The sequence below is a fragment of the Aphidius gifuensis genome, linkage group LG6, assembly GCF_014905175.1.
Source record: "Aphidius gifuensis isolate YNYX2018 linkage group LG6, ASM1490517v1, whole genome shotgun sequence".
NCBI lineage: Eukaryota > Metazoa > Arthropoda > Insecta > Hymenoptera > Braconidae > Aphidius > Aphidius gifuensis.
In genome coordinates, this window is record NC_057793.1 from 2,669,039 (window position 1) to 2,787,868 (window position 118,830).

A 118,830-nucleotide genomic window follows, 5' to 3' on the forward strand; every position below is an offset into this window, starting at 1 on the left:
TGAGGAGAAATTTGGAGTAATCGCGAAGAAATTCAGGAGAAATTGCGGAGAAATATTTTCACCAGGGTCAGCGTGCAACAGTGTGTCTCGGTCCTCAGACTCTCAGTGTGCCTGTTATTGTTAGAAAACAAAAACAACACATTTGATCTTACTTGATAATAACCATGTTGGAGAAAGAAGCAAAAGATATCCACGCAATGGTTCACGAAAATCAACTATTTGGAGAATCGATTGAAGAAATGATATCAGGATTGGATTATTTGAGACAACAAGCAGATCAAGAAGAAGAACACTTATCAGTATTAGAAGCACAATTGGTAATGGCAGTCACGTTAGTGCTGAGGATGATGTCAAGTATCGCCGAATAATAGGGGAAGCTATGAAATCCGTGAGAAAAGTGGTAAAAATAAAAAAAAATAAATAAATATTTAAAATTAAATTAAACATTAAAAAATAAACTTTAAACAATTATTTTGAATTATTAAGGAGGAAGTAGACACGTCAGGAGACTTGAATGAGATACTCACTTCTGTCATTAATGAAACTGGAAGTTATGTAGAAGAGTTGCAAGATCAACATGAAGCAACAGTGTTGGGTGTCGAAGATAGTCAAAATAATATCGAAGATAGGCAAAAGAAGAGTTTGAACGACATTTACAAAATGTTTGTGATTCGTATGCTACATTTCATTCATCAATGGAAGGGTATCTCGATGCGATGAGAAAACTTGTCCTTGATGTAACACAGTTTAATCATTTATTGTTATTGATTTATAATTATTAGATATTATTTTAATGGTATTTTTAACCTGCTTATTTTCTTAGGAAAATTTTCACTAAAACCTAATTGGATTTTATCTAATTGGATTTTGACCTAATTGGATTTTTACTGGCTGCGTGTCTATTTGACTATTTATACCAATTTATACAATCTGGGTCTGTCTGGGCCCGTCGCTGGCAAGTGTTTTTTTTTAATTTTTAAATGCCGTACCGCCGTACGTAACGCTGTCTATTTCTAGGTATAAAAAAAAAATCATAAATATCCCTAGCACCCCTAGATTCGATGTATTTTTTATAATTATTTATAATTAATATTTATTAACATAAATTGAAAAAAATAATAACAATTTTTTTTGTATAAAAACATGTTTGTACTTTGTAGGTAATTATAAAAAATAATACAGGCTGTTAACAACTTATTTACATATGTGGCCACGTCCCACGTGTCACGTGTGTGTAAACTTGTAAAGTATCCATGTGTTTTGTTATTGAAAAATGAAAACTTGCCGGTTATTGACAATGAAAATTCACCTTGATGATTGTCAAAATGTCATAATAAATGTCAACAACAACAAACCAAAAAAATTTATGTCAAATTGTATCAAATAATGATAAAATGTCAAAAAACTTGTACTTGACAAAACCATTTATTTTTTCTTGATTATTATTTATTTATTATAAATAAATAACTCTTTTTTTATTCAATAACGAGTAAAAAAAAAATATATAAACAAATGTAAACATTGACCTAGCTACCTAAAAAACAGTAAGAATACTTTATAATTTTTATTTTAATATTTATAATAATGTTTATTAAATTTTAGATTTTTAATTTTAAAAAATGGATATTACATTTGAAGATCGGCTAAGTGCACTTCAACAAATTAGCCAAAGAAAATTGGTGGATATATTGGATTCAATAAGAGGAAAAAAAGATTTAATAATTGAACAAAAATTAATGAAACCACTTGATTCATTTATTGGAGCATCTATACTAAAGTAATAACATCAATAAATATTTTTTAAATAAATACATGATTATAAATATTTTAAATTTTTAAGGAGACATGGAGTTGATAAAATATTTAAACTAGAACCAGGTTTAAAACCAGTTAATTTACAACGTATATTTTTAACATCATGTGATTTAATATCATGCAAAAGAGTACTTGATCAAATACATGCTGAGTTATCACAAAATCAGGCACTTGATTTTCATATATTAATAACACCATTTGTTCCTCCAATTATTCTAACACTAATTGAAGAAGAAGGTATATAAAAATAGTTAAATAAAATACTTTTTATGATTGATAATGTTATGAATTTTCTAGGTCTAGCTGATATGTTATCAGTACGTCCAATAACCTGGGAATTAATTCAAATTGATGGCAATATATTGAGCTTAGAATTACCAATATTTTGTGATTTATATTACCACAATGATTCATCATTACTTCCAGCATTATCAAGAAGTCTTTGGTCACTTCAAATGATCATTGGTTGGCCAAAACTTGTTTTAACATTTGGCAAACATAGTGAAAATTTATCAAGTATGATTGATACAATGAGAGAAAATGCTAAAACAGTTTGTCCTGATAATGAAATTGGTGCAATTATAATAATGGATAGAAGTTATGATTTTGTATCAACATTATTAACTCCAGTATCATATGTTGGACTTTTAAGTGAAGTTATTCCAATAAGTATATCAACTGCTAATTTAGAAGGTTCAAATATTAAATTAGATCCTAAAAATGATCAAGTTTATCAAGACATCAGAGATATTCATTTTAGTGATGTTTTTCCAAAGCTAAAAAATATGGCTAAAACACTTAAATGTAAATATAATTTTAACGTGAATTTATTAATAATAATTATTATGATAATTTGTTTTAATATTTTATTTTGTCAAATTTAGCTGAACAAGAATCAACACAAACAATGAAATTAGAAGAAATGGGAAGATATATTGCAACAAAATTACAAAAAACAACTGAAGTTAAAAAACAACTTGCTGCACATATAACAATTTGTGAAGCAATTGTCAATGAACTTGGAACAGAATTTGAATCTTTACAAGCAATTGAAAAATCAATATTAGATTGTACTAAAAGAAAAGAATGTTTAGATTATATTGAACGTAATATTGATGATAATCCAATGAGAAGTTTACGTTTATTATGTTTATTATCAATAACAAGTGATGGTTTAATGCCAAGTGAACTTAAAATTATTCAAAAATCATATTTACATGCTCATGGTTATCATCATATATCTCTATTTCATAAACTTGAAAGAATTGGCTTTTTAAAACAAAAAAAAGAAAATATATTACGTAAATTACCAAATTGGAAAAGTGAATGGACAAATAGTGCTCAACGTATGAAACTCATACCAAATCAAAATAAAAAAAATGATGAAAAATTAATAACTTGTCCTAGTTATGTTTACAGTGGAGCATATATTCCTGCAATTGTAAATAATATTTAAATAATATTTTTTCTTGATGCTCTATTTAGATTTTACTCATTTAGATTTTTTTCTTTTTTACAGGCACAATTTTTAAATATTGCTGTTGGACATTCAAGTGATCCAAAAAGTTTTGAAGAAATGATTTCACTACCTGAATGTCGATCAAATAGACAAAAGCCAATTGTTCAACAAAAAACAGTGATAGTATGTGTAATTGGTGGTTTAACATTTGGAGAAATATCAGCATGTCGTCTCATTGAAAAATCCACTGGATCAAAAATTGTTCTAGTATCTGATTGTCTTTTGACTGGAAGTAATCTCATGAAATACGTACAAGATACATAATTTTCTAATTAAAATTATTGTTTTTTTTTTTAATAAAAATATATGTATATGTTTATTAATAAATAAAATTTAATATTTTCAAATGATAAAAAATGAATAAAACAATTTTTTTATTTAGTATGAATATTTATTATGATTAATTTAAAAAAAAAGAAAAAAAAATATTAATTGGATACAATTAACAACCTGTAAATGTCATTAGAAAATTAGCAAAAAATATTTAAAAGAAAAAAAATTAAAATAAATTTAAATTGATGATAGTTGATGATGATCTTTTTTTCATCCAAAGAATATAATATTTAATTACGATCATTGTTACGATCATTGTTGCGATCATTATTACGGTCATTGTTGCGATCATTGTTACGATCATTGTTACGATTTCGTTGATTTCTCTGCCTGTTCCAGTCTTGTCCTTGACGATTAAAATTCTGTCGATCTCTAAAGTTACCTTGATTGCCACCTCGTGAAAAGAAATTGCCTTGTTTCATTTCAAATATACGTTCATTTGAATCAACAAAATTATTAACTTTATCAGTTAATTGTAATGCCAATGATTGTAAACGACTTGGATCACTACGATGCATAACAACAGTCTCTGATGGATCATCAAGTGATGCCATTAATTCTTCATTAATAATCATTTTACTTATTGTCGAGTGTACAATTGGACGTTGAAGTTGAAACATATCAGCAAGTGTTGGCATTGATATTGAATCATAAACATGAGAATAAGTAAATAAATATGTTCTCAATGCTTCTTCTTTAATTAAACGTGTCAACATATCACGTACTTTATCAGCTTGATAGAATAAATCCCATACTTTAGCATTCATTTTTTCATTAATAATAAATGCATTACATGATACCCAATTACCATTACGCATTGCTTTTGATGCAGCAACAATATGTTCACGCATTGATTCTGGTGGACCAACTAATGATTGACGTTCACTTGAACGTAATTGTTGATAAAATGTTTTTGATATCATACGACGACGTGCATCAAATTCATGTGCAGCCATATATGGTATTTCAATGAGCATTGCTGATACAAGATAAACACATTCTAATAATTCTAAATTAATATGCATATGAAATGGCATTTGTCTTTGTTTTTCAATTTTTTCTTGTTCTTTACTTCTTTCATGTTGTCTTTGTGGTAATAAACCTTGAGCTAATAATTCTTTAACTTTACCAGTCATCATTAAATCAACAAGACAATTATGTGCATCTTTAATATTACCATGACGAAATGCACATAAACCAAGATGTGCAATTGTACGATTATACAATATTTGAGTTGATGGATCAGAATGTTGTATTGTTTCTTGTAAATGTGACATTAATACTAAATCACGTGCTTGAAACCAATTGTCATGTAGAGCATGATGATAAATATGTGATAATATTGCTCTTGTTCTTATACGATCAGTTAAATCATTTGCATAAATATATTTACACAATTTTTCCATAACTTGTACTGATGTTGTTATTGTTTTTTCAATTGTACCATCTTTTTGTTCAAGTACAGTTGGATCAAATTTATAATATAAATGATCAATTTTACGTAAATAAATACGACATAATTCTGATGGTGAACCATGAAGTTCCAAGTATTCTTGTACTTTATCAATAACTGCTGCAACAATTATTTCATCTTTTAAACGATCAACATAATCATTTGAATGTGGATCACATTCTTTTAATAATTTTATAAATTCTTCATCAAGACGTTCAGCAATTGTTAAAATACAACCATGTATTTTATATGGTGATACTTCAAATTCTTCAGCATCTTCAGATACTGATTCAGCAATTTCCATATCTGGATTTGTAATTAACATATTTAATATTTCATTAATTCTTTCTAATAATTTTTTCCAATATTCTGGTTTCATTGCATCAGATACTTTTGGATTATAATCAAATATTGATGATACCATTTGTAATTTAATTTTAATTATTATTGCTGGACCAAGTGTATTTGATTCAGTTATTGATAATAATTCATGTAATAATTCAATTTGTTCACGACGATCTGTACGTTTTTTTCCACGTGCAGCAATTATTTCATTTAATTTTTTCAATACTGTTTGTACATTAATATCAGCATCTTTAGCAAACATTTTTGGTTTTTCCAATTGTACACTTACACCTTTTTCAACAATATGCCATTCACCTTGTCCATCATCTTTCATTGGTTCTTCTTTTTTCTTTTTACGTTCTTTTTCAATACGTTCTTTACGTTGATCTTTTTTTGTTCCTTTATCATCATCATCATCTTTATCAGCAGTTGCACGTTTTATGAATTTTTCACGTAAATCTTTATAGCCACCATCATCATCAGAACTTGAACTTTCAGTATCAGAATCTTGTCCCCAGTCTGATTCATCATCATCATCATCGTCAACACCACTTTTATCATCTGTTGATTTTTTTACATCTGTTGGTTCAACAATTTCAACTGTTTTTTTAAATGACACTGCTTTTTCATTAGCTTCATCTTCTTCATCATCATCTTCTCCTCCAGATTCAATTGCTTCATCGTCATCATCATCATCAGCATCATCTGGATTTTCACGAAACTTTGCAATTTCAGTTTCAAAATCTTTGATATATTTACGAACTCTTTGACGAAGTGTTGTCAATGCTTTTGAACTATTTTTAGCCATATTTTTACGATCATCCCAATTTTCATTGACAAAATCATCTAGTTCAGCCAAACAACGAGTATAAAATATTGGAATTTTTCCATCTTCATTTTTTAAAATGACATTTTGAGATTTTGTAAATGCTTTTTGTAAATTTTCAAATGCTAAAACACCAATAAATAAATATTTATCATACAACTGTTATTAAAAAAAAATTTTTATCCAACAAAAATCAATACTTACATTCCAATACATTGGGAACATCTTTAATTTTTTTATGATTTTTAATTGCTTTGATACAATTGGTAATATCTTCGTATCTTTTTTCTTTGGTGGATCTTACCACCCTTTTTGTTTCTTCCTCATCATCACTGTACTAAATTTAAGAAGAAAATAAATCAATTAAATTATATTATTTAATAATAATAATAAATTTAAAAAATTATTGGAATTACAATGAAAGTTTGTGCTGGTGCTCTTGGCAGCTGTTCTTCTTCCGATGAACTATCAGACTCCGAATCTGTTCCAGTTGTAAAAAACTTACTCATATTGATAACTAAATCTGAAATATAAACAAAAAATATCAGCTAGTTGTATGTGACAACAAATTTCACTACGTGTAGATTTATTTAATGAGAAAATTTTCAGCCATTATGAATTCACGCGGCTTCATTGGCGTTATAACCACAAAAACATGTTGACACTTTTTTTTTCTATGAATCAAATTACAATTTTTCAATGAAAAATATCCATGTAAATTGTTATTTAAAAATTAATAATAAATTTTTAATTATTTTTCAACTCACCGGGAGATTTATTTTTTATGCAATTTGTTTAATTGGACTTTTTAATCGAGTCATTACCGGATTCACGGATTGCTCCACCCAGTCCAAGTGAGTCCAACTTGACGACACTGTCGTTAATTTTTTTTTTTTTTCTCTATAAGACGCCATTTTTTACAGTCGATTGATACAAACTCACCATTATCTATTTATCAATATATTTTGCGCAACAAAAATAGAAAAATATAATTGCGCAATATTTATTTTTAATTGAAGAATAATTATCGAACTCTATCAACAATAACTGTCAAAAATAAAATTGTTGTTATTATTAAAATAAATAAACAAAAATAAAAAATGTCAGATGATATTGTTGATCTTTATGGAGGACTATGGTCAAAAGTACAAACAAGAATACAAATAAAAGACAATGTAAATATTATTTCAACTAAAATTAACTAACATGAATTATTATAAAAAAAAAAAAATGAATAATCAATTTTTATTTTTTAAACAATAGATTTTAGAATGTCGAGTTTGTGATGAAGTATACACAATAGATAGTGACAAGGTACCACGTCTGCTCCAGTGTGGTCATACAGGTAAATGATGAAACAACATTAATTAAACAAATGAAAAATAAAATTAAATTTATTTACAGTATGTCACTCATGTCTTGTACGTTTACAACCATGTTCAACTGATGTTAAATTTATTCTTTGTCCATTTGATCGTCAACCAACTGAGCTAACAAATGATGGTATACATTGTTTAAAAAAAAACTTTGCACTTATTGATTTACTTGAACGTCTTGAACAATCAACAACTAAAAAATATCTTGTATTTGATAAAGAAGATGAATCAAGTCATCAATTATGTGATGAAGATGATACACATTTAGCTGTGTTATATTGTACAATATGTACAACACATTTATGTGAAGCATGTGATATTTTAACACATTCATCAAAAACATTGGGTAAACATAGAAGAGTACCATTATCTGAAAAACCAAAAGAAAAACAAAAAAATTGTATTGGCTGTATGCAAGATGATTGTCATGATTCATTAATGTGTTATTTATGTCAAGATTATGGACGTCATTCATCTCATAAACCTGCACTTGTTGAAATTGAAGCTAAAAATGTTAGAAAAACAATTGTTACAGCATTACAAAGAATGACACAATTTATGGAAAATATGAGAAATACAGCTCATAAAATTGAAACAGTTATACAAGAACTTGATGGATGGGCAATTGATGATGCAAAACATCGTGTTTGTCAACATTTTGAAGAGCTAAGAATACAACTTGTTGAACAAGAAAAACAAGCATTACAATGTGTTGATACTGAAACAAATGGTAGATTATGTGCATTACGACAACAACAAGCTGATTTATTATCAACAAGATCACAAGTTGCTGATGTATGTATTAAATGTGAAAGTATACTTAATTATGAAGATTGGAAGTTATTAACTAGTTTTGATAAAATAAAAAATATATTAGTATCATTGGAAAAACAACAACAACATTATTCACAACTTGGACCAGATTTTTTAACTCCAGAATCATCAATTCCAATAATATTTAGTCGTGATAATCGTGTACATATTGGAACAAAAATTGATATGAGAATTGTAATATTAGGTCTTGATGGTTCTGGTAAAACAAGTATATTAAATTCCATGAGAGGTTTAACAACACAATCAACACCACCAATACCAACAATTGGATTTAATGTTGAAAGTCTTGAATATGAAAATCTTGTTATAACACTTTGGGATGTTGGTGGACAACATAAATTTAGAAATATATGGAAACATTATTATCACAATGTACAAGCTGTTATATTTGTCATTGATTCAAGTGATAGATTACGTTTTGAAGAAGCAAAAAAAGAATTATCAAAAATTGTCAATGAAAAAGAATTAAAAGATGAATTATTTTTAATTTATGCTAATAAACAGGATATTGATGGTTGTGCTAGTGTTGAAGAGTTGACTGATATTTTATCACTTCAAAAATTATGTTGTGGACGTGCTTGGCATATTCAGGGATCATCACCTCTAACTGATCCAAGTACATCAACCCAAGGACTTCAATGGTTAACACAACAGCTTGGAGCCCATGATGCACTTGGTGCTGCATCAACAATTTAACTCTCTATTAGATATATTTAAATATTATCCTAGTCAATGGAAATGTCTCTATTAAATATTAAAATTATTTTGCAAGTGATAGCTTTCTTTTTTAACTATCAGATGTTTTTTTTTTTCACGTTAATTTTATTTCTCTTTCTGGACAAAGAGACACACAATCTTTATATAATAAAAATTTCACATTTAAAATGAGTTGAAGAAAAGAAAATTAAATTATTATTTTAATCTTGCTATGTATATTTTTTATCAAAGTGTATTATTTTACTCACTGTTGAAGCTTTAACACAAAAGTTGGATAATTAATTTAAACTTTGAAAATAAATTAAAACTTTAATAATAAATTTAATTTATCATAAATCATATGACAGCTGAAAGAATAAATTAATTAAAATTATTTAATTAAATTTTTACGTTAATATATATTCCTTGTTGTTTAATAATTATTTATTTTATAATTAAAAAAATTATCAATGAACTAGATTTGCAATAGAAAAATAATTTACGATTATAAAGAAAAATAATTGCTTCAACTGGATAATAATAAAATAGTAAAATACAAATTTCACACTTCTAAAAAAAGTCTTATTTATTTATCTGTTTATTACATGATTATTGGCGATTGGATTTTATTGTATCAATAATTGATCATCGATTATTACATCACACAGTCATCATTCATTCACATACAATTAAAAAATCATTTTTTCTCAAAATGCAACAAAAATAAAAACAAAAAACAATATTAAAAAAAAAAAAAAAGATAAGAAAAAAAAAATGACACATAGTCAATTATATATAATTATATATCGCAATTTTAAATTACTTTATTTTCATTCTTTCATTTATCTTAAATTAAATCAAAATTTTCATTTTTTATAAAAACACTTGACAAACAAAAACGGAACAACTTGTTGTTTTATTTTTTTTCTTTTTTTTTTTTTTTATATATATATAGGGAGCTATGGTGTTGAACTTGGAGGACACAGATTTGTTTTTTTTTTTTTTTTTAAATATAATAAATCCCTTCATGCAAATTACTCTCACTTTGGTTTTTTTTTTTTTTTTGAAATAAAATTTTTCGAAATGTGTGTCGAGTTTATTTGGAGGGAAATATTTTCTTTTTATTCATTTTTTTTTCTTCTGTGAAGATAGCTCCTGGAATACAGTCTGAGTCTCGTGTAAAGTAAATTTTTTAAATTTACAATTCATCGCGCTCCTGTAAAAGAAATAACAAGAAAAAAAAAATTAGAAATTTGTTTTTTACATTTATAAAATAGAATTTTTTTTATGAATTTAAATTTCAGCAACGAGGAATTCCACTAAATATTTCGCTCATGCGTTTCAGAAGTGGTTTTTATCATCATTCAATTGGAAAAAATCACACAAGTGTGAATAAACTTTCCATCAACAAAAAAAAATTAAATAGTTAATTGAATAATAATTACCTCAGTGTCATCGATGGTGTTGTCTTTATCATCAGCATCTTCATCTTCATCATCTTCAGGTTCAGCTTCTCCTTCACCTTCTTTATCAGCAGATTCAGCCTCAGATTTCTTTCTTTCTTCTTCATCTTGGGCTTCTTTCATTTTCTTTTCTCCTTCCTATTGAAATTAACAAATAAAAAAAAAACATCAATTAATATACCAATGATTATTTAACTATTAATTTTATATTAAAAAAATTTTAATTATTTTTATCAGCAACGAGGAATTCCAGCATTTGTATCGCTCATTATTAATCAGCAAAGCTTTTGTCATCATGAAAAATATTTGTTTCAATATGAAAATATATAAAAATGAAAATAAAAAAATTAAACTTACAATTGTTTTCTTCCAGACATCTTCAGCAAATTTGGCAGCAACTTCTGGCTCATCAGTGATTAAAACATTGTCAAAGATTGTACCAGATTTAACTTGCCAAAGATCAAAACCAATTGTACAAATTTCATCACGTTTATAAAGTTCTGGTTCTGGTTTATATTCTGGATTATCAATTTCAGGATGAATCCATGGTCCTTTATAATTTGGATTATCAATTTGTTTTGGTTTCCATTCACCTTTGTAATCTGGATTATCAATCATTGCTGGTTCCCATTTACCATCAGCATCTTCATCTTCATCCCAATCTTCTGGTTTTGTTGCTGTTGGATCTGGTATATGTTCTGGTTGATCCCAATTTTCTGGTTTAGTATCATCTGGATCTGGAATTGTTGCTTCATCAACCCAATCAGCTGGTTTACTTTGTGATGGATCCTTAATTTTCTTTGGTGGTAAAAAGTCCCAGTCAGATTCAAGATCACCAGATTCAGCAACTTCATTATCAATTAAAACCTGTAAATTTAATAATAAATTATAATTTCAATTTATTTCTGTTTCATCAAGTAAAATAAAATATAAAATATTTAGAGTTTTTATTTATTGGCCTTCACTAATTATGTGACAATTAATTTAAAAAAAAATACCACTAATAAGTAAGCGAGACTATCTTTGCTTTTCGAGGACCTTCAGCACTTGTCATTTAATAATAAATATGACCTGAGACTCTAGGCTCGATAAAATCATTCAACAATTTTATGTTTAATCATCAAAGAAAAAAAGAATTACCTTGTATGTGTTGTCTGGGTTTACAATGAGGGTGTAAAGATGGGTGTATTGATCATCCTTGCATCTGATGTCTTTGTTGATCAAAAGATTTTTACCATTGTGACTGAAGATCACATGTACTTTTTTGGTTCCAGGTCCGCAAATATCAGGTCCTGAATAATTTAAATAAAAAAATTCAATTAGACAAATGATTCATCAACATAAAAACCAATGAAAAAAATTATATAAACAAAATTGGAGTAGTGCTAGGGGAATCAAGATAAATTTCTACTCGTTTCCATGATAATTAACAATAATTGTTTTAATTCATTAATAAAAAAATGTATCTACACGGTGTACCCGAACCTAGTATAGAACTAGTCCAGGGCATAAGTTAGAAAAATTCAATCTTCGAGTTCCTTTAGCACTAATGTAGCCAAGTTAAACTAATCAGTAACTCTAGGCTCGTTGTTTAATAAAAAAAATAAAGTGTAATAATAATTACCAAACATAATGTGATATGGAGATTCTCCATGCATGTCTTTTTGATTCAAGGAACAATCAAAGACCTTGACATAACCACCACCACAGTCGATGCTTTGTTCATGTTTAACTGAGAATTGAATAACCAATGGTTTACCCTCATTGCTGAATGGCTCGAATTTTTTACTCAATGCATAAAATCTAGCATCTTGAGATGTTTGGATACCTGAAATAATTAATAACATAAATTAATATCAAAAAGCTATGGTACAATGATTCATCAAGCTTTAAATTGTATCAATTGTATCTGCACTGAGGTACCTTTGGATTGTATCAGAACAATCAAAGGGCATAAGCCAGAACACCATTAATCTTCGAGGTCCTTTAGCACCTACCAATCATTATGTGAATGGTCTGAGACTCTAGGCTCGATTTAAATATTGTATAATCATTCTACCGATATTTTTAATCCAAGTTATAATTAAAATTTCAATTTAAATAGAAAGTAAATTATACTTTCTAAAATTGAGTGAGTAAATAAAAAATATACTTAAATAAAATAAATATTTTTTTGTATTAATGATTGTGAAATTATATTATTTATAAAAACTAAATTGTTTCGTGTTTTATATTTTTTTAATTGCCACGCGTTGATTATGTGGCGTCTTTATCAATTTTTTTTTTTTGTTCCAATTATTTAAATAATTGCTTATGCAATTTTATGATAACACGTAGAATATGAAATAAATAATAATTATTTACCCATATCATTTTCTGGATCATTCCAGAATTTTCCATGACTGCGTACGAATTTTCCAAACTCCTTTCCAGGATGCTCGGAGTAGACCCAAGTTTTCTCCCATGAATCTGTAAATTAAATTAAATTTATAAATTAATTATTTGTTGTTTAATTTTATTTAAATAATAGCAGAGAACAATTGTTAATAAATTAAATGGTTTATAATGAAAAGAAAAAAAAAAAAGAGCAATTGCCACGTGCAATATTTTTGATGAAAATTTAATGATGAAGATGACTCAAAGTTGAACGAACCATCTTGCTCGATGTCTCCGGAAAGAAAGATGGAATTTCCGAAATAATTTCTCGTCCATACGACAGAAACTCAGGGCGCAAGCGTTGCCAACTCCACAAAATAATAATAATAACAATAATAATAATAATTTAACCCCATAGAAATTCACCTTTAAACTTTCTCATTAATCTCGTCATTTCCGTTTAAAAAAAAGAAATAATTATCCCAAAAAAAAAACAACAATAATAATAATAAAAATTATACAAAATAAGAAAAAAATTAATAAATAAATAATAATAATATTTAATTGAATATTAAATTGTTTATTATTAATAAATAAAAATGACAAAAAATTTTAAGGGTGTAGCCGGTGATTTTTATTTTTTTTTTTTTTGGAGTAAATGAATTTTAATGAAAATAGAAAAATAATAATAAAAATGACATTTAAAAATATAAAAATATAATTTTATAAATAAATAATATATTTTAATATAATTTATAAAAACTTACCATCACTGAATTTTTCATCAAGGAAGACATCAGCAGTAACAACAGCAAAAATAGCAAAAAATGCAACGTAAAAATGCATGATTATTTTTGTTTTTTTTGGCAAAACGAAAATAAAAACCGTATATAATAATTTAAAATATAAAAAATGTTAATTAAAATATATTATTAATAAATACACGTTGATAAATGAATTAACGTTTTAAAAAATGTTGAATGTTGACGAATTGACGTTCCCGATGATTATGCTGGAAATTGGTGTGTTGGTGATGCTTTTTGGAAGTATAGAGTTAAAATAGAGAGAGGGTAGACAGATGGAGCATTTTCATTGGTAGATTATTTTTAACCAATCATTGATGACCACGCTTGATGCCGGTTAGACGTGTGTTTCTATAATAGCGACAACGACATCAAAGCCAACGTGTGTGTTTTGATAAATATTGTTTTTTTTTTTTTTCATTTTGGAGCACAGCAGAGCACAGAATATTGTCAATAACATTGCTAGATAAGAAAATACAATTTTTTTTTTTTTTTTTTTATATAAGAATGTTTATAACGCGACATCTTTTGAATAAATATTTTGAGCAGGAATTGTTGACGACATTTTAAGGTAAATAAAAAACAACAACAACAACAAATAGTAAATAAACAATAACAAAAATATTTATTGTCAAATGTCAATTAAACATTAACTGTCAAAATTGATAAAAATATTTTATCATTTTTTTGTTTTTGCTGTTTTATTAAAGCAAATATTTAATAACAAATTTAAGTTGAACATAAATAAATATTATGATTTTTTCATGATGATGATAAGGTAATGGTTAAATTTATTTTTTTTTTTTTTATACATTTTTTTATGATTTTTTAATCTTGGTGATGACTATGATTAGTAGACTATTAATATTCATTTATTTTTTACGTTTTTTTACAGATAAATTTGTCTACTTTTTATTCACTGATGATGTATTTTTATGTATGGTAAGTCATAAATTATTTACTTGATAAAATTGTCAGCTAATTTAATTGTTTTTTTGTTATTTAGAAGGATAATTGTTAAAAGTAATATAAAAATGTCATCACGAGCATCAACAGTACTTCTTCGTCTTAAACAAATGGACAAAAAATATAAATCAAATGTTGAAAAAATTAATGATAAATTTAGTGATTTATCAGCATTATCAAGTGAAGAAGTAACTGAAAAATCACAAATAATATTAAAACCAAGATTAAGTATTAAATTGCCAGATACATTTGTTGAAAATGTTGATAGTTTTTCATCAAATTCAGAGAATAGTATTAAATCAGTTAAAGTTGTTGTTGATAATGATAAATCATCAACAGTATCATCAATTAGTCATGTGATATCAAATAAAAATACAAGTAAAGATGAAGAAACAGTTGTTGAACTTTCAGATAATAAAATCACGATAAATAATGATACAACTATTAAAGAAATTAATACTGAAGATGATGTGGTAGATGAAGAGTCAATTGATGAAGACATTGAAGAAGTCATTGAATCAAATACCTCAAAAAGTCAGAGAAATATTGATGAAGAAAAAACATTTGTTTCAGTTGATGAAACATTTGAAGATGAAGATGATGGTTCTCAAGAATATTCTGATGATTCGTTTGACAGTGTAACATCAGTAAATAAAACAAAATACTCTGAATCAACAAAAGATGTTACAAATAAAAATTTACAGATTGAAAATAAAGCAAATAGTTTAGTTACTTGTAGTGATTCAATTGATTCTCGTGTTTATTTTGAAGAAGTAAATAGTAAAACTGAACTTGATGAGAGTCATTCAATAGGACATGATTTTCAAGAAGATAATAATAAAAATCAAATTAAATTTGATGACAGTTATTCAATAAAAACACATGCTGAAAATAAAAATGAAAATTCAATAAATAATGAAAAACAATTTATAGAAAATAAAAAATTAATTAAATCACCGAGCAAAGAAAATTCTAATGAAATAAAAAATTTAGATAAAAGTTGTGTTGAAGAAAAAAATATAAAAATTGATAATTCAAGCTCAAAAATATCATCAATAAGTTTTGAAAAAATTTCTGAAACATCAATAACAGATTCAACAAAATCATCATCAAAATCATTGATAAAAAGTGATAAAAAAAAATTAATAAAATTAGATGAAGATAAAAAAAAAGAAATCAAAAGTAAAAATATTTCACAATTGACCTGTGATAGTAAAAAAAAAAGTTTAAAATTACAAAAATTATCAAAACAAAGTAGAGAAGAAGATGAATATAAAAAAAATAAAAATAAAGAAAAACGTAGTTTATCAATAATACGACATTTAAAACAAATTGAAGAAGAACGATTGAGATTGTTAGTTTGGCCAACTAATTTTGTATGTTCAAATAATTCTAAAACTGAAATATTAAAACCACTTGATCCTCCAAAAATACCAGACTTCATTAAACCAGGTAAATAATTTAATTAATTTAAAAACAAAAAACATTTAATGGAAAATAAAAATGTATTTTTATTTTTAGTAACAAATTCAACACACAAAAATGAAGATATTAATATTAAAATTCTTAAATCACGAATTTTTGATATTCAACAATGGACCAAAGATCAATATTCAATTTACAAAGATCAATGTGATCTAGCTGCTGCAATAAATTCAACTTACAAACCCCCAAATTTACAGGAAGCAGAAAAAGTAAGTTAAAATGATAATTAAAATTTTCTAACAATATTTTAAATAAGCTTAAAAAAATTAATAGTAATTAAATTTCCAAATTTAAAAGTCAAATTTTTTTAATTTAAATGAAACACTTCAATTAAAATTTATCATTTAAAATTATTAAAATAATAATTTAACTGTGATAATTTATTTTTCGAAAAAAATATAAGCCAAATTTTAATTTAGTAAAAAAAAAATTTCGAAAATTTAAAATATTAAATAATAATCATTTTAAAAAAATTTCGAAAAATTTATAAAATTTGAAAAATCAATTAATTAGATATTAGAATAAATAATTAATTTACAATCTGAGTAATTATTTTGGTTCTGGGATATTTTTGCATACATCAGAAGTAAATAAATAAAATAATTTGGAGAAAACTTGTAGTGTCATAACGTCGAAATAAAAATTTAACATATTGAGAAAAAATGAAGCCTAGACAATAAACCACAATATTACGAGACTAACAAAAGGCAATGAGGAACAACAGTGTTGTTTTAACACTTTTTATATTGAATCACGTACATGAATATTATGAATATTTATACAACAAAAGAAACTAATATTATAATGACATAACACACAAACAGCTATTATTTATATATCATTTCAAATAATTTTTTTCATTTCGTATAATATTAATTTATAATTATTATTTTTCATTATCTAATATGTTTATTTATTATTATTTATAGGCGATTCAACAACTCAAGTGTAAAACGAGACTCTACAATAAACAACAATAAAACAAGTAAGTTAAATTCGTTTTTTTTTTTCTATTTAAATTCGTAATGAATAATAATTTTTTTTGCTTATCTAATATTTATTTATAATTATTTTTAGATAAAGCTACATGCTGTTAATAATGAGGCTGTTTAATTAACAACAATAACCAAGTAAGTCGAAAGAAAAAAAAATAACTAAAAACTTCTCTTTCATAATATTTAGAAATTTTTTTTTATCGAAAAAAAATAATGTTCGTGTACATAAGATAAAATTGCCAAGGTTTAGATAAAAATTTTTTGATAAGAATTACTTAATTATAATGAAAAATATTAACATGATTAAATTATAGACGATATAGTAATTTAAAAAATAATGATGTCATTATTTATGACGCATTTGATTGACATTAAAAAAACGTCATAAAATTAAATGACGTTTATGATGAGGGTGACTTTATTTTCCAATAATTTATTATATATTTTATTTTTTTTTTCTATTTCATTTTTGCTTGAATCCCCTAACTCAAATACACTCAACCACCCACCCACCCACCCATCTACCTACCTACCCTGTCTAGTGCAGTTTCCGCAAGGTTTATGAGGTTGCACGTGTGAAAATTATTACGTTTTACGTCGATGGTAAAAAAATAAAATGAATAAAAAATTATAGAAAAAAGGAATATAGTGTTGCGTGCGCCGATAAGTTCTGGGATTTTGTGTGGGGAAAATTTCATTGACGTTTAGAAGCAAGCAAGCTTCCACTACCAGTTGCCACTTGACTTTCAACGAGATTGTTCATTTTATCATTTACAAATACTCATTTGAAAATTATAAAAAATATTTAAATTTTATTATTGTGAAATTAATATTCAATTAGAAATATTATCAACGATTTTATTGATAAATCATTTCGTAATTTTTTGTGGTGATTTTGATTTTTTGCTTTTTAAATCGAAAAAGAAAAGAGGAAGCTTTTTTTCAAGGACTTTTTTAGCGTGGTTGGCGAGTCGCGGATTACACCCGACTCATCCGGTAAGCTTTTATAAATTTTTTTTATTAAAAAATACAATCAACACACAAAATTTTTAATATAAATTTCGATTTTTATAAATATTTTGAGATAAATTATTTAACTTTTTAATACTACCAGTTTATTTGAATTTTAATAAATAATTTTAATACTTGATTATCTAGAAATTTATTTAAAAAATATTAATTTCGATATGATTTATCGGTAATTTATCAAACAAATTAGATAATTATTTTTTCGAAAAATCTTTAATAAAGTTTTATAAATTGCTTTATTAATATTCAAGTTATATACTTGTGAAAATATTTAAATTATTTATTTTGGAGTTGTTTTTTTTTTTGAGCCAGATTATTGACGACAATGTTGTTTTAAAACTGGAGTCTAATTTAAGTTGCATTAGGGATAACACTTTGTGCAACGAAAGTGCAGCTTAAAGGGAAAAATCTCGTAAATCCTTTTCTCCCATAAATTTATTTTTAGATCGTCGTATTTTAACTCACATGAATATATTTTATATTTTTTTTGTCTTTCTTTCTATTCATTTCTTTTTTTTTTTTTTCATTTCCTTTGTCATTTTTGTTCATATAGATATATAGACAATTCAAGTCGCGCCTTCATATGTATAAATTTTTTTCTCCTTTTTTAATATGTATTATTTTTTTTTTTCCGTGCAATTTTTTTACACCGGTAATTTCGCAAACTGAAATACGGCTACCTTTCTTCCGTGTACTTCGAGGTGCGCGTGCTCATTCATGCGTGTCATTTTACCAGTGAATGTCGCACAAATACAATTGACTATGTGACACCTACACGAGTGATGCTTCCGACAACAAAATAACAAAAAAAAAATTATTGTTATTTAAACCTAGACTATATAGAAGTAGAGAGAGATTAAAGTCAAGTTATTTTTTTTTTCATTTATGTAATAATTATTATACTTTTTTTAAAATTATTATAAAAAAATGAAAAAAAAACTTACGTGGATTTCTCAATGTTTAATTTATTTGAAACAATATACTTGTGTCAATGTGCATTTAGAAAAAAATTTAATTGAAAAAAAAAAACAATAAATTTAATGGAAAAATACGTGTTTATCATTTTTATTGATAAAATAATCAATTTTTTAATCGGTTGTTTATTGACATTGAAATTGTGGAATTTATTTATCAAGGATTTTCTATTTTTTTAATTTTTCGTTGTAATAATAACTAATGTGAATGGAAAATTTTATCGAAAGAAATATTACAATAAAAAACCCAGTCATTACTCCAAAAAAATTCATAAGAAAAGAGCTTTTTTCTTTGTCGAAAAAAATTCATAATCCAATCTCAGTTAAAATTAAAAAATGTAAAGTCAATTAATTTTCATTTGTATAATTTACAGAGTAACTATATTATGATCTACTGTTTAATTTATCAAAGCATAATATGTAAAGTTATAAATTAAACTATACGTACTTAAAAAAAGGAAAATTCTACATACCATTAATCTCATATTCTAATAAAAAGTGAATAGATAAAATTAAAAATAAAATAGAAAACTTTTTCCACAAACTTTCAATTATTAATATAGATACACTTGATAGATAATAAAAATTCACACGAAAAAAATAAAAGAAAAATATATAAATAGTAGTTAATTTATTTTTTAAAATGCATCTAGTTCATGAATCTGAGAAAAAATAAAAAGAAAAATAATTAAAACCAGATGATGCAAGGTTGAGTGAAAAATTCACGGTTATAAAATTGACCTTTTATCATAAAAATATATAAACAAAAAAATATTCTTTTCATAATATAAATAATAATAATAATAATAATTTATCAATAGAAAAATAATAATGATTTATACAAAGACAAAAGAATTTCTACTTAATTACCTTTGACCTTGATGATTAGATTTGCTGCAAGTAACCCTCTCATTACTGCGCTAAGATTTTCATCCAATTTACGCGATGAACTGATTATAATTACTCCTCGACATTTATATTTTTTATTAACACCAGAAATACAATATACTTATTATCGCATTTAACCTTTTAATTATTAAAAAATATCAATATAATTATTTTTTTTTTTTATCGAGTTTCATTAATAAACTGTTGGAATAAAAATTTTTATGAAGAAATAATAATATCGATAGAGAAAAGAGTTCAAAGTTCAATTAATTTTTTTTTTTTTTTGATACTTTTATGGTTTTTTTTTTGATGATTAAAAAAACACCGGAAATAAGGGTCTACTTTTGAGTCATTTTGAAATATGATAGATATATTTTCTCAAGTTTACAAAGAAAAAAATAATCTTTATTAAAAAAAAAGATAATTATTTTTGATTGATTAGTTAAATTTTATTCAAATGTTTCATTTGATTATTGAGCAATTTTAAAAGCCTAAAATAATTTATTAATTATAATAATTAAAAATAATTTAATATTGATTTAATATTTTTCGAAAAAAATATTTAGTAAGTAGTTTTTTATTTTTTTTTTTTTTCATTATATTGAGGTAATTTTTTATGATATTATTTAAATGGCGGATATCCTTGAAATTAAGGATTCAAATTAGGTCATGTAGATACTCATATTATTATATATTTCTCACACTTTCCAAACTACATTTATTCATTGGATAATATGACTAAGTTTTAAGTTTATTGTAAATTAAAAAATTCATGATTAACATTAATTTAATATAATTATATTACAAATAGTTATTATTTTATTTTTAATAATTTTTTTAAATTTGTTATAAATAAATAAAATTTGATGAAGAATATGATTTCTTGTTGATATAGAAAAAAATAACGACAAGATGAAGAAGAAAACAAGCACCAAAAGTGAAAATAGAAATAGAAAAATAAAAATAATAAAAAGTACTTAAAAACAACAAGTTTTTCAAAGACAAAAATAATAATAAAAAAATATAGAGAAAAAAAGGGATATATATCTGTGGCTAGACACTCCTTTTTTGTTTGAATTTTTTTATTTTTCAAATTTATTTTTCTTCTTTTTCAATTGATTTATATTTTCTTTTTACATTTTATTTGTTATTTCTATTTTTTAATGTTTATTGTACATATGTGTGCATGTCTGTGTGTATTTACTTAGAGCCATTGAAAGTGTAATATTGTGTTCTTACAATACACTCTATCCAAGATTAAGAAACCTGTCTCTTGTACTTGTTCGTAATTTCTTAGAAATAAACCAGAGAAGATTATCAAACAGACAATTGCCAATTGCATCCCAAATTTATCCTTACAATAATAATCATTTATAAATTGATTTTATAAAGCTACTAAAAATTTCTAAACAATGTAAATAGTAAAAATAATTATTTTTCTTGAATAAATATATATATATATATTTTAGTATAATTTCAAAATACAAAAAATAATAAAATTTAATTTTTAAATTTGTATTGTCTTTCAAATAAATTTTATATAAATTCATATTAATGATAACAAATTGACGGTTTCAAAATAATTACAAAATTGACCTTCCCTCAATAATTATACCTCATTATAAAATAATAATTATAATAATAATAATATTGCAATTATAAAAATACAACATATTAGGAGATATCGCATATTTAAATCACGCACAGTATATTTTTTGTTTCTTTTTGTTTTTATTTTTGTTAAACACCTGCGTGTAAAAAGAAGAGATATTATTTTTTTATATGAATTTAAATTAATGGTGACCGCAGGATGAGTACAAGAGACGAATACAATGTTGGCAAGTAAAATTGTGGTTGTGGGCCTTGTAAAAATATATAAAAATTTAAAAATTTGCCTCAAATTGGACATTCGAAACTTGGATTTAACCAACAAGCGTAACAAAGCGAAACTTTAATGAACACATCAAGCGATATTTCTTGAGTAATCATTAATTTTGTAATCAGCAAAATGTAAATAGCAATTTTTGCTTTTAAATTTAATTTAAAAAAAAAGTAAATAAAATCACTATTATTTGATTTAAATTCTATAAGATATTTTTGAATATTTAAATTGAATATTTACTTGAGATTTTTAGAGTAATTTTTTCCCTTTAATTTCACGATATTTATTTAGTAAAATAAAAAAAAATTACTCCTAAATTATTCAGCAAATAAAACGACATTTTTTTAATATAGAAATTTTATTTCTATATATTTTTTAACATTTAAATTTATATAAGAAAAAAAAAATTATTTTAAAGTTTTTTTTTTTTCATTCTTTATTGTTTCTTTTAAATAAAAAACAATGATTATTGTCTTAAAGTTTAAATATATATTTAATGAAATAAATACGCGACATAATATAAATAATATATAAATAATATAAATATTTTTTTTAATCTCAAACGGGATTCTGTGCGACATGTGTGATGTACAGGTTGCATAACGGACCTCCTCAGACAATTTGATAAATAAATCAAGTGTTTTGTACTTGGCCCAGGAATTTTTCAAGTGTCAAATATATTCGTTAAATAAACAAGAAAAAAAAGAAACAATCTCTTTTTTTTTTTTTTTTCATTACGGTTATTCAAATTTTAAATTGAATTTTCTAAAAATATATTTAAAAAAAAAAAAAAATACAATTACTCATAAAAGCTCAATTAAAAATATTTTAATTAACTCAATTTCATTAATGACAGTTGAAAAATAAATAAAAAAATATTCTAAAATACTCTTTTTATGGGAAAAATTTAATTGCAAAAAAAAAAAAAAAAAACATATACAATAAACACCGCATGAAATTTAAAATTCTTTGAATAACCTTTTGAATGATTCAAATGATAATTCGATACAAGTTCTCAAGATATTGACCTTTGAAAAAAATAAGAAAATCTAAGTACAATCTTAATATTCTTGTATCGAAACCACCCACTCTCATCACTTCTCTCTCTATGAGTCATAATTTGTCTCTCCTTTTTTTCTTTAATATATATTATCATAAAATATATAAAAACAAAAAGTTTTTCATTCGTTCAAGTAGTCCCCCTTTCCACTCGGATTAATAAACTTTATAAATTCGTGGGAACCAAAAATATACTCTGCTTTGTTTGAGATTTAAAAATAAAAAAAAAAAAAAGCTCTTATTATTTATTTATTTATAAAATTATGAATCAACATCGTCATATGAAGATGAAAAAAAAAAAAAAAACAACTTTCTCATAATTTTAAATTAATTGATATTAATTTATTAATTTAATAAATATAAAATTATTAAATTCAATTTTTATTTACATATTTTAAATTTAATTTTAATTTTTAATTTAATTTCATTTCTATTATTTTAGTAGTAAATTAGTTCACTCACTAGGTTTTTCATGCAGATGAGACAAGAAAATTATGACAAAACAAATTGCAATTTTTTTTACATAAAAAAAATTAAATGAAATTAAAAAAAGTATATAGACTGACTACATATGTATATGTGTGTAAATATATAACATGATGTTCAAAATTTATTTATAAAAACTTGTAATTTTCCGTGTTTTAATAGTTTTTTTTTTTTCCTTTTTTTCTTGTCGAGTTTTGTGGCTTTTGCAGATGAAATTCTACGAAGTGAAACATGTAGTTTGCAAAACGGTACTTCACAAAAGCTGCAGATAGTTGTCGTATATATATATAGTCACTTGTGAGTGCAATGCACGCAACTTTGAACTTATAAACATTTAATTATTATTTTTTAAATTTGTAAATACTACAAATTTAAATGTTTGAGCTAAATTTTTTATTATTTTTTTCTTCATCAAGTTTAAATTAATGTCGATAAATAGTTTTAAAAATATTTCCATTAAAATTATTATTTTTTTTCTTTTTATACTTCAAGTTAGGTCATATACTTTTTTTGTTTTTTCACTCAGTCAAAATTCTGTCTAAATATTATTATTATATTTAAAAAATTTTAATCGGTTTTTTAACCTCTTTTATTTGATTATCTTGTCGGATGAATGTTTCTTAAAATTTAAACAATGTTATAAAGTCACGAAGCACAAAGTTTGACTTCCTCTTTTGTTTTAACGAATAAACTATAAATCTTTTGTTAAATTTGAAAGTTTGATTAGTGACAAATGATTACTGCCAAACAGTACGTGAATAAATAAAATCTTGAAAATAAATATACATGTATTTAAAATAATAATCTTGATAAATAATAAGATTTTTGATATAGACAATTTAAAAACAAAAAAAAAAGAAATTAGTGTTAAATTTGTTTACGAGACGATGACGATGAATTTTGTATTTTAAATTATAAAAAAATCACGTAACTTTTTTTTTATTTACAAATTAAAATTTTATAATTTTATCCTTTTATTGTAATTTATAATTTTAATATAATTTTTTTTTTTTTTTTTTAGTGTCATAGATAAATATTTAAAAATATAAAATTTTAATTTACATTTACATAGAAATACTAAACAATAAATTAATCCAACAATTTAAAATAGAAATAAAAAAAAAAAATTATATCCATTTAATTTATTTATTTATAAATATATTTATTACACATGAAACATTTCTCTTTTACAATTTAAATAATTAATAAACAAACCAAAACTTCCTGAATAAAATAAATCAATCAACTCAAAATTATTATAATTAAAAATTATTTTTATATAAATATTTTTTTACTACAATTTAATAAAAAGCAACATGTACAAATTATTTAAAATAAAATAACAAAACAAAAGAAATAAAAAAAAAAACTAAAATCTCATTACTCGCTGTAAAAAAAAAAAGGAAAAAAAAAAAAAGTTATATATCGAGTTGAATTATGTAACGAGGTTTATATTCAGCATAGTCCGGACGAGTTTCCGCTCAGTCTAGCATGGACATTGTCCGAAGTTGAATCACACCAAGTGCGATGGAGATATTCCCATTGTTTTATCCTTTTTATATAAAAATATATTATAAATTTATATAAATGTACATGAAATAAGACAACCATTTTAAATAGCAAAGAAAAAAAAAAAAAAAAGGAAAATTATTGTTTTTTTATTTCATTTTTAAAACAGAATGAAAATAAATAATAAAAAAAAAAAAAAAAATAATATACACAAATGTATCTGCTCGTGAGAAAGAGGAAGAATAAATATAAAAATAAAAAAATTTCGATTCGCGCACTACTTTGTGATCCAGTTCCCAACGCATCAAGCGCATTACCGTTACTGCATAATTTCGAATATTCCTAAATGGCACGAAAACACACACACTGCTTGCCAATTAGTAATTCCTTTTTTTTTTTTTTTTAAATAAAAACATCAACACATGTATAAATAATGTTTAAATATTTCAACAAACATATTTATTTCCTTTTAATATTATTTTTCATTTACTGTCTGACTGCAGATTTTTTTTTTCTTTTTTTTTTCTCCATTTGTTTATAATAATATAACATTGTGAAGATGAACTGATTTATTTATGTGATAAAAATTTCTCTTAAATTTATCAATAGGTTATATATATTTTTCACCTTACAACTTGTTTGATTCCTATTTTTTTTTTGCATTGAAAATAGAAACTTTCTTATTTTACAGATTATTCAAATCGTGACGGTATTCACGATATACTGGATCAATAGATAATTAATTTTTACTTTATTTATATTTAAATAGTTGAAAATTTATTGAATTTAAATTTTCATTAAATGAGCAATTAAAGGATCATTAAAATAATTATTATTCATAGATTATTAATAATTAATAATAGTCAATTAAAAACTTGAAAATTTTCAATTTTAAAAAAATTTAAATTCATTTTTTTTTATAGTTAAAAATAGTATATTTATTGATAAAAATAATAATTTAAAAAATTAACAAAATACTGGTTAGTATAATGTTAATTAATTTATATATTTTTTTTTATTTATCAGCTTGAAATTATAAATTTATTGCAATCTAGAAGATATAATATTGTTTTTAAAAAATTTTATAATTTTTTAAGCTGCATAAAACAAGTAAAAATAAATGCAATGCACACATGCATAATAAAAAACCGGTATTTCAGAGTCAATGAAAACTGGTTTTTCTTCTATTATAAAAAAATATAAAATTAAAAAAAAATAATCATTATAGAGGGATCAAAGTGTGATGTCACTTTCTTCATTTTCTTATTCTTCTACTTTGTTTTGAAATAATATTATAAATAATTTAAACAGCTGTGAAATTAAAAATATTAAAACTTAAAAAATGAATAATAATTTAATAATAAATTTTAAAAACAATAGAATTAAATTTTGATGATATATTTCTATATTTGGTGGTGGTAAATGAGATAGGTAGGGCTTCACCTTTCACCCTCAGTAACTGTTCTTCATCATGATGACCAAGTGAAGGGAAAAAAATTCAAGAGAATGTCTGATGTTTAACAGAAGCAACATAACACTTGTATATTATATTTTAACCTCATCGTATTTTTTAAATTATTATTATTGTTATCCACTTTATTAAATAGTTTTCAAAAAATTAAAATTCATTTTTTCTATTATTATTTACGATTCATTGAATAAATATTTGATTAATATTATCGAGCAAAGGGCTTGGTTTTATCTTGATTGAAATTTATTCGTTTATATTTTTTCATTAATTTTTTTTTAGGCAAGTTGATTAGCATTATTTTATTTCCTGATGGAAAAAATAATTTTCGTAAAATTAAAACACCCTCATGATATTTAAATGCTTTTAAATATTCAATTTTATTTTTCAATCTATTTTTCAAATTTCTTTGATTCAATATCAATTTGTTTGTTTTTTTTTTTTCATTTTGCTATTATCGGTTAATCAATAATACGATAACGGTACAGTAGTTTTAAATCCTTATCAATTTATATGTATTTCGTTTTTTTACTAAGAAAGTAGGTTTTTAGTTTCCTTCATTTTGCGATAAGAAATTGTAATGAAAATACTGATATCATTGATTATAACAAATGACAATGTTATTTATTAATTATTATCTATTCAAAAATATATCAACTATTTTAATATATATAAAACTAAATAAATAAATGGACAATAATTATTATTGATAATTTGTAAAAATCAAAAAGCATTTGGCTGACGTTTTTTGCGTCAATTGCAATGTGAATTTTGTTGGTGTTGTTGTTGTTAAGTAAGCTTCAAAATCATTAACAACAGTAAAATAAAATAACGGAGTTAATTTTTGCATGCAGTTTGAATAAATAATCATTGATTTGTTGATCGCATGAGATCTTTCGTTGGTGATCAATGAACCGCATCCTCACTGTGACAGCATTTTTTACTTTTTTCCTTTGCATTTATTTATTTATTACGATTTATGATGATTTTTTTATTTTCTCACGATATTTTTATTACTATTATGTTTCTAAAAAATTCACGGATCATTTATAACAAATGTTCATAATAATTAAATAAAAATAAAAAATAGAAAAATCCTTTTTTAAATTGTCAATTTTATTAATTAATATTTTAACATTATTTTAGTAACTTTATATGTATATTAGTTTATAATATATTTGCATATATATTTATTAAATTTAAAATGTTTAAATAAATTTATTATATCGCGTGCAACATGGGATTGAATGGCGCTGAATTTTCAAGTGAAAGTCTTGGGATCCTGATGATTCTTGGCGCACGAGTCAGTTGTAGTGTGACTACTTTGAAACTACAATCAAATTGCATTATACATTAATAAAAATTGTTTATAAATATTTAAATTATCATTTAAAAAATAACACTATTTTATTTTAATCCAATTTCATCATTTAAAAAGCTTCAATCGACAATCAATAAACAATTGATTTTATTTTTTCTTAACAATGCATTAATTAATTTAAAAAAAAAAACAATATGTAGATTTTTAAATTAATACATTTTTTAAACACATAAAACAATAATAAATAGTGTATTATTTTTTTTTAAATAAAATAAGTGGTAAATATACTTGATTTTTTATTTCAAAAAAAATCACACTACTTTATAAAGTTTTTTTTATAAATTTTAATTTTAAATATTTATAAATAAATATTGTGAGTTGTTATTACTATTTTTTTATTAACAATATAATTATCTATTAAAAAGCCAAAAAATTTTATTAATTGAATGAATATTTAAATGTAATTTAATATAGCAAATAACAAATAATAAATAGCAAGAAATAAAAACTTTAAAATTCAAAAGAAAAAAAAATTAAAACAAGTGGATAATTAATTATCATTTACAAGTGAATATATATTTATTCGTTTTTGATGTATACCTGTTGTCATTGAGGAAGTTAAAATTTATATTTTTTTTTTTTTCAAATATTATCAAGATCGTTGAAAGTAGTGAAGAATCGACAAGGTAGAGTGTTCATTGTGTTCTTGATAAAGTTCCACATCGTGAGTTTTAAAACTGTGCTTTGTTGTTCACCATAAAAATAAAAACTCAGCTCAAAAGGTTTAAATAAATATTATAGAAAAAATAATAAGAAATATATACATTGATTTTAAATATATGATGATATACACAAATTATTAACTGAAATAAAGAAAGCACTTAGAATGACACAAATGGGTCACACGTGTGCATGTGTTGTTTGTTAGTTTAATATAAATGTTTTTTTTTTTTTTTTGTTTAAATAAATATATTTTTCATGTGCGTGTTTGAAAAGGTCAATGGAGAAAATATAAGAGAGAGAATATGCACTTCCGCTTATTTTTTTTTGTCGAGGGCATCTCGATTATTATTTTGTTTAAAATTTCATGCAAAATTGTCAGATTTTTATCGAAATAATAACATCACAATCTTGTAAAAATTATAAGTGTTTTATTATTTATACAAAAGCTCAATAAACTTGGTTAAATATACCTTATTCTTTTTACATCAAAAACCATAAAATAATTTGGTCAAAAAAATATAATATTGTAATTTAAAAGCTATTATAAAATTAACGTGTTATTTAAATTCATTGTACGTATTTTATTTTCGTGAGTTAAATCAAAATTTCTTATTTATAAAATTTTTTAAATAAAAAAATACAAGACATTATCAAAGTCCTTGTAATTTCTTAAAAATAATACAAAAATAAAATATAAAAATAAGACCTCGAGTTGTTGAGGACACTGTTTAACTTTTTTTTTTTTTTTTTTTTACAATTATATTTATTGTCTTTAATCAGAATATTTTTTTTCATTTGAATGATGCGTGTTTTGGTTTGTCTACCTTGACCCCAACACGCAAAATTATAATTATTTAAAATCTTTTTTTTTTAATAAATCAGAAAAGTATAATTATTAAAATTAAAAATTATAATTTTTTTTTTTCTTAGAGTATTAAGTAATTTTTTAATTATTTAACTTTTTTTTTTATATTTATCATGTATTTATCAACAATTTAATTAATTAATTAATTACAGTAATTTATAATTATATTACAAAATTATAATGCTAAATTTATATCTTCATTTGAATATAGAAAAAAAAAAAAAAAATTATTATTTCACAACAATTTTTTTGACTAAATAAATTTTAAAAAAAAAACTTGTATTAACATAGTAAACAAATAAATAAAAAAATAATGTTTTTTTATATATTTTTTTACCAAGAAATAATAAATTTGAAAAACGATAAATTTAATTTGTAATTCAATTCAACTCAATTGCGGAAAACATTGACTTAAAATTGCGAAATATATTTTTTATATCTAACTCGTCCTCGCAAATAATATTTTATTTATTTATATAACTTTTACTTTGTTTTTATTATAATTTTTTATTTGTGTAATATTATTTATATATTTGTTTAATCCGGTTGTGTGAGAGAGACTGTATTTTTTTTTCAATATTATTTCTTCAATACGATGACCTGATCAACGACATAACGTTATATCTTGTCTGCCCTCGAGAAAATAGCGAGTGAACGGCATCGAAGGTCATACAATTTTATGTCCACCTTGTTTTAATAATATTTATCATCACAATAAAGATGAATATACTTGCCGGAACCTGGGGGATGTCTATAAATATATTTTTAAAAAATTTCAAAATATTTAAATAACATTTCTAATCAAATTTCGAAATACTTTTTCTATTTTTTTTTTTATTTAATTAAAATTATTTCTGATTAATTTTTCAACAAGTAGGTATCATCCCTTGCTAAATTTAATCATTTTTTTTGCTTCCAATTAAAATTAATTATAACGTTTTTAATTACAAGAAAAAAATTTTTACAAAGTTGAAGTATCATGTTGGTAGAAGACATGCAAGAAATGAGCTTTCTGATAGAAAAAAAATTTTTTTTTTTTTAACATCTTTCAGTATTAATTACAAAAATATTTGTGTCACCCACACAAGTGCAGGAGGAGGTGATTCAAGTGGAACGACATTTAACATTGTCTCGAAGGATTAATGATTCTCGTGAAAATAAAAAAAAAATATTGAAAAAAATTAACAACAAATATGGGCGTTGCCACTTATGGAAATGCGTCTTGTCATGATGGAAAAAAAAAATAATAATAAACATTTAAATCAAAGTAATGATATACAATGTATTTCATAATTAATTCAAATGAGAAAAATAGAAAAAGAAAAATTTAATAAAGAATCTTAAATTAAATTATGACAATGTTTTATTTTTAATTTTTATTTATCAATTTATTTCGAATGATAAGTCAATGATAGAAAGAAAAAAAAAACGAAAAATATTAATTGAAATTTCTTTCAATTCATTTTATAAAATTACATCTCATCATTAATTTTTTTTTTATTAACTAAAAATATTTTTCTATCAGTTTATTATTTAGAATTTATTTGATTTAATTATATTTTTTTTTTTGCATAGAAATTTCTCCAATTTAAATAACGTTATTTGATAATTTACTATAAATTTTTTACTCCAACATTAAAACACGAGTCACTATTTATAATTAATAAAATATTCAAAATTCAATTGACAGTAATATTATCATTATCTCCAGCCCAAAAATAAATTAAAACTCGTGATTACTTTATTTATTCCGTTAAGTTAAATTGATGAAATATTTCTAATGAATACAACAAAAGAAAAAAAAAAAAACAATTAATGACTTGTTATTTTAATTATTTGATTTTAGATCACAGAAAAAAAAATCATTAAAACTGGAAGTAACAATAGGTCACCCGGTGCAGCAGCAACAGCAGCAGCAACAACAACAACAAGAACAAAATAATAATGTCGAGACAACAACAGACAACAGATCGAAACATCCCTCATCTGAGGGACATCTTTGGTTTCGGCACCAAGTGGGAGACAAATCGCAATCACGAAGAGAAAGTTACAGGTCACGACAGTGCTGTATCAGTGGGATCGACATCGGGGGAGGAGGAGAGTCCAAAAAACAACAAGAAGAAGAAATCACGTCGTCGGGAAAACAACAGCAAAACTCTAACCGAGAACGACGTAAAGCATTTAGAGCGTCACCTGTCAATGAAGAAGACTATTAGAAAAAAAATAATGAGAGATTTACAACAAGCATTTGTTGAAGATCCAAATGAATTTAGAGTTGATGATATACCACATGAACAATTAAAAGCTGAAATTAATATACAAAGTTTAAGTTTTGGTACACCATCACAAAAACAAGGACGTACTAGAGGAAATACTGAAAATACATTTCTTGATATGTTACGTGGTGGTGGTGGTGGTGTTGGTGGTGTTCAAGAAGGTAAGAAATTTATTATAAAAATTATTTAAAACATGTTATTTATTCAAAGTATATTTTTCAAAAGGTTTCGAAAAAGTTGGACAAGATGGTGATCGGGATTCGGGACATGGTGGTTCACCTACAAGAGAAACAACAAGTACTCATGATAGTGATGATGAAAAAAATTATTCATATGATTCTCCAACTTCAACAACACCAACTAAAAAAAGTGGTGGCAATTTTTGGAGACGTTTTACCATGAAAAATCGTAATAAACGATAAATTTATTTATCACGTATTCATCAGGCAAATGTTACTTAATAATATCATCATTATTATTGTAGTTTAATATTTTTTTTTTTTTTTTTTGATTCTTGATATATGTTTTTTGATTTAAATAATATATGAAACGTATAGTTCTGGAGGAGAACTTACAACTGTGATATACGTTAGTTGACCTTTCCTAACTCCAGTTTTTATAATTAAATTATTTGTCATATTGAATATTATTTTTAATTCATCAATAATAAACCACAGGTTGTTTTTAAATAATTATTATTTCAATTTTATTTATAAGGATAATGAAGAAATAAAATTACTTATCTTTGTGTTTTTTAATTTGTTTCGATTTTTATAATAAATTTCGAAACATTTTTCGTTTTTAAAAATAAGAAAATATATTTTTAAATTACTTGTGTATTTTTTTTTTTTTTGTTTTTAAAAACACGTTGTGTATATCAATAATTAGTATTTAAGATTATTATTATTAATAATTGTGTATTTTTAAAAAAATTGGCTGATGTGTTGCGCCGAGTGAAGTAAAAAAAAACATTTAAAAAATTGTCTTAAATATTTCAATGAGATAATAGATAACTACAATTTTTTTTAGTTTAAAAATTAATAATTTTTACAATTCTTCTAGAATCATGGGTGCATGATTAAAATACTATAATAATAAAAATAATTTTAGCTAGTCAGCGTGCTGAGGTGTTTTTAAATAAATTCAGCTTAATCGTACAAAACAACATTTAAAAAAAATTATTACCAACAATAACAAAATTTTTTAACAAATAAAAACAAAAAAATATTTTAATATTAATATTTTCAACTATTGTTATTTATCAATGTTTAAAATAATCAATTTACTGTTAAATATTTTACAAATTCATTGTTTTTTTAATGAATATAAATTGTTGAAATTATTTTGAAATAACTGAAGATTATTTTTTGTCTTCTATTTTTTAACAAAAAAAAAAAAATGGATTCATGGTATGATTTAGATATTTTTTTTCAATTAGTATTAAGTAGTTTTAATGAGTGTATACCTGATCAACATGTCAGAAAAGTTTAAATAAATAATTCTTTGAAAAATCTGTTTTAAAATTATTTTTGTCAATCTTTATTAATAAAAAAAAATTTAATATTGTCAATCCTTACAGTCCTCGTTAAAAGAATCATAATAATAAAAAATGAAAATTTATTTTTTTTGTTTTTAAAATAGTATATATATAAATATTTGTTGATGATTTAAAAAATTCATTATAATTGTTGTATATATAAAAATAACAAATTGCATATATTTATTATTTAAAAATATTTAAAAATTTATTTGTTTGTAAATTTTGGTGATCTTTTATCAATAAATGCAGCCATTCCTTCTTTCTGGTCATCCTGCAACAAACAAAAAAATTAATTTAATCTGAATAACAAATAATTTAATAATATTTATAATTACAGTTGCAAATGTTGATTGAAACATTCTTTTTTCAAAATGAAGTCCTTCATTTAATGTCATCTCAAATGATTTATTAACAGATTCTTTGGCAATTGCAACAATCAATGGTGAATGTGATGATATTTTTTCACCAAGTTTAACAGCTTCATTAACTAGCTGTTCAGCTGGAAAAACTTTACTAACTAATCCTAAAATAAAAATATATAATGAAAAATTAATTTAACGTTTATTATTTATTAATAATGATTATAATATTTACCAGCTTTTTCAGCTTCTTGAGCAGTTATTTGATTACCAGTAAGAACAATTTCCATTGCTTTACTTTTTCCAATTGCTCTGGTGAGTCGTTGGGTACCACCAGCACCAGGAATTGTTCCAATTGCAATTTCTGGTTGAGCAAATTTAGCTTTGTCACCAGCATAAATTATATCACACATCATTGCAATCTCACATCCACCTCCCAGCTAAATTAAATATTTAAATTAACAAATTACACTTAAATATACATATTTATTTTTATATTTAATTTAACATACAGCATATCCATTAACTGCAGCAATTATTGGTTTTCTAGCACGAGCAACATGATCCCAATGTTGAAGAAAACTTTTTTTCAAATTATCAGAATAATTATTGTTTGCCATTTCTTTAATATCAGCTCCTAAATAAATATAAAATTAAATATAAATTTTAATATAAAATTCTATAATTTTAAGATTGATTTTTGGTATTTAAAAAAAATTATTTACCTGCAGCAAATGCTCGTTCACTGCCAGTTAGAACAACAGCTCCAATACTATCATCATTCTCAAATGTTTTAATTGCATCATTAAGCTCAGTCATCAATTTTTCACAAAGAGCATTTAATGCCTTTGGTCGATTTAATGTTATAAGACCTACATTTTTTTTTTCACCTGTTTTTTCAGTTTTAATAAACTCATAATTACCTGTTTGACCTGAAAAAAATTAATTTATATTTTACAATTATTGAGACAAAAGTAATTTTAAAATTTAAGTAGGTATATTTATTTTTTATTTATTCAGTTGATTATGTAATATACCTACTAATTGCAATTCAAGGTTTTTTTTTTTTGAATTTATCTGTATTAAAAATATTAATAATGGTAAAAAATAAAATGAAAAGTAGGTTTTAATATTTTACAGATTTTTATTTGATTTAGATGTTTTTTTATATATTGAGTAATAAATTATAAAAATAATTTGATTAAAAAATATAAGACTGGTTATTTAAATATAATAATTAACTTACTTGAATAAAATTTAATTGTTGGTACCAGATGTTGAATATTTTGTCTAATAATTGAGTGTCGATTAAAAATAAAACGAGAAATTTGTGTTGCTGCCATGATGTTTGCTTGATCACAGTTGTTGGATTAATAATGAATATTATAAATTATATAAATGATTATTGAAACTATATATATCTGTACATAAAAGTATGTGGAATGATTATTATTTATCATCAACGTCTTGCTGATAACCGGTATCTTTATTCATGAGTTCATCTGTTCATTAGCATAACAAATAAAAAAATAGCAAATAAATATTAAGGCAATGTTTACAATTGGCGTTGATAAGCTATAGTTTATTATTAAACAATTGTTAAAATAAAATTATTTATATAATATTAATTATTAAAAAATTATTAATATTAAAAAAAAATTATTACAACAATGTACAAAGATTAATTAATTAATGCCATTGTTTAAAAAAAATTGGAGCAAAAAAAAAAAAAAACATTGAAAAAAAAATTGTAAAAAATATAAACAAATAAATTATTTATAAATAATAATAATTTAAAAAATATATAATTTTTAATTAATTAATATTTTTAATTAATTATTATTTTTATTTTGACAAGAAACGATAATGTAGTGTTCTTTTTTATCACAGATATCAAGTTGCTTGTGTTTTTTTATTTTTTCATTCTTTTTACAATTATGGCGGTCGGAAAAAACAAGGGATTGTCCAAAGGAGGCAAAAAAGGCCTTAAAAAAAAAATGTGAGTGTAAATATAACAATATTATTATAATAAATTTTAATTAATTTAATAATAATATTATTTTATATATTCAATAATTAGTGATTGTATTGATAAACATTGATTATTGTGGGAGTCATGATGAGTCCAAATACAACGCATGGTCTCATTTTTTTTTTGGGTCTTCCTAACCTCGTGACAGTGGTGAATTATATAAAAAAAATAAAAATATAATTCATAAATTAATTATGTGGAAATTATCATCACTCTTCTGTAAATAATTATTTTTATTTTTAATTTATTACTAACATATTTACAAATAGATCTAGTTGATTTAGTTGGTTTTTTTTTAGTTAAAAAAACTCCAATGGCATTTTAATTTTTAATAATAATTGTATTATTATTTAACTAATGTAATTTTTATTTGTAATTTTTCCAGTGTTGATCCATTTACCCGCAAAGATTGGTATGATGTTAAAGCACCATCAATGTTCACAACTCGTCAAGTTGGAAAAACCTTGGTAAATCGTACACAAGGAACAAAAATTGCATCAGAAGGTCTTAAAGGACGTGTATTTGAAGTATCACTTGCTGATTTACAAAGTGATGCTGATGCTGAAAGATCATTCCGTAAATTTCGTCTTATTGCTGAAGATGTACAAAATCGTTCAGTATTATGTAATTTTCATGGTATGGATTTGACAACAGATAAACTTCGTTCAATGGTTAAAAAATGGCAAACATTGATTGAAGCTAATGTTGATGTTAAAACAACTGATGGATATTTACTTCGTGTTTTCTGTATTGGATTTACTCAAAAAGATCAAATGAGTACCAGAAAAACATGTTATGCACAACATTCACAGGTAAATTATATTGCTAAATAATTATTATTCATCGCAATGGAGAATTCATTGTTATTTATTAAATAATAATTGTGAATTTTATTTATTTAACTTGCGTATAATAAAGGCTTCCTCTTACCACGTTCATTTAAATGACCAAAAATGGGCGATATTATCGAGTAGCAACAAATCATTATTAATAATAAATTAATGCTATTTGTTTTATTTTGTTAATTGCTAATTTAATTTATTTAATTATCATCAACAGGTTCGTAACATCAGAAGAAAAATGGTTACAATCATCAGTGATGAAATTACCAAGTGTGACTTGAAAGGTGTTGTTACCAAATTGATTCCTGATGCAATTGCCAAGGATATCGAAAAAGCATGCCAAGGAATTTATCCACTTCATGATGTTTATATTCGTAAAGTTAAGGTATTGAAAAAACCACGTTTTGAATTATCAAAACTTTTGGAACTTCATGGTGATGGAGGCAGTAGCAAAACTGGTGAAGCTGGTGAAGCTGGATCAAAGGTTGATAGACCAGAAGGTTATGAACCACCAGTACAAGAAGCTGTCTAATTAAAAATACAAAAATACAACAACAAAATCTTTATTATTATTATAATAATTAATAATAATAAATTCACTCATGTGATTTAAAAAAACAACAACAAATACAGAGTATATTTATTTAAAATTATGGTTTTTTTTTATAAATTTATTAACATTTTACCTATTATTAATTAATTCCTTTGTTTAATTTTACAATTGGTTATTATTTTTTTATAATTAACAATTAATTTGGCAATATTTTTAATTATGCATTTTTGAATTTATTTATATTTTTTTTTTATTTAAAATATTTGAATTTTTATCAGCTCATAGTGTGAATCTATTTATAAATAATATTAATAAAATTAATTGACGAGTTTTATTGAAATTAATTCAAGCCATTGAATGTAATTTAATTTGTAAATTTTTTATAAATAGCAATCAACATAAATAACTATTTTGTTTACTTGAAAAATTTTTGACAATAAATCACGGTAAATAGTTTAGATAATATAGTTGATTAGTTGATTTCTCAAAGGATTTTAAATATATTATTTCAATTGAAACAAAAAAATAGTCATCTTTAATTATTCAAAAATTTATGAGAATATATTGTCTGGTATTTGTTAATTTTATTTTTGTCAATTGCAAAAAATTAATATAAATTAAATTATTAATAACATATAATATTAAATAAATTGAATATTTATTTATAACGTTTATTTTTAATTTACGTATTAAAATACGAATGAACTTGTTTTTTTTTTCATTAAAATTTACAACGATTTAGGTTTTTTTTTTTTTTTCTTTTAGAGTTTGCTTTGAGTTGTTTTATTTATTTGTATGATGATTAGATAATACTGAGGATACCATATGTCGTTTTAAAAAAATAACATTTCTATTTGGATGGTGTGACTTTCGACTCCCCCAAATCAAGAATTCCAAGTAGAGAGATATATCTATTCAAGTATTTGAGTCCAAGATTATAGAGAAAAATTTTATTCTTACGTGATGTTACTCATGTAGCTTGTTTCATCATTTTCAGTCTTTCAGATACACTGATCAAGCTATGCCCCACTGAGTCCACAACCATTGAACCAACAGCATCATCAACATCATCATCTCTCGAATTTATTATAAAAAAAAAATCTTTTAATTATAAATTTATCTAACTTGAAAATTATAAAACAAATTTTGTCATTTATTTTTACTAATTGTTAGATTAGATTACGTCAATTATTATCAAATACTATGGCATTAATAACATTTATTATATTCTCTTGGACATTGAGTGAGTAAAAAACAAAAAAATTAAAAGTAAATACTTGAATTATTAATTTAAAAAAATTATTATTATAATCATTTTTACAGTGTTCATTGAAGCAACAACACAAGCCGATAAAAATATCGAAATAATAATTAAAAATGGATCATTTAATTTCGAAAAATCAATTTACGTTGCTCCAACAATACCAGAAAATATTCCAATTGATGAAACAATAATTAGTGTTGTTATAAAAAATAATTCCAATAATAAAAATATAATATTTAACATTGCATCTGGCAATAGTGACAAAAGATTTAAAATAAATAATTCAACAGGTGAAATAAGTGTTAATAATTTACTTGATTATGAAAAAAAAACGAAATATTCATTAAATATTGGTGCTTTTGATGGTAAAAAAAGTGACAATACAACAGTTAAAATATATATTGAAAATATTAATGATAATCCACCAGTATTTGATGAGTTTGATAGAGAAATATCAATACCAGAAGAAGAAATATATGAAGGTTGTTTAACATCAATATCAGCTCATGATCCAGATATTATTGATAAAACAGCTGATCAAAATATAATTTATACTGTATTAGAAAATGATATATTTACTGTTGATAAGCTTGGTTGTTTGATGATGATTAAACCATTGAATTACGACAAACCAAATGGTAAAGATTCATGGGAAATAATTGTAACAGCACATGATGATAATTCATCAACAAAATCACTTGAAGATTTTATAAAAATAAAAATTAATTTAATTGATATTAATGATAATCCACCACAGCTAATATCATCACATGTAACATGGGATGAAAATCAATTACCTGGTAATATTACAAAATTAATTGCTGATGATAATGATTCATCAAAAAATTCTGGACCATTTAATTTTACAATTGATGATCAATTAGCTGATTCAATTGTTCTGGAAAAATTTTATATTATTGGTGATATGTTGGCAAGTAGAGTTTCATTTGATCGTGAAGAAAGACAAGAATATATTATACCAATTATTGTTGCTGACAATGGTTATCCAACTTTATCATCAAGTTGTTTATTTAATGTTACAATTGGTGATGTTAATGATGTTAGGGTTAAAGAAACATCAAGATCAGTTATCATTAGATATTGGAATGATAATTATTTAGATTTAAATTATTTATATGTTGATATTGATGATGATGATGATGGCTGGCATTTAAATGATTATCATTTCAATTGGAATGGTGTTAAACCAGATAATTTTGATTTAAATACTAGAACTGGAACAATAATACCACGTAAAGGAATTACAAATGGTATTTATTATCTTAAATTTTTTATAACTGAAGAGAGTAAATGGATTGAAAAACATACTGTTAATGCATATGTTAATGTTACATTTAAAAGCATCAATAAAAATGCTTATAATTATTTGAAATACCATGGTGAAAATTCTATTTGTCCACAATATATTGAATGTTGATAAATGAAATATTTTATCATCATTTTTATTGTTATTTTTAAATGTTAATAATATTTAAATTAAAAAGAAATTTATTTTTTTTTTTTCAGCTTTATTTTTATAATTTTATTTTTGTAATTAATTATAATTAATTAATTTAATATTATTTTTTGTACTAATGTAAACAAAATAATGTAAATAATAAATTTTATATTTTTTTTTAATTTATATTTTTTTTTCTATAGATAATAAAATTTATTTTTAAAAATTATTTATATCTATGAAAAAAAAAACTATTTGTTTATATTTTTGGTTGTTTTTTTTGTTGTAAATTATTTAGTATTGTTTATTCAAATATTTTAGTAGAATTTTAGGAAATTTTTTAATTATGTTTTGGAGTTTGAACTACTGTACTTCAAAGATTGATGAATTTGTTTTTAAAAAATGGAAAAATAATTAAAATTAATTTGTTGTAACTTGTGTAGAATAATTTTGATGTAGAAAAAAAATATTAGAATATAACTGGACTGTTCTATCTTTTCAATTTTTGAATAGAAAAAAAGAAAAAAAAAAATCATTTCTATCAGGGAGAGAAGATTTTCCAAGAATTTAATACAAAAGATTTGCAAGATTTTAAAATCTTGTTAGTGCATGGTGAATTTTACTTGCCACTTTCCTTTTTTTTTTCTATTGTCTTTTTTATTTTTTCAATAGAAATCAATAGGGGATAGGAGATTTATTCATTATTTATTTTTCTTTGGGCATTATTTTTTCATGTTAAACAATTTTCAACTTGCAACCCATGGCTATTTTTTTTCAGGGTGCATTTCGTGAACAAGAAAAACACATGTTGCATCTCAAAAATCACATAAAGGTTTTGGCATTCAACTCTGCAACATCTAACGTAGATTTTTTTTTTTTTTTTCAAAGCGTAAAAATATTTGAATTAAAATGAATAATCAACGAAATAATTTATTCCTTACATTATTTGTAATGTGTGCAATATTCGGTAAGTAAAAATTGGTTTTATAAATATTATTAATTTAGTGAAAAAAAAAAATATAAATAAATTATATTTATTTCAGCATGTGCAATCGACGTGTCTGAGTGTAAACCAGCACCAGTAAGATCACTATTCAAAGATGAAAGTGTAGTTGCTAGCGTTCAGCCACATTATGAAGTAAATAGAATTATTGGAAAAGTTCATGTTGAAAAATTATATGACTCAGATGATCTTGTTTACAAAATTATTGGAGGCGATAGAAACGAAATGTTTGCAGTAGATCCAAAAACTGGAGTTATTCGTATCAATAAATCATTCGCTCGTATTAAACCAATGTTATACGATTCATATTGTACATTGATAGTTGAAGGTAGAAGTTCACGTTATTGTGGAACTATAAAAGTCATTGTTTTTGTCGATCCAGATCAATATTGAAAATAATAATATTAATTTCCAATAAATACTGCAAATATCACGTGTCATAAAAATATTTATATAAAATTAGAAAAAAAAATTTGCTTTTAATTTTAATTTTTGTACAGTATTTTGTATTTTAATTATTAATTGTATCAAATTATTATTTCATTTAAATAATTAATTATGTATACAACTGCAAGTTTAAAAAGAAAAAAAAAATTTTTCGTTAATTGTCTTTGAATAATCAACTGTAAAATAATATTGAAAATTTTCTTTAATTATAAAGCAAATAAATATTATCAATCAATGATTTTTTAAATAAAACAAAAAAAAATATAAATAAATAAAATTTTTAGATTTAAAAAACTGTTGTATCGACAATGATCTATATTGGAAATTAATTTTAATTTAGTTTTGATCAACTCATCAGATTGATCTAGAAGTTTTAGTGAGCTGGAAAGAAGAAAAACCACTTAAAATCATATCAAATGTAAAAATTTTTTATTTAATTTTTGCATACAATATTGCTTATTATTGTCTGTAAAATATAATTATTTGTAAATTCATTTATATCTCATTTAAAATAACGATGTTACTGAATAAAAGTGTGCAAAAGTATCAAGAGAATTTTTTTTCCTTTATTTTTAATATTTTTATAAATTGATTTCTAATTATAGCTTTAAAAAAATTAAAAACCAAAGAGTCAGTATAAAGCTCTCAAGCATGGCTAAATGACATCACTGGATTTTATTTTTTTCTTTTTTAATAATATTGGTTTAAACACAGGTAGTTGTAAAAAAAAAATTTAAATATAAAAAAATAAATTAAATAAGTTTTAATTAATTATTATATAAATTTTTGAAATAACAAATTAAACTTGCAGAATATTATTAATATTATTTTGAGTTTTATAATTTATGTATTATATAAATTTAATATTTATTATTATGTTTGTTTAAATTAATATAAAAATGGATATAATCAGATTGCCAAAACGAACCATTAAATTTAAATGTTGATGTTGAATCATCATGGATCCAGGTATCTTGGAATCCACCTCTTGAACCTTGTGGTACTTTTGATGGCTATATCGAATTTCACTTGATGGACCATTTGACAAACTACAATTCAATAATATATGAGGCATCCTAAACAATATTAGGAAGCAATAATTTGTAATTTGGAAAAAATAATATAGGGTAAATTTTTTTTATAATATTCGGAGAAATCGATTCGTTGATAAAAAAAATTATTAAACAATAATAATCAAAATCATTATTACGTCATTTAACTCAATGAAATTTTAAAAAACCTCAGAGAACTTTCCAAACAAATTTTATCTTTTTTTTTTTTTTTTTTATCAATAACTATTACATACAATTTTTTATCAAATGCAATATCCTTTTGAAAAAACAGGTAGTAATAAAATAATAACACTAAAGTCTAAAACCGTAATAAAAATATCTAGATAATAAAAACGACAAAAATGAAAAAAAAAAAAAAAAAAAAACGAAAATTTACAAGACTCAACAACAATAAATTGACGATTAAAAATTTTTTCCTTTTTGTCCGATTATTTTATTTAACAATAGTTATTAATTACTCACTGGATGCGATAGTTGTTTTTTTATTTTTTCTTTTAACTATATATATTTATATGTAGTTGGTGTTTGAAATTTGTCCATAAAAAAAAGTGATGAAAAATATCTTAAACAAATAGCAATATGATAACATATAGCATAACATGTTCACTCTTGATATATCACAAGACTGCGGAAGGTGTAAAGAAAGTGTAAAGACAATGTACTATATGTTCGTGACAAAAAAAAAAAAAAAAAATAAAAAAAGGATTTTTGTTGAGGGTGAAAAAAAAGAACACGCTACAATATATAAAATTCATATAAGATATATATATTATTATATATATTAAATATGCGCATATTTAAAAATGGTAAGCTTTACATGCTAATAAAATATTAACAACGCGATTCGGAAAATAAAAATAAGATATTGCAATATATATAATTCAAATAAAAATATTTTTATATATTAAATATGTGCATATTTAAAAATGGTATAAGCTTTACATGCTAATAAAATATTAACAACGCGATTCGGAAAATAAAAATGAAACAAATGTTCTCGGTAGCTCGCTCACCCCTTCGACAGATGAATTATTAATACAAGCTTCGCATGACAAATAAAAAAAAAAAAAAAACATTGTAGAAATATTATTTTTTTTTGTTCTATTACACGATGGAACTTCATGAAGCAAGTACCTATAAACATAAGAAGTGGAGTAGTGTTACCAAGTATGCACTTGGCTTGTACCGATATTTATATAAAATCTTAGGAATTTGGCCGATGCAAAGTGACAATTTTAAAACAAAATTTCGAGTTTCATTAATTGTTATAATTATGGTATGTATATATTATTTTTCGTATTACAAAATAAATTCAATTATCATATTGAAATTCAGTTATAATCACATTAATGCAAATTAATTTTTACAGTTGCCACAAATATTCAGTTTTACTTATAACTTAATAATTTTTGGAAATTGTTATCTAATTATAGAACTTGTTGATATTTTAAACGTAACAAGCTGTTCTCTTTTAGCGACACTGACGATTATCATTCAACGTATGAAAAAAAAAAAAATGTTATTTATTCTACAATCTGTCATTGATGATTGGCAAAATAATATGATAAATGAAGAGTCTCGTGTTATTATGGAAAAAATTGCTTACTATACAAAAACTGCATTTTTAATACAAATTGGTGGAGTTTGTTTAATTATAATACAACATGTTTTTATTAAACCATTAATAATTATTTGGAATACTGATAAAGATTATAAAAAAATGAAAAAAAGTTTTAGAGTATTGCCAGTTGAACCAGCTTGTTGGACACGAGAAAATATATCGTTTAATTTTTATATTATTTCTTACGTTTATCAATCAATCCAAATGATTTTAATTGCAATTATAATTGCTACTTGTTTCAGTTTTTTTTGTAGCATTGCAATGCATTTGTATGGACAATATATTATACTTTTTAATGATCTTAAAAATATTAATGACATAAATGATAAAACAAAACAAAAAAAATTTCTTTATAAATTTTTAAAACGTCACAATCATTTAATTAAAGTATCAAAATACTTTGAAGAAATTTATAATATAATAACTTTTGTTGATGTTGGCAATATAATTCTAATTACATGTCTTGCAGGTTTTGTAATTCTTCACTATTTTTTTTAGGGCGTCTTGTAAGTTGCACATAATAGGTATATAACACGAGATATTTGGACATAAAATTTCAAATAGTATTTGTTTTTTAATTTTTGATCTACGACCCTTTGTGCCTTGTTAGTTATAGTTCTTCAAAAATAATTATCGCAATAATACTCTCTCTCTTGTTGTCATTTTTCATTGAACAATTTTGTAAAAATAGTAATTCACATTTATTTTTTTTATTATTTTTTATTGATATTTATTAATAATTTTGAAAAAATATATCAACACTCCGTTCACATGAATAAATGACAATTTTTCTAAAAAAGATTGAGTAATTACCTAGAACCACTGTTGAAGCAAAATTTATTTCTTTATGATATTTTTGTGGGTGTTTAATTTGGGTTTTTTAAATCTATATAAGCTACTTAAAAAAAAAATGGGAATTTTTGAAATGGTCAAAGGGGGGTAGGGGGTCGATTTAAGATGTTTTTAATTTTTTTAACTATGATAGAGTTGAGTTATCCTCGTATTTTTTTTTTATTAAATTTTCTATGAATAAAGCTACTCGAGAAAAAAAAATTATAATTTTTGAAATGGTCAAAGGGGGGTAGGAGGTCAATTTTTGATATTTTTAATTTTTTTGTCTATGATGCGGTTGAGCTATCCTCGTAATTTTGATTTTAATAAATTGTCTAGTATCTAAGCTAGTTTAGAAAAAAATATGGGAATTTTTGAAACCGTTGAACTGGGGTAGGGGGTGGATTTTAGTAGTTGTTATTTTTTTGACCACGATGGAGTTGAGCTATCCTCGTAATTTTTTTTTATCAAATTGTTTAAGATGTAAGCTATAGTTCAGACAAAAAAATTTTAATTATTTATTCTATGCAATTTCATATTTACTTGTAGATAAAATAAATTTAAATTTTTTGCTGTAATGTATGTGTATAAAAAAAAATATTTCTAAATAGAATAATTAAGATTATGATTTTTAAATTCAAATGAAACCTTGATAAAACTCTCCTCAAAGCTTTATGAATTAATTCTCGTTTTCTTTATTTTCATGCAAGTATATATTTGCCACGACTTCGAGATTCAAAAAGCGTCGTAGATGAAAAATTAAAAAACATTTACTATTTAGAATTTTATGTCCAATCTCGTGGTATATCTACCATATGCAACTTACGAAACACCCTGTATAGTATATCAATTGAATTATAAAAATTAATGTTTTTTTTTTTTATTTATTATCAAAGGAATTGGATTTTTAATCACAGCCAAGTATAATGATCCAATTGTTACTGGTGGTTTTATCAATATAATAATCATCATGCTTACACGATTGTTTATTTTTTGTTTTGTTGGTGAAAAATTAAGTGGAATAATAAACAGCATAGATATGTTAATTTACTGTGATATTAACTGGCATAAATTAGATACAAGTACCGTCAAATATTTAAGAATCATTATGATGAGAAGTTTGTATCGATACGAATTAACTGCATACCATATCATACCATTAAATTATGAAAGTTTCATTAAAATCATTAAAACAATAAGTTCATACTTTTCAGTACTTAGATTGACGCTCGCTGATGGTAAGCATACAATATTTCATTATTTTTGAACAATAAAAATATAATTTTTAAAAAATCTAAATTTTATTATAATAACAATAACATTAATAATTCATATGTTTTTAATTTTCAGTATGATATTTTAATCTATTCAAGTTAACTTTAAAGATTTAGTCGAAATAATAATAGTAAACTCAATTCTTATGTATACAATATAGTAAAATTTAAAAACATGAAATTTATTATATGTTTTATGAAAAAAATAGAAATTCTTCTATTCTCAGTTTATTATAATTTTATGTTATTCAATTTTAATACAATTGCAAGTTTAAAAAGAAAAAAAAATTTTTTAGTTAATTGTCGTTGAATAAATAACTGTAAAATAATATTAAAAATTTTCTTGAATAAAGCAAGTAAATATTATCAATCAATGATTTTTTAAATAAAATTAAAAAATGCATAAATAAATATTATAAAATTTGTAAATTTAAAAAACTGTTGTATCGACAATGATCTATGTTCGAAATTAATTTTAATTTAGTTTTCATCAACTCATCAAATTGATCTAGATGTTTTAGTGAGCTGGAAAGGTGAAAAATCACTTAAAATTTTATTTATATTTTTAATTCAATTTTTGCATACAATATTGCTTATTATTGTCTGTAAAATATAATTATTTATAAATTCATTTATCTTATTTAAAATAACGATGTTACTGAAAATCAATATTTTTCCTTTATTTTTTAATATTTTTTTTCTTTTTTTCCTTTATTTTTAATATTTTTATAAATTGATTTCTAATTATAGCTTCTAATTATAGCTTTAAAAAAATAAAAAAATAACAGTCAGTATAAAGCTCTCAAAGATGGCTGAATTACATCACTGGATTTTATTTTCTTCTTTTTTAATAATTGGTTTAAATGCAGGTAATTGTAAAAAAACAAATTTAAATATAAAAAAATGAATTAAATAAGTTTAAATTTATTATTATATAAATTCTTAAAATAACAAATTAAACTTGAAGAATATTATTTATTATTTTCAGTTTCATAATTTATGTATAAATTTAATATTTATTTATTAATAAATTTTTAATTTTTAATTTTCATTTGTTTAAATTAATAAAAATTAAATTTCAATATAAATAGATTGCCAAAATGAACCTTCAAATTTAAATGTTGATGTTGAATCATCATGGATCCAGGTATCTTGGAGTCCACCTCTTGAACCTTGTGGTACTTTTGATGGCTATCGAATTTCACTTGATGGACCACTTGATAAACCACTTAATTTTTCATCATTTGATATAGCAGCTACGACAGCTAATAATAATCATTCATGGACATTTAAAGATCTCAAACCAGGAAGAAAATACGTTGTAACAATTGCAACACTTAAAAATAATAAAACTGGTATTGCAGCTTATCAAAGTTTTACTGTTAAGCCACTTCCAGTTGAAGAAATTAAAACATCTATTGATGATAATACTGGATGGCTTATTGTATCTTGGAAAACCAATAATAAAAGTATTCAAAATATGTGTAAATTAACATACCACAAGGTAAATGATATTGACAAAAATAATACTCTTGTAACAAATGGAAATAATGTTACAATCAGAGATCTAATTACTGGAAAAAATTATACAATTATTGTACAATCAATTAGTGATAGTGTTGAGTCAGAAAAATCAATTATTTATCAATTTATTGATCCAGCTAATTTTGTAAATAATCAGGTTGGTTTTCTTTTTTTTTTTGATAAATAAATGTTGTAGATAAAATAAATGTTGATTTTTTTTTAAATTAAATTTTTCTTTTTTAAATTTAAAGCAGTTATTGGCAATTGATAAAATAACAAAGAAAGAAAAATTGATTAAACAAATAAAGGATATTGTAAAAAAAAGTAGAGAACAAATGTCTCAAAAAAAAATTAAATTGATACAAGATATTGATGTTGTTGGTCCACCTCTTAAATATAATTGGACACAAAAAAGTATAGATCAAGGAAAAAGTTCTAGCTGTTCAGATAAATCACGTTTTGAATTTACATTTGCTGAAGAAGAAACAATTAAAACATATAGAAAATGTTACAAAGATAATACAAATCGTGTTATTAAATTGGTAAATAATTGTTACATAATTTTAAATTTACAATTGACATTGATAATAATTTTTTTTTTATTAAGGAGGAGGAGAAACTGTCGGATCAACAATTTTTAGAGCAGAACCATGACATTGCCATGAATATTTTTAATAAAAGCCTGGAATTTATTAAAAATAAATTTACAAATTGTTTTGCAGATGCCAAATTTATACTTGAAAATTTTTATAAATATGAAAATGAAAATTTTAAAAAATGTTTAAACACAACGTCATAAATAAAAATTATTTCAAATAGTTTTTGACACATTTTTAACTGGATAAATAAATAAATTTATTGAATATTATTTATTAACTTTAAATATTTATACAATTTTCAACACTATTTACATGAACAAAAGGAAATAGAAAAATTTATTGCTTAATATTCTTTGTATTTGAAGATAACAAAATATTATTTTTAAATGTAAAAAAAACAGCTAAAAAAACAAATAATAATAGACAAAAAGATAAAAAAAAAAAAAAAATGTAAAATTATAATTTATAAATAATATATTCTAATGAAAAATAAAATTAAAAATTTCTATTTTCAACTAAATAATAATTTAATTAATTAATTATAACTAAAATTGTTTTTCTGATAAGAAAATTAATGAAAAAATATTTTAGTAAATTGTTTGTACTTTTTAATTGAAAAAAAATAAAATATATCTAAAAAAAATTTATGAGTTAATTAAAATTAAAAAATTGAATAATTAAAATTAAAATAAATAATTTTCAATATATAGATCAATTTAATAAATATTTTAAACATGTGTAATATCACTTGCGTCATGATATCAGATGTTATAAAATTAAATTTGTGTAAACAGGTGAAAATAAAAGAAAAAAAAAATTTTTTAAATCAATATTTTACAAGTTGAATAGATTATTATAATAATAAATGACAAAAATATAATTTATTTCACATCCCACTCAACGAAATTTTATATTTAATACTTTTTTTTATCTACTGATAAAAAAAAAAACTCAATGCTATATTCAAGATTCCTGTGGTATATAAAATTGACTACAAAAATTAAAATATTCAGTCTGAAAAAATTACAATAAAGAAACACAAGTCAAGATTTAAATACTTATTCATCAAGACAATCAATAATAATTAAATTTCTAAATTGTAAAAATTATTAAATAATAATGCAGTTTCCTATTTTAATTGTTGGATTATTTTTTTTCATTGGAAGTGGATATGGAAATGATGATTTTCGTAAGTTAACATAGTGTTGAATTTTTTATAAAATATTTAATAATAAATAGACAATAAATTAATATTAAAAAGTTAAATTAAAAAATTTATCGTTAAATTTTTTAAAGCAACCATTGGCTTCTGGTTAATTAATTTTTTACTATAGAAAAAATTATGTCTCCTGAATTTCCAATGTACTCAATTTTTTCCTGTATTGTTTTTGGTATATTTAGGTAAATTTTGGAGTAATCTTTTTTTTTTTTTGGTTTAGCGAAAAAAATTACTGCTAGTTTTAGGTAAATTAATTTATAATTTGTCTAATGTTGAATTGTAAAAAAAATTGTTGGCAATATATTGGACTAGTAATTTTATAGCAGGGTATATTGAAGAATTATTTATATTTAAATTATGATCAAAAATTGTATCCAGCGTTTGGAGCAAATACGTCCAAGCACAGAACGAGGGAGGAGTTTGTAGACCACTCTTGTTCTATGCTAAGAAGTATTTGCCTCAAAGGATGAATTTCATGAGTTTTATTCAATCCAAATATAATTAAATAAACTCAAGCAGATTTTGAAAATGAATACATTCCTGCCTACCAAACAACATCACACAAGCCTAGACTTGAACTAGGGTCCTTAACCACCAGAAGCCCAAGTGCTGGTCTACTCAACAACTGTCTCATTGACATTTTTTATACTACATTATTATCAACACATTTGTTTTTATTTGACATAATAAATTTATTAATCAATTCTCAATTCATCAATAACATATAATATAAAATTATATCCCTCGAAATTTTTTTTTCATCAATCCATTAATTTGCAAATTCATAATTAAATTCATGAGAAATTAAAAATTTTTACTTTAAAAAATACCCTACAATATTGTTAACAAAAAAAAATGATATTAAAAATTTAAATAATAATAATAAATTATTAATAAACTTACTAAAAATTTACAATTTAAAAAATAATATTACAATTATTTGATGTTTAAATTATTTTTTAAAGATAATTTAGTTTTTTGTTTTAAAAAAAAATATAAATTTTAAATTATTATTTAAAAAACTATTTTTTTGCATCCCACTCGACGAAATTCCATATTTAATATTTTTTTTTTTATTTACTGATAAAAATAAATACAATACATTGTAAAAATTATTATTAAAAAAAAAATTATATTTTATTTATTTCAGAAGATGAAAAAATTCATTTTGAAAAATCTTTATACACTGTAAATGATTTATTTGATACAACAAATATAAATGATGTAATTGTCAAAGTGAAAGCAGTATCATCATCATCACCAGTAACATATGAAATAACATCTGGTAATTTAGAAAATTCATTTAGAATAAACAATGAAACTGGTGAAATATTTGTCAATGAATTTATTGATTATTCAAAATTTCAACAATATAATTTAACCGTCACAGCATATGATGATGCTGATAGTGACTACACAACTGTACAAATATTTTTAAAAGAATATTATCCATCATCAGTGACAATTGAAGCAGGAAAAGAATACTACGATTGTCTTGTTCAATTTCAAACGAGTAAAACTAAAAATAAATCTAACGAAACATTCGAAATTATTAATGAAATTCAAAAAGCCATATTTACAATTGATAATCATGGTTGTTTAATATTGAAAGAACCAATTTATCAAGATCCAGAAAGTGGTAAATTATCATGGAATTTACGTATTGTTCATACTGTTCATCACAGTGCTGGTATTTCAACTGAAATGTCATTACTCGAAGTCAATGTAATTGTACCAAATGAAAATGGACCATTCTTATCTAAACAAACAATTTATTGGGATGAAAAACAAAATGCTGGAGTGATAATTAAACTCAGTGCAATTGATTCACAAAGTCCTGGACCTTTTAACTATGAAATTGATAATGATGAAGTTGATGCAAAAACTAAAGAAAGCTTTGATATTGTTGATTATGATGATCTTTATGCAACTGTTACATTTAATCATGCTGAACAATCACAGTATAAAATTCCAATTATCATCACAGACATTGTTGATCCAAGTAGAAGAGGAAAATCATATTTATTCGTTGAAATTAATCAAGTTGAAGACGACCAAGATCATGATGATTTTTGGCTATCAACTGAATAATTTTTTTTACTTTTTTATTTATTATTTTTATTTATATCTTGGATCATTTGTTCACCTCGTGATTTTTTTTTTTTAGATCACTATAAATAAATAAAATAAATTTAGAATTAAATAATGGCTTTTAATTTATTATTTAAAAATCTTTTCCTAATACAAAAATAAATTTTAATCACATGTTTATCAGGTGATATATAAAATATTTAAAAATAACAAAAAATCATTATGAATTTTAGGTCAATAATTTTTATACTTAAATCAGCTTATATCATAGACAAAAGTCTAGCTTTATAATCATTTGAAATAAAAAATAAATCATCAGTCATTTATTGCCACCAACTTGTCATCATAAAAAATATAAAAATGAAAATACACAATTTATTATTGTTATTTTTAATTGTTTCTCTAACATCAGGTAAATTATAATGATCAATAATCAATAAAACAATTATTTTAATATTTAAATAAATTAATTTTAGCAAATGTTGTTCATGAAAAGCCTCAAGTGTTGAACTCAACAACTGCCTTGATTAATTGGACACCACCTGGACATGACTTTACCAGTTTTAAACTTGAGTTAAAACAATTTAAAAATAGTATAAATAATTTTGTATTATCTGAAACATTTGATATTACATATAACGTAAATTCTTATGAGATTAAAAATTTAATTCCTGGTGGCTTGTATTCAATCCAGTTGTTTACACTGAAAAATGATGAAGTAATTTCAAATTGTTTAACACAACAAGTTGTGATAAAACCAAATCCACCAATGGATTTGATTGTCACAAATATTACAACAAAATCAGCATCGATTTTTTATACTCCACCGGCAAGTGGTGTCTTTCATCATTATCGAATCATCATAAATCCACCAGATAATAAAAATAAATCAGTTTTTTATTTTTCACAAACGAATATGACATTTGATAATTTATATGAAGGTACAACATACAGTGTAACAGTCCAAACAGTGACAATAAGAAGTGCAGCATCTAATAAAATGATTATTCAATTTAAAACTTTATCAACATCACCAGTGATTAGAAAGATTGATGTACCAATTGTTTGCGCAAAAGGTTCACCATTTAATATTAAATTTAACAAGTCATCAAATTCAACTAGCTTCATTATGTCATGGGAACCATTGAATTTAGAATATGATTTTGATCACTATGAACTTGTCATTTTTAAATTAGGTTTTTGGCAAAGAAGTGTTATCAATAAACGTGTGGTGTGGTGGGAAGTTAGAGGTCTTAATTTAGATGTTAAATATTATTTTATTTTTAAAACAATAAATCGAGGAATTCAGACATTATTTGTTGATGGATTTGTTACTTTATTTAGTAATTATTTTGTTGTTAATGTTGATGGAAAACAATCTATTTATACTTGAAAAATTAATTAATAATAAATGAATTTTAAAAGAAAAAAATTACGAAAATTATGTTTAATAAATAGAATTAAAAGTATTTAAACATTTTTTTTCTATTTTTTTTTTACACATCTTGTAAATGTAGTTTTTAAATCAATAAAAAAAATTTAATTTTAATTTATTGTTGTTTATTTAAAATCAGCTTTTTTTATAGTTATATAATTTGTTTTTTTAGGTCAATAAAATTTTTTTTTTTTCAACAATAAATCTCAAAGTTTAGAGTCATTATCATTGGATGTCATTAATGACCATCGATATCAAGGTTTTTTTTTTTTTTAATTTATTTCTTCACACAGTTACTGAGGCGTTTGAAAATAAAACCGCAGTAGAGGTCAAGAAGTCATCAATCACCTCTGTTAATGAAAAAAAAAAAAAAAAAAAATTCAATACGAGTAGCCTTGATGTAAATAATAATTTTTTTTTTTTGTTTTTTAATTGATATCTGATAGTACATTACAATGAAGAATTCGAAAAAAATAAAATACATTTGTCAATTATTTTTTCTAGCAACAACAATAACAACAGGTATTAAAAAAAAATAATTATAAAATTTATTATTAAAAATAATATTAACAACAAGATGATAATTTATTTTTCAAGGTATTTCAGCATTGGAACCACCATCTCATCTAGAAGTACAACTTTTAGATTCAACAACAGCCCAAGCTAAATGGAATGTACCAAATCAACAAGAAAAATATTCTGGCTATCAGTTAACACTGGATAAATATGATAATTGTATTTACAAACACATCAAGACTCTTCAAGTATCCAGAGATACAAATACTTTTATTTTTAACGACTTGATTCCTGGAGAAACGTACTGTTTAAAAATTTCTACACTTGGTGCAAGTGAAATGATCAGCGCTGAATATATTTCTCGTTTATTCATGACAACTTCAAGATCATCAGAAAATATTATAACATCATATACATCAGAAAGGACAATTGCAATTATAATTTCCCCGGTAATATCAAGTGGAAAAAATTATTGGATCAATTTATATCCAGCTGATGAAAAAAATCAATCAAGTTTTGTATCAACATCAAATAAAATACGATTTGATGACTTGTTACCAGGAAGAGCATACAATATCTCAGTTAAAATTTATACTGATAATAATGATAATTCAATTTTGTATAAATCTACATTTCAAACGATTCCTCTTGCACCACAAAATATTAAATTTTTTATCAATTCAATGACTGGCTTGGCTAGTATACAATGGGATCATCCAAGTTCATCATGTGACTTTGATTATTATCAAATTAATTTAAATTCTCGTGTTGTTATAATTGATAAAAAAATTAATTTTTATTCATGGAAAATTGATGAGGATTATAATTCATTTTATTTTGATATTCAAACTGTTTCTGGGCAACTTAAAAGTCAATCTGTAATGAAAAATATTTATTTAAAAAATAATCAATTTTTAATTAAAACAGGAGAATATTATTTTACACGTAAAATATTTAAAAATTCAACGAAATTGGTAGAAAAAAAAACAATTAATTACAATTAATATTAATTTTTACAAAAATATACATTTTTTTTTTTTCCAATTAAAAAGTACTTAATATTTTTATTTTTTACATTGAAAAAAATAAATAAAAAAAATAACGGATTTTTTTTTATTTTTCGAATAATGTTAATAATTAATAACTCATTAAAAAAAAATATAAAATGGATTTTATTTTTATGTAAAACAAAATAAATAAATATTTAAAAAAACAAAAAAAAAAAAACCAAAAACTTTTTATTTTATTTAAAAAAAAAAAAACAAAAAAAAAATACATAAATTTTTCATGACTCAAAAAATGATAAAAAAAAAAAATTTAATTTTCGATTGTATTAGAAATATTTTTAGAGGTCGTTAGGACATTGATTAGGAGTTTAGGATATTAGAATATCGACTGAGTATTCCTTTTTTTTCATTGGTCGTTTTTTCTACGTTGCTACTGGTTACTACCGTCTACCATCACGAGGGAAGCCCGAAGAAGAGGGAGGAAGCCTGGACAACACGTGCACTGTGGCACGTACACCACTGCCAGTCAACACTCAACCACGCGGTCTCACAATAAATTATAATAAATATTAAAATTATTACCATTGTCATCGAGTGATTGTTAATTAAATATTTGTCATTAAATATAGCAAATAATGTCAAGTGATAAAGATCCATTTGTCACTGATAAATCAACAAATAAATACATCAAATTATGGAAAATTAAAACAATTATATTGTTATTATTATTAATAATAGTTACACTAATTATTGGTACTGTATTAATTGGTAAGTCTAACATTAAATAAATACAATTAAATTATAACTTTGTTAATTTATATATTAATTTATATTTCTATTTACAGTTCGTAAGCATAATTTTGATTCTGAAAAATGTGAATACAACATTAAAATAACTGAGGGAAATATAACAAATGATTGTATAACAAATTTAAATGCATATTATGCTGATTTTAATTTATTCAATAATAATAAAAATAGCCATGAAAATATTAAATACATCATTACAAATAAAATACATAATTCATTATTTCATATTGATGAAAATGGCTGTATGATTATGAAAAATAAATTATACAAATACATGAATAACAACAATAAAATAATGACAATAAATATTATACCACGTGATGATTATTATTGGATAAATATGAATAATTATCCGTACAAAAATATAACAGTTAACATTGAATTATCAGATGCAAATGAAAATTATAAAAAATCAAATTTCATAATAAACAGCAACAACAATTGTATACCATTTAGAGAAAAATTATTTCCACGTGAAATAATAAATCTTGATGAATATAATATTGATAAAAGTAATTTAACATATAGAATAAATAAATTAAATAACAGCCAAATGATTTATGATAAATTTGATATTAAAAATAATGGTATTATTGATAGTCGAGTTATATTTGATTATCATGATAAAAATATGTACAATATATCATTATTAATAACTGATAATAAGTACATGATGACTGATGAATTATTGCTAACAATATGTATTGAAAAAAATGATGATAAACTTGATTTTTGTAAGGATAAATCAACATTTGAAATATCAACTAAACAACAGTATGAATATTTTATAAATACAACAACACCAATTACAAAATTGTGTTTAAAAAATAATTTTAATCAAGTATCATTCAAGATAACATCTGGTAATGATGATGAACAATTTATGATAACATCAACAGGTGAAATTTATGTTAATGATATATTTTCTGATTATAAAAATGATATGATATATGAACTAACAATAAATGCAATTGATGAAATATTTAATTACAATATTGATAAAAAAATTAAAATAATTATTAAAAAATTTAATAATTATTCACCAGTATTTAAAAGTCATAATGATACAATTGATATTGTGATTGATAAGGATATTGAAGGTTGTTTAATTAACGTTGAAGCATATGATCCTGATATTGATGATGAAAAAATTAATCAACATGTTATTTATGGTTTATCTGAGCCACAATATTTTGACATTGATAATAATGGTTGTGTTAAGTTAATTAAAAAAATTAAAAATACTCAATACAATTATTATCCAAGTAATAAGCTTGATATATTTGCATTTGACAATGATGGTGATGGACCAACATCTCTCAAAACAAGTATTCAAATAAATATCAATTTTATAAGAGCAAATTACAATGAAGTATTTACATTGCCATATAAAATATATTATTTAGAAGATAATAATTCACCTGGTTTTATTGTTAATTTAACAGCAAACAGTAACAATGCAACAAGTGTATTTAAACAATTTAAATTCGTCATTAATTTAACAACAAAAAGAGGAAAATTAATGTCAAAATTATTTGAAATACGTGGTGATAATGAGCTTTATTCAACAGCCAAGCTTCATTCAAACAACAGAGTTAAACCAATTATTCCAATAACAATAATTAGCAAAGATGATTCATCAATTAATTCAAGTGTTGATTTAACAATACATGTTCCTAAAAATTATAGCGAATTTAAATTTTCAAAGGATCGTTATGTGTTTAATATTTTTGATGATAAAAATATCAATGAACATTTTATTTCAGTCTATACATTACCAGCTTCAAATGAAATTGTTAAATTTAATATTATATCTGGTAATGTTAATGATACATTTAAACTTGATTATAATAATATTCAACTGAATAATAAACTTGATTATAATAAAGTCAAAAAATATCAGTTGGAAATTGAAGCTGTGTGTGGTGCTGACAGAGACACATCAATTGTTGAAATATTCATCATGAAATCCAATGACACTGGCTTGATATTTCATGATAATTTAAATGCTCAAACAAATTTACAATTAACAAATCAAAATTCAATTAATAATCATTGTTTATATGATTTAAGTGTTGATGTTAATGATGATATTGGTGATCAAATAATATCATATTCATTTACAAACAATGATTATTCTTATTTTGATATTGATACTGATAAAAATTGCTTAATTAAAAGTAAAAATTTTAAAAATACAGCTGTGGATTATCTTCATGATGATGATAATTATTTAGCAGTTAGTGTTGTTGCTTATGTTGATGATGATTGGCATATTGAAAGAAGAAAAGAAATTATTATTAACATTATGCCATTTAAGTAATTTATTATTTATTATTATTTTTCCTTCTCCCCTCGCCCCCCCTTGTGTACATTAAACCCTAAAAATTTTTAATAAAGATTCTTTGATAATAATTTATAAATAATTTTTCTGTGTTTTTGTGTTTTTATTTCATATTTTCATTGTTGTTTTTTGATGATTTTTTTTTAAATATTGGCGGAAAAAATAAAAAGAAAAATGGCTTCCACATTTGTTTGTTTGTGTTGGTAAGAATGTGTGTGATGATCATCAGAATTTTTTTTACTTGTCAATTGACATTTTATTTTTATAAAAAAAAATAGTAAATAAATATTGTTTACAAGTGTAAATTGAAGTTTAATTTATTTATTTATTTGGATAAATGAAAATTCATGTTTTAGAGTGTAAAAATGTTTAATTTATCAAAAAAAATTTGTCAAATAAAATTTCGTCAATCAATTAAATTAACAAAGAAAAATTATGAAAAATTTATTTATCAAAATGTCAACAGATTATTGTCGACCAATTTAAATTGTCGAGAAATAAGTATTAACAATAATTTAAGGTATTTATTTGTTGAATTATAATTTTTTTTATTTGACAATTAAAATTATTAATTGATTATTTACATTTCAGTGAATTTGCAAATTCTTGTCTTAAATTACCTGATGATAATGAAACGTCAATTGGGATTATTGATGAAATGGATTTTACAGAAAAATCACAAGATTATGTAGAAAAAATATTGCCAATAAATGGCTGTAACTTGAAGAGTTTAACTATTGGAAAAAAATGTGATTCAAGTATTTTACCAATTATCAAAACTCATTGTCCAAATATCAATAATCTTGTTCTAGATTTAAATAATTATAAAGAAATTGATTTTGAAGAATCATTACCATTCATGGAAAATTTAAAAAGTGTTTCTCTTGATTGTACAAAACGTTGTCAAATAAATAATGAAAATATAAATCATATTCATTTGTGGTTACTTATGAATTTGGGATTTGACATTGAAAAAATTGTCATTAAAACTGATTCATTTGCAGATAATGATTTAAAGAGTATTATTTATCCATCACCATATGACATGTGTGCAACAAGTGTAAGTTGATATATTAATTATTCAAAAATTCAATTACATAGTTAATTTAATTTTATATTACAGGCAATTGGAAGTTTCGATTCTCTGCAACATCTTGAATTAAATGGCTTTTACATGGGAATAAACACAATCGAAAAAATATTAAAAAAAAAGTCATTAACACATTTGAGTTTAGCAGATTGCAGCTGTGATGAAAAATTTGACTCAATATTTAATAGATTATCATTTTTAATGAATTTAAATGGCACATTTAGCTTGAAAAATCTTGAATATTTAAATTTTAAAAATGTGCAATATATTGATGTTTTTACGTGTATATTAAAAAATTCACATAATTTAAAAAATATTAATTTAACTGGTGTTAATGCTACTGGACAATTTGGATTTGGTAAATTGGATATTTTAGAATATTTAAATATGTATGAATGTCATGTTGATGATGATGTTGTCATTGATATTGCAAATAATTGTAAAGAATTAAAACATTTAAATTTAACAAATTCTGATTTAATTGATGCTATTGATTTGACTGAAGCATCTTTCAAAGAAATTGTTAAATTAAGTAATTTAGAATATTTAAAAATTCAAACAAGCCATAAAATTGATAAAAGCATTTTTTTAGATATTTCAAATAATTGTAAAAATTTAAAACACTTTGAAGTTAATTCAATAATTGTATAAATTAGCATATTTATATTTTTGTAAAATAAATAAATACTATTTTAAATAGATTTTTTGATATTATTTTGTACCGTTTATTTTTCCTTTTTTATTTTTCAAGTTGGGTCATCGAACTATAAAAAAGGGAAAGTCAACCTTGACAATCCAAGATGAGACCTTGTAGACGCATCAAAAAAAAAAAAATACAGGTGATTCAGTTGAGAAAGCATCCTTGAATAAACTACATCTTAAAATTTATTTGATTATTTGTTTTAAATATAAAATAATAAATTAAAAATGAATAATATATTTATTTATTTGCATATTATTGTTTTAATAATATGTTTATCAAAATCAGGTTAAAAAATAATTAATTAATATAATTTTTATTATAATAAATATTGTTGATACTTAAATAAATATATATTTTATATTTTAGAAGAAATTTGGGAACAAGATTTATCAAATGAATTTAATATTGGAGCATCAACAGATGGTTATGATAAAGTTGGTCTTAAATGTGGTGCTGAAAGTATGAAAATTGAATTAAAAACAACTGATGATTTTACTGGTGTTATATATACACAAGGAAGTTTTCATTCTAAAAAATCACCATGTTTTTTAGATCCAAAAACAGGTAGAAGTTTTACAATGGATATTCCACTTCATAATTGTGAAACAGAAAAGGTATTTACTTAAATTTATAATAATTAAAAAAATTAATTTAAATGGAATTTATTTAAATTAGGATGGTGATAAATACAGTAATGTATTGGTGATTCAACATGATGATGAATTAGTAACACCAGGTGATGCAGCATTTAATTTAGAGTGTGATTTTTCACAGCCACGTGAACACACTGTATCAGCCGAAGTTAATACAACAAAAAAAAGGTAATAATAAATTTGATAAATTTAATAATAATTAATTAAAAAATTTCTAAATATTTTAGACGTGCTAGATCAAGTAGCATTGCACTTGTTGATGCTGATCCAGGACGTGATAGAAAAAAACGTGCAGCTTTTATTCAAAGTTATAGTGACGAAGTCATCTTTACACCAAATTTTCATCGTAAGGAAAAAGACGAGCTTTAATTACATCCCACAATTCAAGAAAAATTTTATTTAACAACAAAAAACAACATAACTTTTTTTTTAGGATAAACACTGTGTCGAGTTAGAAAAGTACAATAAAAAAAAAAAAAACAATAAGCTGTGTTCTTCTGGCCACAGATGACGTCAAGATATCTAAGCTAATTTTAAAAATAAAGAGCAAGGTTTATTTGAAAAGTTGACCCAATGAAAAAATAGTAGGCAATGTGATAAGTCAAAAATAAAAATTATGGAAAATTTGTCTACAATTTAAAATAAAAATTTGATTTGTCATTTTAAAAATTATCTAATGTTAAATATAATCATCAATCATCATCCATCATCATCATAAAAAATTTTGTTATTTATTAAAATGTATTTTTCATTTATAAATTTTAATTTTTTTCTAAAAATTGTTTGTCTGATTTAATAAACAAAAATTATCAAAATGGAATAATTTACATGTGATGTAATAAATATCAAAATTATCATTCAAGTTATTTACACACTGTATTTAATTTATATTCATAATGATTGATTAGAATTTTTATAAACTAAAAAGTTCAAATTTAATCTATAAATTTATTTTTTTATTAATGATATATTTTGCTTATCATGCTAATGAATTTTTAGAAGGGGATTTATTTAATTATCAGTGAGTATAAAATGGCTTGTACATTGATAAAATTATCATTTAAAAATTCAAGTAAGTCAGTGAAAAATAATATTAAATATTAACGATGGCAACAATTAAGTATAAAGAAGCATCACCATATTCAAAGCCAATTCCAAGACCACCAGCAGAAGATTATCTTTATAAAAAGTAAAAAACTATTTAACTATTTAAATTAATTAAAAAATAATTATATTTATATTTTCTTTTTCAGTTATGAAAGTGATTTTAGATGTAGTAATGATGGATCAAATGAAAAAATAATTGGAATCGCTCTGTTTGGTGTTGGAAGAGCCGGAACAATTCATCTTTCAAATATAATTGGTAGTAAACGTGTAAAATTATTATACATTGTTGATGACATTGAAGAAAAATGGTCAAAAATAAAAAATCATTTTTGTCTTAATGATGTTACTTTTCTTACAAGCAAACAATCCGACAAAGTTTTTCAAGATAAAGCGTAATTATTTTCCTAGCATTATCAAAATTTTAAAAATTAATTTAATAATAATAACAAGTATATTTACAGTGTTGATGCTGTTGTTGTTGCTTCACCAACTTATACACATGAAAAAATTGTATTAAAATCACTTGATGCAAAAAAAGCTGTATTTTGTGAAAAACCAGTTGCTGAAGATCGAGCAGATACTGAAAAATGTTTTGAAGCTGCTAGAAAATCTGGTAAACCATTATTTACAGCTTTTAATAGAAGATTTGATCCAAGTTATTCAACAGTTAGAGATGAAGTACGTCAAGGTAAAATTGGACATGCACAAGTTGTTAAAACTGTATCAAGAGATTCACCAATTCCAACAATTGATTATCTCAAAAATTCTGGTGGAATATTTCATGATTGTATGGTTCATGATATTGATTTGCTAACTTGGTTAATTGGTGAACTTCCATCAAAGGTAATTGATAAATTTAATGTTTATTAGTGTATTGTTATTTAAATTTTTAATTAATATTTTTAGGTATCTGTTCAAGCAGCTGCTAATATACCAGAAATAAAAGCAATTGATGACTTTGATACCGTTGCAGTGACAATGCAATTTCCATCTGGTACATTGGGCATTATTGATTTATCAAGAAATTCATGTTACGGTTATGACATGAGATTAGAAGCATTTGGTCCAAAAGGTGTTGTTAGAGCTGAAAATGAACAACCAATTCATTGTGTTGAAACAATGTATAAATATAATGGTCCTAATCATTCACCAATATGGTACTCATTTCCAAGTAGATTTAAACTTGCTTATATGCGGGAATTTGATCATTTTATAGATATTGTTTTGGGCAAAAGTATATGTAGTGTTGAAGCTAAAGAAGTTTTGGCAGTTTCTAAAATTGCTACCGCGTGTGAAGAGTCAGCAAGAAGTGGAAAAATGATTACATTAAATTGGACAACTGATGAAATTCCCAACAATCATTTAGCTCAGTAATTTTATTCCATAATATTTGTGTTATATATTTTTTAAATTGCATTCAATTGATTATCAAAATACAAATATTATAAATTATAAAAATTAATATTAAATTAAATTTTTTTTTTTCCAATTTTCATATTAAAATATTGACATTTTGTTTTTTTTTTTTCAATTATTGATATAATTATTTTATCACTTTAATTATTTTTTTTATTTACAATACTTGTTTGTTGAAAAATAAATAAAATGATAATAATAAAGATAAAATTTTTATTTTATTTTATTTTAAAATGACTGATGAAAAAAAAGGAAAAAAAAAAATAATAAAAAGTTTATAATCTTAATATTACCAAGTCTTTTTTATTTAGCTGTTTAAAAGTTAAAGAATGATGAAAAATTTTTAAATATATCTCAAAATTGATGTTATTTATCGTTGAATATTATTATAATTTTTTTAATATAGATATTTTTACTTAATTTGTAACATTTGTCGTTTTATTTAAGTTAAAATTTTAAAGATTTTGCACAAAGAGCAGCAGTTGCTTGCATACTATCACCATTAAATCTACGTAGTTCAGCAATAACTTCAATACGTGAAAAACCAAGTGTCTCAATTGCTTTAACATTTGATTCAGTAAATGGATCATTTGGAGATATTGTTGTATCTGGATTACTTGATGTATCAGAAGTCGAGCTAGATGCTCCTTCTGTAAATTTAAAATAACAAAAACAAAAAACAAAATGATACAATAATTTTTTCATTTTTTATTAATAATTTTTCTGATGTTTACGAATTGATTAAAAATATAATAATTATCATTTAAATAACTAATGAAATTTTCAATAATTATTGTTAATAAAAAATACATTTAATTTATCAATTGAAAAAACATTTTTTTAAATTATTCGCTCTTGATTTTTAGTGTATGAAAAGAAAAAAAACTTGTAGGATTTTGGAATTATTTTTCAAGTTGATGGAGCTATCAAATGAACCAGTTTTTGTTGATAATGATTTGCCAAAAAAAAAAAATGATGATAGCTTGACGATTACTTACCTTGTTGTTGTCGTAATTTTTTAGCTTCTTTAGCACTGTCTTCTAAAACTTTTTGATAATCTTGATCATCCAATGTGTCATTATTTCCACTGAGTCTTGCACATTCTGGCAATTCACCTGATAATTAAATTAACAGATAAATAACATTAATAAATCTTTAAAATATATATTTTAATTTAATAATTACCTTCAGTTAAAAATGTTGTTTCAGTGCCAGTTGTTCCAATAGTCAAAACATTTTTTCTTAAATCTATACAACATTGATGACGTTTTAACATATCTAAACCCAATAACATATCCATTGGTTGTTCTTCAAGAACACTAAATGACGTTGTTAAATGATCATTTCCAATTTGTATTTGTACCATGTGAATTCTTCCAATGATTCTTTGTACACCTACACCTTTGGCAACACCAGACCATCTTGAATCAACGAGTCGCATTATATGACATCTTTCAGCACATGCAGCTGACATTATTGTTGTTTGTGCTCCTACAATTTAAAAAACAACATTTAAAATTTATCATGATGTTTTAAATAGAATTGTCTGTTGGCATGTTGGCATTTTTTTCTCAAATACATAAAATGTTTATATTTATGTTTTACGAGAAGCAATGACACGTTGAAAAATAAAATAAAATAATAATACTGGTGATGTAAAAATAGTTTTTCAAAAAGAAAAAACAAGAAAGAAAATATAAAAATGTATATTTATAAATCAAAAATAATAATCATGATAAAAATAAATTTACCTGAATCAATGAATGCTTTAACTGGAAAACCATTAACTTTACAATTAATATATAACATAACAACTGTTCCAAATGTTTCTGGATTATATTCCATAGCTGCTTCCATATTTGCTTCAATATTTTTTTGTCTTATTTCTTCAGCAATTAATCTTTGTGTTTCAGTATCAAATGGATCAGCATTCATCATTTTTAAACGTTGTGCTTGACGTTCTTCTCGTACTTTAACTTGTTCTTTTAAAACATTTGAAAAAGTATCTAAAAAACAAAAGTGTTAATTAATAAATGGCTAACTTTAATATAATAAATAATTTTTAATAAATAATATACCAAGATTTCCAGAAAGAAGAGCATCAGCAAGTCTTGGATTATTTTGTTTCAACAAAGCAACTTGATCAGGATTTGCAAGAAACATATCACGTATTTTTGCAGGATCATCTTCACTACGTGGATTTTGAAATCGTTGAGATGGTGGTAATCCAGTTGGTGTTGAACCTCCAGCTGGTGATGATGTACTTGCTGAGGCACCTGGTATTCTTATTGAACTAAAGTCCAACATAGGAACTGCTAAAATACATAAATTAATTAATAACAAATTTTTTTTGATGTGACTGAAGAAAGTTTTTATGTAATACCTCCATTTCCTGGTACTGATGGTGGTGGATTAAGATCGGCACCACTTTGATGCATATGTTGTAAAATAACAACATCACCATCACCAATTCCATGATGCTTGAGTGATTTTTTATCATCCATAAGTGGTCTTCCATTAAATGCAATAACAATTTCTGGCGCCGGGACGCCACATTCAATTTCACAAAATGCTTTAAAATTTTCTAATTCAAGCTCTTCACTAACATCAAGAACAAAAATATCATCACCCAATGTTGTTACAGTGACCTTCATATTGTATTTTTTTTTTTGTATTATGTTTTCACTCAAAAAGAAAATTTTACTTTTTTTTTTTTTTTTCTATCTTTTTTTTACGTCAAATCTACCAACCTCAAAAATTTCAGACAAAACTTTATAATTTTATTTTTATTAATTAAAGAATATATTTAATTAATTTTATTGTTTTATTTTGTTTTTTTCTTTCTCGTTTTTATAAATTAAAAATTTAGATGACTGAAATGGAGTGACTGAATGATAAACAGTTTTTCTTCTTTTGTAAACACAAAATCACACATACAAATTACAAAAACACAAAAAAAAAAATATAATAACAATAACAAAGAAAAAACAAATCTAATTTACATGAACATAGCCTTGGGTGTGTTTATAATCAGCGATTTTGAACACAACCCATGGGTGCGTTCCGTGGCTATCCGCCCACGGAACGCACCCCTTGTCGTTTTTTTATTTTTTCCAATTTTTTGTCTCTTTCTTTTATAAATTGTCATCATGGCCGAAACGTAAGTTATTATTTTCTCTTTAAATTAATCAACAATAATTAAATAATTAATGAAAATAATGCAATAAATTAGTGTTGATCTTGTAATCCTAATTATTATTATCTTATTTATTAAATCATGATCTATTTTTATAATATTTTTCTGCTAAGTGCAATTTGTGTAATTCAAATGTGCTTGGTGTCTGGTCCCTTCAATAACCACTATGAAAAAAGAAAAAAAAAATAATTTTAATTAAATTAATTATTATTAATTGATTTAAAAATGCCAATTTTAATTTTGCCATAAATTAAGTGTTACGATTTTTTAAAATCAATACAATCAGTGATAAAAAAATTTGACAATTTATTTCTAACCTAAAAAAAACATGTCAAGCACATTTTTTAGTTTCTCTTAATTAAAAAACAAATAATTTATAATTAAATATGTGTTAATTTTTTTGATACAGCAAAGCTGTCAAAGCTGAGGCTCCAAAAAAGCTTCCTGCAGTACCTGAATCAATCCTCAAGAGGAAACTTCGCCGTACAACCCAAAAGGCTCAACGTCTTCAGGTTTCCATCAAGGTAATTTCAAGTTTTTTATCAAAAAATTTCAACTAAAAATATAAAAATTAAATCATTTAATTAATTGTTATTGTTGTTGATATTTCAGGCTCGTGCTGCTCACTACAAAAAGAGAACAGAGTACTTTAAACGTGCTGAAAAATACGCAAAAGAGTACAGACAAAAAGAACGTAATGAAATTCGTTTACAAAGACAAGCAAAAACAAAAGGAAATTTCTATATTCCTGCTGAAGCTAAACTTGCTTTTGTCATACGTATTCGTGGGTTAGTTGAATGACTAAAAATTGATTTATCTCTATATTTATATTTAGATAATTGTAATAATTGTTTTTGTTAATTTTGTTTCTAGTGTAAACCAAATTGCACCAAAACCAAGGAAGATTCTTCAGTTGTTTAGATTGAAACAAATTAACAATGGTGTCTTTGTAAAATTGAACAAAGCCACAATTAATATGCTGAGAATGATTGAACCCTATATCACATGGGGTTATCCAAATCTTAAATCAGTCAAAGAATTAATTTACAAACGTGGATTTGCTAAAATTGATCGTCAAAGAATTCCCATCACTTCAAATAGTCTCATTCAAAAGAAATTGGGTAAATTAATTTTTTATTTGATGATAGTTCTAATTTACTTTGTTTATTAATAATTAATAATTAATAATTTTTTATATTTAAATTAGGACGTGCTGATATCATCTGCACTGAAGATTTAATCCACGAAATTGTCACTGTTGGTAAAAATTTCAAATATGCCAGCAACTATCTTTGGCCATTCAAGGTAATAAATAATTAATGTTAATTTAAATTTAAAAATTGACATAGGCATGGTAATAAATTTATCAATTATTTATCAACCTCCTACTATGTCAAAGAGTAATCCAATATTTTTATTTATTTTTGCTAGAATAATAATTATTTTAACTTGATAAAAATATTAAACATGATTTATCAATTAATATTTGTTATTGATTAACAATCTGAATGAATTTTAATGTGTCATATTTTTTTTTAAATAGCTCAATACACCAACTGGAGGATGGAGAAAAAAGACCAACCACTATGTTGAAGGTGGTGACTTTGGTAATCGTGAAGATCGTATCAATGAACTCCTCAGACGAATGGTTTAAAAAAATTTGGAATTACAATTGCCAGATGATTTATTGCCAATTTCAAAGTGTACATCTTTAAATAAAATTAAATAAATTATTATTTCATACATTTTTTGAATTAATATTTAATATTTTCAATTGTGTTGTTGTTTTTTTTTTTTAAATTATTCAATAAGGTCTTCTTCAGTGTTGAATTTTGATGCTAAAAAATATGGTAAATAAAAATCATTCAAATAAATTCTCTGCTTACAGGCTTTATCTTATTTATTTTAATTAAAAAATATTTAATTTAACATTTAAATTAATTCAACAGAAAGATAATTATTTAAAATTTTATAAAAAATATACAATTATGTCTGATAAATGTTGCTTGATGTCTTGTCGAAATTTCGAAAAAAAAAATAGAAATTCAAGAGAAACTGACTTGAAGTTGCTTGATAATATAATATCGATGATAAATTGACTTGATTCGATATTAATGCATTAAACGATACATCGAAAGCAAAAAAAATAAACAAATAAAAACAAAAAACATCAGTAAATACCGGTCTTGAATTTAAAGCAACAACAATATTATTAACAAAACAAAAACAATGTATAATTTGCAGCTAGTTTTTTTTTATTAAAAATAATAAAAATAGTTAATTATTGCAATGATAATATATTGTTTTAATAACGACAATTAAAATGAGTACATGGAAATTACTACAAAGACGTTGTTATGATTTACTATCTCATAAATCATCACTTCTTATTATTGTAATTGCATTTACTTGTACATTTATTGGTATAATACACTTTGGCGAGGTTAGTAAATTAATTCTGCTTTAATCTGGTATTTTATTTAATAAAATATGAATTATTTAAAAGGTTTGGCTTGCTTGGAGTAAAGAAAAATATGAAGCAGTGTTTCATTCATTCAATGACAACATACTTGGTAAATCATTTCAAAGAAAATTATGTCAACATGTACCAATTGATGTTGTCTATACATGGGTAAATGGTTCTGATCCAATATTTATAAATAATTTAGAAAAATATGTACCAATGAATGATGTTAATGCTGCAAAATCAAGATTCAATGATAAAGATGAATTAAGATATTCATTACGTTCATTAGAAATGTATGCACCATGGATAAGACATGTTTACATTGTTACAAATGGACAAATACCAAATTGGCTAGATATGGATAATCAAAGAATGACATTAATAACACATGATGATATATTTATTAATCATAAACATTTACCAACATTTTCAAGTCCAGCAATTGAAACACATATACATAATATACCTGGTTTATCAGATAAATTTTTATATTTTAACGATGATATTTTTTTGGGCAATGAAATATGGCCAGAAGATTTTATAACACAAACTGGTGGACAAAAAATTCATCTTGCATGGCCAGTACCAGATTGTTCAGATGTTTGTCCATGGATTTGGGTTGGTGATGGTTCATGTGATACTGTTTGTAATACAACAACTTGTGAATATGATGGAGGTGATTGTAATTCAACTAATCATATAACAGACAGTCAAATGATTAATGAAGATTTTGATTATCCATTTAAAATACTTGAAAATAATAATAACAAAGAAACATTGAGATTATTTGAATTATTAAAAGATAAAAATACACAAACAGTTAATTATTTTAATTCGAAAATTCCACAATTACGTAAATTAAAATATATAAATACACCAACAACATCAACATCATCAACATCAAGACGAACAGAAAAATTAAAATTAAAATTAAATAAAAGAAAAAAGCTAAATACAACAATTAATAATAATAATATTGTTATTGATAAATCAAAATATAAATTAAAAAAAATAAAAGAAAAAAATGATGATATTATAAATTTAATAAATCCAAATGATCAGACAAATAAATTAAAAATTAAAAATAATAAAAAATTAAATAAAAAACTTGATACATATGCAGAATCGCTGTTGTATGTTAATCATATATTTAATTCAGTGTATGGTTTTGAAAGACGTAAAGTACCAGCTCATATGCCACATTTAATTGATCGTAATATAATAATTGAATTACAAAAAAAATTTAATAATGAATATTATAAAACATCATCACATAGAATACGTAATTCAAAAGACATGCAATTTGCATTTACATATTTTTATTATATTATTAGTGAAAAAATAATTGAATCAACAAATAAAATATTTGATATATTTGATACAGATAAATCAGGTACATGGTCTGATCGTGAAATACGTACATTATTAACACGAATGTATGATTTACCATTGGATTATAGTCTTGTTATTGATTTCGAATCAATAATATTAAATTGTTCTAAAAATATAAAATTTGATGATGTTAATGATGTACCAAGTGGTGAACGTTATCTTGATTCAACACTACCAATTGTAACACGTAATTTAATTAATAAATGTACTGGTATTATTGATAAAATTAAAAAATTTGGTCAAATATCAAAGTATCATCATGAAATAATAAAAGCTGGTAAAAATGAAATTTTCGAAATGCTTACTAGTAATGTATCACATACAGTACAAATACTTGATAATATAAGACGTCAGCCAAAAAAATTTATTTGTTTAAATGATGATTTAGATCCAGATAAAAAAATGGAAAATGATATTGTACGTGCATTATTGAATGATTTTTATCGTGCATTATATCCATTGAGAAGTAGCTTTGAATTACCAGCACAATATCGTAATCGTTTTTCAAATAGACATGATTTATTTGAATGGCGTAAAAGTCGTATTAGAGCTAGAAATATATTATTGTTATTGGTTACATTATTAATTTTCTTTACAATTTATCATATTTTTCATCAAACAATTAAAAGATTTTTACGTTACAGATCATTGTCAACATTAAATATTTAAAATTTTTCATTTATATTTTGCTCAATATTTGTTTATTAAAATTTGCTCTCTTTTTTTTATACTTTTTTCTAGTCTTAGTTGTAATAATATTATCATGTCAATTAATTTTTCTACTTACTAGTCAAATATATTTATTATTTTGCTGTTAAATTTTCTAAATCTAGGTGTATAAATATGCAACTGTATAATAAACTATATAGAAATAAAATAATTGTGTTAAAACAGCAATAAAAAATTTAATAAAAATTACTAAAAATTTTGTAAATTTAATGAATTATTGTGCTAGGAATATGGTGTTTCATGTCTGTCCAATGGTGGACAATGAAAATGACGTAGATTTCTTGGACCAACCATGCCATCTTGAAGTCTAGCACATTCTTTCATCCAGGCACCAACAGAAGCTATTTCTTCTGGTGACAAACAACCACCAATACCTATATTTAAAAACATTATCATAGTAAATCATATTATTCTTTTAATTATCCATCATTAAAATTTATACCTGGAACATTTGGATGGCAAATTGATTCAATTCTATCATCTGAATTATCAATTTTTTTAATACTAATCGTTTTTTTAATTTCCATATCAGATGTAGGTTTATTCAAATCATTTTCAATAACTTTAAATTGACAATTATCAATTTTTAAATCATCATTAATATTTTCATCATTTAAAAAACATTCAACTTGATTTTTTGGTGATGTTGATGAATCATCATCCTGGCTTGTTGTTAAATTTGTATTTCTTTCAATTTTATCATCAAATATTACTTGTGGATTTTTAATTTCTGATGTTGATTCAGATGAAAATTCCATTTTATTATCATCACCATCATCATCTGGAGTTTGTTGTCTTTTTTTTCCATCACACTGAAGTCTAGCCAAGTATCTAAATAAATTACAAATTAACAATGAATTAATTATTGACAGCAAAATTATATTATAAAAAAATTACCCATAAATTTCCATGAATAATCCAATTGGTATCATTGATGAGCCACCATCAGGCTCAATTGTGAATAATTCACAAATCATTAACATTGTGTCATAAAGACTTGATCCAAGAAGACCAACTGCAATTGCTAAAAATTTTTTAATCTGACATTTGTGTTGAAATTTTCCAATAATCATTATTAACTCTAAATCACGTCTGTCCAAGCATAAATCATCCCATCTTTGAATGATCGATTCAATTGAAAATATTCTATTGTAATCTTTAAAAAAATTAAATACAGTTTATTTTGAATATTAAAAATATTAAATTGTGTATTGAAATTTTTTTTACCACCAAATTGTCGTAGTAATACTTTGATAAATCCCAATGTCAATCCAGAAACAGTACCAGGTAATGGATACTCAAGCCTAGCTTTACTTGGTGGTTCAATACCTTCAGCAAGTGCTTTAAAATATGCACTTGACCATTTTAATAAATCATATGGCTGAGTTCTTATTGCTGCTTTACAAAATTGTTTTAAAATTATTGGCAATCTTGGTGGTACACTTAGTGGTCTTGAAGAATATCCAATATCCATCAAAGACATGTTAAAATTATTTATTTAACACAAATTAAATTTACCTATAAATTGTTCTGATTAAATGAACATAATAAAAATTGATTCAACATCAACTTGTTGGTGTATTGTTGCGACCACTTCATAGTTGTCATGACAACAACAAAAAAAAATCATAAAATTATGTCAATTTTATTGACTTTTTTATTCTTAATTGGGTCAATTTAAACAAAAATATTTATATATTTAAGTTAATTGTTTATTAAAATTTTTTTGTTGATGATATTTGTTTAAATAATTTTTTTTTTTAATTGAAAATTCAAGCTGAGCTTTTTAAATGACAAAAAAAAAAAAGGAAATTAATTATATGATTTAATGGTAATTTAGATAATTTTTTTTGTTTTTATATTTTAAATTTGAATAAATAGAGTTCATGAGCTGGGGAAAATGGTGTGTGAGAAAAAAAAAAAAACACTATGAGAGAATTTTTTTTTTTTTTTGGGGCACGCGCCAGTCATTGTAGTGGTCGCATTTGTAAATAATTATTTGGATTTTGGAGGGATTGAAATTAAATATGGCTGCACTCATAGTGAAGCTATTGTAAATGTCAGTGCGTGGTTTGTGTGAATTGTGCATGAAAAAACAATAATAACAAATACAAATGTTTGTTTAATAATATATAAAATACTTGATGATATTGTTTATGAAAAAATAAATACAACATTATAAATTAATTGAGTATAAACATATAATAAAAAATAATTATTGGAGTAAAGAACAAATTTGATTGAATAAAAAAAAAAAAAAGAAAAATGTCGAAGCCAGAAGAAGAAGCTACAACAGAAGCCGGTGGCGACAATACAAATGATAACTCAAATGAATCATCAGAAGAATCATCACGAGGTGGTGATTTTGAGACAAAAATTGAAACAGATCGTAGTAAACGTTTCGATTATTTGTTAAAACAAACTGAGATATTTTCTCATTTTATGACAAATAATCAAAAAGATAAAGCATCAAGTCCACTTAAAGTACGTCCAGGACGTCCACGTAAACAACCAGGTGATACTGGTGGTGCTGGTAATGATGTTGGTATGACAAAAGCTGAAAAAGATGCACAAGATCATCGTCATCGTAAAACAGAACAAGAAGAAGATGAAGAATTATTAGCTGAAAGTAATACAAATGTTGCTGTTACAACACGTTTTGATGTATCACCACATTATATTAAATCAGGTGAATTACGTGATTATCAAGTACGTGGTTTAAATTGGATGATATCATTATATGAAAATGGTATTAATGGTATACTTGCTGATGAAATGGGTCTTGGTAAAACATTACAAACAATATCATTACTTGGTTATATGAAACATTATCGTAATATACCTGGTCCACATATTGTTATTGTACCAAAATCAACACTTGCTAATTGGATGAATGAATTTGAAAAATGGTGTCCATCAATACGTGCTGTATGTTTAATTGGTGATGCTGAATCACGTAGTACATTTATACGTGATGTTATGATGCCTGGTGAATGGGATGTATGTGTAACATCATATGAAATGGTTATTAAAGAAAAATCTGTATTTAAAAAATTTAATTGGCGTTATATGGTTATTGATGAAGCACATCGTATTAAAAATGAAAAATCAAAATTATCAGAAATATTACGTGAATTTAAAACAGCAAATCGTTTATTATTAACTGGTACACCATTACAAAATAATCTTCATGAATTATGGTCATTATTAAATTTTTTATTACCAGATGTATTTAATAGTTCAGATGATTTTGATTCATGGTTTAATACAAATAGTTTTCTTGGTGATAATTCATTGGTTGAACGTTTACATGCTGTACTACGTCCATTTTTACTACGTAGATTAAAAGCTGAAGTTGAAAAAGCACTTAAACCTAAAAAAGAAATTAAAGTATATATTGGATTAAGTAAAATGCAACGTGAATGGTATACAAAAGTGTTGATGAAAGATATTGATATTGTAAATGGTGCTGGTAAAATTGAAAAAATGAGATTACAAAATATATTAATGCAGCTACGTAAATGTTGTAATCATCCATATTTATTTGATGGTGCTGAACCAGGACCACCATATACAACTGATGAACATCTTGTTTATAATTGTGGTAAAATGGTTATTTTAGATAAGTTATTACCAAAATTACAACAACAAGAATCACGTGTATTGGTATTTAGTCAAATGACTAGAATGTTAGATATACTTGAGGATTATTGTCATTGGAGAAATTTTCAATATTGTAGATTAGATGGTAATACTGCACATGAAGATCGTCAACGTCAAATTAATGAATATAATGCACCAAATTCAGAAAAATTTTTATTTATGTTATCAACAAGAGCTGGTGGTCTTGGTATTAATTTAGCAACAGCTGATGTTGTTATTATATTTGATTCTGATTGGAATCCACAAATGGATTTACAAGCTATGGATAGAGCACATAGAATTGGACAAAAAAAACAAGTTAGAGTATTTCGTTTTATTACAGAAAATACTGTTGAAGAAAAAATTGTTGAAAGAGCTGAAGTTAAATTACGTCTTGATAAATTAGTTATACAACAAGGTAGACTTGTTGATGCTAAACAACAAGCACTTAATAAAGATGAAATGTTAAATATGATAAGACATGGTGCTAATGAAGTATTTGCATCAAAAGATTCAGCAATAACTGATGAAGATATTGATACAATATTACAAAAAGGAGAAAATAAAACTGAAGAAATGAAACAAAAACTTGAAACATTAGGTGAAAGTTCATTGAGAAATTTTACTGTTGATGCACCAAATGATTCTGTATATCAATTTGAAGGTGAAGATTATCGTGAAAAACAAAAAATACTTGGTATTGGTAATTGGATTGAACCACCTAAAAGAGAAAGAAAAGCAAATTATGCTGTTGATGCATATTTTCGTGAAGCATTAAGAGTTACAGAACCAAAAGCACCAAAAGCACCACGTCCACCAAAACAACCAATTGTACAAGATTTTCAATTTTTTCCACCAAGATTATTTGAACTTCTTGATCAAGAAATTTATTATTTCAGGTAAATTTTAATAATTTTTAATTTAAATTTTTTAATATATTAATATTAATGTAATTTTTATTTCATTACAGACAAACTGTTGGTTATAAAGTACCAAAAAATCCAGAATTAGGATCAGATGCAACAAGAGTACAAAAAGAAGAACAACGTAAAATTGATGATGCACAACCATTATCTGATGATGAAATAATTGAAAAAGAAAAATTATTAACTCAAGGCTTTACAAATTGGACAAAACGTGATTTTAATCAATTTATAAAAGCAAATGAAAAATATGGACGTGATGATATTGAAAATATTGCAAAGGAAGTTGAAGGTAAATCACCAGATGAAGTTATGGAATATTCAGCAGTATTTTGGGAAAGATGTCATGAATTACAAGATATTGATCGTGTTATGGCACAAATTGAACGTGGTGAAGCTAAAATACAAAGACGTGCTGGTATTAAAAAAGCACTTGATGCTAAAATGGCTAGATATCGTGCACCATTTCATCAATTACGTATTGCATATGGTACAAATAAAGGTAAAAATTATACTGAAGAAGAAGATCGTTTTCTTGTTTGTATGTTACATAAATTGGGTTTTGATAAAGAAAATGTTTATGAAGAATTACGTGCAACTGTTAGATCAGCACCACAATTTAGATTTGATTGGTTTGTTAAAAGTCGTACTGCATTGGAATTACAACGACGATGTAATACATTGATAACACTTATTGAAAGAGAAAATCAAGAACTTGAAGAAAGAGAAAGACAAGAAAGAAGAAAAAAAGGTGGTAATGTTGCAACTAAACCAACTGGTAAAAGGAAGTCGGAAAATCTTCCAGCACCACAAGATAAACCCAAAAAAAGGAAGAAATAAAATAACCATTCAATCATCATCCATATCTTTATCATCATTTCTTTTTTTTTTTTTTTGTAAAATCAATAAACCCACAAAAGAACTGACATTGTTTTTTTTTTTTGTTTTTTCCTTTTTTTAAAAAATTAAATTTATATATTTTCTCTTTTTTTTTACCCAAATAAAAATTTTGAAATTTAATAAATCAATAAATAGACAATGTTCAATGAAATTTTCAATAAAAGCTTTGTTTTTTTTTTTTTATCGAAATATATCAATGGTACTATGGATTTATAGAAAAAAAAAAAAAAAAAAAATTACACAACTCTGAAAACCCTTTTTTTTTTTTTTCTTTTAAAAATTAACTAAATTAAAATTTGTGTGTGCTTAGGTATTATTTAACTGAGATAAATGACATTTTTGAAATTTCGATAATGTAAGATTATTATTTTTTCATTAAAATTTTATGCTAATGAAAGATAATAAATTAAGATGTAATAATTAAATAATAATAAAAAAAATTACGACATTTATGTAATTGCATATTTTTTTTCTTTTAGAAAAAAATATAATTTGATATAATTACTGTTCATTTTAATAACTATATATACTGAAATAAATAATACTTAAATTTTTATATTTTTAAAATTTTTATTTTTTAATTTCACTGGTTTTTTTTTGACTACATAAAGTGTTATAATAATCATACGAGTACGTGATGCAAATACTGCCAGGCAGTTTGATTGAGATTCATCATCGAAAAAGAAGAAAAGAAAATTACAATTTAACTTTCATTTTTTTCATTTGTCTTTTTTTTTTTTTTGTGGTATTCTTGATAATTATTAATCAATCACATAGATAATAATAAATTTTTTAAATGATTTTCGTTAAACTTTTGTTGTTTGTTTTTTTTTTTAATTTTGTTTTTCATTGCTTATTCCTATGACAAGGACCTGCCCACATGAACATCTAAATTATTATTTATTTATATTTTAAAGAATATCACTCTGCTCACTACATTTTTATGAAGACTTCTAAAATTTTTATTAATATTTATTTTATCATAAATTACACACTAAACACTCGGCGAATGCCTTTAAATATTATTTTATTTTTTTACTTTTTCATTTTGAATTTTATCATTTATCCATGTAATAAGTAATATATATTTATATATATATATTTTTTTTTTTTTTCAGACAGAAAGTACTTAATCTATTGTCACATATAATAATTAGCTTATAAACTAATACAAATATTTTTATAAAATTTCATAATGAAAGATTAAAACATATGTAAATGAGAAATTAAATTTTTTTTTTTTTCCATGTTTCAGTCGACTGTGTAGTAAGTTTATAAAATAAAAAAAAAAATTAAAAGTTAAATTAATAATAACTTAAAAGCTATAATGTAGTACTTGTGATAATTTTATTAATACTGGTATTCAACATGACCCAATACAGCCAAGTGATTGTGTCGAATTTTGAAATTAAAAAAAAATTATTCGAATAATTTTTTTAAAGCAGTTTTTTTACATGAAATAAACAAATGATTTTTAATTTAAAGCTGCTTTATAATATTATTAATTTAGAAAATAAAATTAATTCATTTTAAAAACTTTCAATTGGAAAAGTTTGTTGATTAATATTGCAAGGCTAATTTTATCGTGAAATTTATAAAAAAACTTTTCAACTGTTTTTTGTTTATCATGTTTACTGAACAATAAATTTGATAATATCATTTGCAGATATTAAACAACTAAATAATAATTAAAAGAAAATATATAAAATTAATTTATCAATTAAATTTTTTGTAATGTATAAATTAAAAATTAACTTTTCATATTGTATGAAAATTATAAAAATTATGTTTGACTTTTGTGTTTTTTTTACATGGAAAATTAATCTTAAATGCCATTTTTTTGTTTTTTTTTTGATTATTATCATTAACGTTGCTCATATTTTGTCATTAAATTTTATGAAATTTAATTTAATTTGAAACGAATTTTAAAATATTTTTCTTGTGAAAATAAATTTGTCAAGAGTTAAATTTTACAAATTTCAAATAAATAATCATGAAAATAAATTTTAATAATTGTTAAATAATTATTTTTATATATTATTTAATTAATGTAATTTTATATTTGAAAAATTTAACTTTTCGAAATTTAATTCAAAGAAAAATTCGCTTTTAATTTAATTTTTTATAATTTTTACATAAAAAAATTTAGGGTATATTTATAACAGTGCAGTGATTTACTTTGTCGTAATATATTTTTTTTTTCTACAATGAAAAATCATCGGTACACTGTAATAAATATAAGTTTTTTTTTTTTTTTACTATCAATAAAATTCAAAGAACATTTTTTATATACTTTCCATCAATTTATTTTAATATCAAAAATGGAATAATGTACTTGAATTTTACTATGTAATCCCTAAATTTCAAGAGTAAAATTTATAAAAAATTTCATTCTATTTACGATGAAAATACTTAAACGGTAATTTTATGCAGACTTTATTTATATTATTATTATTATTACGATAATTATTAGTATTTTTATTTGTTGCTCGAGACTAATGAGTTATTAATCGAGTTGTTGGTTATTACTATAAAACACTGAGTAGTTTTATTATTTTTTTTTTCATATAAGTATATCACTCTCTTCACTTGAATTTAAATAAAAATGTTAAGAAAAATTAAAATCCCTGTGGAGACATTTTGAAGTTAATTAAAAAATGATAAAAATTGAGAAAAAAAAAATATTTATAAAAATAAAAATCAGTCAAGAGTTTGGTTTAATTATTAAATAATTATTTTAAAATAACAGTCGAATTATTAATTTTTTTTCTCGAAAATTTATCATTGTAATTTATTTCGATTCGAAATTTATCACACGAATTTTTTTCTAATTAATTTTCGACGCTTTGGAATTTTAAAAAAAAACATACTCTAGCAAAAAAAATTAGAAATTTGTACGCGAGAAAATGTTGTCAAAAAATAAAATCAAAAAACATTAAAAATTGCAATTTTTTTTTTGTTTTTTCTTGTTTTTTTTTTTTGGTAAATAAAAAAAATTCATTGAATGAATTTAAAAAATATATAAATTACTTTGTTTTTTTTTAGATTCAAACGTAATATTTAATTTTATAAATTATTTGTCAATTGATTTCTATGTAATTGTTACAAAATTTCGTAGAAAATTTTCGTAACAAAACAATGAAAAAAATCAATAAACAAAATAACGATAAAAAAAAATAAAAACATGAATCTGAGCAAGTCATTTAGAAACGAGCATTATCACTGACCTGGATCATAATACAACAATCCAATAATCCATCATTGCTCATTGAATTTTAAAATCCATAAAGAAAAAAATAATAAATAATTATAATTTATTTCTTTTTTTTGCATGGATTTATCATCACAATATTGTGATGATACGTTATTGTTTTATAAACTCGAACCAATAAGGATCAAAATTATAAATGATATATCAAGACAACATTATCTCTTTGTAATGAAAATAATAATAAAATCATATATGCCTCCAAGGGGGTGGATCAGGTGGTGGAGGCATGATAAATAGTTACGGTCGGCACTGATTACGTTTTTTACTACCCTCATTTCCATCTTCATCATCTCCATTACGTCTTATTTCAGTAAATCTTTCACCTTTCATACTAACTATTTTATTATCAAGATAACGTACCAATTTTTTAGGCTCACGTTTTGGTGTTACTGGACGATGTTCACGTGAATCATCATCACGATCAACATAACTATAACGTGCAATAATACGTGATTTTAATTCTTCATCATTAACAGCTTTTGTACGACGATTTGGCTGTAATAAATTTATTTAATTACATAACTATTTTGTTTATTTAATTGATTTAAAATTAAATTTATAATATTAATATTTTACCGTTAAATATGTCAAATTGCTTGTTATACTTTGACCAGCTTCTTGTCTATGAAGTGCAAGTTGTGCAGCTTTAGCAACATCACCATCAGCAATTGCTAAACAATGTTGTATTTCAGCAGCAGTTGCTTCAGGAAACATTTCTTGTAGTACTTCCATTTGTTGCCATGATGTTTCTTGTTGCTTTATTATTTAAATATTTATATTAATTAAAAATAAAAATAATATATTTTTTTTAATATAATAAATTACCTCGGGAAAATATTCACCACTTGAATCACTACCAGGATCACTTGTTTCTGATAAATGATGTACTCTAATACGTTGTGTATCTGGTGGTAATAATGCACTCAAACTTAAATGACTTAGTGGATCATAAGGTTCACAATTATTTGACCCTTTACTGCCTTGACGAAGATTACTCTCAATTTCAATGAGCCATTTTGATACATCATCTTTGTCAATTGTTGAAAATTCTGGTAGACAAGCTGATACCATTTCACAAAGACCCTCTACATCAAGTTCTTCCTCCATTGCACTTTCTTCTACCATGCTTACGACATAGCTCAATACAATATCATCAATCAAACTATTTAAATAAACAAATTTTATTATTGTAATTAATTTAGAGTATGTTTTTTTTTTTTAATGATATATTTTCAAGTAATAATAATATTTAATGAATACCTCAACTGGGCAGTTGGTACTTGCTTCCTGACAAAATTAAAAAGAGATTTTTTCACAAGTTCCTCTTTTTCGTCCATTGTTTGTTGCATCCTGAACGGAAATTGAAATAAAAAACAAAAAACAACAACGTTTATTATATTCACTTGTATGCTCAACAAACGAAAAAAAAAAAAGAAATAATTTATAATGAAATACAAGACCAACGATGTTTAAAACAATAAAATAAAATTAATTTTTAAAAATTACAAACAATATTGTGATGCAATCTCCATTTGCCAAAAAAAAAAAAAGAAAAAAACATTTATTAAAATAAATAAAATCAAACAACTTGTTTTACATAAAAAAAAAAATAAAATAAATTTTAAATAAAAGAACAATTTTTTTTTTTGATTATTATTATTATATTTTTATTAAAAGATTGATTTTTTAAATATAAAAAAACCGAAAACACCTTACAATAAATAAAATTTATAAATAAAAATTGAAAAATCATATTAAATCATTTTTTAAACAATTAATTTTACACAAATAACAATAAAGCTTTTACAATAAATAAATAAATACCTATAAAAAAAAAAACTATACTAAAATAAAAAAAAAAAAAAAGAGTAATATAATTTACCCTTATTTAAATTGTGATTGAATTAATCTACTCTAGGTTATGTTTAAATTATAAATAAATTAAATAAATAAACCTACTTTTAAATATTAATTGTCTTTATTGACATTCGATTTATTTGTCTATTTTTGATGATGCAGAATTTTTTATTATGCTTCTTTGTATACATACACACACAAAACCAAAACAAAAAAAAAATCCAGAGAGAGAGAGGCAAATTTGACAGGTCAATGGTGGCGGTGTCTAAAGAGGGGTGGGAGATATAAAAATATATTTTTTTTTTTGCGATTGAAGCGCTGGTTGTTGATGGTGGTGGCCCCACAAACGATAGATAAATTGATAAGAGCCAAAAGGGGGTGAAAGGGGGTAGTTATTCTTGCCTACAGCGTCCTAGTTATTAGAGGATTGTAGAGGATGTACCAAGCTGTATCAAGGGTGGCTCAGGGTGGTTCACCCGGTTCACCTAGCTCCCCCTCCTACACTCCTTAATTAATCAATAAATCCTAATAACTATTTTATTATTTATACAGATATTTATTTTTACATTTTATTCCATAAATACATCAAGATAAATTTTATTTATAGGTATAATTTTTTTTTCCCATTTATTATTTTCGTTGATATTCATTTTATTTTATTTTTTTTATTTGACAATTAATTATTTCTAATAATAATACAAATAAAATAATAGTATATTATTATAAAATTTATTTGTTTATATTTTTTTTGTTTTTTGTGATGAAAAATAGTTGATTATCTTGATATAATAATTTTTTTTTTTGAATGTAAATACATGGATTTTTTTTTTGTTTAATATTGAATTGATTAATTCACACATAAATGCAGTTAACAATAATAATCAAAATTATAAATAATAAAAATAATTATATTATTAATATAAAAAACAAAAAAAATAAAATAATAACAATTGGTCATGGATTATGATAGAGTTTGTTTTATCATGAAAAAAAAATAAAAATAAACAAACTGGACTAGATAAAATAATTTTAGTTGATAAAATTATAATAATTAATAATATTAACATATGTAAATATATTTGGTTTGAGTATTGTTATTAAAAAAAAATTTTACTTTTAAAAAAGAAAAAAAATTTAAATGATAGAAAAATGGGTTTGTACCTCATGGTAATAGCTCAACAAATTAATAAATTAATTTTATGTAACATTTTCTTGTTTACAAATATTTTTTCTATCATCAACAATAGATTTGACATTTTCATCATCATCTTCATCATCATCACCATAGTTATCATCATTATAAATTGTATTTATTTCATTATCTTTTTGAGTATCATCAATAATACTTTGTTGTTGTTCTAAAAAATCAGTTGGTACAAATTCCATTTGATCATCATTATTAATATCTGGTGGATTTGGCAATTCATGATAATCAATATTATCATCATTAAGTTCACTCTGATAATTATCAACATGATTCATTGTTTCTAAATTTTTATAATTTCTTTGAATATTTTTACAATCAACATTGTCATTTTCATTATCATCATAGTCATCATCATAATCATCATCTTCATCATTATAATTATCATCATGATATTTATCTATTTGATGAATGTCATTTGGACTCAGTGGAATATCAAGTGGTTCAGTTTTAATAACTGGTGATTTTGATTTTAATATTGATGAACGTCTTATACGAATTTTTGATGAGACACGTGGTGATTCAGTTGATTCATTTGGTATTTTTGTCATTTTTGGAAGAGCTGGTAATGTTGTATCAATTTTTTTTTGTTTTATATCTTTGGTATGAATATTTTTATGTACATGTTTTGGCATTGAATTTGTTGATTTTTGATTCTATAAATTATAACAAATAAAAAAACATTAAATTAAATTTGTTTATTAAAAATATTAATGCTAATTATTATTACCTGAAGATTTGGCTCAGCTAAACCTTTAACTTGTAGTGCCTCAGCAGCATTTAATAACTCTGGTAATTTATCATGTGATACATTAACTTCACCTCTGTACATAAAATTAACAAGTGCTTCAACTTCCCAATATTTAAGATCTTTCATAAGTATTATTGGATGTTGACATGGATTATCACGTAATAAATCAGCAAGATAATCACTACAAGATGATAATATCATTTTATGACATTTTATTGAACGACCCTCACAAGCAAGTGTAACATCAACAAATTGTTCGGTATCAAGAAGTGATGGAAAACTTGTTTGCATATTACTGTGATAACTGTTCCATCTTAAACAAACCTGCAATCCAAAGTACAAATAAAAAATACATGCTTAAATTGAAAATTAAAGCTTGATAAGCTAAAACAAACCTCAGTTGATTGTTGAGGATGTGGAATAGGTGATGGTAAACTACTTGGTGATTGTATTTGTTGCATTTTAATTATTGGCGGTGATATTTCGTTAATTTGTTTGGAAACATTATTTTTTTCTTGTTGTTGTCGTTGTTGTTTTTGTTGTTGTTGTTGTTGTTGTTGTTGTTGTTGTTGTTGTTGTTGTTGTTGTTGTTGTTGTTGTTGTTGTTGTTGATGATGATGATGTTGAGGTTGTGGTTGATGATATTGTTGTTGCTGTTGTTGTTGCTGTTTTTTTTGTGCATGTTGCATTTGACGTGCCATTGATTGTCTCAATCTCAATGATATACTACCAGATGTTTCTTGATTATTTGTTTCAGTTACTAAAAATAAATTAAATAAAATTAATTTCACAAATTAATTACATATGATATTTATTAATGATAATTTAATTACCATATCTTCGGCCAACAAGTCTACCACCATGATGAACCCTCAAATGTCTGTGAAGATTTGTCGTACCACATTGACGTGGATTAGCACCACCACGTACAACAACTGATTCACAAATTCTACATTGTGCTCTTAATGGATCATTAATACATAAATCAAAATGTGCCCATACCGCACTTGGATTAGCCATTGCACGTAAACTCTTTGCATGGGATCTTACTTTTGATGAATGAACTGATGATGACATTGATGGCATCTCTCTTATAAATTAACAATTGTGTTTTTTTTATTTTTATTTATCAATTATTTAAAATTGATATACATGTGTTTTATTCAATTTATTTTCTGTCTTTTTTTGGTTAATTAACAATCATCTGAAAATTAATAAATATAATTAATTAATATTATCTTTTTTAAAATTTTTTTACTAAAAAAAAAAGGACAGCTAACTTGACATTTGTCTTGCCAAAAAACTTGAATTTTTTTGAGTAAAAAAAATAATGTAATATAATTTAAATAAGCGAGGTCAACTGGGGATTAACAAAAAAAAAAAATAATAATATTATTATTTTATTTCTATACTATTATTATCGGGACCTCGACATCACCATTCAAAGCGCCTAAGTGCGTGTGTGATTCTATAAAAAGAAAACGATAATCCGTAGATCGTCATTTCTAACATCGACTACATATTAAAATTAAATAACCATAATTTCAATTATACATTTAAATTAATCATTGTTATAATAACAAAAGAAATGATTATCAATTTTAAATAAATTAATTATCACTTGGTTTTTTTTTATTACATGTTGAGCAGTTCAATTGAAAGCTAATATAAATCATCATGACCTTTTTAATAATAAATAAATTCAAGTCTGATACTCTGATTGTGTAGCATTGTGTAGGTAAAAATGATGCATTATTATCAAAAGGTCAATTAATATAAATTATCAATATAAAATATTTTTTTTTTGCTCCAAAAAAAATTATTTTTATCAACAATTTTCGACAAAATAATTTTTTTTACTTTATTTATTAAATATTATTATTTTCATAATAATAACATTAATAGAAACAATTATATATATACCTATGTATAAAAAAAAACAAAAAAAAAAAAAAAAATTTAGATAAGTGCTCGTCAAGTTGGTAAAACCCGCTGTTATATCGACCGCTCGGTTTGGCTCGGTTTCTCACCCAGGGACCAGGGTGCGAGAGAGCTGATTTTGTGCAATTTTGTGTGTCTCAATTAATTATCTAAAAATATATATGTATCTCATTATTACAATAAATACTCCAAATAAATATTAATAATATTACCTATCAAAATGATTATTTAAACTTGAAAAAATTATAATTAATAAAAACAAGAAAAATAAAAATGTATTTGGAGTTTTTTTAAATTTATTTTTTAAACAAATTATTATTATTATTTAACAAGATTTATTCTTACCTATGTCATTAATATTTTATTGAAGGACAAATATCATTGAATATGATCACATATGATCCTTGTATATATACAATTATTATTATTATTATTGTTGTTGTTGTTGTTGTTGTTGTTGTTGTTGTTTATTTATTTATTTATTTTTTACTAATTTTATGTGTGGTTTAATTTCAACACTTGTCACTCCAATTAAAATTTAATATAGGTAATTTATATATTTTATTATAATAAATATCGTAAAGATTTAATTTTTTAATTATTGTTTTTATAAAATCAATAATTAATATTGGTAGAGAGATGTGTGTTGGTGTGTTGTCTCTGTATGTTTTTTTTGACTGATGAAAAAATAAAAAATAAACAACAAAAATAAACGATTCCCCTTGGCAAACCTGGGAATAACTAAAATCGAAAATAAAATCGGTGAAGGATTCGGTGCAATTCGGAAAAAAAAAAGAGATAGTGAAACGGTCACAGGGGAAGTAATGAGGGACGCGCATGTGCGTTGTTGCCGGTCTTTTTACATATCATTGCATATCATTGCATATCATCATTATCTCGTCGTCGTCATCATCGTCACTATCATATCCATATGTATATGACTATCATTATGTTCACTGGTTCACTGCCAGTACTCTATAACTTCTAGGCTTTTTAAAATTTTTTTTTTTTTTCTTATTTTAAGTCTTTTAAGAAATTTACAAGATTAATATTTTTTACAGATGAATATTGTGTCTAATGTTTTTTTTTTTTTTTTTTTTTTTTTACGTAGGCGAAGCCTATAGTATTGAATTCACTATATGAATTTATTAAAATGTTATCAACAAAAGAAGAATTCCCAAAAATTTTAACAGAAAATATTAGGAAAACTAAAAACAAATCGTGGATGCAATTTTTTGCCTAGACATTTAAAATTGCAAAATCTATATAATTAGGAGGTAGTTTTTTTTTTTGCTATTGTTAGAAATTTTTTAATTAATTATACTTGTAGCTCTGTAATTGGAGCATGCTTTATTGGACTCTATATCAAATAAAAATAAATAAATAAAAAATCTACAATCAAATAGAATAATTAAATTAATTTTTTTTTTTAAAATGATTATATATATTGGTTTAGATTTTAGAGCAATTTCATCAAGGTCTCGAGGCACGTCAAGATGCTCTTGATCATGTTGAAATTTTGTTATTTAAAATGTTGGGTACTTTGTGTGATCATCCACTTCCACATACTCCACAAGATGTTGAAAAAAGAGAAGAACATTTTCAACTTTTATTGATAGATGGGCATTACGAGATGCAAGTGATGCAATTGAAACAGGAAAAAAAAAATCACCACTAATTTTACCTGTTGATAAAATTTATCAATCACTTCAAAAAGTAAGCAACTATATTAATTAATCATTCAAATATATCCTTTACTTTCTCAGAAAATTAAATATTATTATCTAGGCTTTTTTTTAAAAAAAATTTTTTAACAGGAAATTTTACAGCATAAAATTGATTCTTAATTTAGTTTATCGGTTGTTGCTGGACTATTGGAATACACATCTAAATTCAAAAAATAATATTCAAAATTATTTATATAAAATTAGTCCATTTTCATCGGCTTTTAAATTTTTCCACGCAAACGTACGTAAATGTGATAACAACGTATTTTTTTTTATCAAAAGTTGGTAATTTTTTGAAAATTAAAAAATATATATATATTACTATTACCATCATATATTCGCCATTTTTTCAACTCTTTTTTTTTTTTTTCAAAGAAATTCTATATTATTTTTCTATTTTTGATACACATTTAAATTGATCAATTTATTTTTGTTAATCACAATGAACTGATCCTTCTTAGCTAGAAAAAAATAATTTAAAAAAAAAAAAAGTGAGAGATGGACAACATGAACAATACCTATATCGATTTTAAATTTAATACATGATAAACTTAAAATTCGTAATTTATGTATTAATTTTTATCTTAAAAAATATTAAATTAATAAACAATAAAACTTGTTGATTTTAATTGTTGTAAAAATACCGCTGTCTTTTACTCCAAAGTGCTCCAAAGTTTATTTCTTTCTCTCCCTCTCTCTGTGTACATTCTTTCTCTCTCTGTCAAACCAAGTTGCTCATCATGGCTCTATTTTGCTCCATTTCCACCGAAAATCATCATCGCTCAGACCTCAGTGCGACGTACATAAACTACTATTTACTCAGTGTGTCGACAAATAAATAATATTAATAATAAGGAAAATTAAAACCATAAATAAACAAATAAAAAAAAAATAACCAACAACAATAACAACAATAACAACAACAACTACAACAATAACAACAACTGTGTAAAATTAAAAAAATAACAATTTATTCATGATGTGATTATTTATTTATTTTATGTTTTTTTTTTTTTTTTTTTTTGTTTTTTACTTTATGAAATTTATAATAATAATGATGATGATGATGATTATTGTGTTGAAACAGTGGCTGAGTGTTGATGAGGATTGTATTTATTCACAATCCTAGTCAAGGAATAGTTAATTAAATAATAATAAATAAAATAAATAGATATAAACAATTATAATAATAATTAAAAATATAAATTTCGATTATTGGAGTAGTTGAAGTAATTTATCTGCATTTTGGTTAGGTTATAATCAGAGATGCGATTTGAAAGACAAAAAAAACACAACTTCACCAGGAATATATCCAGGCGACAGATATTTATTGTGTTTATTAATTTTTTACATAAAAAATATTTAAACAGTGTCTAGTTTTTTTATCTGTTGTTAATTTTTTTTTTTCTTTTTTTTGGTATTGTTTTTTTTTAATGAGAAAAAAAATATTAATTGTTTTAATTTTGTTGGTGGTTTTTTATTGTTTTTTTTTTGTGTTTTTTTATTGTGGACCCGGTGGAGATGTTCTCGACACCGGTGTCAGTGGTGGGTGAGCCATCAGGCTATGATTTTGGAAAAGAAGAAAATGCTGCAAAATGGAAAGGTGTTTTTGTAAATTCACTGAGAAAGGTCAGTTTTATTGTTTATTTAAAAAAACAATGGGTTAATAAACAAAAAAGAGAGTCTAATAATATAATAGATATAATATTATTTTGACTGTCAAAAAGACTATTATTGTTAAAATAAATTGATTAAATTAATTTTAGGTTTTGGAGCAAGTTCATCCAAGTCTTGAGGCACGTCAAGATGCTCTTGATTATGTTGAAAGTTTGATATTAAGAATGTTGGGTATGTTGTGTGGTCATCCACCTCCACATACACCACAAGATGTTGAAGAAAGAGTTAGAAGAACATTTCCAACTCCAATTGATAGATGGGCATTACGAGATGCTCGAGATGCACTTGAAAAAGGAAAAAAAAAATCACCACTAGTCTTACCTGTTGATAAAATTCATCAATTACTTCAAAAAGTAAGCAATTATATTAATTAATCATTCAAATATATCCTTTACTTTCTCTAAAAAATTTAATATATCTTGATTATTTTTTTTTTCACTTTTAACAGGAAGTTTTACAGCATAAAATTGATTCTCAAGTTAGCTTATTTGTTGTTGGAGTACTGGAATACATATCTGCAGATATCTTAAAGGTAAAAAAAATTTTTCGAAATAAATAACATTGCTTACAATCAACAATATCACATATTCATTGTTTTTTTATTTCTAAATTTTGTTTATGTTATTTACAGTTGGCTGGAAACTATGTGAAAAATATACGTCATGTTGAAATATCCTGTGAGGATATAAGAGTTGCAATGTATGCTGACATGGTAATGCATTTTTTTTTAAAAATTACAATTAAACATTTACACGTTGACATACTTTTTAATTTTTAAATATTTTAAATATGCAGCTGTTTTTTTTTTTTAAATAATAAACTCAATTTATTATTAAACAATTTTATTTTTATTTTTATTTTGTTATGATGAACAATATAAATTGACTCAACAAATTTTTTACTCAATTAAATTGTTTATTTTTTCATCCAAGCTTTGTTATTATTATTATTTTGTTTAAATTATGAAATTATATTTTAAATACAACAACAAAAACAACAACAACAAAATACACAAAATTTGCTAGTATAAATTTGATTTTGAATTAATTATAAATAAAATAATGAAAATATAGATTATAATAATTAATAATAATAGCAAATGGTAGAATAATTAATTTTTTAATAATTTAAACAAAAAAATAAATATAAAATAATTGCTAGATTAGTCACATGCTAATTGTGGCTGCATATTGTTCTCTGCTTGATTACATGCTTTCCACTAACATATTACAACACCATTCCATGCTCGTTCTTGGTGGCGTTATACAGGTGGTATGTACTTGCAAACCTCCAGAGGCCATAAAAGTGTTTTTTTTTTTTTAAATTTATTTATTTAAATAATAATATTATCATCATCTTGTGAGAAAAAAGGAAAATAAAAAAAATATCTTTAGTCCTTTTATTTGTTTGAAAATAGTATTTTTAATTATTTTATTTATTAGCATGATATTTTTTTATATAAATATAATATTGTTGATGATAATGATGGAACATTGTGGCTACTTTGTGATTTTTATAATAATATCTATCAATAAAATTGAGAGAGCTAATGTAATGGATAAATTTTATTAATGTAATCTTATGTAATTTGTAGGTTTTGATGGACATGTTTTATCAAGATGATGCAACAGAAGGAGCTCAAAGTGGTCTTGGTGCAGTTGTATCACAAACATATGAAGAATCAGTACGAGATTTGATACATGATGAACGACATTATCTTCGTGATCTTCATATGATAATTAAAGTAATGCAACAACAACAACAAATGAAAGAATAAACGAGCAGATTTAATGATGGATTATTAATTAATTTTTAAAATTTACAGGTATTTCGTGAAGAAATAGCAAAACTAGTCAGTGATAAAACAGAACTTGAAACATTATTTAGTAATATAATGGATATATATGAAGTAACAGTAACATTACTTGGTAGCCTTGAGGATATTATGGAAATAACTGAAGAAAAACAAACACCAACAGTTGGTTCATGTTTTGAAGAACTTGCTGAAGCTGCTGAATTTGATGTTTATATTAAATATGCACGTGATATTAATAGTCAAAGTAGTCGTGATGTTATGACAAGATTAATGTCAAATCCAGATGCAAGTACAGCATTACGTGCTGCTGGACATGGTTTTAAAGAAGCTGTTAAATATTATTTACCAAAATTATTATTTCAACCAGTGAGACATTGTTTTTTATATTTTCAATATATTGAAGTATTACATGAACGTACACCTAGTACTGAGGATAGTGAAACACTTGAACAGGTATTGGGTTTATTGAATCCATTACATTTAGAATTGAAAAAAATTGTTGGTAAAAAAGATACTGGATTACGTCGTATGCAGAGTCGTGCTAGACGACAAGCTGCTACTGAAAAAACATTAGAACTACAAAAAACAGTTGATGGATGGGATCAACGTGATATTGGACAATGTTGTAATGAATTTATACGTGAAGATTTATTAGGTAAAGTTGGTAATAACGGTAGAAGATTAACTGAAAGACGTGCATTATTATTTGATGGTTTATTGGTATTATGTAAACCATCATCAAGTAAAAGAGTTAGTGTTAGTGTTGGTACAATTGGTCCAAGTAGTGGACATCATCATCATCATCAAACTCATCAGTGTGAATTACGTCTTAAAGAAAGATTTTTTATAAGAAAAGTTGATATTATTGATAAAGAAGATACTGAAGAATTAAAAAATGCATTTGAAATAGCACCTCGTGATCATTCAAATGTAACACTTGTTGCAAAATCAATTGATGAAAAAAATAGTTGGATGGCTGATCTTGTTATGTTAAATACAAAAAGTATGCTTGAAAGAACATTAGATAGTATATTATTAGATGAAGAAAGAAAACATCCATTGACATTACCACCACCATCTTTGTATAAATTTGCAGAACAAGATTGTCCAGAAAATGTTGTACTTGAAGCACGTGAAAATGGTGGTATGCCATTATTAAAAGGTGCAACACTTGTTAAGCTTGTTGAGAGATTAACATATCATATTTATGCTGATCCTGCGTTTGTACGTACATTCCTAACGACATATAGAAGTTTTTGTTCACCACAAGAATTATTAACATTACTTACCGAAAGATTTAATATACCAGAACCATCGTTAGTTTATGGTGGTGGTGATGATGATGATAAATCAATAAGTAGTGTTAAAGCAACAGCAAGAGAAGATTGGAAAAGATATAGAAAAGAATTTTATCAACCAGTACAATTTAGAGTATTAAATGTATTACGTCAATGGGTTAATCATCATTTTTATGATTTTGAACGTGATAGAAATTTATTAGAAAAATTACAAAATTTCTTAGATGCTGTTAATGATAAATCAATGAGAAAATGGGTTGATTCTGTTATTAAAATTGTACAAAGAAAATGTGAACCATTTGAACAAAAACCAATAACATTTAGTTTTGGAAAATTACCACCACCAATTGAATGGCATTTAAAAGTCAATGAAGATGAATGGAGTATTTTGACGCTGCATCCAATTGAATTAGCACGACAATTAACATTGTTAGAATTTGAATTATATAAAACAGTTAAACCATCTGAATTAGTTGGTTCAGTGTGGACTAAAAAAGATAAAGATAAAACATCACCAAATTTATTAAAAATGATAAAACATACAACAAATATAACAAGATGGCTTGAAAAAACAATTGTTGAAGCTGAAAATTTTGAAGAAAGAGTTGCAATTGTATCACGTGCAATTGAAATTATGATTGTATTACAAGATCTTAATAATTTTAATGGTGTATTAGCAGTTGTTAGTGCAATGAATTCAGCATCTGTTCATAGATTAAAAATGACATTTCAACAAATACCAGCAAGATTAGAAAAAGCATTAGAAGAAGCAAGTGAATTAGATAAAAATCATTTTCGTAAATATCAAGAAAAACTTAGATCAATTAATCCACCATGTGTACCATTTTTTGGTATGTATTTAACAAATATACTTCATATTGAAGAAGGCAATCCAGATTACCTGCCAAGTTCACCAGTATTAATTAATTTTAGTAAACGTAGAAAAGTTGCTGAAATAACTGGTGAAATACAACAATATCAAAATCAACCATATTGTTTATCTGTTGAAAAAAGTATACGACATTTTATTGAAAATTTATCACCATTTGATGTAAATATGAATGACGCTGAAATTAGTAATTATTTATATAATAAAAGTCTTGAAGTTGAACCACGTGGTTGTAAACAATTACCTCGAGTACCAAGAAAATGGCCAGATTTAAATTTAAAATCACCTGGTATTAAAGCACGTGCTGCAGGTGGTAAAGCACCAGGAGCATTACAAGCTGTTGCATCAAGCGTACGTTTACATGATCCATCACCAGATACTGTACCACCACCTCCACCACCACCACCATTATTATTATCATCATCATCATCATTATTATTATCGTCATCATCATCATCAGAATTACCAGAAACACCACCACCATATACAACACAAAATTCAACATTACATTCAATGATTGGCGGTGGTGGTGGTGGTGGAGCAGGTGATCACAGTGTATTTGCTCCTGTTTTACTTGGTGGACCACAACCAGGATCACCTGGTCATTTAAGTATGTCAAGTTTTTCACTTGGATCACCTGGTAATAGTCCTCAACTTAAATCACCTGGACATATGCAAACTTCTCATCCTCAATTACAACAACAAACAACACAGTTTGGCTTTAGTTCAGGAACAATTGGTTATGGTCTTCCAGGACCAGATGGTAGCCCTGGTCCATTATTACCACCACCATTATCACCAAGTCATGCACCAATTAGTCAACAACAACAACCACCACCATTACCACCAAGATGTCATAGGAGACGTGAAAGTTCTATTAGTGAATCCCCTCATCAAGTAAATTAATTTATTAATTTATTTAATTATTTTTTTTTTTTTGATATTATTCTTTTTATTAATTTTTTGATCAATTGCTTTTCAGGCTCGACAGGCTCCAAATGCTCCATTGTTACCACCAAGAGAAGGCACTTCACCACCACCTCCATTACCACCAAGAAAAGATTTTCCTCCAATAATGTTACCACCTCGTCTTCCAGCTACATTAAATCCTAGTACTTCTGCTTTACTTGCAAGAAGAAATTCAAATCTTGAAGGTGCAAGTGCAAGTGCCACACATGCCAGACGTTATATGTCATTCAATGGACCAAGCCCCACAAAACTTCCTCCTTCACAACCAAATGGTAACAGTATTATATTTTATTTTTATTTAATAATCACTCAATAATTTATTATTAATTATTTAACAGGCTCAGTTACACCACGTTTACCTCCCAAGCCACTTCCTGGACGACCTCCAACGACAATGTTTAATTTTAATCCAGGATCAAGCTAAGTTTTCTTAATATTCATTAATAGTATTTCGTTAATCAAGATAATAACAACAAAAAAAAATTTTAAATCAGCGCACATTAAAAATCTTCCAAATAAAAATAAAATTATTGACATTCCTTGCAACGAAATTATGCAAATGAATGAAAATTATTAAATGAATATTATCATACTATTATCAAGTACAAGGCATTGTTCTATTTGTGCTTATTTACTTTTTTTTCAAGTAAAAAATAAGAAATGTTATTTTTTAAAGTGATGGAGACTGTTGTTATTTGTACAATATATTTTTAGATATTTTTAACATACCTAGTTTGGTAGATGTATAATGTAAATGACATTTTAATATTTCCCATCCAAAGTAAATTGATGATAAATTAAATAAATCGATAGTAAAAGAAAATATTAAAACAAATTTTAAAAACACGAATTTTAATGAAAGACAAGCTCATTGTAAGTGTAAATATTATTTTACAATTTTCATTATTTTAAATTCGAGTCATCTCGAAAAATATTACTAAGAAATTTTATTGAGAAAAAAAAAAAAACTAATGAAATGTTAAATTTCATAAAAACGAAAAGTAAAAAAATTTTTTATTCAAAATAAATATATATATATTGACAAAAAAAAAAAAATTGAATTAACAAAATGACAATTAAGAGCTTTTTTTTTTTTTTTTTTGTAAATGAGGTTCAATAGTTTATTGAATGAATATTTCGAATCGAAATGTGTGAATAAGATTTGAGATTTTTAATGTGAACCAAAATTGTCCCAAAAAAAAAATATAAAAAAATTAAATATCATTGTTAATTAATCCCTGGGACCCCTGCCCCCTCCAAATACAACTGTGATACACTATTGAACGTGAGTATGTATGTTATGTAAACTAGACGTTTTTAATTATCAAAGTTGAGATTAAAAAAAAATAATAATATTATAATAATAAAGTTGAAAGAAAATTAATAAAAAGGATTAAGGAAAAAAAATATATCTTTTAAGAAATAAATAATAATGAAAAATTTTAAAAAATACAAAAAAAAAAAAATATTGAATAATAGAGAACACATTATTATGTACATGTATATTATTATTATTAAAATAAATTGTATATTATTATTAAAATAAATAGTTATGCAATGATGCAAATTTGATGGCGAAAAAAAAAAATGAATAATTTGAACATAAAAAAAAAATAGATAAAATGAATCATTGTAAAATAAAAAATTATATTGTGTAGTAAATAACGAGTTGATTATTACTAAAATTATATTTTTACATTATTTAATTTGATAAAATTCATTTTGTTTTTTTTTCTACACTCGAGTTATTGACACTGATATTGATTAAATTTATCAAAATGTTTCTAGTATTTTAAACTTGATTTTTTTAATTTTATAAATTTTCTTTTTAAAGTTTTTGTTTAGTAATAATAAAAATAAAATAAAAATTTGATTTGAAGGCAGTTTTTTTTTTGTATTAACACATTGATTCATTATTAAATTCAAAAAAGAAAAAAATTATTATTTTTTTGATTGATTAATTTGTTTCCCAAACAGTTGAGGCTTCACTGACTCTTTGTTTTCTTGTACCAATATCAATATGAGCATCAAGAGAATCACTTATTTTACTAAATCTTCTTGCCCAACTTCCTCGTCTTCCTGGTCTATTATGTGATCCAGCTTCACGTAAAACAGCAAGTATTTCATCTTCATCCTCATGACCATTAAGACCTTTTTCAAATTTAGCTTCTTGTGCAAGAAGTTTTTCTCTAGCTAATTGAGTTGTAACAGCACTTGGAGTTTCTGGTATAATATAACTCATAACTCCAGTAAGTGCAAATACCTATTTTTAAATAAATAATAACGTTAATAAAAAACACACAAACATCATCAATAAATAAAATAAACAATAAATAACAAAAAAAAAGACTTACAAAATGTTCAAATACAACAACAAATGCAAGTCTTGAAGCAAATATATGCCAATATTGTGGACTCAAACCATATGGTTCAGTTTTATGATCAGGACCATTTCTATAGCCTCTGTATTGACATGTACTTGGTTTCCAATCACTAGCAATACTAACCATATCTTCACGATAATCAGATGTATTAAATTCACTCAATGAACTATCAATGTAACCAACAAGATCACGTGTTGGTGAATAAAAACTAACATACACTGATCTTGGTATAAAATCAGATGTATAAGCAATAACAAATGCATTTGATACAACAGCAGCATATGTTACAGCTTTTAATATACCATACCAAGCACCAATATCTTCAACTCTCTCAGATAATGGTCTTCTTGCTTCTTTTATCATTTTATATGCATCTAAACGTATTTCACCAATATTATTTAATAATGCAAATAATGGAGCTAATGGAAATGCAGCAACAAATAACGTTACGAAACCATACTGAAGAACTAAAACAATTGAAATTAAATAATTAATTTGAATATTATTATTAATTAATAATTATTAGTAGTTTAAATATTATTATTGACTTACTCATTTCTAAATATTCATCAAATAGTGCTAGCTTTCCTGGATCTTGTAATTGATAATCTTGTTCCCAGTATGTGTATGGACGTTCATGATCTTTTGTTGCAGCAACATGAGTTCTTTTTCTCCACCAATTAACCATTTTTGGTGATAATATTTCCATAAAATTATTAAATAATTGTTTACCAATCATTATTATTGCAAGTTGTATACATAATTCTGATAAACAACCAGCTGGATCACAAACATCTGTTTTAATACGATAAAATTCAGATGCACGTGATTCAGCATCACCAGGATGAACATAAAATCTTCCCTATTAATTAATATATTGTTTAATTTTAAATAAAAAGATTAATTAAGCTGTTGTATTTTAATTATTTTACCTTAAAAAATGCAATGTAAATAAGTGATGAATAAAAATTAACAAATTCAAAAAAAAATATTTTAATTGTAAAACTATCTTCATATTCAGTTTGAGTTCTTGGATTTTCCATGTTAACCATCCACTTGGCTAAACGTTGATATATTCTTGTTAATATCATAATTATTATTAAATTAATTATTGCTGCTGAACCTGATGTAAATATTTTTGCATGACGTTGTAATATTTTTCCTCCACCACTGTAAACAACAGCAATTAATGAAATTCTATAAATTATTGTTCCAAGTACAGCAGCAAGAACAACACAAATCTAGAATTGAAAAATAAATAAATAAATAAATTGTTTATTTGTTTGTTATAGATTATAGATAGAAAATATTGTTACCATAAAAAAAACAAGTGAACCAGTGACCATGTATCTCCAGGTTCTTGACCAAAGTGGCATATAAGGTTCTTTTTCTCGAGTAACTGGATTTATTCTAAATGTTTTAACAGACGTTTCAAATTCTGGTCGTGGTTCTTCATCATAATCAGCATTTTGTAAATCCCATTCCCAAACAATAATTGCTTGTCTTCGTTTCCATAATTCCAAAAAACTTGTTGCTATTTTAAACAAAACAAAAAATGATAATTCAATGATGCTTTGATTATTAAATTCATTAGTAGTTTGTTAATTACCCCAAAATGACATGAAAATTGCAAAAAAAACAGTTGCACGATTGTCAAAAAGATATGTCATACTGGAAAAGAGACAAGAGTCACCAAGTCTTCTGTATGCACATGCTTTATCACAAAGTGGACACAATGTAATATTTCCTATAAAAAAAAACAAAAACAATATAAATTATTTTTCAAGGACATTATAATGTAAATGAAAATTAATATTTACCAGCAATTTTAGGATCACATATTTCTCTGCTGGGTATATTATCAGCACTTTCCATTGATGTTAGTCCATAAAAAAAACATAAAAGTCCAACAACAGCAGGTGGATATAAAAATCTCGTATAAAAACCAAGCCATGCATAATATAGTGCAACTTTTTCACCAAAATAACGACGTATTAACCATAATGGTTGTTTTTTGTACCTAAAAATAATATCAACAATAAAAAAAACAAATAAAATTAATAATACAATTTTAATAAATGGAATAATATAGTTAATCATTATCAATAATCCTTGAACTCGCCCAGTAATTTTCATTCTTTATTTTTTTTTTCTTCACAATTGATTAAAGCATATCAAGTACTTTTAATATTTAAGATTGTTTAAAAAATATTTAAAAAAAAATTAACCAAAAGAAAGTTTTTATTGTTTTAAAAATTTTAAAAGTTAAAAAAAAGTTTTAATTAAAATTAATGAGATCAATTAAATTTATTAAATTATAAATTTTCATAATTTTATAAAACTTTAGCTTTTTATTTATTTATAATTTTTGTTTTATTAATTTGTTAGTTTTAAATTTAAAAAAAAAAACAGTTGAATCTGGTTGAATTTATTGGTTTAGTCATTAATTAGGTTAATTGATTATCAATTTATAAATTATTTACCACTGTGATGGTCTAGCCCATATGAGATACAATAAATATCTATCTAGATGAGATCCATCAGGCGCTGGTCTATTATAAGGACCTTCATGAAGTGAAAAACAATCTAAATATGTACCATCAGCAACGAGTCTACGAATACCAGCTTTTTCATGTGTCTCATCATATCTACATCTTGATAATATTTGCATTACAATACAAGATCTTTGTGCTGGTGTATAAGCTGTTTCTCTATCTTTAACTAAAAATCTTGAAAAAATAAATTCATTTATTAAAACCTGAATAAAATAGAGAAAATTAATTTTAAATTTCATTCAGTTGTTGGCATTTAAAGAGCTTACTTATATTAAAGAAATTTTAGTTTTTTTTTTTTTTTTTAGTTCCGTTATTGATTATTTTTAGTACACTAATGTGAAAAATTATTTTTAATATTGAACATGACATTTATTAATAAATCAACAAGTTGTAAGTGTATATCTATATCAAGTTTTATTGAATGTCAAACGATATAAATTTTTTATTTAATAATGACCATGACGTTTATATTTATCTTTTTTTTTTTTTATTTATTTTTTACTTTTATTATTTAAATATTATTTATACCTTTCTTCACGTTCAGAGTCTCTAGTTGCATAAAAATTTGGCTCTTCAGGATATAAATTTGTATCCCACATGTGAATTTTTTTAAACCAATTAAACCAAGTCATTAGCTTTTTTAATATTGGTTTTTTTTTTTTTTCAACTTCATCACCCTGTATTAATTTAGCCTTTTAATAATATGAATTTTTTTTAATTAAAAATATATATTTAAATTTTTAAACAAACCCATGCTTTAACTGAAATTGTTATAAATCTTTTAGTCAATAATTTTAAATTCATAACTTCTGCATATTGTACTTTAACTTTCCATGGTATATGAAGTTTTAAAAAATATGTTTTTCCATCAAATGAATTTTCCGGTAGTTCAAGTTCCATTTGTAGACCTTCTTTCAATAAATTTTCCTGAAATACACGACGTTGTTCACGTTTTTTTGCTTCAAGCTCAGTCATAACACCTTCTTCCTCATCTTGATAAACAAGTACCATGTCAATTCGTCTTCTTCCATCACTAAAAAACAATAATTAATCATCTTTAAATCATCAATAAATTACCCAAAACAATCAGGTAATTTCATAATAATTCATTGTTTGCTTTCAATTATCATTAGCTGTATAAAATATTCAAAAGACTATCATCGTGTTTTTTTTTTTAGAACACATTAGTCATGAATTATGTCCTTGTACTAGATAAAATCTAATCACTATTATCTAGTTATTTTTAAAAAATTTTATTTTTTTCATTCTCATATTGATATGGATATTAAAAAAGGGGTAATTTTATTATTGTGCTTCTTTTTTTGTGTATACAACTTTTGTTGTGACGCAAATGGCCTCAATTTTATTACTTAAATTATAAATTAATACTATAAATAGCAATTTAGCAAACAAATATAATTAAAACCATAATAAAATTTATTTATTAAAATTCAATTAGCTATTTTAACTATATTATTGTAATGTTTTTTTTTTACCGGAAAAAAAGAGTTTCTGGATCAAGTTCATCTTCGTTTGATCCACCTGCACCACCATTTGGAATGTTGTTGTTATTATTATTTTTATTTGGTCCATTGTCAAAAGGACCATCATCTGGTGGTAATCCTTCTACTAATGAATCAACTTCTGACAAAGCTGGTGTTATTTTTGTTCCTTAAAAAATTAATATTATTGAAAAAAAAAAGACAAATTATTAATTTGAATAAAAAAAAAAGTTATTAATTATATATATTTTTTATAGCAAATAATAAAAAGCCGATAGTTTATTTATCATATAATCAGATAATCTTTTAAAAATGAAAAAATTTTTTTTTTTTTTTGTTTAAAAATATAGGGTAGAAATTGCATCGCGTGACTAAAAATAAAATGAAAAATTTTCAACGTGCAACAATGAATTGAATTGAATTTAAAAATTAAAATTTTTTTTTCCACAATATTAATTGTAAATTAAATTTAAACATTTCAATTATTTATATATATAAAAATAATGATAATAATTTAAATTAAAAAATATAAATAAATGAATGAAAATTTTGTTTTTAAAAATTACCAAAAGCTTCTTTGGCAGGTAAAAGACCAGTTGAAAGTGGAAATATTGTTGCTGATGATATTTTTCTTTGTTTATTTGGACTTTTATTTGAATAATTATCATCAATAATTTTATTTAAACCATTTTTATCTGGATGATAGGCAACTTGTCGACCGACATAGCTACAACTATCACCAATAATATTTTTTTCAATATCTGTTATTGACATTTCAATATCAATATTTTGTCGTGTATCATCTAATAATTTACGTGATGTTGTTGATGATGATGTTGATGATGATGCTGATAATATTTCTGATGTCTCAATTGATTTAATAACTTCACTTAATTGTGATTTTGTAGGACTACTATTACTATGTTCATTTATTTGTGGTAATAAATTAACACTCAAACGATAACTATTTGTTTCCTAAAAAAAAAAAACAAGCACCAACTATCATTGAGTGGGGTTTACGAACAATCTTAATTCATTTATTTATTCATTATATATTATTAAGGAAATTTAATAAATAAAAACATTTAAAAAAATTTAATTTTTATACTAGTATTTATCAAACCTATTTAAATTAATTTCTCGATCAATTTTTAAACTAAAAATTTATTTTTCAAATGAAAAATTAATATTTGAATTTAAAAAACTACTCTTTTCTATTTAAAAAATTAAATGGTAAATTATTTTAATAATTTTTTTGAATATTAGCAAATACAAGTATAATAATTAAATGAAAAATGAAAAAAAAATTGGACAATTACAGGTAAATTTAAAGCATAGCTAAAATAATTACCTGTTTTTCATTTTCAAGAAGTATTTTATCCTCCATTTTATCTGGCTGTTGTTCGGTAAATTTAAATGGTGAAATACAGGTGAAATAACTTGGACTACAACCTGGTAAATGATCAGGTGATGGTGGAAGTGGAGTTGATGAAGTTGATGATGTTTCTTGATAATTATTTAGATCAAGACATTTAAATTTTTCATCAGGTAAATTATTTTTATCAAAACTATCAAACTTTTCATCGATCGACATTGATTATTGATTATTATTTTTTCTTCACATAAATATTCGACAAATTAATACACAAATATAAAAAAAAAAAAAAAAATTTTACTCAATGTCAATTAATTATTTATAAATATCAAGCAGTTTCCATTGATTTGATTTACCTCATTTTAAAATAATTTCTTTGATTTATTTTAGATTAGAGTAGTACATTTAAACAGTCATTTCACAATTATTAATCACAAATAAGGAAAAATAAATAAAATAAATCCACAAACTAGTACAAAACTATTATTTTGAAATCACCTGTAGCACCAATTTTTTCACTATAAATTATTTGCAAACATTAGCAAAACCTTGAACTAAAAAAGAAAAAAAAAAAATATAAAATCTTTTTTTATTACTTTATAATATTAATTAAATAAAGTTAATAATAATTAATAATTTTTAATTATTAATACACATAATTATTAATTTTACACAAAATTAATAATTTTTTAATTCAAAAACAAAAAAAATTTGTTTTTTATTTTTTTTTATAAAAAATAAAATATTAATTGTTTTTTAAAAATTAACATAAAATTTTGAATTATATTATTTAAAAAAATTTAATGAATTTTTGTAAAAATTGGAGGACGAGTTAAATTTAGTCAGGTGGTCAAAGAAAGAGTGTGTACATGTAGTTGGCATGCGACTGAATGATACCACCCTTTTATCAAACATCACTAGTCACTACACAATACACATTGACATCATTATGACAAGAGCCAATATCAATTTGTATGTGTAGAAAAAAATAAAATATTATTGGTCATTTCTGGTGGGGACAATGTGCATGTATATTATTGAGGGTTGATGTTGGCCTAGTCTCTTCAGAGGGTTGTTTGCCAATCTTTATTTCAAACTGTCAATTGTCATGGTTACTATTATAATAACAACAATATTTAATTAAAAATTATCATTAAATCTCATTATGATTTTTTAAATTTATTAATTACAATAATTTTTTATATTTATAGATTAATTATAATGATGGAAAAAATAATTAAAATGGTTTTTTAAATTAGTAGAAAATTAAAAAAGATTTTTTTTTTTTTAATCATTTTTTAATTAATAAATTAGCTTTAATAATTAGTTTTTTTTTTTTTTATTTTCTTTTTGATATTTTTAAATTGGTGGATGTATCCAAGGGTGAGTGTTTTATTTTAGAATTTTTTTTTTTATTATTTAAAGAGGGTGAAAGATGTATAAGCGTTATTTTATTTAGTTTATGACGTTCTTTTTTTTGTTTGTTCGATTAGAAGACAATTGCTGTTAGTGTAAATATAAATTATTCATATTGACAATCGAATTAATAATTTTATTGTAAATGTTAGGGCAAGGCAAATAATTTTTTTTCTTTATAATTTTCAAACGAAATATTAATTTTATTATTACAAAAAATATTTAAAAAAAATTAATTTGATCGTTTTTTTGTTTAATGACTCGGGTCACATAAGAGATAACGAAATAATATTTTAAATATAAAATTTAGAAATAATTTTTAGATTATTTTTTCTTTCAGGTGGAAAAAACCTGTTATCAGTGATTCTAGTCATTAAAAAAAAGATTAAAATAAAAAAAAAAAAAAGATCATGCGTCAGAAACATGATAAATTTAGAAAACATTTTTGATTCGACGATAGAAATAATGTCGAGACACATCAGAACACCATTTCCTAGCATCGAAAAAAAAAATTAAAAAAAAGAAACAGTTTATATAAATCATCAATGCTGTCAGTATATATTTGAGCACCAAAATTTTCTTTACACTGTGAGTAAAATCAATAGAAATTAATCTCAATAAAACGAATTATTTTCAAATTAAAAATATAAATTTTACAATAATAAATCAACCAACAAAAAAAAACACAATTAGTATAATCAACTGTGATAATTTATCTTACAAAATAAATTTCTAAATTGAATAAAAAATTGTTTTTCAAATATTTATTTACAAATTAATGTATTTATAAATTTTTTAGAAAAATTAAAAATGAAGTTTGCAATAAATTTCATGTTAATGTCATTAATAATTGAAAAAACAATGCAAATTAGAGCAAATAATTATATGGCATCAATAAAACCACAGAAAGAACTTGATAAGTATGGTAAACCATTTCCACTAGCTCTCGATTTTAGTGACATTGGTGATGTATCAAGTGATGCAGAAATTGAAGCTTTTTTACTACGTGCATTTGCAGCTGGTTTTTTTAGTGTACCATCACCACTTGGACCAATAATTGGTATAATAACAAGTGTATTTACTGAAGTTGTTATTTATTATCGTCGTCAAGAAAGAAAATCATCACCACTTGTTAATGTTAAATATCTTGCACAAACAATTTATGAATTACAAGAATTTTTCTACAACGAATCAAATCGTATTATTGATGAATTTAAAAGAATAATTTACGATCAAACGCTAATTAATAAGCTACGTAATTCACTTAATTATCTAAATGATTGTCACGGTGGTATGTGTTATCTTTGTTTCGTTGAAAATTATTGTCCATCAGATATTAAAAATGAAACAATTAAATTATTAACAAATCCAACAAGTCAATACAGAACTGAGCTATCAAAATTAGTACATAATTTTATTTCAACAAGTAAATCACCACTTAATAATGCTGAAAAATCAATGAGAATATTTGATTACATGATTTGGAAACATCATGTTTTAGTAAGTTTTTAAAATACAATTTTTAATTTAAATTTTATTCATTATTTTTCATTTTTTTTTAAGAAACAAAATAATGTTAATTGTAATAATACACAATCTGAACAAACAAAAATATATCACATGGCAAGATATATTATTTTGATATTGACAAAAAGTTACACAATGGTCATCTTGGCAAATTTAGAAAAATATCAAAATTGTATTGATAGAAATGATTATCCAGGTAAGGTGTAAAAAAGCGGAGTAAATAATTTAATAGAAGCTTTAAATAATGTATATTTAATTTATCTATTTAAATATAGATGCAAGAAAATGGCTCTACATGACGTTGAAGGTGATGGGTGATTTTTATGGTGATATTAATTCAACACTATCAGCAGCTCAGCTGGCAATTGATTCATCATCGAGAGATATACGACCATGTGATCCAAAAAAACACCAACGAGGTTGATTTAATTGTTGTAAAATAATCAATAAATACTTTGATGATTAATTTAATTTATAATATTATTGACAGGTGTCACGTATGAACGACTCGTTCATTTTATTCAAGCTGATTTATGGTCTGGGTGTTTCAATGACAGTCAAGCTTTCAATTGTCAAAGTGATTTTGACATCAATACTGTTTATTCTAATGTAATTTGCATTTTTATTTAATACTAATTTGAAGCTTATTTTTTATTATTTTATTTTGTTTGTTAATATTTTTTCCATAGCCAAATGATGATGAACGAAACGTGGAATATTTTGCTGTTGATAAAGGACCAACACCTTTTTTTATTGTCATACCATTTATCACAAAAAAATATGGTAAAATATCTGATGATGAAAATTTAAAATGGTCAAGATATATTTTTAATTGCGGTTCACGAGTTTGTTATACTGATCAAAAAATGATGAATAATACTGTTAGAAAATTTAGTCTACAAGAAGTTAAAACGAGTAGTGAAAATTTGTAAGTAAATTACATAAATTTTATATTGAAAAAAAATATTTATTTAATTTTTGTCAACATAGTGTTGTGACTGGAGTACGTTTGAGGCTTGTTAATAAAGTTTTTTACATACAAATACAAGAAGGGAAATTGAATTTGACTGGTATCCACGTTGAGCCTGGCACAGTGAGATGGAAAAAAATTGAAGTTAGTAATCGTACTGTTACTTTGTATAAAGAACAGCGTTCTGTTAGCATTGATGATGTTATTTTACCATCAGGATATTTTGTAACAGGTAAGAGATAAATGAATTCAAAGAAAATCGAAATAAAACAAGTCTTTTATTGATAAATAATTAATGTTTGAAATTAATTTAGGTGTTAAATTTACCATGTGGGGACACCTTAGATTACATGTTTTTGGGATGAATGCAAGTGGAAAAAAAATTTCAATATTACACTCAATTTTAAACGACAGGTAAATTATAATTTATAATATAATTTTTTGATTTAGTATATTAATGTTATGAATTAATTATTAGAGATGAAATTAAATTAAAAAATCCTGATGCTTCTGAGCTTGCACCAACTGAAGCTCAACATTACTTGCAAGGTGTAGCAGGACAAAGTTATGTCAATTTTCAAGCATCAGATTTTGAAAAAGATGCTTCACAAACGACTGTTCCATATTTGGATTTACAAAGTGTCATTACAAAACCACCATCACCAATTGGAGGAGTTGGAATATACTACAAGGGACTGGATGGTTATGGAGGATTTATTGGTCTTAAATTAATTTCACTTGATCTTACTGAAGAAATTAAACAACTGGAATTCAGTCGTTTGTCAAATAGTATTGATAATGTTCTTGTAAATTTGAGCAAAGCTTTGACAAATATTTCACAAGTTCAGGATGAGTATTTGTTAAATCATCGTAAAAATTAAACTAAATTTTTTATTTAAAAAATAAAAAACAATTTAATTTAATAGATTTTATTTTCTTTTTTTACCTATAGAAATATTTGATTAATTTATTAATACAATTAAATTATTTTGCATGTCAATGAATCAATTTTCAATAATCACTTTTATGTATTTATAAATTATAAGAGTATTTTTGCATTAAATAATTATTTAAATTATTAAAATTAATAATGAAGTACTGAATCTATGAGCTGATAAAAAAATATCCAATATAAAGATTTATGCATTTGGATGGTGTAACAAATAAATCATCATCGGAGAAAAAGATTTAGCGGAGAGATTTTTTGAAGAGTAGAGAAAATCTCCGCGTTATTTCTTCGTTTTTTTTTGTTAAAAAACACGGAGAAATTACGGATAATTTGTTTGACCTTTGTTTATAATATTTATTTTTATAAAAAAATGAGTAAATAATTAATTCATTGCTTAAAATATTTTTTTTAATGATAATCTATTGATTTGACTAAGTACGGCTTGAAAATTTGGCAGAATTGCATGATAAAATTAAATGTGAATCAAGAAAAATTTGATATGCCAAAACTAATGGGTATTCTTTATATGATCAGTGATTTACTCAACAACATATGTTAAGTATATAATGACATAGGTCTAATAATTCGTAGTTTTTGCTGACAATTTTCTTAAAGCCGTATAAGATATATTTTTTTATAAATCTAATATTTAATCAATTCAAAAAATCAAATCTAATTAGCCTGGGGTCGGTGAAGTCAAAATAAACTATTATACTTATTTTATTAAAGTTGTTTTTGGAAAATATTAGAGTTAATAGATTATTTTAATTCGACCAACCCAAGACTAATTAGATGTGAACATTAAAAGCGACTTTAAAAACTCAAAATAAAAAACATTAATTTAAATGCAAAATCAAAAAAAAAATATATATAAAAATTATACATACCTTGAAAATATTAAAATTGTAATTAATTTTATTTTTACCTAAAAAAAAATAATATCAATTCAAATATGTAAGTTGAAAAAAAATTATTAAAAAGTATTATATGTATTAATTTTGTTATACAAAAAAAGAAAATAAAAATAAAGTTACACTAAAATTTATTATAGCAGTAAAATAATAAATTAATTTAATACTTTTCATTTTTTATTTTTGTGTATAGAAATATTTAATTAATTTATTAATACAATAGAATTATTTTGCATGTCAATGAATTGATTTTCAATAATCACTTTTATATACATATATTTATGAATTATATAAAAGTCATTTTTTAAATTATTAAAATTGTTAATGAAAATACTCGATCTGTAAGTTGGTAAAAAATATACAATAAAGATTTATCTATTTAAATGGCTGTAAAAAATAATGAAAAAAATAAATAATCATCGGAGAGAAAAAGCAGAGAGATTTTCTCCGTTTTTTATTTATTTTCAACAAAAGTGTATAGAGAAAATCTCCGTGTTTTCTTAGCTTTTTTTCGTTAAAAAATACGGAGAAATAACGGATAAATTTTTTGATCTTTGTTTATAATATTTATTTTTATAAAAAAAACAAGTAAATAATTAATTCGACGCTTAAAATATATTTTTTAATGATGAATCATTGACATGATTAAGTAAGTTTTGAAAATTTGACAGAATTGCATGATAAAATTATAGATGTCAACCAAGCAAAATTTGATATGTCAAAACTAATGGGTATTTATTAGATCATGACATCAATTTCCGGCTATTTTGGTACATTTTAATTGATGATAATACCTATGATTCATATAATTATAATCACTAATCAGTATAATATGATCACATTAGTTAAATAGATGTGGATTTGTATTACCTATTTGGAGTTTACATTTAAATAGCCTGGGATCGGTTGAGTTAAAATCAACTATTATACTTATTTTATTAAAGTTGTTTTCGGAAAATATTAGAGTGAATAGTTTATTCTAATTCCACCAACCCAAGACTAATTAGATGTGAACATTAAAAGCGAATTTAAAAGCTTAAAAAAAGCATTAATTTAAATGCAAAATCAAAAAAAAAAAAAAATACATAAAAAATAAACATACACCTTGAAAATATTAAAGTTGCAAAAAAATATTAATTCAAATACGTTAATTTGGAAAAATAAATTAAAATGTATTATTTATTAATTTTATTATAGTACAAAAAAATAAAATAAAAATAAAGTTACTAAAATTTATTATAACAGTAAAATGATAAATCAATTATATTTCGAAATACTTTGATTTCGAAATGTCCAATAATTTCTGTATAGAAATAATGCAATTAATTTTATCTTTAAAATTTTATAATTATACTATTATACTATTATACTATTATTACTACCGATTATTACTGTAATACCAACAGAGTATGATCACGATAATCTACTTGTAACTACATTTCATCCAAATTAAATCTTATCAATCGAAAAAATATTTTCGAAAATAAAATTAAACTAAAAAAACGTAACAAAGAATAGAAAAAAATCATAGACTCAATGGATGCTTTGAATGGTTCCTTAAAAATAATAAAAAATAGAAGCGATATAATAAATATCAAGCTGTGATAAAATACAAATAATAATAATAGTTATAAAAAATAAAAAAAATATATATCTATGTAAAATCGAAATGGGCAGCTGCAATATACATGTCTGGCTTATAGAAACCACTTGGGGGACAGCTGCACACGCATGCGCGCGATAAAATATGTAATAAAATAAAACGAGAAGAGAGAATATACATCGTAGAGCAGAGAGGTAAAAAAAAAAAAAAGTTAAAAAAACTTATGCTCAAGCGACTTGGACACCTGTAAAGACAATTCGTTTACGTGCCTTGTTTATTTAATCGAAATAAATTCATTAGAAATCGAAATTTTTAAAAAATATTTCGAAAAAAAAATAATTTATCTACTGTAATACTCAAATTGGTATTTGAATTATTAAAATTTTTCTTAATTCAAAGTGTTTTGGATCAATATCAATGTTGTGCTAGTGTAAAGTAATATTTTTTTTTTTTTTCTCCTTTATTCATCTCTTTTTAATATCAAAAAAAAATTAAAATAATAAGACAAAAATATTTCTATCTTTGGGCGTTGTTTTTTTTTATTAACTAAGTGTCACGATGAAGCTCATTTGCTTTGTTATTTTACTCACATTTTTTCATACAAGTAAGCAAATTATTTAATTATTGTAATTATTTATGTATTCGTCATAAATAGGCGTTGGTTTTTTTTTTTTTTTCCAATTATTGTTTAATTTTTATTAAAAAAAAAATTGAGTGTTTATTTTGTTTGGAAAATGTTTAATTGTTTTTATTTACATTATTGTTTATGGTTTTTTTTTTTAATTAATATTTCGAGTGTTTATTGTTGATGTGTGTATTTTTTTTTTTACTTAAATTTATTGTAAATTTGTTAAATGCAATTTTATTTTTTTGCAAATTAAAATCGAATTACTGCGTGATTGTTGATTTTTTTATTTGAGACATGAGTCATATCATTATTAACAAGTTTAATAAATTCTCTCTATATATAAAGTACCTGATGACTCAATTTTTTAAATAAAAGAAAAATAAATTTTAATTGATTAATTTTAATAAAGAAAAATTAATTTTATTTTTTTAAATATTTTATTTTAAAAATTTAAATTTGAAGTAAAATAATATTGAATTTTTTTTTTTGGAGTAATTATAATATAAATTAATAATTTCAATAATATTATAAAAAATTATTGAAATAAAAATTCTAATTATTTCAATTAATATTTTTCAATATAAAAAAAAAAAATTAATTTAATTTTCAAAATAAAAATTCCAATTATTGAAATAAAAATTATAATAAATATTCCAATTAAAAAAAAAAAACATAAATAACAATAAAAACAATTATTTATAAATATAATTATTTATTTAATATTTTTCTAATTAATTTGTAAATTTTCTTAAAAGAAATTTCATAATAAACTTGTAAAATTTGCTATTTAAAATTGAATCAACAGTTTATTATTAATTAATTTATAATTATTATTAATTACTAATTTTTTTTCTCATACAGTAACATGTCAGAGAACTCCAACAATATCATACATATCACAAGAACAAATAAAAGATATTGGTGGAACAGTTGAGCTCCAATGTTCAGTACAATATGGCCAAGATTATCCAGTATTATGGATAAAAGCAAATAAAGGTGGACTTGATCAGCTTCCATTATCAACAAGAACATCATTAATTATTCGTGACAGTAGATTTGCCCTAAGATATGATACTGCAACATCAACCTACACTCTTCAGGTATTTAAATTAACAAATTACATCTCTAAAACATTAAATTCCTTTAATTATAATGTTATTTTCCATACAACAGATTAAAGACATCCAAGAAACTGATGCTGGACATTATCAATGTCAAGTATTTGTATCATTAAACAGTAGAATATCAGCTGAAGTTGAATTACAAGTACGAAGACCACCATTCATCAGTGACAATTCAACACGTTCAACAGTTGTTAGTGAAGGACAACCAGTAACATTGGAATGTTATGCTGGTGGTTTTCCTCAACCAAAAATATCATGGAGACGTGAAAATAATGCAATTTTACCAACTGGTGGATCAACTTACAAGTAAATATTTCATATCATCAAATTTATTAATCAAACAATTGTATTTTTATGATTTATTTCTATGATTTTTTAGGGGTAATGTATTAAAAATACCATCAGTTAAAAAAGAAGATCGTGGTACATATTATTGTGTTGCTGAAAATGGAGTTGGTCGTGGTGCAAGACGTAATATTAATGTTGAAGTTGAATTTTCACCAGTAATAACAGCACCACGTCCACGTTTAGGACAAGCTCTACAATATGATATGGATCTTGAATGTCATGTTGAGGCATATCCACCACCAGCAATAATATGGCTTAAAGATGGACAACAATTGGCTAATAATCAACATCAAAGAATATCACATTTTGCAACTGCTGATGAATATACTGATACAACAATTCGTATTATAACTATTGAAAAACGTCAATATGGTGATTATGTTTGTAGAGCTGAAAATAAACTTGGAACAGATGAAACAAAAGTTGAACTTTTTGGTGAGATATTTTGCTTGTTTAATTTATAATCAAATTATTTAGTTAAATGTTGGTCATGTTGATGTTTGCATTTGATGCCTGATGTATATTTTTATTTAAAATTGGCATCATCATCATCTTGAAGCTCCAAATAGTTTTATTATATTATTTTATATTTAGTTTGTAGATAGCATGTATTTATTTCCACAGAAACAATAATCCCAGTATGTCCACCTGCTTGTGGCCAAGCTTATTATGGTACTGGTGTATTACCAGTATCATCAGGACCTTTGGTAGCTCTTATTCTCATGATTGCTGCTATTTTCAGGTAAAAAAAAATATCTAAAATACAAGTAATTAATTTTTTTAAATATTATATTTATATTTGTTATTTTAAATTCAATTTTTTATTGATAAATAGTTGTAAATTTAATTAATATTGATTATTGTTTTCAGAAACTTTAATACCAGATATTAATTATGCAGGACTACTGGGTTCAACTGGACATCAGAACTCGATATTTAAATGGAAAATTATAGCTTTTTTCTCCATTTTAATTGTAGTTATTTAAACATTTTTTCATATATTTTTACTCGAGATATATTGTGCAAAATGTATTTACAATTTTTATACAAAATTTTTTACTTAATTTTTTTTTTTTTTCTAAGCAATAACTCAACAACGAATCTCATTTTTTTTTTATTTTGACGAATAGAGTAGGTAAATTTTGTTTTATTTTTTGAATAATTGTTTTAAATTTATAACTCTTTTTTTACATGAGTATTAGTGTGTACTTTTTTAAAGACAATATTGTACACTAGTTGAAAAGTGTAGAAGTTACATTATTAGTAACAGTGTAGATTTACATTTATTCATGTAAAAATGATAAATAGTTGCATTAGATAATCATAAAAATTTCGTATTCAATATCAGTTTGATTAATAACACAATGAATACGAAATAATAATAATTTATATCAATAATTTATAAAATTTTGACGATTATTATTTTATTTTTTTTAATTAGCATTTTTAATAATCGCTCAATAATCATTTTCCAAATGTGATGCAAAATTATATACATATAAATATATTTGAAAAAAAAAAAAAACAAATTTATATCAAAATTTGCACCTTGACTTTTTAAATATCAGGCTTTTTTTTTTGGTCCTGTTGAGGTGTCTTAATTAAAATTTGATTAATGTACAAAAAGAGAAAAAAATCTTTGTTTTTTTTTCTAAATAACAACAAGAGTAAATTAATTTTTTTAAATAAAAAATTTGATATATGCAGAATGTGCAAATGAAGCTTTAAATACAGCACAATAAAAAAAAAAATAATAATTAAAATTAAAGATATTTTTAAATATTAAAAATACTAATATTTATAAATTTAAAACAAAAAAAATAAATAACGATTTAAAAGCTTTTTTGAAATGATAATTCGAATGGTAATAATAATTTAAATAAAGATACTTTTTTATACCATATTTTTACAAATTAAAAATGTGTCAATATCAATAAATGTATTGTTTTTTTTTTAACTGTTTCAATTTTTTGTCTGGTCAAATTATTTGTGGATTAAAAAAAAATTTACAAATTATTTAATAACAATTTTTACGTACCTTAATAGTCACTGCAGTTTAGTACCGCACTTGGCACACTCATGATGACCTTGATCACTTAATTTAAACAATTGAAAAAAAAAAAAACAATATCAATAAATTAGAGAAAAAAAATAAAAGAAAAATCTAATCAATAAATAAGTTTGATTGATAAGTGAAGTACATATCTAATGTAAGATATTTAAAAATAATAATGTAATTTGATAAAATTTGATAAATAACCTTTTACATATTCAAATAAATGATTATTGTTAATTTTTTTTCACCTATTTTACAGATATAATTCTCAAACAGAAGAAAAAAAAACAGGAATTTTTTAGAATTTTTTTAAACTGATAAAAAATGATTTTGCATATGAAAAATTACATTTTATTTATTTAGAAAATGATTTACAATTTATCATAAAAACATTTATCAAATTAATTTTTAATAAACAATAGATGATTGGAAAAAAAAGAGAATTAAAATTTCGATATTTTTGTATTCGAAATTAATCAATAGAAACATGAACTTTTCTATCAATAAAAATCAAATATAATTACCACTAATTTAAAATAAAAAAATATCATGTAGTACATTTTTTTTTTAAATTTCAAGTAGCATTTAGGACAAAAAAAAATAAGAAAAAATTAATTATCAATTTGATAACTATAAATAAAGTAAATATTTAGATAAGAAGAGTCATTGATCTTAAAATTACTCGGCTTATCTCAACTCAATTAAAGATAGCAAACTAAAAAAATCAGACTAATCAAGTACATTTATAATTACAGTAGAAATAATAATTAATTATTACACTTGTTATTCTTTTTTTAATAATCATTTTCTTTTTGATTTGTTTATTTAATTTTTACACACAAGAAAAAAGAAAAAAAAGAAAAAAAAAAAAATATAATTTAACAACATTTAAAGACAGCTTTGCTTATAGCACCTTTTTTTAATGCTTCAAATGCATCTTTGTATTCTGATAGTTTATAAACTTTAATTCCTAAATTTTCAAATATTAAATATTGTTTTGACATTGCACGTACAAGTGCCAAGCCTTTTGGAAATGTAAATGGATTAATATTAACACCAAGAATTGTCAATTCTTTCATATAAATATCAAATGGACTTAATGTAAGTGTTGCTTTTGGATTAGCAACACCAAAAACACAAAGACGACCACCACGTTTTAATAATGGTACAGCAGCTTCCATTGCTGGTCCAGAACCACTACAATCAACAGCCAAATCAAAACGTTTATCTTTCAATTCACTTGGACTATTTATTTCATAATCAAGATCTGAAATTAATTAATAATATTTAAATTAAAAATAAATTATTTATCTTGTGCTGTTATCAAATTTGACACTGATAACCTATTATTTATATTATGATGAACTTTGAATGATGCATTATAAAATATTCCATGACATATGAAAAATATAATAAAATAGAAAAATAAATTACCAAGTTTTTTAACTGCTTCTCTTCTTGCTTCAATTGGTTCACTGATTGTCACTGTTTTTCTTGAACCATGTAAATGTAAAAGACAAGCCCAAAGAAGTCCAATAATACCAGAACCAATAACAAGAATATTTGTACCAACATTTACTGGATTTATTATGTCCCAACCATGAGCAAGACATGACAATGGTTCAGCCAATGCTGCTTGAGGCATTTCAACACCTGATGGTAATAGATAAACCTGCAAAATTAATTCATTATTTATTGTTATTAATTATTATTTATTATTTGTATACTTTTAATATAAATTATATACCTGACTTTCTGGAACAACAGCATGAGTTGACCAGCCTCCATTTCTAAATATTCCAATGGTATTATTTATACCACCATTATCACAAAAATGATACTTGCCAGTATGACAAAAATCACACTTATTACAACCACTGTTTGGATCAATGGCAACACTTTGACCAATTTTAAAACCTTTTACAATATTTCCTATGTCTTCAATTACACCAGAAAATTCATGACCAAGAGTCAATGCTCCATCCTTTTTTGCTGGAAATGATCCCTAAATATTTAAAATTATTATTATTATTTTTTCATTAAAATATTCAACTAATTAGTCTATAGATTATTGGTGTCAATTTAAATTAACTGAGATTTTTTTCAACTAAAAATTAATAGGATCACAATATGAATAATAATAATAATAGTGGAGATAATGACTTTTTTTTTTTTATCACCAATTCAAACATGTGTTAATATTAATATTAAAAATTTTATTCTAAAATTTAAAAACTGGATTTTAGAATATTATTTAAATTTAAGTTAAAAAAAAATTAAGTGAATTATAATAATAATAATCAATTGTAAAAAAAAAAAATTTTCTTTTCGAATTATTACTATTATGTTTCATTCGAAAATTCTAGAATATTCGAGAACCTTGAATTTACCAGTAACGTATGAAAAAAATTTAAATGAAAAAATTTATTCAACAATTAAAAACTCACAAAAAAAAAATTATAAATATATTTTTAAATAATTTAATTTTAATTGTATAAATAAAAATGATAATAGAAACATATTTTTTTATTATTAATAATTGTCAATAAGAGAGGGGGAGGGGGGGGAATAATCATAATAATCAACAATAAAAAATATTCAAAGTGCTAAACAAATTTTAAAATAATATTTTCATTGATAAATTGTCATTTAAAAATATCATTTTACAGTTAAATTTATAATTTAAATAATTAATTTTTCATTCAGGTAAAACCTAACCCCCATGAAATTAGTTTTTCCTTTTTTTTTTTCTAAACAAGTGGTAGCTTGAACCCTCAAGAAATTGCTCATAAATATATATTTTAAAAAATTTAAAAAATAAATAATTGAATATTATTATAAAAACTTACATCAAGAATATGAAGATCTGTTCCACAAATACCAGAATAATGAACTCGAACAAGTATTTCATCAGGTCCTGGTTTTGGTATTTCTCCATGAACCAAGGATAAATTTTTTGTTGCTGGATCAAAGCTCAAATATTCCATGATTTTAATTAATTTAATACAAAAATTTATAACAATTAATATTAAATTAATATATATATTATCAATTTAATATGAAAATTAAATTGTTTATTTAAGAGTTGCTTGGAGAAGTACTCAACAATGACTGAAAAGACCAAAATTTATTTGATGATTTTACTGAAATTGTGGCTTGGCTGTTGTGTGCACCCTCAGTGATCTATCCCCCTTACTAAGCAACAGTCAACACATTCTAATCTTGGTTATATTCTTTTTTTTCTGGGGGTATTTTTTTTTTTTTTTTTTTTCATTTCTTTTACTAATATATGATTTAAATATCTATTTCTCTCTCTCTGCCTTGACTGTTTGCTGATGATTATTAGTCACGTGTGGTGAACTTAATATCCCACTACTTAATGATTAACCACGTCAGCTGATAACGAATACTGATAACAGTTTTAAAATAAAACAAAAAATTAATTGAAAAATATATTATGAACTCGTTTAGAACTTTTGAAATATTTATTTTATTATTATTTAGATTTTAATTTAGCTTTTGATTAGAAATCTTTATTTTTTCTATGATTTATTTGATTTTTATTTTTATCTTTCATTTGTTTATTCTTTTGGAAATTTTTAATGATTATTTAAAAAATCTAATACTGAATAATGGTTTTATTAAAATTATGATATTACATTCAGTTATTTAAGTTTCTGGAGTGCACTTGAAGAGATTTTATGTAAAAAAAAAAAAGGTAATTCATTATCTTCATTATTTGTTAAATAAATAACTGAACATAGATTTTGAAAATAATGTATTTATCTTTCTTATCAATGATGACAAAAAAAATACAGAATTAAACAAAAATTTACAAATAAATATAGCTAGCTTATGTTAACGCATTAAATCTTTAATTTAAAAAAAAATTATTTCATAAATTTAAATTCCAATAACTTTTAATAAATACTTACAAAAATATAAACTATAAATTTCAGTCATTATATAATATTTTTCGAAAAATCATACGACGATTCATTAGAGAGAAAGAAAAATATTTATTATTGACCCAGAAAAATTTCCAATCATTATGTTATCTTATTCAATAATTTTTTGACATTGGCAAGTTCAAAAAAGTTAACAATAATTTATCAGTATTAAATAAATCCATAAAAAAATAAAACAATAATAAAATAAAAATAATTTGTAAATAAAAAAAGGAGAAAGTTCTTAATTAAATCTGTTTGAAATAAAAAAAAATAAATAGTAAATGTTTTATTGATGAATTGTTGAAGCATTGAATTAAGAGAAAACACGAGTAACATATAAGAGGGTTGGGGAGGATGTACGATATAGTTATCAGTTATCACACAGAGAAAATGGTCAATGAGGGTTGATTTTGTCCTGATGACCTAGTTTAACTATCGGCTGGTTGAATGAACGCATACTCAACTGACGTCATTACCGGTTGCAACAAATGTCCTCGCTCCAAATTCACATTTTCATCTCCTTTAATTTCCATCTTTATATATTATTTTATCAATTATAAACTTGATTAGTTTTAAAAATAAATTATTAAAATTATTTTAACTTAAATATTTAAGGGTTCTTTTAATTTATTATTTTTTTTTATTATTATTTTTATTTTTTGCCTGGCTGAAAAACTTTTTGAATCGAAGAAAACTGACCTATTTTTTGTTTATTTAACCTCGACCTAACATGACGTCATTTTATGAATGAATTTATATTACTTTTTTTTTTTAATTATTTATATTTTCAAAAAAAATTATATTTCATATTTAAATTTATTTATTTAAATTGCTCAAAGTTGATAATTAAAAATTTACTAATTAATATCGAAAAATTATCAAATGAGGTGACTGGAATTTTTTCTGGGTCAAAAAAAAATATTTATCATACGATTTTATAATAATTTTTATGTATTTCATGAAATTTAAAAATACATACATATAAATACTGTAAATTATATATTTATTTCATTTATAAAAACTTGTAAAAAAAAAAAATTAATTGCCTCAAGTAAATATAATTATGTTATCTCAATATTTTAAACTTAATTCTGTTAAATATTTAATTTTAAAAAAAAAATAATTGATAAGATTAATAATTAAATAAATGAAATCTTTATAAAATATAAAAATAATTTTGATTTATTTAAATAAATAACAATTGCTTATTGATAAATATTTGCAAAAATTATTTATTTATTTTTTTTATAATTTCATATATATAATTGATAATCCTCACGCAAATTGTAATAATTTTTTTATTGTTTAATCTTGATTAGCTAATTTATTGTAAATTATTTAAATTGTAGATTTGCATGAATCATGTGTATTAAAAATGACCTTTAAAATCAAATTATACATATGATTTGATGAATGAAAATGAGGGTGTAATGTGTATGCCAAGCCATCATCAATGGTAAAAATAAATTATATATATATATTATTGACCTAGTTTAAGTGTTTACTATATGCTCGTGATTGAGATCCAACATCTAGGTCGTTTTTTTCTGTATTTTTGCTTTTTGGCCATCATCCCTTTGAATGCTTTCAGGTAATTTACAAAATTCCATGCTTCATGTTATATTTAATCCACAGTGTATTTGACCTTTTAAAATTATCAATAAATAATAGATAAATTAACATTGAAAAAGTAAATAAATAAATAGACAAAAAATAAAATATTCAAAATGAATTGGTGTATTTATAAATTTATTTATTTATACATACACTCAAACTAAAATTAAAAATATTACAAGCTATCGCTTTTCCTACAGATAATTTGTTTTATATAATTGGATAATTTAATTTGTAAAAAAAAAAAAAAAAAAATACACAATAATTTCAAAACGGAAATAAGTTTGACAAAATAAAAATAAAATCAGAGGAAGCTTTACCGTGTTTCCGGACATGAATATGCGTACAACGGACACCTGCATCCTTATAAAATTAATTTTAATATATTTTTGAATTTATTATCAACGCAATTCAATTATTGACCCTAAAAAAAAAATTAAATTCATTATATTTAGCAATAAATCTTTCCGGTGTTTTATTTTAAATTAACTCTTGTTTTTCTTTTTAAATATATAAATATTTATTTTGCATTAATATTGCTAATTATATTTTTTATTTAAAAGATGAATCAACACATTATATAAAGTAATTGTTAAAAAACTTTTTCATTATAATAAAAATATATTTTTTACTATACTAATTCAATTTATTACGAGTTAAAAAATGAAAAATAACAAACTACTATAGTTATA

General features: G+C 23.6%; 26 protein-coding genes across 33 annotated transcripts; 17 read left to right on the top strand and 9 right to left on the bottom strand.

Annotated features, from left to right (window-relative positions):
- The first annotated feature begins 1,320 nt into the window (after positions 1 to 1,320).
- Positions 1,321 to 3,598, top strand: LOC122859677 (vacuolar protein sorting-associated protein 33B). The gene is made up of 6 exons (XM_044163363.1): positions 1,321 to 1,544; positions 1,603 to 1,777; positions 1,841 to 2,052; positions 2,113 to 2,619; positions 2,700 to 3,256; positions 3,335 to 3,598. Exons 2-6 carry the CDS (start codon positions 1,620 to 1,622, stop codon positions 3,596 to 3,598), a joined length of 1,698 nt encoding a protein of 565 aa, XP_044019298.1. The 5' UTR covers positions 1,321 to 1,544; positions 1,603 to 1,619.
- A 104-nt stretch (positions 3,599 to 3,702) lies between these two features.
- Positions 3,703 to 7,172, bottom strand: LOC122858814 (eukaryotic translation initiation factor 3 subunit C-like). The gene is made up of 4 exons (XM_044161981.1): positions 7,059 to 7,172; positions 6,708 to 6,814; positions 6,496 to 6,628; positions 3,703 to 6,416 (listed from the first exon to the last, which is right to left on the bottom strand). The coding sequence occupies exons 2-4, from the start codon at positions 6,798 to 6,800 to the stop codon at positions 3,898 to 3,900; spliced, it is 2,745 nt and encodes a 914-aa protein (XP_044017916.1). The 5' UTR covers positions 6,801 to 6,814; positions 7,059 to 7,172; the 3' UTR covers positions 3,703 to 3,897.
- A 1-nt stretch (position 7,173) lies between these two features.
- On the top strand, positions 7,174 to 10,407 carry LOC122858815 (E3 ubiquitin-protein ligase TRIM23-like). Its single transcript, XM_044161982.1, has 3 exons — positions 7,174 to 7,466; positions 7,555 to 7,636; positions 7,696 to 10,407. Exons 1-3 carry the CDS (start codon positions 7,392 to 7,394, stop codon positions 9,195 to 9,197), a joined length of 1,659 nt encoding a protein of 552 aa, XP_044017917.1. The 5' UTR covers positions 7,174 to 7,391; the 3' UTR covers positions 9,198 to 10,407.
- On the bottom strand, positions 9,793 to 14,063 carry LOC122858816 (calreticulin). Its single transcript, XM_044161983.1, has 7 exons — positions 13,804 to 14,063; positions 13,025 to 13,129; positions 12,285 to 12,488; positions 11,801 to 11,952; positions 11,018 to 11,527; positions 10,643 to 10,798; positions 9,793 to 10,413 (listed from the first exon to the last, which is right to left on the bottom strand). Exons 1-7 carry the CDS (start codon positions 13,880 to 13,882, stop codon positions 10,396 to 10,398), a joined length of 1,224 nt encoding a protein of 407 aa, XP_044017918.1. The 5' UTR covers positions 13,883 to 14,063; the 3' UTR covers positions 9,793 to 10,395.
- Positions 14,064 to 14,513: 450 nt separating this feature from the next.
- On the top strand, positions 14,514 to 17,420 carry LOC122858817 (myb-like protein X). Its single transcript, XM_044161984.1, has 6 exons — positions 14,514 to 14,617; positions 14,735 to 14,781; positions 14,846 to 16,257; positions 16,327 to 16,499; positions 17,220 to 17,275; positions 17,368 to 17,420. Exons 3-5 carry the CDS (start codon positions 14,874 to 14,876, stop codon positions 17,268 to 17,270), a joined length of 1,608 nt encoding a protein of 535 aa, XP_044017919.1. The 5' UTR covers positions 14,514 to 14,617; positions 14,735 to 14,781; positions 14,846 to 14,873; the 3' UTR covers positions 17,271 to 17,275; positions 17,368 to 17,420.
- Positions 17,373 to 32,442, top strand: LOC122858819. 3 transcript variants are annotated; one of them, XM_044161987.1, is made up of 3 exons: positions 17,373 to 17,420; positions 31,336 to 31,926; positions 31,991 to 32,442. In XM_044161987.1, exons 2-3 carry the CDS (start codon positions 31,434 to 31,436, stop codon positions 32,185 to 32,187), a joined length of 690 nt encoding a protein of 229 aa, XP_044017922.1. In that variant the 5' UTR covers positions 17,373 to 17,420; positions 31,336 to 31,433; the 3' UTR covers positions 32,188 to 32,442. The 3 variants fall into 3 exon arrangements, with proteins under 3 accessions (XP_044017922.1, XP_044017924.1, XP_044017923.1); XM_044161989.1 differs by lacking the exon at positions 17,373 to 17,420 and adding an exon at positions 17,987 to 18,281; XM_044161988.1 differs by lacking the exon at positions 17,373 to 17,420 and adding an exon at positions 27,888 to 28,179.
- An 839-nt stretch (positions 32,443 to 33,281) lies between these two features.
- LOC122858818 (enoyl-CoA hydratase, mitochondrial-like) lies at positions 33,282 to 35,186 on the bottom strand. Its single transcript, XM_044161986.1, has 6 exons — positions 34,911 to 35,186; positions 34,390 to 34,596; positions 34,177 to 34,301; positions 33,900 to 34,104; positions 33,641 to 33,828; positions 33,282 to 33,576 (listed from the first exon to the last, which is right to left on the bottom strand). The coding sequence occupies exons 1-6, from the start codon at positions 35,005 to 35,007 to the stop codon at positions 33,511 to 33,513; spliced, it is 888 nt and encodes a 295-aa protein (XP_044017921.1). The 5' UTR covers positions 35,008 to 35,186; the 3' UTR covers positions 33,282 to 33,510.
- Positions 35,187 to 35,558: 372 nt separating this feature from the next.
- Positions 35,559 to 37,084, top strand: LOC122858820 (40S ribosomal protein S3a-like). Its single transcript, XM_044161990.1, has 3 exons — positions 35,559 to 35,663; positions 36,082 to 36,508; positions 36,756 to 37,084. The coding sequence occupies exons 1-3, from the start codon at positions 35,602 to 35,604 to the stop codon at positions 37,068 to 37,070; spliced, it is 804 nt and encodes a 267-aa protein (XP_044017925.1). The 5' UTR covers positions 35,559 to 35,601; the 3' UTR covers positions 37,071 to 37,084.
- A 9,771-nt stretch (positions 37,085 to 46,855) lies between these two features.
- On the top strand, positions 46,856 to 48,642 carry LOC122858821. The gene is made up of 4 exons (XM_044161991.1): positions 46,856 to 46,932; positions 47,155 to 47,744; positions 47,839 to 48,129; positions 48,195 to 48,642. Exons 1-4 carry the CDS (start codon positions 46,872 to 46,874, stop codon positions 48,384 to 48,386), a joined length of 1,134 nt encoding a protein of 377 aa, XP_044017926.1. The 5' UTR covers positions 46,856 to 46,871; the 3' UTR covers positions 48,387 to 48,642.
- Positions 48,643 to 49,195: 553 nt separating this feature from the next.
- Positions 49,196 to 51,603, top strand: LOC122858822 (DE-cadherin-like). The gene is made up of 2 exons (XM_044161992.1): positions 49,196 to 49,375; positions 50,556 to 51,603. The coding sequence occupies exons 1-2, from the start codon at positions 49,306 to 49,308 to the stop codon at positions 51,494 to 51,496; spliced, it is 1,011 nt and encodes a 336-aa protein (XP_044017927.1). The 5' UTR covers positions 49,196 to 49,305; the 3' UTR covers positions 51,497 to 51,603.
- A 3,371-nt stretch (positions 51,604 to 54,974) lies between these two features.
- LOC122858823 (metacaspase-2-like) lies at positions 54,975 to 57,690 on the top strand. The gene is made up of 2 exons (XM_044161994.1): positions 54,975 to 55,222; positions 55,300 to 57,690. The coding sequence occupies exons 1-2, from the start codon at positions 55,090 to 55,092 to the stop codon at positions 57,585 to 57,587; spliced, it is 2,421 nt and encodes an 806-aa protein (XP_044017929.1). The 5' UTR covers positions 54,975 to 55,089; the 3' UTR covers positions 57,588 to 57,690.
- A 1,810-nt stretch (positions 57,691 to 59,500) lies between these two features.
- Positions 59,501 to 60,566, top strand: LOC122858824. Of its 2 annotated transcripts, XM_044161996.1 has the most exons (5): positions 59,501 to 59,686; positions 59,768 to 60,015; positions 60,077 to 60,222; positions 60,282 to 60,400; positions 60,488 to 60,566. In XM_044161996.1, the coding sequence occupies exons 1-5, from the start codon at positions 59,626 to 59,628 to the stop codon at positions 60,490 to 60,492; spliced, it is 579 nt and encodes a 192-aa protein (XP_044017931.1). In that variant the 5' UTR covers positions 59,501 to 59,625; the 3' UTR covers positions 60,493 to 60,566. The 2 variants fall into 2 exon arrangements, with proteins under 2 accessions (XP_044017931.1, XP_044017930.1); XM_044161995.1 differs by having other exon boundaries at positions 59,503 to 59,686; positions 60,282 to 60,566.
- A 451-nt stretch (positions 60,567 to 61,017) lies between these two features.
- Positions 61,018 to 62,894, top strand: LOC122858828 (myo-inositol 2-dehydrogenase-like). The gene is made up of 4 exons (XM_044162001.1): positions 61,018 to 61,243; positions 61,308 to 61,553; positions 61,623 to 62,004; positions 62,068 to 62,894. Exons 1-4 carry the CDS (start codon positions 61,161 to 61,163, stop codon positions 62,533 to 62,535), a joined length of 1,179 nt encoding a protein of 392 aa, XP_044017936.1. The 5' UTR covers positions 61,018 to 61,160; the 3' UTR covers positions 62,536 to 62,894.
- A 130-nt stretch (positions 62,895 to 63,024) lies between these two features.
- On the bottom strand, positions 63,025 to 65,565 carry LOC122858827 (protein DDI1 homolog 2). 2 transcript variants are annotated; one of them, XM_044161999.1, is made up of 6 exons: positions 64,961 to 65,565; positions 64,656 to 64,892; positions 64,329 to 64,583; positions 63,763 to 64,068; positions 63,576 to 63,692; positions 63,025 to 63,227 (listed from the first exon to the last, which is right to left on the bottom strand). In XM_044161999.1, the coding sequence occupies exons 1-6, from the start codon at positions 65,229 to 65,231 to the stop codon at positions 63,025 to 63,027; spliced, it is 1,389 nt and encodes a 462-aa protein (XP_044017934.1). In that variant the 5' UTR covers positions 65,232 to 65,565. The 2 variants fall into 2 exon arrangements, with proteins under 2 accessions (XP_044017934.1, XP_044017935.1); XM_044162000.1 differs by having other exon boundaries at positions 64,656 to 64,889; positions 64,961 to 65,529.
- Positions 65,566 to 65,687: 122 nt separating this feature from the next.
- On the top strand, positions 65,688 to 67,567 carry LOC122858831 (60S ribosomal protein L7-like). Its single transcript, XM_044162004.1, has 6 exons — positions 65,688 to 65,737; positions 66,183 to 66,297; positions 66,386 to 66,561; positions 66,647 to 66,894; positions 66,981 to 67,078; positions 67,317 to 67,567. Exons 1-6 carry the CDS (start codon positions 65,727 to 65,729, stop codon positions 67,425 to 67,427), a joined length of 759 nt encoding a protein of 252 aa, XP_044017939.1. The 5' UTR covers positions 65,688 to 65,726; the 3' UTR covers positions 67,428 to 67,567.
- Positions 67,568 to 67,905: 338 nt separating this feature from the next.
- Positions 67,906 to 70,301, top strand: LOC122858826 (N-acetylglucosamine-1-phosphotransferase subunits alpha/beta). Its single transcript, XM_044161998.1, has 2 exons — positions 67,906 to 68,216; positions 68,280 to 70,301. The coding sequence occupies exons 1-2, from the start codon at positions 68,097 to 68,099 to the stop codon at positions 70,299 to 70,301; spliced, it is 2,142 nt and encodes a 713-aa protein (XP_044017933.1). The 5' UTR covers positions 67,906 to 68,096.
- A 61-nt stretch (positions 70,302 to 70,362) lies between these two features.
- LOC122858830 (ropporin-1-like protein) lies at positions 70,363 to 72,048 on the bottom strand. Of its 2 annotated transcripts, none has more exons than XM_044162002.1 (4): positions 71,589 to 72,048; positions 71,259 to 71,517; positions 70,804 to 71,192; positions 70,363 to 70,735 (listed from the first exon to the last, which is right to left on the bottom strand). In XM_044162002.1, the coding sequence occupies exons 1-4, from the start codon at positions 71,842 to 71,844 to the stop codon at positions 70,584 to 70,586; spliced, it is 1,056 nt and encodes a 351-aa protein (XP_044017937.1). In that variant the 5' UTR covers positions 71,845 to 72,048; the 3' UTR covers positions 70,363 to 70,583. The 2 variants fall into 2 exon arrangements, with proteins under 2 accessions (XP_044017937.1, XP_044017938.1); XM_044162003.1 differs by having other exon boundaries at positions 70,370 to 70,735; positions 71,259 to 71,385.
- Positions 72,049 to 72,313: 265 nt separating this feature from the next.
- LOC122858825 (chromatin-remodeling complex ATPase chain Iswi) lies at positions 72,314 to 76,279 on the top strand. The gene is made up of 2 exons (XM_044161997.1): positions 72,314 to 74,902; positions 74,974 to 76,279. The coding sequence occupies exons 1-2, from the start codon at positions 72,627 to 72,629 to the stop codon at positions 75,764 to 75,766; spliced, it is 3,069 nt and encodes a 1,022-aa protein (XP_044017932.1). The 5' UTR covers positions 72,314 to 72,626; the 3' UTR covers positions 75,767 to 76,279.
- Positions 76,280 to 76,637: 358 nt separating this feature from the next.
- Positions 76,638 to 81,236, bottom strand: LOC122858832 (CUE domain-containing protein 2). 2 transcript variants are annotated; one of them, XM_044162005.1, is made up of 5 exons: positions 81,057 to 81,236; positions 80,358 to 80,447; positions 79,923 to 80,259; positions 79,674 to 79,853; positions 76,638 to 79,592 (listed from the first exon to the last, which is right to left on the bottom strand). In XM_044162005.1, exons 2-5 carry the CDS (start codon positions 80,444 to 80,446, stop codon positions 79,335 to 79,337), a joined length of 864 nt encoding a protein of 287 aa, XP_044017940.1. In that variant the 5' UTR covers position 80,447; positions 81,057 to 81,236; the 3' UTR covers positions 76,638 to 79,334. The 2 variants fall into 2 exon arrangements, with proteins under 2 accessions (XP_044017940.1, XP_044017941.1); XM_044162006.1 differs by having other exon boundaries at positions 80,980 to 81,062.
- A 251-nt stretch (positions 81,237 to 81,487) lies between these two features.
- On the bottom strand, positions 81,488 to 85,635 carry LOC122858833 (protein tramtrack, beta isoform-like). The gene is made up of 5 exons (XM_044162007.1): positions 85,196 to 85,635; positions 83,743 to 84,113; positions 83,305 to 83,669; positions 82,889 to 83,233; positions 81,488 to 82,814 (listed from the first exon to the last, which is right to left on the bottom strand). The coding sequence occupies exons 2-5, from the start codon at positions 83,993 to 83,995 to the stop codon at positions 82,152 to 82,154; spliced, it is 1,626 nt and encodes a 541-aa protein (XP_044017942.1). The 5' UTR covers positions 83,996 to 84,113; positions 85,196 to 85,635; the 3' UTR covers positions 81,488 to 82,151.
- Positions 85,636 to 87,263: 1,628 nt separating this feature from the next.
- On the top strand, positions 87,264 to 94,884 carry LOC122858834 (protein son of sevenless). The gene is made up of 8 exons (XM_044162008.1): positions 87,264 to 88,206; positions 88,344 to 88,607; positions 88,703 to 88,786; positions 88,886 to 88,966; positions 89,849 to 89,998; positions 90,080 to 93,154; positions 93,240 to 93,498; positions 93,565 to 94,884. Exons 1-8 carry the CDS (start codon positions 88,099 to 88,101, stop codon positions 93,648 to 93,650), a joined length of 4,107 nt encoding a protein of 1,368 aa, XP_044017943.1. The 5' UTR covers positions 87,264 to 88,098; the 3' UTR covers positions 93,651 to 94,884.
- Positions 94,798 to 101,264, bottom strand: LOC122858836 (anoctamin-4). The gene is made up of 13 exons (XM_044162009.1): positions 101,019 to 101,264; positions 100,234 to 100,642; positions 99,662 to 99,836; positions 98,916 to 99,198; positions 98,694 to 98,842; positions 98,094 to 98,339; positions 97,431 to 97,630; positions 97,220 to 97,357; positions 96,927 to 97,144; positions 96,543 to 96,851; positions 96,163 to 96,472; positions 95,581 to 96,077; positions 94,798 to 95,489 (listed from the first exon to the last, which is right to left on the bottom strand). The coding sequence occupies exons 1-13, from the start codon at positions 101,259 to 101,261 to the stop codon at positions 95,184 to 95,186; spliced, it is 3,483 nt and encodes a 1,160-aa protein (XP_044017944.1). The 5' UTR covers positions 101,262 to 101,264; the 3' UTR covers positions 94,798 to 95,183.
- A 2,856-nt stretch (positions 101,265 to 104,120) lies between these two features.
- LOC122859678 lies at positions 104,121 to 104,615 on the top strand. Its single transcript, XM_044163364.1, has 3 exons — positions 104,121 to 104,181; positions 104,261 to 104,404; positions 104,476 to 104,615. Exons 1-3 carry the CDS (start codon positions 104,121 to 104,123, stop codon positions 104,613 to 104,615), a joined length of 345 nt encoding a protein of 114 aa, XP_044019299.1.
- A 203-nt stretch (positions 104,616 to 104,818) lies between these two features.
- LOC122859679 lies at positions 104,819 to 105,836 on the top strand. The gene is made up of 4 exons (XM_044163365.1): positions 104,819 to 104,913; positions 104,976 to 105,187; positions 105,270 to 105,369; positions 105,434 to 105,836. Exons 1-4 carry the CDS (start codon positions 104,852 to 104,854, stop codon positions 105,834 to 105,836), a joined length of 777 nt encoding a protein of 258 aa, XP_044019300.1. The 5' UTR covers positions 104,819 to 104,851.
- A 2,657-nt stretch (positions 105,837 to 108,493) lies between these two features.
- On the top strand, positions 108,494 to 112,082 carry LOC122858837 (lachesin). Of its 2 annotated transcripts, XM_044162010.1 has the most exons (6): positions 108,494 to 109,022; positions 109,908 to 110,146; positions 110,220 to 110,476; positions 110,550 to 110,953; positions 111,143 to 111,260; positions 111,389 to 112,082. In XM_044162010.1, the coding sequence occupies exons 1-6, from the start codon at positions 108,977 to 108,979 to the stop codon at positions 111,408 to 111,410; spliced, it is 1,086 nt and encodes a 361-aa protein (XP_044017945.1). In that variant the 5' UTR covers positions 108,494 to 108,976; the 3' UTR covers positions 111,411 to 112,082. The 2 variants fall into 2 exon arrangements, with proteins under 2 accessions (XP_044017945.1, XP_044017946.1); XM_044162011.1 differs by lacking the exon at positions 111,143 to 111,260 and having other exon boundaries at positions 108,586 to 109,022.
- A 1,173-nt stretch (positions 112,083 to 113,255) lies between these two features.
- Positions 113,256 to 115,803, bottom strand: LOC122858838 (D-arabinitol dehydrogenase 1-like). Its single transcript, XM_044162012.1, has 4 exons — positions 115,424 to 115,803; positions 114,322 to 114,579; positions 114,009 to 114,246; positions 113,256 to 113,841 (listed from the first exon to the last, which is right to left on the bottom strand). Exons 1-4 carry the CDS (start codon positions 115,559 to 115,561, stop codon positions 113,453 to 113,455), a joined length of 1,023 nt encoding a protein of 340 aa, XP_044017947.1. The 5' UTR covers positions 115,562 to 115,803; the 3' UTR covers positions 113,256 to 113,452.
- Positions 115,804 to 118,830: the final 3,027 nt, after the last annotated feature.

Coding starts and splice junctions, on each gene's coding strand:
- LOC122858826 (XM_044161998.1), top strand. CDS start 68,097: ATGAGTACATGGAAATTACTACAAAGACGTTGTTATGATTTACTATCT. Junction 68,217..68,279: donor GTATAATACACTTTGGCGAG/GTTAGTAAATTA, acceptor ATTATTTAAAAG/GTTTGGCTTGCTTGGAGTAA.
- LOC122858825 (XM_044161997.1), top strand. CDS start 72,627: ATGTCGAAGCCAGAAGAAGAAGCTACAACAGAAGCCGGTGGCGACAAT. Junction 74,903..74,973: donor CAAGAAATTTATTATTTCAG/GTAAATTTTAAT, acceptor ATTTCATTACAG/ACAAACTGTTGGTTATAAAG.
- LOC122858820 (XM_044161990.1), top strand. CDS start 35,602: ATGGCGGTCGGAAAAAACAAGGGATTGTCCAAAGGAGGCAAAAAAGGC. Junction 35,664..36,081: donor AAAGGCCTTAAAAAAAAAAT/GTGAGTGTAAAT, acceptor TAATTTTTCCAG/TGTTGATCCATTTACCCGCA. Junction 36,509..36,755: donor GTTATGCACAACATTCACAG/GTAAATTATATT, acceptor TATCATCAACAG/GTTCGTAACATCAGAAGAAA.
- LOC122858836 (XM_044162009.1), bottom strand. CDS start 101,261: ATGTCGATCGATGAAAAGTTTGATAGTTTTGATAAAAATAATTTACCT. Junction 100,643..101,018: donor TTCTTGAAAATGAAAAACAG/GTAATTATTTTA, acceptor TTTTTTTTTTAG/GAAACAAATAGTTATCGTTT. Junction 99,837..100,233: donor ACCTGCCAAAGAAGCTTTTG/GTAATTTTTAAA, acceptor TAATTTTTTAAG/GAACAAAAATAACACCAGCT.
- LOC122858817 (XM_044161984.1), top strand. CDS start 14,874: ATGTCATCACGAGCATCAACAGTACTTCTTCGTCTTAAACAAATGGAC. Junction 16,258..16,326: donor ACCAGACTTCATTAAACCAG/GTAAATAATTTA, acceptor TTTTATTTTTAG/TAACAAATTCAACACACAAA. Junction 16,500..17,219: donor ATTTACAGGAAGCAGAAAAA/GTAAGTTAAAAT, acceptor TATTATTTATAG/GCGATTCAACAACTCAAGTG.
- LOC122858821 (XM_044161991.1), top strand. CDS start 46,872: ATGGCTGAATTACATCACTGGATTTTATTTTCTTCTTTTTTAATAATT. Junction 47,745..47,838: donor CTAATTTTGTAAATAATCAG/GTTGGTTTTCTT, acceptor TTAAATTTAAAG/CAGTTATTGGCAATTGATAA. Junction 48,130..48,194: donor CAAATCGTGTTATTAAATTG/GTAAATAATTGT, acceptor TTTTTTATTAAG/GAGGAGGAGAAACTGTCGGA.
- LOC122858822 (XM_044161992.1), top strand. CDS start 49,306: ATGCAGTTTCCTATTTTAATTGTTGGATTATTTTTTTTCATTGGAAGT. Junction 49,376..50,555: donor ATATGGAAATGATGATTTTC/GTAAGTTAACAT, acceptor TATTTATTTCAG/AAGATGAAAAAATTCATTTT.
- LOC122858834 (XM_044162008.1), top strand. CDS start 88,099: ATGTTCTCGACACCGGTGTCAGTGGTGGGTGAGCCATCAGGCTATGAT. Junction 88,207..88,343: donor TTGTAAATTCACTGAGAAAG/GTCAGTTTTATT, acceptor AATTAATTTTAG/GTTTTGGAGCAAGTTCATCC. Junction 93,499..93,564: donor TCCTCCTTCACAACCAAATG/GTAACAGTATTA, acceptor ATTATTTAACAG/GCTCAGTTACACCACGTTTA.
- LOC122858819 (XM_044161987.1), top strand. CDS start 31,434: ATGTCGAGACAACAACAGACAACAGATCGAAACATCCCTCATCTGAGG. Junction 31,927..31,990: donor TGTTGGTGGTGTTCAAGAAG/GTAAGAAATTTA, acceptor ATTTTTCAAAAG/GTTTCGAAAAAGTTGGACAA.
- LOC122858815 (XM_044161982.1), top strand. CDS start 7,392: ATGTCAGATGATATTGTTGATCTTTATGGAGGACTATGGTCAAAAGTA. Junction 7,467..7,554: donor GAATACAAATAAAAGACAAT/GTAAATATTATT, acceptor TTTAAACAATAG/ATTTTAGAATGTCGAGTTTG. Junction 7,637..7,695: donor GCTCCAGTGTGGTCATACAG/GTAAATGATGAA, acceptor ATTTATTTACAG/TATGTCACTCATGTCTTGTA.
- LOC122858827 (XM_044161999.1), bottom strand. CDS start 65,231: ATGAAGGTCACTGTAACAACATTGGGTGATGATATTTTTGTTCTTGAT. Junction 63,693..63,762: donor AACAACATTTTTAACTGAAG/GTAATTATTAAA, acceptor TTTAATTATCAG/GTGAATTGCCAGAATGTGCA. Junction 63,228..63,575: donor AAAATTACGACAACAACAAG/GTAAGTAATCGT, acceptor TTAAATTTACAG/AAGGAGCATCTAGCTCGACT.
- LOC122858837 (XM_044162010.1), top strand. CDS start 108,977: ATGAAGCTCATTTGCTTTGTTATTTTACTCACATTTTTTCATACAA. Junction 109,023..109,907: donor ACTCACATTTTTTCATACAA/GTAAGCAAATTA, acceptor TTTCTCATACAG/TAACATGTCAGAGAACTCCA. Junction 110,147..110,219: donor CATCAACCTACACTCTTCAG/GTATTTAAATTA, acceptor TCCATACAACAG/ATTAAAGACATCCAAGAAAC.
- LOC122858833 (XM_044162007.1), bottom strand. CDS start 83,995: ATGCCATCAATGTCATCATCAGTTCATTCATCAAAAGTAAGATCCCAT. Junction 83,670..83,742: donor ACTTGTTGGCCGAAGATATG/GTAATTAAATTA, acceptor ATTTATTTTTAG/TAACTGAAACAAATAATCAA. Junction 82,815..82,888: donor TAGCTGAGCCAAATCTTCAG/GTAATAATAATT, acceptor TATAATTTATAG/AATCAAAAATCAACAAATTC.
- LOC122858838 (XM_044162012.1), bottom strand. CDS start 115,561: ATGGAATATTTGAGCTTTGATCCAGCAACAAAAAATTTATCCTTGGTT. Junction 114,580..115,423: donor CAGATCTTCATATTCTTGAT/GTAAGTTTTTAT, acceptor TTAAATATTTAG/GGATCATTTCCAGCAAAAAA. Junction 114,247..114,321: donor CTGTTGTTCCAGAAAGTCAG/GTATATAATTTA, acceptor TTAATTTTGCAG/GTTTATCTATTACCATCAGG.
- LOC122858824 (XM_044161995.1), top strand. CDS start 59,626: ATGAATAATATATTTATTTATTTGCATATTATTGTTTTAATAATATGT. Junction 59,687..59,767: donor AATATGTTTATCAAAATCAG/GTTAAAAAATAA, acceptor TTTATATTTTAG/AAGAAATTTGGGAACAAGAT. Junction 60,016..60,076: donor ATAATTGTGAAACAGAAAAG/GTATTTACTTAA, acceptor TATTTAAATTAG/GATGGTGATAAATACAGTAA.
- LOC122858823 (XM_044161994.1), top strand. CDS start 55,090: ATGTCAAGTGATAAAGATCCATTTGTCACTGATAAATCAACAAATAAA. Junction 55,223..55,299: donor TATTGGTACTGTATTAATTG/GTAAGTCTAACA, acceptor TTCTATTTACAG/TTCGTAAGCATAATTTTGAT.
- LOC122858832 (XM_044162005.1), bottom strand. CDS start 80,446: ATGCAACAAACAATGGACGAAAAAGAGGAACTTGTGAAAAAATCTCTT. Junction 80,260..80,357: donor GTACCAACTGCCCAGTTGAG/GTATTCATTAAA, acceptor TTATTTAAATAG/TTTGATTGATGATATTGTAT. Junction 79,593..79,673: donor GCAATTTGACATATTTAACG/GTAAAATATTAA, acceptor AATTTATTACAG/CCAAATCGTCGTACAAAAGC.
- LOC122858831 (XM_044162004.1), top strand. Junction 66,895..66,980: donor TCTCATTCAAAAGAAATTGG/GTAAATTAATTT, acceptor TATTTAAATTAG/GACGTGCTGATATCATCTGC. Junction 67,079..67,316: donor ACTATCTTTGGCCATTCAAG/GTAATAAATAAT, acceptor TTTTTTAAATAG/CTCAATACACCAACTGGAGG.
- LOC122858818 (XM_044161986.1), bottom strand. CDS start 35,007: ATGGCAGCAACACAAATTTCTCGTTTTATTTTTAATCGACACTCAATT. Junction 34,302..34,389: donor TGAACGAGCATTTGCTGCAG/GTAAATAATTTT, acceptor ATATTTATTTAG/GAGCTGATATTAAAGAAATG. Junction 33,829..33,899: donor TCAAGAAGCTGAAAAAGCTG/GTAAATATTATA, acceptor TTTTTATTTTAG/GATTAGTTAGTAAAGTTTTT.
- LOC122859679 (XM_044163365.1), top strand. CDS start 104,852: ATGATGAATAATACTGTTAGAAAATTTAGTCTACAAGAAGTTAAAACG. Junction 104,914..104,975: donor AAAACGAGTAGTGAAAATTT/GTAAGTAAATTA, acceptor TTGTCAACATAG/TGTTGTGACTGGAGTACGTT. Junction 105,370..105,433: donor CACTCAATTTTAAACGACAG/GTAAATTATAAT, acceptor ATTAATTATTAG/AGATGAAATTAAATTAAAAA.
- LOC122858830 (XM_044162002.1), bottom strand. CDS start 71,844: ATGTCTTTGATGGATATTGGATATTCTTCAAGACCACTAAGTGTACCA. Junction 71,518..71,588: donor ATTACTACGACAATTTGGTG/GTAAAAAAAATT, acceptor ATTTTTTTAAAG/ATTACAATAGAATATTTTCA. Junction 70,736..70,803: donor TTGCCATCCAAATGTTCCAG/GTATAAATTTTA, acceptor TTTTAAATATAG/GTATTGGTGGTTGTTTGTCA.
- LOC122858814 (XM_044161981.1), bottom strand. CDS start 6,800: ATGAGTAAGTTTTTTACAACTGGAACAGATTCGGAGTCTGATAGTTCA. Junction 6,629..6,707: donor CACCAGCACAAACTTTCATT/GTAATTCCAATA, acceptor TCTTAAATTTAG/TACAGTGATGATGAGGAAGA. Junction 6,417..6,495: donor TGTTCCCAATGTATTGGAAT/GTAAGTATTGAT, acceptor TTGGTGTTTTAG/CATTTGAAAATTTACAAAAA.
- LOC122859678 (XM_044163364.1), top strand. CDS start 104,121: ATGGTCATCTTGGCAAATTTAGAAAAATATCAAAATTGTATTGATAGA. Junction 104,182..104,260: donor TGATAGAAATGATTATCCAG/GTAAGGTGTAAA, acceptor ATTTAAATATAG/ATGCAAGAAAATGGCTCTAC. Junction 104,405..104,475: donor TCCAAAAAAACACCAACGAG/GTTGATTTAATT, acceptor TATTATTGACAG/GTGTCACGTATGAACGACTC.
- LOC122859677 (XM_044163363.1), top strand. CDS start 1,620: ATGGATATTACATTTGAAGATCGGCTAAGTGCACTTCAACAAATTAGC. Junction 2,620..2,699: donor TATGGCTAAAACACTTAAAT/GTAAATATAATT, acceptor TGTCAAATTTAG/CTGAACAAGAATCAACACAA. Junction 3,257..3,334: donor GAGCATATATTCCTGCAATT/GTAAATAATATT, acceptor TCTTTTTTACAG/GCACAATTTTTAAATATTGC.
- LOC122858828 (XM_044162001.1), top strand. CDS start 61,161: ATGGCAACAATTAAGTATAAAGAAGCATCACCATATTCAAAGCCAATT. Junction 61,554..61,622: donor AAAGTTTTTCAAGATAAAGC/GTAATTATTTTC, acceptor GTATATTTACAG/TGTTGATGCTGTTGTTGTTG. Junction 62,005..62,067: donor TTGGTGAACTTCCATCAAAG/GTAATTGATAAA, acceptor TAATATTTTTAG/GTATCTGTTCAAGCAGCTGC.
- LOC122858816 (XM_044161983.1), bottom strand. CDS start 13,882: ATGCATTTTTACGTTGCATTTTTTGCTATTTTTGCTGTTGTTACTGCT. Junction 11,953..12,284: donor TCCATATCACATTATGTTTG/GTAATTATTATT, acceptor TAAATTATTCAG/GACCTGATATTTGCGGACCT. Junction 11,528..11,800: donor ACCCAGACAACACATACAAG/GTAATTCTTTTT, acceptor TTAAATTTACAG/GTTTTAATTGATAATGAAGT.